Source organism: Hyperolius riggenbachi, chromosome 2 (genome assembly GCF_040937935.1).
Source record: "Hyperolius riggenbachi isolate aHypRig1 chromosome 2, aHypRig1.pri, whole genome shotgun sequence".
Lineage (NCBI taxonomy): Eukaryota > Metazoa > Chordata > Amphibia > Anura > Hyperoliidae > Hyperolius > Hyperolius riggenbachi.
In genome coordinates this window covers 106981952-107126130 of record NC_090647.1, presented here as the reverse complement: position 1 = coordinate 107126130, position 144179 = coordinate 106981952, and the positions used below count along the sequence as shown (strand labels likewise).

Below are 144179 nucleotides of genomic sequence, written 5' to 3'. Positions count from 1 at the left end.
TATAACAGGATCCACATATGCTTTTGCCTTGGGCAATGAAAGCTGAGACAAATCGAACATTCCCTCTACACTGGGAATTTCGGTTTGGCTGGTCATACTGTAACGATTGCGTAATTATTTCCGTAGTCAGCGCACAAGATGTGCGCTGATACTGCGGAAATCCTCCACAAGCGTGTAATTTAACAGAACCCAGCTATGGTGCTATGCACCTGTAGAGGGAAATTCCCACTGGCAGATGGAGGTGTGGAGTGCAGAGGAACACAGCCTCTGCCCTGCCACAGATGCCAGATAGGAATTGCACGAGTCGAAGCAATGCAGGGCAAGATAGTCCTTAAAGAAAGAGAGAACACAGAAACAGAATGTATGTGTGTCCACCAATCTAGTCACCACCCAGCGACGGTGAACACACAACAGCGGAAACGAAGTGGGAACGCAATCACAAGAGTGGTGATTGCCAGTGTATGTGTGTCCACCAATCTAGTCGCCACCCAGCGACGGTGAACACACAACAGCGGAAACTAAGTGGGAACGCAATTGCAAGAGTGGCGATTGCCAATAGTGACACAAGACCAAATCAGACAGAGCACAAGTGTAGCAGGAAAGACATAGCAAATAACAATGATCAGAACATCAAGGAAAATAACAAACGCTAGCTAAACGCGAACACCGCACTCATTCGCAACAGCGAATGCGTTAAAGACACGATCACTGCGCGTTAGGCGCCCAGTGATAAACGTGCCACCCTAACTAACCAATGTACCACAAACACGAAAATAGAGAATGCGAACGCTTGCTAAACTGTTACCACACCGAGCCTACAGCAAGCGTTCGTACCAGACAATAACAAACGCTAGCTAAACGCGAACACCGCACTCATTCGCAACAGCGAACGCGTTAAAGACAAACACGAAAATAGAGAATGCGAACGCTTGCTAAACTGTTACCACACCGAGCCTACAGCAAGCGTTCGTACCAGAAAATAACAAACACTAGCTAAACGCGAACACCGCACTCATTCGCAACAGTGAACGCGTTAAAGACACGATCACCGCGCGTGGTAAACGTGCCACCCTAACTAACCAATGTAACACAAACACAGAAATAGAGAACGCGAACGCTTGCTAAACGGTTACCACACCGAGCCTACAGCAAGCGTTCGTTCCAGACAAGACAGAGAGAGGGAGTAGCCAGCAGAAACCGCAGCTCTGGCCTACACTCCCAGACAGAGTACAGAAGGAACCACCGCCCCTACCGCTAGGGCGGATGCGATCCAGACAGGCAGACAGATGGGGCTACCAGTAGCAACCGCTGCTCTTGTTAGCACCCCTAAGGCAGAATGATTTCTTGTCGACCGCCACTGGCGACAAGACAATCGCAAGAGACAGACAGATATAAGGCAAGACAGATAATACAACCTGACTGTGCTAGAAGGGATGCCTAGTGCAGTCCCAAAGAATTACTCTAAGATAATCTTAGCAAACAATAGCAAAAGGCTGATACTCTAGGTGAGTCAGCAGGAACAAACCATCATGACCAGCCAGGAATTCTGGGAGAGAATGGTATTTATACTGCAAACCATCAAAGGAAGCAGCTAAGCAATTTGCATGACAAGTATATGCAAATTCCTCAGCAGCAGAGCAACTCTGACACTTGCAAAGTGCAGACAGGTCTCTTTTCCAGAGTCATGCAGCACTCAGACCTAAAGAATGGTCAAACAGCTGTCTGCCTGTGCAGACAGCTGAGCAGATCATTACAAAATGACACTTTCTTTTCACTCAGACTTGAGTTAGGTCTCCCATTGGCACTGATAACTAATTGTAAGATATAAAACCTCTCTGATTGCAGGGAATAGATAAATGTCAGGATGGGACATTAAAACACTGTGTCATTAAGCCAATAAAAACATTAAACTTACATTTTTAGCTTTTAAACACAAAATAAGACTGTGGTATTGTAGGAAAGTCCAATTTAGAAGCGGGACTATAGATAAAATTGTTTATTTGATCAGTTTATTTTAAGTAAAGGTTTTATTTAAAGAGGAGATGTCAGCCATACTATCTCAGAAAAAAATACACATATATAAGTAGATAAATACTTGCTCTACTTACATAACATGTATTGCACTATCCACGTTTTGATTTTAGTGATTGTTCTACAGAAAAAAAAGGGAAAATCCTTCTTAGCATTTCCCATTTTAAGTGTGGCTATTTTGAAGCCAATCCTGATGTAATTTCCTCCTTTACTATCCTCTGCCTGATTTGCCCACCCTTCACTATAGAAAGTACATTGTCTTAGCATGAGAAATATTGTCCAATCAGAGAGGAATGGAGGTGTGGGAGGGGAAAATAGGAGTGAAAGACGCTTCAGGCTGCATTAAAGTCTGAGGGGAAATAGAGAAGTAAAAAAGGACAACCCAGCATGCCCTGTAACTTCCTTTTTGTGTACCAAATATTGTGTGTACCAAATAAAAGTCAGGTAAACTGGGGAATGATCATTTATCAACAAGAAAAGTAATAGTGATTTTAACTTTTGGATTACCTGGTTAGCATCCTTATTACTTGTTTACCAGATAAAAGTAAAGAATTGATTTTTTATTTTATGCCCGACAGTTACACTTTAAGGAAAAGGAAAATTAAGCTGGCCAATTGTTCTACCAGTTCAACTGCTCTGAATTCCCTGGCAAAATAAAGCCCCCAAATACCTAATCAATCAAGTACATCAAAAGAAAAAATGATTGGGCATGATGGAAAATAACCAGATGGGGGATTGGGATATTGCATCCAGCAATACAGCACAAGCTATTCGATCAGTTCTCAGTCCTTTTATTCCTAAAAAGTGATAGAAAACAAGTGGATACAGCGGTAGTATAGATCACCACTCCATGATCGATTTACGATAGACTCATGAATGGCTAGCTTAGTATTGGACTATTGGTGAGATGCAGCACCGTCTGCTGTCTGGAAGGAATGTTGCCAAATGTTTCACCATCAGCTGATAACAATTACCCCTAATCATAGACATGTACAAGGAAGAACAAAATGTTAGATCAAACTGCCCCGTGTTTCTGAGCTCTGCTTGTGTCTGGGACTTACAGTGCATGTCTGGGAGGGCTGTCTCTCCATGTCAGAGACATGCATCATATTCCGTTACAGGTTTTATGCAATAGTGTATCTTTTTCTCCTTAACTACCACAGACAACAGAGGTAAGCAGCAGCATTCTAGATGTGATATTTGTTACTGGGTAAGAAAATCAAAAGTTTGCTTTCTTAAAACAGAAAAAAATTGCGATAATTCAGGTTGGAGTGAGCTTGAGAATTATCGCAAATTCTTTCTGTTTTAAGAAAGCAAACTTTTGTTTTTCTTAGTATTTTAGTAAGGGGGCTTTTAGTAAGGGGGCTTTTAGGACCATTGTAGTCCCTCACACACTCCAATGAGTTCTGGATAGTCTGTGCCTCTCAGTGTTACAGGCCCTACTCCATAGAGCCAAATTAATCCATGCCATGCACTGATGAGGATCAAACAATCCGAAACAGTCTGTATGCATGTTGGATTATCATGGCTCTGTACAAATTAACAAGCTGACACATCATTGCATTCCAGCGGTTCTGGAAGTGTGTTTAGCTTCTAAGGGTAACAATGGTTAATTTGCATATATTCAGCAGTGATGCACTGGGAGACATCTCAAGCTCGCTCCAACCTGAATTATCGCAAATTCTTTCTGTTTTAGGAAAGCAAACTTTTGTTTTTCTTAACATCTTAGTAAGGGGGCTTTTAGGACTATTGTAGTCCCTTACACACTCCAATGAGTTCTGGGTCACCATGAGCTTGCTGGTTATTCTGTTACTGGGTAAGGTGATGCACAACCTCCCTGGCTCAGTTCTGGTCAGCCCATGTATATCTGATGCAAAACTATACACTTGTAGATTTTGAAAATCTTTGCTTTTATTCTTAATGTAAGCACCCCAAAGACCCCTTTTCAGTTCACTAACTATCAGATTCTAGTTCATAGAGTGGAGCTTCTTGAATCTGAGAAAACATTGGACCTGTCGGAAATTATTGGTTCGAGCTGTCGATCTGACGTCATATTACATGGTGTGTGTACCAGGCCTAAATTAATTAGTTTCACATAAAATTGGCCTTAAAGAGACCCAGAGGCATGCGGCACGGGCAGATGGGACACAAAGGCATGTTCTCTGCCTCATGACATGCCTCTGTGTCCCCCCAACGCCGCTCTGTGCCCGCAGCATAGCCCCCAAAATTAGCGACAATATTCGTCACTATCTCAGAGGGCAATTGGAGGAGAAGGATTTCCTGCTCAAAATGCCCACTAGGGGTGTTACTGCATGCTTTACAGAGCTGCCATTGGACAGCTCTCTCTCCCTGGCCATGCCCCCTGCCACTCCCCCACCTCCCTGCACACTGCTGTGGGAGAGAGATCTCTTTCCCTCCAGCTTCATGACCCAGAGGTCACAAAAATGAAAGTACGGCTCACAGGAGTGGTGGAGAGCGGCGGTTTTAGTGGCTACCTGATCCGCTCAACCCCACAGATCAGGTAGCATCATTTTTTTTTTTAATTTATGAGCCCACCTTGGGCTTTCTTTAAGCTTTGTACACACGCTAGATGGAACTTGACCGAAAAGGGTGTTCAGGGCCATCTCAACTGAGAATCTACTGTGTTCAAGTGTCCCCCTGATGTCCAGCATGCTGGATGTAAAGCAATCACAATGGCCAAGTGCATTGTTCCCTTCCTTATCACACCCACTGAATGTCTCACTATCAGGGACCATGCCATTGTCCCTCCTCCCCTGAAGTGAGCATCCCTCCACCCTGTGGAATGAATGTGTTATTGCATGAATCCAATCAAACTTTAAAGGTGCAAAGGGAGCAATACGTTTTACTACCTGCTTTGTGTAGAGTTAGGAAACCAATGTGGCAAATAAAGGAAGAAGAGTCAGAGACAAAAAATACAGAAATTCTATCCCTCTGCAAGATTATTACTCCATTTGAGGATTTGCCTCATTTTTTGTCATTAACAAGATAAAATGTGATAGAATGATGAGAGAACTGGTACCCAGCTACCTGACAGAGGTTGTATTTCTCTCCCATCCTCTTCAAAACTGAAGCTAAAGTTTAATCTGGTCTTGTGCACTAGGTAGTACTCGTGTATTTTCTGGCAAGTCTTTCTTTCTTCTAAATGTTTTCTCTTTTCTCCTAGGAGATGATTTTCATCTTCTGTTTACAATAACTTTTAGCACTCTGCCAAAAAAGTACCAAAAAGTAGGTGAAAAGGTATTGCCAAAAATATTATTTTTAAGCCTGGCCTCTGAGCAATCAAGAAAATGCTCAAAATAACTTTAGTACTACCGGTACTCTTTTACCTACTTTATAGTACTCTTTCTTTTGTAATTTGTAAAGTACTGGAAAGTAATTCATAGACAAGATAAAAATGTATCTCCTGGGAGAAAACTCAGGAGAAAAGTTAATTGAATAAGGGCGTTAGGCCTGACACAGAAATGGCCAGTAAATTTGCCAGATTATGGCTCATATGCAATTAACTTTTTCTCCTAAGTTATCTCCTAGGAGACAATTTTTATACTCTCTTCAAAATAACTCTCAAGCATTTTACATTTGAAAAGGTACCAAAAAGCTGGTGAAAAAGTACCATCAAAATATTTCTGAGTATTTTCTTGCTTGCTGGTGGTGTAAAAAGCACGTTATGGGCAAGTTGAGAAAATATCACCTAGGAGAAAACTCAGGAGAAAAAGTGAATTGTATATGGGCCTATGTAAGCAGCAAATCGTGGCAATCGTGATCTTCACACCCATAACAAGTGTAGCCACAAAAACACCTGATCTGAACTATAGTGCCCTGTATTGGAGGAAGGGAAGGTTAGTTGTTGGGGCCCCAAAACAGCTTAGGGCCCCAGTGTGATAACAACGGCTGCTCCCCTCTAGTTACACCACTGGTAGCTGCCACCTGTATACTGTAGAAGATGTAGTCTTCTATAGTTTTCATCTCATGCAGTACATGGTGTACATGAGGCACACATGAAGTCCCAGCTGGCTTCCTGTATGCATAGGTCCACACATCAAGGTCAGTCATCCTGCATACATTTACATCAAGGTCGTATTACAATGTCATCGGAATGCTGAAGTACATTTGTTTCCAGAATGCCCGGACTGCTGATACAACCCGGGGCAACAGATGGAAAGATTTTCATACGCACTGCTTGGCATGCTCTCTAACAAGGGGTCAATTCCCTCCTATAAAAACATTTCCTGATAATCGCACCTCCTTAAAGCCTTAACATTTCTACTTCCATGGCATCAATCCTTGTTATTAGAAACACATGCCCCGGTGCTTCTGTAGGAGCCTACCAGGCATTTTATGGGCCCTATGACAGCAGAGAGGTTAACTACGGCATCACTTCACAGTCCAGGCAAGCCCCTCATTCTGAACGGTTTCCTGTAAGGCTCTCCCAGCCTGTTCCCAGCGCTATTCTTAGGACACAAATTTGTGCATGTGTATGCATTTTAAACTCCAATTACAAATCCCATCTGCAGGCAGAGGCAGACATGAAGAGGCCTGGTGAATTACCAAACACCTCTTAATATTAATCAACCCCTCCCTCCGCCACATCCTTCCCTCCCAGCCTTGCGTCATCCTCTTCTTCTCCCCCTTCTGCCTCTTCTTTCCCTTCCATTGCAGGATGGAGCAGATGGAAAATAGGACAATAGGGCCCATATTCCCAGCAGGAGGCTGGCGTGGAGCTCACACCTAATATATTCCTCCTGAGCCTTCTCTCAACTTTGCATAAAATCAATGCCAGGGCACAAGGCTTAAATATTTTATTAAGACACTGCGGCCTGAATGCAGCAAAGAAAGTACACCAAGTCTATGTCCTGATTCCATGGCAAGAGTGTGTGCTAACCTCTTCTCTGCCGAATGGGCCAGTCTGTAGTCACGAATATTTCCAGCACTTCTTCATAACAGCAAAAGGAGACTTAAGACACAAGTTAGCGCGTTGAGCGGTGGGAGGAAAGATCGCACACAAATTCCAGTTCACTGTTTCTTATTCACTTCTTTCTATACAAAGTCTACTGTTACATTATGGGGAACCAGAGCTACTAATGTTTCATAGTGGGTCACAAGCAACCTAGGGGTTCATTTCCTCTAGGAAACAAGATCGAAATCGCACTCAATGCAAACTCACTTCTTTTCAAATTCTGTTGCGAATGGGCTTTGATCTGCAGGATGTACAGGTTGATTGCGATGCATTTTCCTTTTGCGATTTTTGGTGGAGTAAAAAAAAACAAGTAGGAAAATCGCATAGCAGTGTGATTGCTATGCAGTTCTCCTGCACTCCTATGAATTGCACAGAAAGTGTGGAAGGACGATGATTGCACCATAAATGAATTGCAGTAATGGAAACAGTCGCTGTGCTTTTCCACATGACATTTTGTCCTCTAGTGCGACAGTATTGCAAAGTGTGGCATGACTTCTTAAAAGTGAATGTCTTTGCAGTTTATCACTTCTATGCGTCCAAAAAGCATTGTACAGCAAAGTCCCTGGTTTCCGGCACCAGCGGGGAAATGCCTGATGCCGGATACATTTGCTTGCCGGTTGCTTGAGCAACTGGCCGAAAAAGAACAAACCGCCCTCATCCCCCCTCCCCCCAATACTCACTGAGCCTCCAGCAATGTCTTGTAGTCTCCCTGTTGCTCCTAGCAGGCTCATAGCGGCTTTCCGGCATCCTCCGTGAACCTGACCCGCATCGGGTTACGTGGCACGGTGGGAGCCATGCACGAATGCCTGGATGCCACTAGGAGCCCTTTAGGAGCTACAGGAAGACTACAAAACATCGCTGGAGGCTCAGTGAGTATTTTAATGTCTGCAACGCCCCCCCCCCCCCCAAACAAAGTCTCCATTACCCCCCTCAGGCATGCCGGTTAGTTGAGACTTCCGGTTGCCTGAGTTCCGGCTAATGGGGACTTTGCTGTATATCATTTCAGGGCAATAGGCAGAGTGAGGTGAATCAATCCTGCTTATTTCACATTTGACTGATTTTCAAGCATTTTTTCCACATGTGAAATCACATTAGATCTTACTAGCGCAGCGTAATATGTTGGTGCTTTATAAATACAATAAATAAATGAATAAATAAATAAAATAATACTGCCAAAGCAACTCAAAAGGCTCAGTAACATCTAAATGTGTTTTTCGTATGCAGGGAAAAAACGTAGAACCTGCTGCATCATTACGCACACATGAGCAACTGCGGAAAAATGCACGTTTTACTGCAGACTGACATTTTAAAATATTGTATGCGAGAAAACGTGGGTATTTTTTCCAAGTGTGAGCCTAGTATTCTTCAGCTTCTATGAGCTAAGTATCCATCCAGAAACATTCGTTCATGCATACATGCAAAAAGGGCGTCGGGGAAAAAAGGGCGCGGGGTGTAAACAATAAGCGGTAATTGCGTTTATAAAAATATTGTGTTATATGTCATTTAGAAATAATGTTTTACAAATGAAAAAACATTTAACCACTTGAGGACCCAGCCTTGACCCCCCCTTAAGGACCAGCGCTATTTTTTATGATCTGTGCTGGGTGGGCTCTGCAGCCCCCAGCACAGATCATGTTACATGCAGAGCGATCAGATCGCCCCCCCTTTTTCCCCCCTATGGGGATGATGTGCAGGGGGGGTCTGATCGCTCCTGCTGGCTGGCATGTTGCAGGGGGGGGGCACCCCAAAGCCCCCCTCCCTCTCTTACCTGTCCCCCCTGGTGATCCGGGCTGCACAGGACGCTATCCGTCCTGTGCAGCCAGTGACAGGATGTCCCCTGTCACCTGGCGGCGATCCCCGGCCGCTGATTGGCTATTCACAGGCTATTCACGGAGACCCGTTCCGTGATCTAACAGGAAACGGCCGCTCGCGCGAGCGGCCTTTCCTGATTAATTAGGGAGGCACCTGGCGACGCAGATCTGCGTCGCTGGTCCTCCAGCTACCACTTTGCCGCCGCACCGTATGAGTGTGCGGTCGGCAAGTGGTTAATAATGTGTATGAATTTGCAAATTGTGAAAACCATAATCTTCCCAGTTTTAAAAGTGAAACTTATAATTACGTTTGTTAAAAAAACAATAATATATGTTTAATCGTTATAATTGCATCTTATTGTGAATAACCTTTATTTATCGTTTCTTCATATAATAAAATCTGAAAATATTGTTTATAACGATAAAAAATATAAGTTTGTTCGTAATAACTACTGTAAAACATTGTAAAACTATTGTCAATATTACTAACACTTCACTACAACTAAACCTAACCCTACTCTCACACAGAACCCTCCTTGTACCTATCCCCAGGGGCGTAGCAATAGGGGATGTAGAGGTAGCGACCGCATCGGGGCCCTTGGGCCAGAGGGGCCCCTCTGGCCCTCCCTCAACTACAGTATTAGTTCTGTATTGGCCCTGTGCTCATAATAATCCCTTCTATACTTTGAATAGTAGTAATCATTAACACACTGTTCCCCATCCCCCTCTTGCACCCCTGACACTGTAGTTGCAATTGGCAGTTTTTGGTGCGCCGTATCAATTGTTATGTATAGAGTGCTTGGGGGGGCCCCATAGTAAAACTTGCATCGGGGCCCTCAGCTCCTTAGCTACGCCACTGCCTATCCCTAACCCTTAGACCCCCTGGTGGTACCTAACCCTAAGACACCCTGGTGGTGCCTAACCCTAAGACCCCGCAGATGGCATCCCTGTACACTAGGGTCAATGGCTTGTTTTTCCTAATGCTATGGGGAAACAGGCTGAACCATGTGCGCAGGAATATTACCTATAAAGCTAGGCGGGAGGGTGGCCTAGGTATGGTCAACCCAATTGTTTTTTTCTCCTTAATTTTTATTAAATACAATATTGGTAGCATGTTGATGGAGAACCCGCCTAGCTGGGTAGTGATCTTTCAGACTTGGTGTGAGCCTTTCCTTGGGGAATGGAAGAGCGGTGGCCCAGTGAAAAATCTGAGGACACGTCATGGCTATCTTCCGGCCTATGTCTTGCCTTGCTTGAATAAACTGTGGCAGTGGGGATTGACGGTGGAGGACATCAAATCGGTCGACAGGAAAGTCCTGTCGGCTAGGTTGGTGGACTCCTACTTTCCTGACTCACTGGCCTTGAGGGATTGCCCAGGCACAATTTTTGAGGAGGGCTTGCGTCTGTTGAATTCACCGCGGGTTCCGAACAAATTGTGGGATATCGCCTGGCTTACCTTCCAGGGCAAACTCTACGTTGGAGGGAACATGAAGTGTCGGGAGGTGACGGAACGTGGTTGTCCTTGGCAGGGGTGCGCTGTTGAGGAGACCATGGACCACTTCCTGATGTCATGCCCTTTCAATGTGGAAGTGTACAAACAGGTGGGGAGGGCCCTGAATATCCCGTTTCTGGCGCATCTTAGTTATGCCGAGTGGGCCTATGGAGCTTTCAATCAGTGCCAGGGTTATGATTTGTGCACTTTGTATGTAGTCAGTCTAGTGGTTAGGAGACACTTATGGTTGGCACGGTGTGACTTAGCTATTAGAAAGAAAGACTTGCCCGTCCAGGTGGTGGTGAGCACTATTCTTGGTGAGGTGGGGACCATTCGGTATTTGGAGAGGAAGAAGCTGGGTAGAGGAGCTTGGGTTCTGGCCTGGCAGAACATCAAGCCTCCTTGACTTGGTGGGAGTCTCTCCTGGGTGTGGCTTGACTGTCTCTTCTCTTTCCACCTTAGTTTTTTTTTATTTTTCTCGATTTTTGAAGTATTGGCCGCAGGCACACAGGGAGTATCCCTTTGTGCTTCTTTTTGTGTGTAGGTGAGGTTTTGTCCTGTTTTTGGGTATTATTTTGATTTTGTCCTGTCTTATGTAGTGTCTTCAGTCTTACGTGCTTGGGTACTTTCGGGCGTAAAAGTCACGCAGTATGCATGAGGTGTGATGTCATGTTGGTGTGAATGATGTATTGTAGGTGCCGTCATTGTCTTTTATTGGTGGTGGTATATGTTATATGTGAGAAAAGATAATAATATAGGTGGCGCTTATGGAAAAACCTCACAAAGCAGGGAAATGAGAAGGGGATGTCCTCCCTCCTCCACTGGTCTGCTGCTACCTCACTCTGTTGGGGTACCCCTATCCCCAACTACAAGCACAAAATTTTTCAAACAATATGTGAGGAGCGCTGACACTTTCCACAGCAATAACCGTATCTTTTTGTATTTAATTTTTATTGATCAATTAAAATAATTGAGTATAAAATGAATAAATTGAATTTATGGATTACATATACCACACACAGTCACACACGCTTTCTCACACAACCTGAGAGTTTGCTGATGAGTTTCTCAAAAAAGTACAGGTGCACCCATAAAAAAGTAATAAAAAATCTAAAATCAAAAATGGTTTTAGTAAAAATATATAAGATTATATAAATGTGTATGCATAGGTTTGCAAATTGATCCCACAAGTGTCCACATAGGGATATCCGATCACACTACGCCAGCTTAATCCCAATAACCATGAGGGCGCTTACTGGTAGGTGAATTGTAGTCCTCAGTCCGCTCCTATACGTCTTACCGGTGATGGTTCTGACCCGGGTCTCCCGCTGTAGTAATCCAAGAGGGGGGCTGTCATAGATCTTCCCGTCCGTATCCACCCGCCGTTGCAATAGCCAGGTGAAGGAAACGGGTCCTATCCAGAAGCCACTCGTCACTCCTCGTACTCCGCGGCAGGCACCAGTAGCACTTCCTGGGTCAGGGTTCTGACCAGAGACGTCACTTCCGTGCGTCTCATCGCTGCTTCCCTGCGCTCCAATCTCCACCAGTCATACAATATCCACTGGTCCTACAAGGAGACAGTCGGTTCGGTAGCAGCTAGTTCCAATAGATCTAATGGGGCGCCCCACTAAAACCTCATTAACATGTTTCGACACTAAGTGTCTTCTTGTTTGAAAGTATATGTTATATGTGTTTTGGTTTTCTTTTTTTGTCTGGTTGTCTTGTTGGTATGAATGAAAGTGAGTGTTGTCTCCCCAACATGGTTTGCTGTGCTTTGATATGATGAACAAAGTGTTCTTTTTCTGTTGTTTATGGCCTAATACAAGCATTTTTCTGTATGTATATATGGAATAAGCCTGTTTTCTGATTTGATGTATTGCTGCATACTATTTTCTTTTATGTTGTATGCGATGAAGTTATTTTCAGTTTATGATGGCATACTTTTTTAACCTTATTTATTATTTCTGTATGCTATTTCTTTGAGTTACTTTAATAAAAAATTTAACCCTAAGACCCCCCTGGTGGTGCCTAACCCTAAATCTCGCCTGGTGGTGCCTAACCCTGAGACCCCCCCTGGTGGTGCCTCACCCTAAAACCCCCCTTAGTGATCACTTTATTGTGTGGAGAATAATGTTTTACAAACTGTAAGGTATACAATTTTAAATAATGTTTTAGTTAAATACGATAAATATGTTTAGTATTTTTGTAAACGTTCGTCAAGGGCGCATTTTGTAAACTTAAAGAGGAACTCCAGTGAAAATAATGTAATAAAAAAAGTGCTTCATTTTAACAATAATTATGTATAAATGATTTAGTCAGTATTTGCCCATTGTAAAATATTTTAAATCCCTGATTTATATTCTGACATTTATTACATGGTGACATTTTTAGTGCTGGCAAGTGATGTAGCTGCTGTATGCTGTTTTGGCAGTTGGAAACAGCTGTAAACAGCTATTTCCCACAATGCAGCATGGTTCACAGACAGGAAACTGCCAGAAGTACCTCGGTACTCAGAGCTTCTTGTGGGAGGGGTTTCACCACAATATCAGTCATACAGCGCCCCCTGATGGCCTGTTTGTGAAAAGGAATAGATTTCTCATGTAAAAGGGGTTATCAGCTACTGATTGGGATAAAGTTCAATTCTTGGTCTGAGTTTTTCTTTAAATCATCACAAGCGCTGTTAGAAAACATTAAAAATCTCTGGGCACCGTTTTAAAATGTTAATAATCTCCGGCGCCCTTTTTCCTGTTCAGCGCCCATCAAACGATATTTATTATGGGAGTGAATGGCGGCGTCGTTTTTGTCCACTTGCCTCATGCGCCCAAATTTCCTGCTTTCTTCTTTTGTAGCTATAGCTATAGATTTAAAACACTACTGCCCATGTGCAATTACCTTATTTTTCGGACTTTCAGGGGAAAAAAATATACTAAACCTGGTGTATCCATGGTGCAGGGGCATCTTGTGGATTATGCCCCCTTTGTCTCACTGTGTCCTCCTCTGTCCCCCTTGTTTCCTCCTGTGTCCTACTTGTGTCCTCCTCTATGCCCCTTTGTGTCCCCCTTGTGTTCTCCTTTTTGCCCCTTTGTGCCCCCTGTGTCCTCCCTATGAGATCTCCTAGGAGATAATTTATAATAACTTTTCATACATGAAAAAGTGATAATATGATAACTTTTCAGCATTTTACAACTGGAAAAGTACCCAAAAAATTGCATATGGCCCAAGATGTGAAAATATCACCAAGGAGAAAACTCAGGAGAAAAAGTAAATTGCACATGGGCGAATGGGTGTCCTGTAAAAAAATAAAAACCTGTATCTAGCAGCTCTAGATGTATGTCCAGCTTACAATGGAATAAAGGGGAATTACTTAAAGTGTACCTGAGGGGAATCTAAAGACAAAAAAAGATACTTACCTGAGAAGAGGGAAGCCTAGGAAGAAGGGATTCTCCAGAGTGGATCAAGTAGAGGGATCGCTACAACCACCAATCGATCATTCATAAAGGAGTAGGCACTCATCAACCAAAAGTATGCAAAAAAGGAAAGGAAATCCCGCTGCACTGTACAGTCGAATAAAAGTCCAATTTTTATTGTGACATATATGGACACATGGAAAAGCTAACGCATATCGGAGCAGACATGGCTCCTTAATCCAGAGGCTTCCTACGTCCTCCCGGCCCCCACCATTGCCATTGCAGACCCCCAAAGCATGTCCAACAACAGCTTGTCCGATATGCTATGGGTCCATTCTCCCTTCATGTATGAGCGCAGCCATACTGCCCCTCCACGAGTACAGCTATGCCTGTGCAGTAAACCGGAGCTGCTCGTACACGCATACAGTGAAGCATACAGTACACTAAAAGTATGCTTCACTGCCATTGTAAATGCACTTATTGTCTGGTAAATGCACTACATGCTGTGCGTTACTCCGATGGAACCCACCACACATGATGTGCATGTACCATAGAAATATAATTGCATTGTGTTGCAATTAGATGATATTGTCCATTGCAATGGAACGCAACGGATGCAGTGTGAAAGGACCCTAAAGCTCCACTCACCAATCTTTCCCAAAACATTTCAGAGGCCGGGCTTCTCACATGTGCAAAAGGCTTTAAGTGCAACTTCTCCGCCCATTTATTGTTCAAACTTGGTATGTTGGACGATAATAAGGTGTGTGTACGTGTGACAAACGATTAGACGAGTGGCTGATAACAGGTGGTTTGCCCGATCCAACAAGCGGATCAACTCACACGACTGTTGTGCTAATATCGTGCAGCTGGCCACGTGTGTGCCATGTCGTTTGAATGACTTGTACTTGTTTTGAATGCAGCCATATCGTGCAGTCCGTCATTCCGCTTGTATGCACAGTATGCAAATGAATTGGTCGTTCAGTTAGTTGTTGCGTGGAATATACAAGTCATGCAATCGCTTGGTTGTGCAGTCGGTCATGTCATCGGGTTTGATTGTGTGCTTTTCGTTGGACGTGTGTACGAGCCTTTAGTTTATATTGTGATAAAAAAGCATTTTATACATGCAGATTTGGGGATGTAGATAATTTGTCCGCTTTAAATTGCAGTTTCCGTTATTTGTATACTCCAGTAACAGATTTTTCTTCTATGTGCAGATTGGTTGCTGCACCGTATTCCAGTTCTCACACGTGAGCTAAATTGGGAATGACAACTTTATCTCATCTAGACTCACTTAATTCTGTTGCCGACAAGAGCTTCTCAGAAAAGATGAATCCTTCTATATTGTGTTTACTGTCTTCCTACATGGAAAGTCTACCACAGCGCACACTGTCTGCTCACCCTTCCTCACAGGACATCAGCACTTCCTCTGTTATCAGCTGATATGTCACCGCTCTCCCTCGCTAATGAAATATTTAATATACTTTGTAATTATATTTATGTTTTTTTTTTCTTCTTTACATTTTTGTTTATCCCAATGGTTCTGGATTGCCATGACTCTTTAAGCAAACCTGTGAGATACTTAGGAGAACAAATTAAATACTTACCTTGGTAGGTCACATTCCTATACGAGAATGAGCACAGCCACACTGTGCAGGTGCAGGACGGCTCTTGCCTGTGCAGTACCATGGTCAGAGATGTATTTATAAAGTTTCTGCCCCTAGTCCAAGTATGTTTTAGCTCCCTGTAACATCCCTGGAAGATGCAGCTGCGGGCACGCAGGGTGCTTCCGCAGCTGCCTCCGATTCCGTGGCGGGTGCTTCACCCGTTCCTCTGGCGTGTAGCACACCGAGGACGGGATTTTCAGTTGCTCATAGGGTTGCTGTATCGCGCGGGCGCACGCACAGACAGGAACTTTATGCTGGGAGGAGGCGCGTCAGCTGACCGGCCGGTCGGCTGACGTCAGAGGAGACTCACGGCGCTCCTGATTGGCTGATTAGAGTGGGCGCGGCCGTGGGGTCTTCTTAAGCCTTCGGGAGTCACTCGCAACCTGTCTGCTGTTGCGAATACTTTGTGTGAGCGTTTAGACCTTAGACAGTATCCGGTATGCTTTGATCTGGGAGGAAACCAGGGATTTCACACAAGACTAGGATTATTGTACTATTGTTTATTACTTGATATTCTGTGTATGACTCTGGCTCTTCTCTGACCTTTGCTATTGCTCAGTGGCGTAGCTAAGGAGCTGCAGGCCCCGATGCGAGTTTTACAGTGGGGCCCCAAGCACTCTATATATAACAATTGATACAGCACACCAAAACTTGCCAATGGCAACTACAGTGTCAGAGGTGCAAGAAGGGGATGGGGAACAGTTTGTTAATGATTACCACTATTCAAAGTATCTATAGAAGTGATTATTATGAGCACAGGACCAATAGAGAGCTAATAGTGTAGTTGAGGGAGGGCCCTTCAGGGGCCCCTCTGGCCCAAGGGCCCCGATGCGGTCGCTACCTCTGCAACCCCTATTGCTACGCCCCTGCTATTGCTTATCGATTCTGTACTTCTGCCCATCTGATTCTACTGCTGACTCTGCCTGAATATTACTACTCTCTTGCCTGCCGATTTTGTACTGTCTCTGCCTGCCTGTTACCGATCCTAGTCTGACCACTCTACTCACCAGTGAGCCCTTGTCACTGGTGAGGTGCTTCTGATAGTACCCACCAGCTCCTCTGGTGAGGTCTTGTAAAACTATTCAGTACTGTTGCACCAAGCACTAAACACTCAGTATATCTGTTAGCTATACTTGTATTATTGGTGATTCTGCAGATCATCACATAATCAGGTATAGCGTCTGTATTATTGGTGATACTGCAGATCACACAATAATCAGATGTCTGTGTTGCTACACCAATCGTTACACTCCCATTTTATGTGCAGCAGTGCCCTCCCATTCTATGTGGAGCCCCCTTTTCCATGTGTATCATCCATGTATGGATGATTTGGGGCAGCACGGTGGCGTAGTGGTTAGCTCTCTCGCCTTGCAGCGCTGGGTCCCTGGTTCGAATCCCAGCCAGGGCACTATCTGCAAAGAGTTTGTATGTTCTCTCCGTGTCTGCGTGGGTTTCCTCCGGGCACTCCGGTTTCCTCCCACATTCCAAAAACATACGGATAAGTTAATTGGCTCCCCCTAAATTGGCCCTAGACTACAGTACTTACTCTACATAATAGACATATGGCAATGGTAGGGATTAGATTGTGAGCTCCTTTGAGGGACAGTTAGTGACAAGATATATATATATATACTGTACAGCGCTGTGTAATATGTCGGCGCTATATAAATACTAAATAATAATAATAATAATGTATGCAGCTCCTCTCTTTCATGAACAGCTCCCTTGGGCATCAGCTTCCCTTTTTCATATGTTGCTTCCAATACTTAGCCTCCTCTTTCCTATGTAGCATTCCATCTTTCACCTCCAGGTGCCCCCCTGAGCTGCAACTGCCTAATCCGGGAATGAGCATGGAGCCACCGCCTGTGCTTGGTGAAAAAAGCTGAGCCCGTTTGCTCCATACTAGTAAGCAGGCACAGCAAAGTTCCATTAACAAGCCCTTGTCAATGGGATACGGGCGGTCCCAGCACAGAACGGCAAGAAAGAGTGGGATGGGAGTAGGCTCTGGATTATCCAGATGCTTCCCTCTACTGAGATACACTCAGTCCCTCTTTGGGAACCAAATTCCTCTGTCTCTCTTTCCTCTTCATGTGTCCCTCTTTTAGGACTGATGTACAGATCTACAGTATGTAAACATCTGCATTTTTCTCCTGAAAAATGTTTTAAATTGACTCCCAACTTTATTTTCATCCTTTAAATTAAATAGAAGTATTTGCAGAAATGCACTCACTGTCCAGGTTAAATGGAGACGTGCCTTGGCTGTAGGACCACCACTCCTGAAGCAAGAAGAAAGTCAGCCGGCACCGTCAGATATAATGGTCTTTTAGAAGTTTATTGTAGCTCTGTCATCTAAACAGCATGACGTTTCGGAGTAACAGCTCCTTTTTCAAATGCATGACAGGTTTGACAATACATCTACACACGTAGCTATTTTTATACCCACCAACCCTTCCATTTGGCCAATAGGCTTATCCCAGTCTCACCACCAATCACAGTCTCCGCTGCTATGCGGACCTGATGGGAAACTGGTTACTTCTATGGTGAGCCAATCACCTATGTAGAGAAACATCACGTGTTCGGAGGGAGAAGGAGAGCCGGGATTGGGCGCTTCCGCTCGTCATTGCGGAACACGCCACCCCACCGCCCGTCATGCCCTCGTCTCCGCCTCCAGGTACTCGGACCTGATGGGAGACAGGGCTCGGATGCATCTCCACTGGCGCATTGCCAGTGGGTGTGTGATGTCCCACAGGTCCGCCCACCAGAGGGAAGGCCACTTGCGAGCGGACCAACCGCCGCCACCCATGTCTCCGCGCTACCATGGAAACCCGCTGGCGCCCACCACTGTAAACAGCAGTAGCGTCCAGTCGGGCCATGGAGCGCCAAGCCTAGGGCGACATGCGATCGTCCCCCCGCACCACTCAGCGTCACCTGCGCGGCCAGTCCTCCAGCTCAAACCACACCGCAGGCACACACCGGACGGCCGCAGGCCGAGTTGAAAACGCGTCTGCCATCTATCAGGCGCCCGCACAACGCCGCAGCAGAGCCAGAGAGGCCGACCGCCTACAAAGTGACAGGTGGTCGAGGACACCCCCCCAGTGAGTAGCCTGGGAACATCAAAGGCCCACTGAACAGAATATGTTCAGAGGATGAATTGGCCAGCATCCTGACAGGCGGCTTCAAAAGGCTCTATTCCCAACCACCGATCATCTGCAACAAACAGAGATAAACAGAAACAATTAGTGAAAAAATACAGATCATAAAAAAGGCAATAGATCATACTCTTTATTCATACCTCGTGGCTCCAGATCATTGATGAAAAACTGGCCAGGTTTCTTGTATTAGAACACCCACGCACCCCAATACTATACCTCTGTCCCAAAATACACAAGAGGTTAAAACAGCCCCCTGGAAGACCAATTGTGTCGGGGATAGATTCTGTACTATCACCTTTGGCCAAATATTTAGATTATCACCTGAAACCGTATGTGGTCTCTCAGAAGTCATATGTGAGAGATACCAGTATGTTTATTGAGACCATTTCTAAATTGCAGAATATTGCTTCTGACGCATTGCAGGTGACCTTGGATGTGGAGAGCCTCTACACCTCCATCCCACATGATGGGGGTGTGGAGGCTGTCCGAAACATGTTCAGATTTTACTGCTCAGCAAGTTGGCGTCTTAGTGCAACTTTTACAATTGGTTTTGAGGTCCAATTATTTTGCTTTTGACGAAAAATTTTACTTACAGGTCTGTGGCACAGCTATGGGGTCGAACATGGCCCCTTCCTACGCAAACATCTTCATGAATACATACGAAGAAACTTTTATATACAATAATACCCTTTTTCAAAAATTTGCAACTATATGGTTGCGATATATTGATGATGTTTTCTGCGTGTGGGAGGGGCCACGTTCGACCCTTGATGAATTTATTAACCAAGTTCATGTTCAGTGTGGAGCTATCCGTCTGACATCGCATTGCGATCATAGACAAATTAACTATTTAGATACGATGCTACTACTACAAGATGGTAGACTGAGTACCGATTTATATGTCAAACCGACTGATCGCAATGCGGTGTTGGCATACAATAGCTTTCATCCACTGAACACTATACAGTCCATTCCAAAAAGTCAGTTCCAGAGGGTTGATCGTATAGTCAGTGATGAGGAGACAAAATTAAGGAGATTTGAAGAAATGAACAAGAAGTTCCTGGAGAGACAGTACCCTCCAGCATTAGTGGAAAAGGCACAACAGGAAGTGGTAGAGCGCAGAAGGACTCGGCGGTCGGGGTGTGGGAAATGAGTAGCCGGATACCTTTTGTATCCCAGTATAATGTATATAGTAATAGTATCGGGAAGATAATTAAAAAACACTGGTCTATGCTGGCTCGGTCCTTCTCCTCGATAGCTGAGTTCCAAAACGCTCCACTCCTATCTTATAAGAGACCACCCACACTACGAGATCGCCTCACTCATGCTGAGATGAGGACACTTGTGAGATCACCAGAAAGCACTAGACGAGGCACATACCCTTGCCTCAACTGTGTCCATTGTAACCTGATTACCAAGAGTCCTGTAGTAACACATCCATATACGGGTAAAAAGTATGAAATTAAGGGTTGTCACACTTGTGATTCCCAATATGTTGTATATGTGTTAAAGTGTCCTTGCGGGCTTGCTTATGTGGGGCAGACTACCACAAAATTGAAGGTGCGTCTGTCCTCGCACAAGCATGCAATCCGCAAAAGATTAAAAGAACAGGCTGTGTCTCATCATTTTGACGAGTTTAACCATAATATCAGTCAGCTGAGATGTCAAGTTATTGAGGCTGTACCCGCCCTTAAGAGAGGAGGGGACAGATACAAACAGTTATTGCTGAGGGAAGCATATTGGATCAGGACACTGGACACTATGGAGCCACGAGGTATGAATAAAGAGTATGATCTATTGCCTTTTTTATGATCTGTATTTTCCACTAATTGTTTCTGTTTATCTCTGTTTGTTGCAGATGATCGGTGGTTGGGAATAGAGCCTTTTGAAGCCGCCTGTCAGGATGCTGGCCATTTCATCCTCTGAACATATTCTGTTCAGTGGGCCTTTGATGTTCCCAGGCTACTCACTGGGGGGTGTCCTCGACCACCTGTCACTCTGTAGGTGGTCGGCCTCTCTGGCTCTGCTGCGGCGTTGTGCGGGCGCCTGATGGACGGCAGACGCGTTTTCAACGCGGCCTGCGGCCGTCCGGTGTGTGCCTGCGGTGTGGTTTGAGCTGGAGGACTGGCCGCGCAGGTGACGCTGAGTGGTGCGGGGTGACGATCGCATGCCGCCCTCGGCTCGGCGCTCCATGGCCCGACTGGACGCTACTGCTGTTTACAATGGTGGGCGCCAGCGGGTTTCCATGCTAGCGCGGAGACATGGGTGTCGGCGGTTGGTCCGCTCGCAAGTGGCCTTCCCTCTGGTGGGCGGACCTGTGGGACATCACACACCCACTGGCAATGCGCCAGTGGAGATGCATCCGAGCCCTGTCTCCCATCAGGTCCGAGTACCTGGAGGCAGAGACGAGGGCATGACGGGCGGCAGGGGGGCGTGTTCCGCTATGACGAGCGGAAGCGCCCAATTTCGGCTCTCCTTCTCCCTCCGAACACGTGATGTTTCTCTACATAGGTGATTGGCTCACCATAGAAGTAACCAGTTTCCCATCAGGTCCGCATAGCAGCGGAGACTGTGATTGGTGGTGAGACTGGGATAAGCCTATTGGCCAAATGGAAGGGTTGGTGGGTATAAAAATAGCTACGTGTGTAGATGTATTGTCAAACCTGTCATGCATTTGAAAAAGGAGCTGTTACTCCGAAACGTCATGCTGTTTAGATGACAGAGCTACAATAAACTTCTAAAAGAGCATTATATCTGACTGTGCCGGCTGACTTTCTTCATCTTTTAAATTAATATATACCGTTAAAGTTTTGTTGGGATGTCCCACCATTCACTGCGAGGCTGTATGTTTCTGTCCTATTTCTTGTCCTACTCCAAAGTCACTGCAGGAATCTGTCATAGTTTCCTTTTCTTATTTTTATAATTATCAGTAACACTATGGACTCTTCAGTAAAGGGAGAACGACAACCGCACTCAGCTTTTTGACGACATTTGTATTTGGGTGGGCAGTGGCAGATCCATGAATTGAGGCAGGAAGAGACAGATTTACAGATGGCTTTAGATCCAACTCATCATCATCATAGTTTCAAAGTAACATAGTTAGTTTGGGACATCCGTCCATCAAGTTCAACCAGAAAAAACAAACAAACACAAACACCACCATCCTGAACCCGAACATATCCCATTTGATCCAGTGGAAGGCAAAAAAACTTCCAAGGAATGGGCCAATTAGCCTTAAAGAAAGCCTGTAACAGGAAAAAGTGCCCCTTGGGGGGTACTTACCTCGGGAGGGGGAATCCTCTGGATCCTATCAAGGCTTCCCCCTTCCTCCTCTGTACCATGGTGGTCTTGCTGGGCCCCTCCGAACAGCGGGCATATAAATATTTACCTTCCCGGCTCCAGCGCAGGCGCAGTATTGGCTCTCGGCTCGGGATCAGGCGGAAAAAGCAGATCCCAGTTGGGTTTGCTCTACTGCACAGGCACAAGTCGCCTACACAGTAGAGCGGTCCCGATTGGGATCGGCTATTTCCGCCTATTTAGCCCATCGGGGAGCTGTTACTGCGCCTACGCTGGAGCCGGGGAACGTAAATATTCCAGGCAGGGCCGGCCCGCCCATGAGGCGGGGTGAAACATTTGCCTCAGGCAGCAAACTTCTAGGGGCGGCACCCGCCCGGGAGGGGTAGCGGGCAGGTTGGACCCCCCCTCCCTCGCCTGGGTCCCCCGATCTGCGCTCCCCTCCAGCTGTAATTAGGAAGCAGCCGCTTGCAGATCGTAAGAGGCAACGGGCAGGGAGGACTCACCTTTTCCGCGTTCCAGCGAGCGCTTCACTGACGTCACTTCCTGCATCGCCGCCCACTGTATTGTAAGTGGACGGCGATGCAGGAAGTGACGTCAGTGGAGCGCACGACGGAACGCGGAAAAGGTGAGTCCTCCCCGCCCGTGCCTCTTACGATCTACAAGTGGCTACTTCCTAATTACAGCTGGAGGGGAGCGCAGATCGGGGGTCCCCTACCCCTCCGGCTCGGCGGCCGCCCCCCCCCGCACCCACGGACGGGCGGGGGGGGGGGGGGGGGGCGGCAGCAATTTTTTCCTAAATTTGCCTCAGGCGGCAAAAAGTCTAGGGCCGGCCCTGATTCCAGGTACTACTGCGCCTGCACCACGTCTTGACAAATTGTCGGCTGTGGCTTTGGAGTGGCCCAGCGAGACCACCGTGGGACGGAGGAGGATGGAGGAAGCCTTCGATAGGATCCAGAGGCTTCCTCCTTCTGAGGTAAGTACCCCCAGGGGCACTTTTTGTTGTTGTAACAGAGTCTCTTTAAAGGGTAACTATTGCTTCCCGACTCCAGATGGCAGTGAGATAAATCCCTGGATCAACTCTTCAGGGAATTACCTAGTAATTATAGCCGTGGATGCCCTTCAATGCACGAAAAATCCAAGCCCTTTTAAATGCAGATATAGAGTTTGCCATAACTACTTCCTGAGGTAAGATGTTCCAGATTTTAACCACTCTTACTGTGAAGGACCCCTTTTCTAAATAGTTGAAAATAACTTTTTTTTCCTCCATATGCAGATCATGTCCCCTTGCCCATAATCTATTCAAACCTGATGATTCATTTTAGCTTGGTTGTAGCTTTCATTCACATGTAAAGCCACTTGTGTTTCAAAGTTAGTGTCCCATTAGTCCACTCACTGTCATAAACCTTAAGATTCAGCTCCATGTTACAACCAAGATGACCCTCAGTGCCAGATGTGTGGCTATAGCATGAAAAGACAGCGCATGCAGACAGCAACAGAATGCTTATCAAATGACACACGTTTGAGTCTGTGGTTTGCAAACTCCAAAGGAAAAAGAAATGGGGGAACAATGTGTTTTATTTCATTTAGGCCTGATCTGTGAAGACAGATGGAGGTGATCTGCAATAGATTACATAGCGAGAAGTTGAGACAGGGGAGTGTATATTAAACACTGCGTTGTGAAACTGCTTCGTTGTCTCTCGGCATTTAGAACACCTTCAGAGATTTGCTCCATTTGTCACACATGAGATCAAATGTTCAGTACTGCGTTACTTGCTGAAGCCATTCACACTACATTAATTCAACCATATCCGACTCTAACGCCTATATTCAGCATACCTGACCGCATCACTGCAGAAATCCACCATGCCCGCATACTGTATACAGGAATTTATTTTCTTTACTTGCTTTAGTTCTTTTCTTTTAGCTAAATGTCTGCCTTTTAGTTATTTAAAGAGACTCTGAAGCGAGTCTAAATTCACGTTTTTATTAATGTTAAAGAGAAACTCCGACCAAGAATTGAACTTTATCCCAATCAGTAGCTGATACCCCCTTTTACATGAGAAATCTATTCCTTTTCACAAACAGACCATCAGGGGGCGCTGTATGACTGATATTGTGGTGAAACCCCTCCCACAAGAAACTCTTGAGTACGTACTCCTGGCAGTTTCCTGTCTGTGAACCATGCTGCATTGTGGGAAATAGCTGTTTACAGCTGTTTCCAACTGCCAAAAAAACATGCAGCAGCTACATCACCTGCCAACAGTAAAAATGTCACCATGTGATAAATGTCAGAATGTAAATCAGGGATTTAAAAGATTTTACAATGGACAAACACTGACTAAATCATACAGGGTATAACAATACAAAATAAACAATGCAACAGTTAATACAAGACAATACATTCACATGTTTATCTCATCATGTCACATATGGATTCAGGTACACTTTAAAATAAATATTTTACTGTCGTGGATTGAAACATGTTTCTTGTTTGCTCGAGAGAACAAGCTACAACTTTATCCTAAACAAGCATTTTCGTCTGATGAGCGCAATTGCCCTTTTAAAGACAAGCAAGTGATTGCTCCATTGACCTCATCACTAGCAGACAGCAGTTTGCCGAGTATGCAACATTTGCCCTTGTAGCGGCTTTCTATATAAGGCTGCGGTACCGTCCCCCAAATCGTCTGTTCTCTCTGTCTACTGCAATCATGCTATAGATAAATATTCATCTTGATCTTGGCTCGACTTAGTGAAAGCTGCCAATTAGGCGAACTTTTAGCATGGAAGAATAATGGCAGTTTACTGGATTCTGTTGCAAAGATCACAAAATCTAATTTATCCAAAGAGCTGAAACGCAGTGTCTGAACTGAGTAAAGGGAATGAAAGCATGAAGTGTTGTGTTATGGTTTTTAGATGACATCAGGGCCAGGGCTCTATATGGGAGTTACTAGGTTTGATCAACTGTGTTATTAGCAGAGCCACAGACCACATGTATACTATAGGATTAGACCTTCCCTCTGGAAATGCATTCATTCTCATGTGATCTTAATAAAAGTGGACCAACTCCATGGATTTCAGATTTTCGTTTTCCAGTTTACAAGTTCCGCTTTCCGAGTAGTGTTTTTTTTTGGCATTTTTGCATTCTCTGATTGGCAAAATACTTCAGAAATTTCCGATTGGAAATGCAGAAATTTTAATCCTGCAAAATCCAAATGGGCATCCCTAGACACACACCATACAACTTTTTATATTTATTTTCAATTTAAGAATTACTGTATTTTTTGGACTGTAAGATTTGCTTTCTCTGCCCCAAAAGTGGGGAAAAAGTCACTGCATCTGATAGCCCAAATGCAGGGAGTTCCTGACTTGTGAACGTCAGCTAATACGAACCTCCAACCCGCCGCAATGTCTGGGACTCCCTGTACTGTGCCCATGCAGAGGAGGACACATGGGGACAAATGGAGGGCACAGGGGGACACAAAGGGGCATAGAGGAGGACACAAGGGGGACACAAAGGGGCATAGAGGGGACTCAAAGGGGCATAGAGGTGGACACAAGAGGGACTCAAAGGGGCATAGAGGAGGACACAAGGGGGACACAAAGGGGCATAGAGGAGGACATAAGGGGGACTCAAAGGGGCATAGAGGAGGACATAAGGGGACTCAAAGGGGCATAGAGGTGGACACAAGGGGGACAATTATGAAATTATGAAAAAAATTGATTGAAAACGCTGAGAAAATTGCTTGGGTCCATACCTCAAGATATTGACAATCTACCCTACACCATTCAATTTTCTTAGAAATGTATTAGAAAAATTCACCCCTCCAGATCGACTTCTATCGAAGAAAGAAAATGGGAAATGAAACCATGTTTCTTGAAAAAATAAAAAAAAGCTTTCAATTTTTCTGCACAACCAATTGTTTTTATTGAATTACAGAAAAATTGGATCATTTTATTGAATCATGTGTGGCCACCTTATAAGTGGAGCAGCTGACCAGGTCAGGATCTTGTTGTCATATCTTTGATTAGGTTACAAAATAAATTTGGTCGCTAAGGGCAACATCCTTGGTTTTTTCCTTATCCACCTATTTATGAATGAAACTTTTTAAATTAATGTTCTGGTTGGGTTCTTTTTACAAGTTAGAAAAGAAGAAGATGGCAATTAGCTACTATCCAAGTATAGTGAATTACGGCCACAAGCACTCCCCCATCGCGGTCCCGTTGCCGGGAACGTTATGCATTCTGCACCTGAGCAATTTATGGCTATTTTGTAGGCAAGTCTTTTGTGCCTATAGGCCCTTGATGTGTAATTTGTGCCCTGAAACCAGAAGTGTGCAAATCTCACTGTATGTATGCACTGAATAAGTTACCGTAGTGTATGTGTGCATTAAATAATAAAAGTTTCCATTTGTGCACTGTTTCTGCACATTTTCGCAATTAAAAATCGCATTATAAAGCCTACCAACAATTGTGAATGGGTTAGTTTCCATTTAAAGCACTATGATTTTTCTTATGCGGGGAAAAAAATAGCCTGCTGCATTTTTTCGCATTCCCTACGTGAATCGCATGCAATTCACGTATAATGATTCTCAATGGTGCAGTACAAGAATGCGATTAATTGGCCCATTGTGAAAAAATGCATGCAAAAATGTGCATAAAAATGCACTTTCCCTTGTTTTTTTTCTCTCAGAACGATTTTCCTAATGCGAAAATGCGACCCTGTAGTGTAGCAGTAGACTAAAGGTGGCAACACACGATACAATAAAATTATCCGATTTTACAGCTTTTCGATAAATATGATCGGATCTCCCCAAAAAATTGAAAGCTTTTTTTTATTCGACTGAAAAATCCGATAGGATTTCCAGTTCTTTTTTCGATTTTTATTGATCCAGAATGCTGGAAATAATTCTTTAACTTTTCTAAAGATTGTATGGTGTGTGTTAGATTGTCGATTTATTGATATACACACCCTAGCAATTTTCTCAGAGTTTCCAATCATTTTTATCATAATTGGGGAAAAATTGAACATAGGTGTGTGGTACATTGGTCATATTTTTGAAATGTTACAATCAGAAAAATTGATTGCAATTCTTAAATTGAACAGTTATTTAGAAAAAAAGTATGGTGTGTGGCTACCTTTAAGGTGGCCACTAATGATCAAATTTCTAGAGAAAAGTCATTAAGGCAATCAGATAATTCTGATCGGAAGTGAAATAACGTAATACATCGTTCACTACACCATCAATGACTAAAAAAAAAAATCCAAATTTTGGTTCGAGGAAAATCCAATCAGAATGTTTTTATAATCATTCGTGATAGATTGTGCTCATCAACAGAGATTATTTACAACCAATCTGAACACACCCGATCAGAATTATCTTATCGTTCGAACAATTTTTCACTACAAATTGGACTGTTAGTGGCCACATTAAATGACCAGATCCAACAAAATGTTCATGGACATGTGTGATCCTTTTACAGACGGATCTCTCTATTCGTGGCCACTAATGATCCAATCTTTTTCATCCAATCTTACCATTTCTATGTAATATAAGGGAACTGCCTAAATTATCCATTCAATATATTCACTCAATTTGCCCTTAGGCCGGTTTACATTACCAACCTGTGCTAGCGTTGCGGTGCGATCGGATTATGATCCCCGCAACGCTAAAAAGAAGCCTCATATACACCTGCGTTGGTGGACCGTAATGTAATTTTTGGCTGCAAACCAAACTATAAGTGAGGCTCTCTAGCGCTGTGGAATACGAATTGCAAGGAAGTGTATTGACAAAAATAGGTTTACGCGCATGCGCAACGCGTATGCGAAACGGTTTAGAATATCTACAGCCCCATTGACTTACATGAACAGCAGTAGGTATTGGCAGCAATTCCAGACAAAGGCTGCACCTGAATTAACTACCTGCATAGATGTACAGAGCTCGAAATACAGCAAATTACACAACTTGCATTCAAAACAGGTACAGCAAAGGAGGACGTTAGCTTCAGCAAAACTATATGTGCACAAATTATTTCATACTAGACTCTTCCACAACGTTGACGTGCCCTCATGGAAGAGACCTAACCACTAGTCTAACAGTTAAAAAATAATTCTTACCTGGTGCTTCTAGCCATAAATGGTATACACATTTTTTTAAAAAAAAACAGCAAATGATTGGCAGCGCTCCTAGGCTGCAACTGAAATGAAACCAACAAAGGTGTGCAGAGCCCCCTAGGGACGTGCATCGACTTACATGACTTCCGGTCATTGCGTTTGCGTCAGTTGCGATACTTCCGGCGCATCGTATCTTGTATGACATATCCCATAGACTTTCATTGCTTTAGTGTTACCCTGCGTTAAAATTGGGTAATGCAACAAAATGAAAACACGCTAGTGTGAAAGGGGCCTTATACTAAATAGATTTGGTAAAATTGCATGAAAAATGGGATCATTAGTGGCCACTTCATGGCTCATTCAAACAGCCAACCCTCTTTCTCTTAATGGAGGTTTTGTTCCATCCATACTGTCCATCCACTCAGCGTCATACGAAAGCTGCAGGAAAATCCAGTTAGTCTGACGTAAACCAACCCCACATACAATGCCATTGCTTTCTTTGGAAGCCAGTCCTAGAATTATAGCCAGGTCTTGCTGTAATTCCTCTTTGTTTAAAAAGAGCCCACATGCACACAGTATTTCATGGGAATCATTGAGTTATACTAATAATGCTGAACTACAAGTCCCATCATTTACAGTCAGACAACCGCCTGATTATAATGAAATCCATAAGGCCCTAGTTAGCCGGGCATGTTTGCAGTTCTGTAACAAATGAGGCATTTTTCTAACCCTGCCTTGCATGTTGTCAAACAGGAATATTATACTAATCTGTCTATGGGGGCAAAGATCTTATAATTGCCAGATGTTTGAGTTCTTAGCACATCCTAGCAGACCCTTCAGCTATAATGTACCATTATCCTTGAACTGAATCCCATTCATTGCAGCGCTTGCCAGAAAAACTGCTCAATTCCAGTGTTTCTATTGCTCTATTAAGTTTGCCTTGGCTGTCATTCTCCTGTACTTGGTACTATTTTTCTAAAGGGGGAAAAAAAGAGATGGCTAAAACACAAGTTGTTCCTGGATGAAAGAATATATTGTCAATGTAAAAGATGCAGTGACTTTACCTAAATGAAAATGACCTCAAATCATTTTGTGTGCGATTTTAAGATGTATGTGGAAATAATTTCCGTCACTATATTACCCAATTTGCAGTGTCTCGGGGAGGAATTTCACTGGGAGTATAATCAGCCTATGCTCTGAAAAGACGCGAGTACGGTACAGTTTTGACATACAGCTTACTGTAGGTAGTTGCTATTGTTTACATTATTTAGTAAGTGTCGTTAGTTGAGCTAAAGAAGAACTTTGGTGTAAGTTGAAGGGAGGAGCCATGACAGACAGGGTGCAACTACTACTCATGGTTACAGCTGTTTCTGGGCATAGGCCATCCAGGCAAGTGTGCAGAGTGCCACCTAGTGGTGAGGGAGCGTGCTGCACTACCACTAAGTAATTTTTCCATGAATTTTCTTTATTTTTACACAGTGGCTTACAGTTGGCTGTCTTGATTATGTGCCCAAAATGGCATAAACTGTCCTCAGTTTGGTGCATTACTTATTCCTGTCATTTCTAAATGATAAATGTACAGCTGGGACACACTTTGGGTGCACTGGGAAGCTACAATGGACACGTTGATTTGCAAATACTGGAACACATTTTGCGGCCACTGGAACTTTTGAACGCATACGCTTTGAAAAGTTGGGTCACAATTTGGGGGATAACAAAAAGATGTGATAAATGTAGGGACACTACAAACCTAGGACATACTTTGGGAGACACAGCGAATCTGGGACACATTCAGGGGCACTGGAAAGCTGGGACACATACAGGGGCACTGGAAAGCTGGGACACATACAGGGGCAATGGCACACTGGAACACATACAGGGGCACTGGAAAGCTGGGATGCATACTGGAGGTACTGAAAAGCTGGGACACACAAGGGCACTGGAAACTGGGATGCATAGTGGGGGTACTGAAAAGCTGGGACACATACAGGGGTACTGGAAAGCTGGGACACATACAGGGGTACTGGAAAACTGAGACACATACAGCTGCATTGGAAAGCTGGGGCAAATACAGGGGCAGTGGCACGCTGGGACACATACAGGGGCACTGGAAAGCTGGGACACATACAGAGGCACTGGAAAGCTGGGACACATACAGGGGCACTGGAAACTGGGATGCATACTGGAGGTACTGAAAAGCTGGGACACACAGGGGCACTGGAAAGCTGGGACACAGTGGGGGTACTGGAAAGCTGGGACACAGTGGGGGTACTGGAAAGCTGGGACACAGTGGGGGTACTGGAAAGCTGGAACACATACAGCTGCATTGGAAAGCTGGGACACATACAGGGGTACTGGAAAGCTGGGACACATACAGCTGCATTGGAAAGCTGGGACACATACAGCTGCATTGGAAAGCTGGGACACATACAGCTGCATTGGAAAGCTGGGACACACAGGGGCAATGGCACACTGGGACACAAACATGGGCACTGGAAACTGGGATGCATACTGGAGGTACTGGAAAGCTGGGACACACAGGGGCACTGAAAACTGGGATGAATACAGGGACACTGGGGCACTGGAGAGCTGGGACAAATACAGGGGCACTGGACAACTGTAGTGGAAAGTTCCAGGGAATGACTAGCACTACACATCGAAGGGTTAATGGCGACACTGATTACTAAACAGAAATCACTTAATGCTGATATGAAGATTTTGTTTTCCCTTAGCAGGCATTAAATCACACAGCACAAAAACAATATTAGGTCTTAACAGGATGCTTAACATTTTATTGAACATTCTTCCATTTAATTACAAAGCCATGATGGTCATGGGTTATATATATTCATTAGTAATTCCTATTCATTTTTAATTGCAAAGGTTCAGAATGCCTCCGGAGCACTCAGCGCTGCAGGAATAAATATTTCTCAGGCTCCGGAGCTCTCGGCTTTGACACTTTACAGCCTCAGAAAGTTGTTACTCTGCAGATAGCATGAGCGCCTCGCACACAGCGGTTTGTCATTTAATCTCCCGTTGAGGGAGATTGGAGCTGGATGACATTTTGATCTTACAGAGAAAGCTGGCATTTTAAAATGCTGAAGCCCTGATTTCTACTTTTCTTCTGCTGCATTGCTCTTCTAAAGCAAACCCAAGTTTCTTATGCCTACTGTGTATTCTGCCCGCAAGACAAATAAAATCAGTGGATTCTTGTACTGCTTTTAACCACTTCAGCCAAAAGCCATTTTCACCTGTCAGTGCTCCTCCCATTCATTTAGCCATAACTTTATTACTGCTTCTCACACCTGAATGATCTATATCTTGTTTTTTCACCACAAATTAGACTTTTTGTGGGTGATACTTATTTTCAGTAATTACTATATTTTCTATGCATTTTATAGGCAAAAACAAACAAAAATGAAAAAAATACACTATTTCTCCAATTCCATCCCCTATAGTTTAAAAAAAAAAAAAAAAAAAAGCAATGCTAGTATAAATAAGACTCATCCATTTTATTTGCCCCTTAGTCCCGGCTATCACAACATTTAAATTATGTTCCTAGTACAATGTATGGCGACAATATATTATTTGGAAGTAAAGGTATATTTTTCTGTTTTTAGGGTTTTTTTGTGTCCGGTCAATTGCAAACCCTTATGTACTGAAATAATAGTAATAAATCCTCATGGCATACATATTAAAAAAAAAATTTAGTCCCTAAGGCAACTATTTATGGGGAAAAAAATTTTAACTGTTTTTTTTTTCTTTTCTTTCTCTCTTTTTTTTTTTTTTACATGTGCCTGTTTGGTAACTGGGTGGGGGCTTTGGAAGGGATTATTTGTAATTTTTTTATTAAAAATGTGTGGTGTCTGTAATTTAATTTATTGCCACAAGATGGCCTAGTGTGTTTCTAGCAAACACAATCCTGGTTTACCAGAAACATTTTTTTCACTTTTCGTTACTTCTGATTGGGTCATGTCCATTAATTCCAGGCACTGTGATTGGTTTAGGGAACCCTTGTTCCCCTTCCCCAATCGCAGACACAGACATGCCACTGGGAACGAGTGGCAGTCACGCGCGCACCCGCCTCTGTAACACTGGATGTGTATTTACGTCCAGTTAGACTTGAGCAGTGTCTATCTAGAAGACTATAGTCATCCGGATAGACTGAAGTGGTTAAAATTGTAACTGTGCATAAAATGAAATGTTGAAATGAGTAAAGTAAAAGTGACCCAGGGCTCTTTTTAGAGGCGGGCGAGACAAGTCGATGCCCAGGGTAAAGTGGTGGAGGGAGAAGAAGTGTTGGTCTATGCAGAGAGCTCAGCAGAACAAAAGGTCAAGTGACTCACATCCCTGAATATTAAGTAATGGGAGGGAGGCACACAATCCATCCTCTTCCTATTAAGTATCATGGTTTCCATAACTACAGCAGAATCAGCCATCATGTGACCCGCGGTAACCTGCAGTTTGCGCAATAGCTGACACCGCTGCAGTCATTGGCTGTAGAAGGATTTACATAAGCTCATTTTTTTTCTGATTGGATTCTGATTTTGCACATTTTTAGCCTGGAAAACACTCCATTTACCATATAGTTTTTTTTTTCTTTAGATCTTTTAAATTCAATCAATTTACTTGATTGATCATATAGGTTAAAAATTCAAAACAATCCGCCATTAGGTGGTCACATATAATTGTTACAAAACATTTAATTTCCCCCTTTTTCTTAATAAAACTGTTTGATGGAATAGAAATATTTTATGTAATTTTTTTTTCAATCAGAAAATCAATTAATTTTTCAATAAGTATTTATTTGCATTGGTGGAAAATTCTGATTGATATATAGAAAATTTTAAGAGCATGGTGGATCGGTTTGATTGGTGTATGGCTACCTTTACACTATTCAATTTTAAAAAAAATAAATACATAAATATTATATATATATATATATATATATATATATATATATATATATATATATATATATATATAGTGGGATGCGAAAGTTTGGGCAACCTTGTTATTCGTCATGATTTTTCTGTATAAATTGTTGGTTGTTACGATAATAAATGTCAGTTAAATATATTAGATAGAAAAACAAAAAACAAAAAATACAAAAAATAAAAAAAACAAAAAATAAAAAACAAAAAAAACAAAAAACAAAAAAAACAAAAAATTGCTTTCCTAAAACAGAAAGAATTTGCGATAATTCAGGTTGGAGTGAGCTCGAGATGTCTCCCAGAGCACCACTGCTGAATATATGCAAATTAACCATTGTGCCCTTAGAAGCTAAACACACCTCCAGAACCGCTGGAATGCAATGATGCAATATATTATATAGGAGACACGCACAGTGATATTTGAGAAGTGAAATGAAGCTTATTGGATTTACAGAAAGTGTGCAATAATTGTTTAACCACTTTGTCCTCCTTGACGTATTTATACGTCAAAGAGGACATGCGTGCTCCCGCGGCTGATCGTGCGCGTGCACGAGCGTTCCCGCCGCGGATTTGGTAGCCCAGAAATCAGTGAATCGGGCTATGGTGCCCGATCACTGATTCCTCTCCCCTGCAGAAAAAGCGACAGCTTCTCTCGAAGCTTCGCATTTTCTGAATGCTATGTCCCTCTGAGCTTAAAGTGACGCAATGTAAACAAAGCCATCTTGTGGCCAAAAAGTAAAACTACAACTGAAAGTAAAATTTTTTTTAAATAGACATATATTTCCCCAAATCAAACACCATTTACATCCCACCCTCTCAAAAATGCGCGGGTTTTTCCCTCAAAGCGGTGCTAACCTACTTAGTGCAATGCTTATCACGCCCAAAAGTCTTTAGGCGTGCTAACTAGGTTAGCACCGCTTTGTGAATCAAGCCCAGTGACTCCATCTGCAGAAAGATGATATTGTAGGTCTTTGGTGCTGATCTTTGGGTTCACTGACTATTCTCACCATTTGTCGCTTCTGTCTATCCGAGATTTTTCTTGGTCTGCCACTTCAAGCCTTAACCTTCTTCGCGGGTATGGACGAGCTCAGCTCGTCCATGACTGCTAGATGGCGCCGCTCAGGCCCTGCTGGGCCGATTTAAAAATTTTTTTTTAAAAAACCACGCAGCTAGCAATTTGCTAGCTGCATGTGGGGGACGATCGCCGCCGATGCGCCGCTACCCGTCGCGTAAGGGCCCCCCCTCCCGAGACCCCTGCGCAGCCTGGCCAATTAGTGCCAGGCAGAACTGCGGGGTGGATCAGGACTCCCGATGACGTCACGACGTCGATGACGTCGATTACGTCATCACAATCGTTACCATGACGATGGGGAAGCCCTCCAAGAAATCCCGTTCAGAACGGGATTTCTGGATGGGCTAATGCACCAGAAGCGATCAGAAAGGTGAGTAAGACGCCGCCGGGAGGGGGGAATCATGTAGCTAGCGCTAGGCTAGCTACATGGTTTAGAAAAAAAAAAATACTGCTGCGCCGCCACTCTGGCGATCTTAATAGAACGCCAGGGTGGTTAACTTGAACTGAGCCTGTGGTCTTCCATTTCCTCAATATGTTCCTAACTTTGGAAACAGACAGGTGAAATCTCTAAGACAGCTTTCTGTATCCTTCCCCTTAAACCATGATGGTGAACAATCTTTATCTTCAGGTCATTTGAGAGTTGTTTTGAGACTCCCATGTGCGTACGAGAGAGAACGGCGCCGGAGACTCGGGCGCAGGACACAGCCAGTATATGGCTGATCCTGCTGCCGCACAAGTCCGGGCCGTGTTAATTACTATTCCCCCTCCAAGCCGAGATGGATAGTGGGGGAATGAAATAATTCGGCTTCCAGCAGTTGCTGGAAGCCGAATTATTGTTTTAAAAGCAACTTCAGCTCCATCTTCTGACGGCGCTGAAGTTACTCCCTGTGCCTGCGATAGCCGTAGTTCCTATTACGGCCTATGGTGGTGCCGGCTGCGCCCAAGTCTCCTGCGCTGCTGCGCCCAAGTGTCCAGCGCTGGATTTACCGTGTTCGTCCCATGTTGCTACTCTTCAGAGAAAATTAAAAGAGCAGGGAAACTTACAATTGACTCACTCTTTCTCATAATTGGATTCACCTGACTATGTAGGTCAGGGGTCACTGAGCTTACCAAGCCAATTTGAGTTCCAATAATTAGTTCCAAAGTTATGGAATCAATAAAATGACAAAAGTGCCCAAATTTATGCACCTGCCCAATTTTATTTAAGCAATTATTGCACACTTTCTGTAAATCCAATAAACTTCATTTTGCTTCTCAAATATCACTGTGTGTGTCTCCTATATGATATATTTAACTGACATTTTTTTTATCGTAATAACCAACGATTTATACAAGAAAATCATGACGATTAACAAGGTTGCCTAAACTTTCGCATCCCACTGTATATATTTCCTACACTTTCCCATTCAAGTTCACCAATCTCTGATCTCTTTTATATATCTGGTGAAAAGATTTTCAAAAGTCGAGGAAAACCTTTAAGCAAACCCCTCCCCTTACTTTTTTTTTCATAACGAGCACCTAAATACTGATCTCTATGGGCTGTGATTATTTATGTGTATGCAGCTCATTACTGGAAAAAGCATACGCAAATGAGCACAGCTCACAGAGAATGAAAGGCAGTACAAACGTGCGCAGTTTGCCACACATAGGTCTCTTTTCATAAAGGGCTGTGCGATAAAAAAAAATCGGGTAATGAAAGTACCACATTCTGTATTTTAAACCTTTTTTTTTTTTTTTTTTGTGCTAATTCATAAAGATTTTCGCAGGTGTGCTAGAAGTTATGTCATTTACAGACAAAAATGGCCTACAATTCACAAAAACTTGCTCAGTAAAAGCAGAAGAGTGTGGCGTTGTCTCTGTTTCGTTAGATGCTGTTCCATAGTAAAAGGCACCCCTGACATCCCATTAGATGTACATGTTTGTTTTACTCTCTCTGCTCCCTTTGAATCTGTCTATTAGTCTTTCTTAACATTTTATTTTATTCCCACAGTTTAGGTGAACTTCCAATGAACATTAAAGATGCCATGCTTAGGAGATCTCTCCACTTGCTCCTCCGCATCTTCAAACAGGAACCTAAAGGGTTAAGGGCTCGTTTCCACTATAGCGAATCCGCATGCGGGCACTGCATGCGGATTCGCATACTTAATGTTAGTGGATGGGGCTGTTTCCACGTGTGCGGCGGCGGCGTTTTTCGTTGCGGGGAAAATCTGCACGACAGGGTCGTGCAGATTCGCGTGCGGCAGGAATGCGGGCGAATCGCCGCTAATGTATTCTATAGGGAAATCGCATGCGGCTTTGTCATGCGGATTTCCCCGCGATTTCGCATGCGATTTCGCATGAAAGCCAATGGAATTTAACACAGGCAGTGACATGGTTAAATTCGCATGGCTCCTTGCCATGCGAAATCGCGGGTAAATCTGCATGCGGAAACGCAGCCGCATGCGATTTCTGCAGCGGTGGAATCCAGGCGATTCCGCACCGCTACAGTGGAAACGAGCCCTAAATGTCTGAAGGGCTACAAGAGAAATTTATTTTGTGCTGGCTCTCTCCTCCGCTGCCTGGGGGGTAGAAAAGCTGGACCTTCCCTAGAAGGTTTCGGAGGGTATCAGCATAGAGGAGACAGAGGCTGTTCCTATTGGCTCTCTGCTCCTGTCAGTCATGGGTTATCGCTCTCTGCTTTAGTAAGTCATGGACTACTGCACAGTTTCCGCCACATCAGAGCTGGAGGTAATCACTGCACTTGTTTCTGGGCTTTACCGCATGTTCTAATCTTTATGAATTGACATTTACTGACATGTGTTGAGGTATTTACTGAATAAGTCGGCTGAAATGTCAGCTTGCTATGCAGTAATAGCTTTATGAATTGACATTTTGCAACATTTGTTTTCTGTATTACTGCATGCGGTAATGCTTTATGAATCGAGGCCATAGTGTGCAATGTGCAAAGTATGTAGTTTGTGTAATGCAACCTTAAACACACTAATTTTATGTAGAAAAAAATGACAGGAAATGTGTTCTTGCTTTATCCTATATAATAAAACCCCTGTGTCCCTACGTCATCCTCCTGTCCCTGTATCCCTGCCTCCAGACTTGACAGTTTGCTGTCTGAGAACCTCATTGCATTGTGGGAAATAACAGCTTTTTCCAACTGCCAAGCAAGCAACATCTCCCTCTGTGCATATACTTCAGACAGCATGGGGGACGGGTGAGCTGGACGTGTTCGGTATGCGCGTTTCCCGGGGTTTAGAAGCCGTAGCCTAGCGCCAGTTTTTTTTAATGAGCGGGCCTTTTTACTAGTACTATTATATTTGCTTTAAAGGATACATCCAGGCAAGAAAAAAAAATCCACTTACCTGGGGCATCCTCCGGCCCCTGGCAGCCGTCCTGTGCCCTCGCCGCAGCTCCGGTGCTCCCGGTCTCCTCCGCTGCAGATGCCGCCCTCGCCAGCTCAGCTTTCCGTGTTGGCTTCTTGTGCGCTCCACTGCGCGCATCACGTGGTAGCGCTGACATCATTGGAACTGTACTGCGCAGGCGCAGTAGTTCTGCACCTGCGCCTGCGCAGTACAGATGACGTCAGCACGACCACGTGACCCGCACAGTGGAGCGCACAAGAAGCCGACCCGGAAAGCTGACCTGGCGAGGTCAGCAGGCAGGCGAGAGCACAGGACGGCTGCCAGGGGCTGGAGGAAGCCCCAGGTAAGTGGATTTTTGTTTTATTCTTGCCTGGACGTATCCTTTAAGTGGAACTGTCTCCTGCACATAACTTTCCCCAGCATAGATAAGTAATATATCTTCTGCAAGCAATCTTGAACAAGTAATCACAGTAATTTATGTAAATTAAAACTGTTCTTGATTTACATTAAAAATATGAGTTCCCTTAATGCAAAACCATACAGGGGCGACATACCGTATATACTCACATATAAGCCGACCTGCGTATAAGCAGACCCCCCAACTTTTACCTAAATAACCAGGGAAAAGTGATTGACCCCCATATAAGCCGGGGGTAGGAAATGCTGGATTGGTGCAGGCTGCGTGATCCCCCCAGTGTGTCCCAGTATAGCTAGTATGGTGCCCAGTATGGGTAGGTAGTGCCCCAGTATAGCTAGTAAAGTGCGCAGTATAGCTAGTATAGTGCCCAGTATAGCTAGTATAGTGCCCAGTCTGGGTAGGTAGTGCCCCAGTATAGCGTGCCCAGTATAGCTAGTATAGTGCCCCAGTATTGGTAGGTAGTGCCCCAGTAGAGCTAGTAAAGTGCACAGTATAGCTAGTATAGTGCCCAGTATAGATAGTAAAGTGCCCAGTATAGCCAGTAAAGTGCCCAGTATAGCCAGTAAAGTGCCCAGTATAGCTAGTATAGTGACCCAGTATTGGTAGGTAGTGCCCCAGTAGAGCTAGTAAAGTGCACAGTATAGCTAGTATAGTGCCCAGTATAGCTATTAAAGTGCCCAGTATAGCCAGTAAAGTGCCCAGTATAGCCAGTATAGTGCCCAGTATAGCCAGTATAGTGCCCAGTATAGCTAGTATAGTGCCCAGTATAGCAAGTATAGTGCCCAGTTTAGCCAGTAAAGTGCCCAGTATAGCCAGCCCAGTATAGCCAGTATAGTGCCCAGTGTAGTGCCCAGATTTGCGACCCCCCGCGCGGCCGCCACTGCTGCTGCTATTACCTGTTCACCCGGCGGGCGCTTCCTCTAATCCGGGTGCCCATCTCGCTCTGCTCTCCATCATGCGTATCAGTGTATCACAGCAACGCTCCCGGCGCTGCTGCTGTGACGAGGCAGGAGAGAGCTGTTCCCCTTGTAACGGCGATACACATCGCCGTTACCAGGGGAACAGCTCTCTCCTGCCTCGTCACAGCAGCAGCGCCGGGCACGGCGGCGGCCGCGGAGGGAGCGGGTGGGCGGGGGGGCCGCAGAGGGAGCGGGCGGGGGGGGGGGGGGGGCGCGGACCACCACCCCACCATCACCCACCACCCAAGACTCACATACAAGCCGACCCCCCAACTTTTGGCCCCCTTTTTGGGGGTCAAAAATTGGGCTTGTATGCGAGTATATACAGTAATTACTGGAAATATAACATTCCACTCTTGCATGGATGCTTGCAGTAAATAAATACATGCAATTATTATAATATTTCCTTAGTGCAGTATACCTAGGTCAGTTTTATTTTATTTTTACTAGAAACGGTTTTCCTATCTTTTCATAGGTATTATATAGGCAAGACAGATTTTGTGCTCCGAGCCACAACTTCTCCTCCTGTAGGATGGAGTAGGGCAGCTTGTGCCATATACCCTGCCACAAAGCAATGTAGGATGAAGAGCATGATGATGTACATGGCCCTTATCAGAAGGTGTTATGGGAGGGAGTATGGTAGCTTGTGCCAAGCCCCCTGCAACACAGCCAAGGCCACTGTCACCAGCTGCTCTCCTCCAGTAGTGAGATGACCCCTCCCCAATTCCCTCCAGTATAGGTAGCCAGATGACCCATCCCCCCTTCCCTCTAGTATAGTAAGCCTGCTGACTACCCCCCCTCCCAGTATAGGTAGCCAGATGACCCCTCCCCCCCAGTATAGGTAGCCAGATGACCCCTCCCCCCTTTTCCTCCAGTATAGGTAGCCAAATGACTCCCTTAATCACTCCTTTTCCCACCCCCCTTTCAGTATAGGTAGCCAGCTCACCTTCACACCGCAGCAGCCATCAGTGTCACTCATTTCTCCGCTCGTCTTCAGCTTCCTCTTCCTTTCCATTCCCAATGCTGCCCAAGTTAATAGCCACCGGCCACAATGTGCACAGAGAGCAAGGTGGCTGCTGCCCAGGCAGCTAGCAGCAGAGTACAGCGGTCAGGCGCTCGCCTGATCTCCCTGCATTGCAGCATTTGCAAGCTTGCAAATGCTGCACAAGTCTAGTTTGCTGTTTGTTGCCATTGCTCCTGTGGGCCTAAATCCAGCCCTGAACACTGCACTAATATAGAAAATACCCCAATATCCAAACTCGTAAAGCTCACTGTCTGGGGGAAACTCTGGACTCTGAGCTCTCATTTCAACCACATATTAACACGTAAACAACCTCCTGCTACTTCCATCTCAAAACAATTTCCAGAATGCATCCCTACTTTACACAAGAGGCTACTGAAATGCTTGTAAATACTCTAGTTATGTCTCGTGTTGATTACTGTAATACTCTGTGGCCTACCAAAAAACAGAATGGCACCTATCCGATCCCTACTGAACTCTGTTGCCTGTCTCATCTACTTCTCCTCCTGCTCATCTGATGCCATTACTCTCTGCTAATCCCTCCATTGGCTACCAATCACCCAAAGAAAGGATCCAGTTCCAACATCTAATACTATCATACAAAGCTCTATATACATTGCCCCTCCATACATATCCTTATTAATCTCCAGTTATAATCCATACCCAGGGCTGGATTTAAGGCAAGGCCATGGCTTAGGACACCACAGGATCAAGGGCAGGTGGGCAGCAGGTTTTACTAGCGGGAAGGGAAGGATCACCTGGCTACCTACACTGGAGGGAGGGGGTAATTAGGCTGTCTACACAGAAGTGGGGAGGGTCACCTGGTTATGTATACTAGAGAGAAGGGGGGAGGGGTCATAAGGATATCTATACTAGAGGGAAGAAAGTGGTCATCAGACTATCTAAACTGGAGGGGAGAGGGGGTAAGGGTCATCTGGCTACCTACTGTATACTGGAGGGAGGAGGAAGGGTCATCTGGATACCTATACTTGAGGAGGGAGGGTCATCTGGCTAAGGAGGTAAGTCCAGATTTGATTTATGTATCACTGTTCAGGGTTCCCATCAGATCAGTTGTGTCATGCAGTGTGCACCTGCATCTTCTGGTAATGTGCGTGTCGCAGCACACAGTACCTCATCACTAGTCACTTACAATGCTGGCATAAGGTGCACCTTGTCTGGCAGCACACAGCTCGGTTTGTGTTATGTATTATAAAGTGTAACCTAATTCTCTAAACACAGGATTTCAAAACCAAGTTTGCGCTAGCATTGTGCCTCCTTATTACATATTAGCGTATCGATGTAGACTGGCGGAGGTGGAGTACCTGTCTAATAGAAATAGCATAGTGTTTCTTCCTCATTCCCTGACTGAGGGAATATCATGCGAGTGTGTTGGTAATAATGTTTTGCAATACACACATCTTAACTGGAGGAATTGTGCTTTTCTTAACAAAAGTGAAGTTTCCCATTGAATAAAGATATTGTTATACCTTCACTCATCTGTCATCTCTTGTATTCTCCTGTGGAAGTTCCAGAAAAAACAAATACGGTGTCAAGTCTTGGCATGACTATAGGAGTGAGGGTTTGTGTATGTATTCCTTCCGTTGTCACGCGATGGCCAGTATGACTACAATCTGACAATGACATTTAGGCGCGGAACAATCATAGCAGAAACGCTAGCGTTACGGAAAACTAGGAAATGCTGCAGAGCTTCAAAATCTCAGCACCGCTGTGTGCAGCAATCCCAGTGCTTAGAAGTGGTGTACAGTAAACTGTACAGCGCTTCCGATGAGCAATTTGTGGAAGGTTTTTTTGTTGTTGAATAAACTTTACTATGCTTACCAGGTGTCTGGATGTCTGACTTCCGTCTGTAGCTCCGCCCCCCAGCGCCTGTGAACTCTTCTGCTAGGAGGCAGGGCTTCTGGAGCTCTGCTCTTGTCAGCTCTGCTCAGGGCCAGTTCTAGACTTTTTGCTGCCTGAGGCTAACTTGTGAGGATGTGCACCCCTTCCCTCCCCTCCCCGATTTGGAATGATCGCACAGCACCTGACAATTTACTCTGCTTCATTTAATGTTCTCAGTCAGCAAGGAAGCACATGCAACAACTAGAGACATAACATGCTGCAGCTCAACACAATAATACACTGGCTGACTGCAAGTCTGTGACAAGCAAACATGCTGTGCCTCAGCAGCCAGTCAGCTGTCCTCCATTCCTCCTGAGTCAGGACAGCAGTGCCACCTCCTCCCTCCTGCTGTGCAAGTCAAATGAAACACTGCTGCTCTCCTGCTTCCCCCCTCCTCACTCGCTTTCAGACTTCTCCTCCTCTTTTGGTGCGAAAGAGCCCTAATTTAGGCTTCTTTCACACGCAGTGGACAATATAATCACATGCAATCATATTTCAGTGGGGACTTTTACATTGGTACTTTTTCAGTGCAGTGCATCGATTTCCGATGGAATAATACACAGCATGCACTACGTTACTGGGCAACTATGGACTGTATGCTGCCCCTTACGGGTCTTTACATCTCTTTTGCATTGCAATTCTATTTTCAGGATGTACAACGCAGTGTATATAGTGTTAAAGTAGCCTAACTCCTGAAGTAGAAAACAGGTAATTGATATAAATTACAAACTGTATTTCTATCTAATGCTGACATTTCTCACAGTATATGCAACTTTCTTTGCCCAAAAAAATGATAATTAATTTTGACTTGCATGGTATCAATTTTTACTCTTTTAACTTCATAATTATTTTTTTATTTTGAGCGCTTGGACTCTATAGAAGGCAGGGGCGTAGCAATAGGGGGTGCAGAGGTAGCGACCGCAACGGGGCCCTTGGGCCAGAGGGGCCCACCCTCAACTACAGTATTAGCTCTCTATTGGTCCTGTGCTCATAATAATCACTTCTATAGAGACTTTGAATAGTGGTAATCATTAACAAACTGTTCCCCATCCCCTTCTTGCACCTCTGACACTGTAGTTGCCATTGGCAGATTTTGGTGCACCGCCGTATCAATTGTTATGTATAGAGTGCTTAGGGGCCCCATTGTAAAACTTGCATCGAGGCCCACAGCTCTTTAGCTACGCCACTGGTAGTAGGTAAGACTGTGATGCAAAATAGAGCATTTTTATGCTGTAGGCCCCTTTCACAGTAGAGTATTTTCATTGCGTTGCATTACCCTTTTTTACTGCAGGCCCCTTTTACACTCAATCAGTTGCTCTCAGTTATAACTGAAAGAAAAAGTGATGCCCATGTTTTCCTATGGCACAGTTCCCACTACACGCGTTTTAACTGAAATCTTTTTCACAGTTCACTGCTATGGAAAAAACGTGTACCAGCGCATACTAACGCACACTAGTGCATACTAACTGATGCAGTGAAAGAGGGCTAATGCTGCAGCAATGAATGTCTATGGAACATTCATACCAGATACGCACCAGAAGCATTGCATCTGACGCAAACCCATCAGTGCATCTGCAGCGACATGTGTAGACCGGAAGTCATGTAAGTCAATGCGCTGCAGATATTTTTAACTGATTCGCGTTCCGGTTGCGGTGCGCATGTGCAGAGCTGTTTTTTTCAATACACTTCCTTGCAATTTGTGTTTCAGCCACAGGAAGTGAGTGGTGTATGCTGCCCCCGTAAGGTCCATAGTTGACCACTTATAGTTTGGCTTGCTACCAAAAATAACATTACCGCGCAATGCCACTTGAATATACAAAGCCTTTTTTAGTGGTGCGGTGCGATCAATTGATCGCACCGCATCCAAAACGCTAATTGCTGGTGTGAAACCAGCCTAAAGGATACACAAGTTGACATGTGACATAATGAGATAGACATGTGTATGTACAGTGCCAAGCACACAAATAACTATGCTGCGTTCCTTTTTTTCTTTCTCTGCCTGGAAGAGTTAAATATGGACTATAGGTTACACACACTGATAGGGAATTACAGCCATAAAACACTTTCCTGGCAGTGCATGGCTTCTGAAAGCAGGAAAGAAAGAAAAAAAGGGTCAATAATGAATAGATGTTAGCTCTGGTATACTTCAATGAATGTGTCCTTGATTAGAGACAATGAAACAGTAGATTTACTGTAGATTACTGTAGATTTAAATCTCACTAAAGGTGGCCATACATGGTACGATTTTTCATTTTTTTCGATTAGATAATTTAGTTCGATTATTCCGTTAGATCAAATATAAAGATTTTTCCAGCATGTCTGGTCTGATTTTTCTCGAAAAAACGGGATAATTGTTCGAATTTCTTGATTGGAAAAAAAAATATTTTCAACTTTCATTCGATTCGATCATTTAGATCGAATAAACGGGGTAATCGAACGTTTTTATTGTACCATGTATGGCCACCATAATATTATCAATGCGAAAGTTTGGATGTTTGAATGTTTGTTACTCAATCACGCAACAATGGCTGAAAAGATTTGAATGAAATTTGGCACACACATAGTACAATATCTGGAATAATATATAGGATACTTTTTTATCGCCATAACCAAAAAGTGGGTGGAGACAAATACAAATTTCTCTGGGAAAATGTAAACTGCAGCCATTCTTAGGGCCAAATTCCACTGGAGCGCTTGCGATTACCGAATTGCAGGAAATGCTAAATTTTTTGTTTTAGCGATTAGCGTTAGCGTTTCTGCAATGTAAAGTATATAAACGCTGGCCTAATCACTCATCAAAACCTGCACAGAGCGATTTTGCTAGCATTTTGCAGTTACTGCACACTGTAACAAAATTAAAATGAATTGAAAGGACCAATAAGAATTTAAAACGCTAATTGCTACACAACCGCTGTCAAATTGATTACACTTTTTAAAATCGCTACTGAAAACGCTCATGAAATTGCTTACAAACTGCTCATACAAAACACTAGCGATTGTGATTAGCGATAGCGTTTTGTAGTGGGTTCCAGGCCTCACACTGTTAATGGTAGGGTTCTCAAACTTTGCACAGGTAATCACTGGGTGACTGGGATTAATATTCAGAAAACTGGGTGGAGCCTACAAAGGCCAATCAAAATTCACCTATTGATTTTCAAGGAGAATATTTAATTGCTGCATTCCTTGCACTGTTAATGGCACAGGCCTCAAATCTGGTACAATTGGGTGACTGGGGTTCAAATTCAGAAAAGGGGGTGGAGCCACAGTCAATCAGATTTGTTTCATTTTAATGCAAAAGACCACAAAGCTCACAAACTAGGTTATTGGGTAAGGCCCGATGCACACCAAAAACCGCTAGCAGATCCGCAAAATGCTTGCAGATTTTGAAATGCTTTTTCTTCTTTTTCTGTAGCGTTTCACCTAGCATTTTGTGGTTTTGGGAAGCGTTTTTGGTGTAGTAGATTTCATATATTGTTACAGTAAAGCTGTTACTGAACAGCTACTGTAACAAAAACGCCTGCAAAACCGCTCTGAACTGGCGTTTTTCAGAGCGGTTTGCGTTTTTTCTATACTTAACATTGAGGCAGAAACGCCTCCGCAATCCAAAAAATGCCTCACCCCGGGAGTATACGTTTCAGCAAAAACGCCTACCGCTCTGGTCTTAACCACCCCATTGAGATACATTGACCAAGCGTATCTGCAGCCGCAAGCGGCTGCAAAAACGCCCCAAAAAAGCTCGGGGTGCACCAGCCCTAATTGTGTGTAATGCTGGGAATACACCATACAATTTTCTGTTATGCTGGGCATACACAAGTCGACCCGGCAGCTCGATTAGCCGCCCGATCGACTCCCACCGCGTCCCCGCACGTCCCCGCCGCTGTCCGGATCGATTCCCGCTCGTCCCCACGGGCGCTTCCTTATCTTCCACTCGATTCCCCGCTATTGTCCACCCGCGGGGATCGAGCGGGGAATCGATCCGGCGGGTCATCGGACCTGTCGGAAATTATCAATCAAGCCATCAGCCAGGGCCGGCGCTACCATTAAGGCAAAGGAGGCAGCTGCCCCAGGGCCCCAGAGCTTGTAGGGGCCCCCAGTGGCTACAAGAGGAAAAACATTTTTTCAAAATCGGCCTTATAGTTTTTGAGAAAATCGATTTTAAAGTTTCAAAGGAAAAAAAAAACACATTTAAAAACCTGCCGACTTTAATGGTTAATAGCAAATCCACCTTAAATGCTAGAGACCCTAAATTTGCAGGGTATGTTAAGGAGATCATTAAGAATAAGAGGAAAAAACAATTTTTCAAAAAGACCTTATAGTTTTTGAGAAAATCGATTTTAAAGTTTCGAAGGAAAAAAGTATACTTTTAAATGCGGTAAATGTCACTTTTAGTAGCAAACCTAACGGTAGTGTAATTTTACATGCATCAAACGAAAGCGCAATAAATTTCCTGACGGGGTTTCCAGGGGGTCCATACGCAGCCGCAGCGCTTTGTCCAGGGATCGCTATACAGCCGCAATCTGGCTGTTTGAAAATCCCTGGCATTTTTTCCTATTTTCCCAATTTTTTTTTTTATGTTTAGAGTGTTGGAATTAAAAAAAAAAAATTATGTGGGGTCCCCCCTCCTGAAACTTTTTAACCCCTTGTCCCCCATGCAGGCTGGGATAGCCAGAATGTGGAGCTCCGACCGATTGGGACTTCACACCCTGACTATACCAGCTGCAAAAAGGTCCCCTAATGCCGATTTTTTTTCCGGGGTATATGTTGGGGGGGGGGGGGGGGGGCAGGTTTATTTTGCCCTGGGGCCCCATTGTTGCTTAAACCGGCCCTGCCATCAGCGGCTTGATTGATAAGGGCGCATCGACCCGTGTATGCCCAGCATAACAGAAGAATCTAACAGAAAATTGTATGGTGTATTCCCAGCATTAGTGTTAGAAAACGTGGGTGGAGCCAACACCAGCCAAATACATACCCAGGCAATGCCAGGCCATCAGCTAGTATCAAGTAAAGCTGTGAGATATCTAAAAGAAAAAAGGGTCATTTTTAGGAGAAGGGGATAGATACAGTTGTTATCTCAATTTATTTTACCTCTTTTTTCCTTTAATTATTAGAGACCTCGGTTCACAATTGCTTTATGTTCCATAAATAGACAACATTGTACTTGTAGGCTGCACAGAGGAAATTGTAAGCTACAAATTGCTTTTATTATCTGCTCATCCAGACTTCCATCTGCCTGGTTATTGGCCAGCCGCCGGTCACGTGTGTGTGGCAGCAGCAGCTCGGGTTTCAGCTGTGTGTTCGCTGCTGTGTCGCTGGCCAGCTCCGGGGATGAATTGTCCCGCTTCCATACTGTGTGATGGGGCCACCGAATCACCGCAACGTGCGGGGACGGCTGGGGCTGCGGGCGCTGCGCTGGACAGAGCTGAGCGGTACAAGCTGCTCTCTGTGTCCCGAACAGAGATCTGCACAGCGCTGATCAGCGGCCTCAATTATTCTATCAAAGTGCCAAGTTCAACTTTCACCGTGATATCTCCATCCTGAGGACATCACATGAACTTCAGAGTCTGGACGTCGCTTGTCAGAACTCCGAGCGAACTTTCTCTAGGAAGAGTACGCCAAGTTGTGACAATCCGCAGACAAATCTGGTAAGCCATCGTTTACAATAAACTATTGTGTGTGATGTTTACTGTGAGAAAGTGATGTTCTGCCCGCAGTGGCTTCACAATGTGGAAAAGGATATTGTTTTTAATGCCTACCGTGATATATAAAGCACCAGCATATTCCATCGCTCTGAAATAATACCTATATAATGTACAAAATCAGTAAGGTGACAACCAATCAAAAAGCCCTCAGTTCAAAGGTGCCCATTTACAGTACAATTTTTAACAAACGATCATATTTTCAAATGGATCATTCCTATTGAAATAAAAGATCGTATTTAACCGATCCACATCACTTAAGGTGCCTATTAACGGTGCAATCTCCTGAATGATAGGATAGGGTAGTGGTGCTGATCAATGACAAATGATCGGTCGATTGATTGTGAATTTTGGATCGATTCTATTAGTCTGATCGGATTGATTATCATTTTCTTCTCCATTGATCATTCACAATCGATCACAATGATCAAAAAGATTGTACAGTCAATAGGCACCTCATATTTCAACTTGAGATCATATCTAAAAACCACTTATGATCTTATGATTATATGTAATGTAATTGTAATGTACCAAACCCAATTCCGGGCATGACCTAGTCGTGCTTAGCAAATAAAATTCTTATATATATATATATATATATATATATATATATATATATATATATATATATATTCGATCAATAATAATCGTTCAGGAGTAATTGGGCCCACCCACCAGCTTTTCATGTTTCCATACAATACGATTGGAATAATTTGGCACAATATACGATCGTTCACAAAAATTTGTACTGTTAATTGGCGCCTAAAGTTGTGGAAACTTTGAGAGATGGGTCATTATTAATAAGAGTAATCATAATCGTTATTACTGCTATTTATAGAGTGCCATTATCTTCTTTAGTTAAAGTGAGAAAGAAAAAGTGCTCACTAACGGTACATTTTTTTTGAACAATCGTATTTTTGAACAGATTATTCAGATTATATTGTATGAAAACAGATGCGGTCAGGTGAGCCCAATCGATCCTGAATGTATTCATAAATGCGATGTTAGCTGGTTTAGATAGCATTGGAAGTTGGGTTCTTTGATGCTGTGCATTGATTGAATATGATCTTTTCTGTTGATCTGAATGATTGTATCAAAAATAAGATCGTTTGCTAAAAATCGCACCATTCAGGGGCACCTTAACACATTCATTTTAAGTGATACAAGGGATGATGGCCTGACAGCATCCATGTAATTAAGGCGCCAGGAAATTTGGGCGCAGGGTGAAGCAAAAAAAGTCTCACCCTGCTCCTGCAAAAGTTCCAGCGGCGTTAAATACTATTCCACCTCCAGGCCGCAATGGACTCAGGGGAAACATGCAATTCGCATGCCAGCTATTGCTGGTGGCCGAATTATGCTGATTTTATATTAATTTGGGTTCTGTCTTTTGACGGCTGCCAAATCACCGTCTGAGCACCGCTATAGGCGTAATTCCCATTACGGCCTATGGTGGCGCATGGTGCGTCCAAATTTCTCTGCTCTGGTATTGCTTTGTCTTGGGCCTGACACGGATCAATTTTGTGGTGCAGTTTTATAAACAATTGATTTTATAAGTATTGTAAAAACATTCTTTAAAGCAATCATTTGTTTACTTTAAAGTAACACTGAAGCGAAAAAAAACTCATGATATAATGAATTGGTTGTTTAGTACGGATAATTAATAGAACATTAGTAGCAAAGAAAATAGTGTCATATTTTTATTTTCAGGTATATAGCTTTTTTTTTATAACATTGCATCATTCTCTAATAATTGCAGTTTCCACAATACACGCTATTCTGAATGATTTCACAGGGCAGGCTACTGACCCTTTGAGCTTTTCTCTGCAGAAAAACCGTAAACAAAGAAGAAACAATGAGAGACAGTTGAGATAAGTGCTTCTAAATACAGTGCTGTCCGCAGAAGCTCTTTTGCATTGATAACAACTGAAGTTTCTTAACTCTTCCTGTACTGGAAACAATATGAGACTCATATCTCTGCTCCTAATGTTCTATTTCTTAGCTGTACTACACATACAAATCATTATATCATAAGTTTATTTTCACTTCAGATTCCCTTTAAAGATGATCAATTTAATTCAATTCTAGATAATCGTAATATCCAGGTGCATTGCATAAAATAATATTCTTTGAAAAGTAATCACAACAAATCAGTTGTTCTTTTGCTGCCAGTTGATTACATATAGATGCAAGCACTTTAAAGGGAATCTAAAGTGAAAATAAAATTATGATATAATGACTTGTATGTGGAATACAGCTAAAAAATAGAACATCAGTAGCAAAGATATGAGTCTCATATTGTTTCCAGTACTGGAAGTGTTAAGAAACGTAAGTTGTTAACTATGCAAAGGAGCTTCTCTGAGCTCTCTGACTAATGTAGTCAGAGCAATGCTGTTCTCTGGAGCACTTATACATCAAAGAAACAGTGAAAGACCACTTCAGATAAGATTTTACTAAAGAGAAGTTCAAAGGATCATTAGCTTTGCTCTGTTTCATGGTTATAGTTGCAAATATTAGAGAATGATGCAATGTTAAAAAAAGCTATATAACTGAAAATTAAAATATGAGACTTTTCTTTGCTACTATTGTTCTATGAATTATCCATAATACACATACAAATCATTATATCATAAGTTCAGTTTCAGTGTCACTTTATTGTGGTATTATTGTAATCTTGACGTGTGTGGCTGAATAATACAGACAATACAAGATTAGAAGGCAAAGAACCAGGAGAGAACTACCCTAGATTGTAACAGCCAGTCAGCTATAATCTCTGCCTCCAGACTGGTGAGTGATGAGGTCTGATTGGTTGCTATGAGCTGCTATACTTTGAGCAAAAGGAGCAGCCATTTCAGTAACTGGGCAAGCCCCACTGTATAGTCAGAAAAACAAAAGTTTGCTTTCCTAAAACAGAAAGAATTTGCGATAATTCAGGTTGGAGCGAGCTCGAGATGTCTCCCAGGCACCACTGCTGAATATATGCAAATTAACCATTGTACCCTTAGAAGCTAAACACACCTCCAGAACCGCTGGAATGCAATGATGTGTCAGCTTGTTAATATGTACAGAGCCATAATAATCCAACATGCATACAGACTGTTTCGGATTGATTGATCCTCATCAGTGCATGGCATGGATTAATTTGGCTCTATGGAGTAGGGCTTGTAAATCCAAAAGGCACAGGCTAACCAGCAAGCTCATGGTGACCCAGAACTCATTGGGGTGTGTAAGGGACTACAATGGTCCTAAAAGCCCCCTTACTAAGATGTTAAGAAAAACAAAAGTTTGCTTTCCTAAAACAGAAAGAATTTGCGATAATTCAGGTTGGAGTGAGCTCGAGATGTCTCCCAGGCACCACTGCTGAATATATGCAAATTAACCATTGTACCCTTAGAAGCTAAACACACCTCCAGAACCGCTGGAATGCAATGATGTGTCAGCTTGTTAAATTGTACAGAGCCATAATAATCCAACATGCATACAGACTGTTTCGGATTGTTTGATCCTCATCAGTGCATGGCATGGATTAATTTGGCTCTATGGAGTAGGGCTTGTAAATCCGAGAGGCACAGACTAACCAGCAAGCTCATGGTGACCCAGAACTCATAGTCAGGTGGGGGGTTATACTGATCAATTCTGTACAAGGAGACTTTTAAATAAATTCCAATAAGCAATGCTTTGTTCTTGGTCACCCAATATTGTCCCCATTCCCAGGCTATTCAGGATGTAGGGAGCAGAGCTTATACTTACCTGTCTGCTGGCATGTGTCTTCTCTACACTGCAGACACCGAACGGGTACATTTTCTGCACAAGTTGGATCTGAGCCTTATTTATTTACTGTAGAAAACCATTATACCAGAATGAAATAGCCACTTTAACTATCTGCGGACTGCCTGTACAGTGTGATGCTATCAGTGCCCCTATACCCTGGGGATCAGGGGATTTGTCCAGTGTTTGGGCTGGAGAAGTTTGTTTGCTTGTTGGTAATCCTCCTCAGCAGGGTGTACTCTGCTAATCCTGTGTAATCATTTGTAGAGATGCTTTCTGTAAACCTCTGAGCTGTTAACTAAAGCAGAGGATTACAAGACATCATTAGACATTATTTGACATGCTAATGCTCCTGGCTGGACAGACATGGGTCCCCACAATAGCATGGGGATTATGTCTTCTGACTGCCAATGTGATCTCTGGCCTCAGCTACTAATTGGCACTTGTCAGAAGTCCTCTCAGCAGTGCTCAGACACTTGTCAGCTGTCGCTCTCAATTAGTCAGACTCAGCACACCTCTCTATCTCCCTCTCACACTTTCTTCTTTCTCACACTTTCTCTCCCCCCACCCACATCTTATGCTGGGAATACACGGTTCGTTTCTGCTGTGCGTTTCTGTTCTTAAAGCGGTTTAAAACCTGACATAATATTCAATAAAAACATGTTTTCCTACTTTTTATATGCCATACGGTTATCATATTTGCATTTGTGCATAAGTATTATTATTCATTTAGATATTATAGGTTTCCAAAAGTACAGTTTTTTTGCTTTGTGAGCTGACTTTGCATTTTATTAATAACTGGTTTTATTCAATATGTAGTGAAAGCTGACATGCTTTGACTCTCGGTCTCCAGCTGCTTCTCCACAGTCAGAGAATGTGTCATATTCCTCACTTGATACATTTAAGTAAACCCAAGATAACATAATCTACAACTTCAGATGCGTCCACATTTCACTACACTGAACTTTCAAGCTCTGTGTGTAACCTTTCGAATACTGGTCTAGTAAAAAAAAAATGCTGGTTGCATTTAATATGCTGTAAATAATGTTTTAGAGCAAACATGAAACGCTGGGTTATATTCCGCATTAATCGTTTTTTGTTTTTTTTTGCCGCTCGATTCTGCAGTCAATTCTCTTATCTTCCGTTCGTTTTTCTTATCTTTTTCCATTCACTTCTATCAGAAATCGGGCAGCAAAAGAATCGAAAGGGAGATCGGACATAATAGCGGCCGCTAGTGAAGTATTTAAAGTTACACGTGTTGCTATGTAAGCATGGTGGTGGGAGGGTCATGGTTTGGGGTTGCATGAGTGCTGCAGACACTGGGGAGCTACAGTTCGTTGAGAAAACCATGAATGCCAACATGTACTGTGACATACCGAAACAGAGCATGATCAGAAACTGGGCCACGGGGCAGTATTCCATCATGATAACCACCCTAAACACACATCCAAGACCACCACTTTCTTGATGAAGAAACCAGGGGTAAAGGTGCAGGACTGGCCAAGAATATCTCCAGACCTAATCCCAATTGAGCATCTGTGGGGCATCCTCAAGGTGGAGAAGCGTAAGGTCCACCAATATCCACCAGCTTTGTCATGGAAGGGTTGAAGAGGATTTCAGTGGCAACCTGTGAAGCTCTAATAAACTTCATGCCTAAGAGAGTTAAGACAGTGCTGGAAAATAGTGGTGGGCACACTAATTATTGACACTTTGGGTGCAATTTTAACATTCTTCACTTAGGGGTGTGCTCACTTTTGTTACCAGCCTTTTAAACATTAAAGGAAACTTGAGATAAAGGACACCTCAGGATTTTTACTTACTCAGGGCTTCCTCTAACCTTCTGTAGTTAATATGGTCCCTTAGATTCCATCCGGTCCCCTCTATTGCGTCAAGGCCATGTGCGCACCATCGGATCACACTCCCATCACTAGAAGCATTCTGGCCAGGATTAGCTCCAGTTTTTCTGAATTGTCCATGCGTGGAACGCTCCCGGGCCATGGCAGCACGATGAGGAAGCGCGCACAGACCGCATAAGAGCAGTGGCCCATGACTGGACCAATTTGGGAATTTATCGGGCCAGAGGAGAGGAGAACGGAGGGGAAGGGGCATAGTCGGAGGGACCTTACGGGCTACAGGGGTCTGGAGGAAGCGCAGATAAGTATAATTCTTGAGGTGTTTTTCATCTCAGGTTCACAAGTTGGGAAGTGATTTTAGTTTCAAATAATTTTATTAGACACAAAGTTAGTTCATAATAAACATACATACAGTACGTTTAACTATCCCAATGGGACAATTTAGTGCTATAGCTTATAAATGCAAAAAACAAAAATGCAATATATAGTTCAACAATGGTCACATAGCATCTCAGGAGAAATCAAAGATCAGTGGATCAGAGCAGGAATGGATAACGGCATAAATCACAGCCTAAGTCCCGTAATAATGGAGAGCTGTGACGTTACTGTATACAGAGAGGACGGGGCACGGGAGCGTACTATAGTAGGTCAGTACAAGAAAGCCAAGGTTGCCACGTTTTGGTAAACACTTCCATCGTATCATTAGCATTTGCCAATAAGCTTCCTGATATACGTATACTGGTAATAATAGTGTCCATGAGATCTAGGTATAGTGAGGGTTGAAGCCATTGCCTAGCAATGGGCAACCAGGCAGCCTTAGAGACATGCTAAGCTAGCCTATATTGAGGGTATTTCCAGCCCCAGGCCTGGCACCTAACAAAAGCATCAGGGGGTCGGGACAGGTTGACTCCCTCAGTTCGGTATTAATGAATGAGGTAACCTTGGCTCAGTAACGTTTAACAACAGGGCAGGATCACTACATGTAGGTGAATGTACCAATCTGACCACAACCCCGAAAGCAAAGGTTTGACTTAGCAGGGTATATAGCATGAAACTTAACTTGGGTAAGGTATGTCCAATGGATAATTTTATAATTCTTCTCAATATGTGAGAAGTAGCTCAATTAGATTGCGAGCTCCTGTGAGGGACAGTTAGTGAAAAGACTATATATATTCTCTGAAGCTCTTCGGAAGATGTCGACACTATATAAATACTAAATAATAAATAGTAATAATAAAGTAGCTGCTCCCCTTTGCTAATGTAAAATAGCATTTTGACCAGAATTCGGTGGAGAGCGTAAGGCCTAAATCTTACTCCCATGCCAACATAGGTTGAAGTTTAGAGGCCTCAAGCTGAGTAAAGATAGGATATCAGTCCACCTTCAAGGGGTCTCAGCTCTCACCACATTTCAGTATATGTTAGTGGGACAGAGGGGTAGGACTTCAGGGGAAGTGATTTTAAGGCAAAGCAGAGTAACTTGCATTTGATTTTTTTTGCCCTTAGCAACCAGTGTAGGTAACAAACAGAAACATGTAAAAGAGGATACCTCACCACTGTTTAATTGTTCTGTTGAGTCTTCATGCTGCTTTTCTATGTTTGATTTAGAGCTACCAGCATTGGTGTAGCATTAGGGGATGCAGAGGTTACAACCACACCAGGGGCCATTGGACCAGAAGGATCCACTAGGGGCATTCCCTAAACTACAGTATTACCTCTTCAATATTGGTATTGATCTCCTATATATGCTTTAAATAGTGATAATCATTAACAAATTGTTCCCCCCTCTGTCCACACTGGATGCGGTCGCACTCTTAGCAAAGGATTCCAAGTTGTTTGTAAGGGTGGGAGAACATCTAACCAAAATAGAACACCCCTCCCAGAGGAGGGTGGGCAACACAAGGGGAAAGAAGCGCCCAGATGGTGATAAAACTGTTGAAGGCCTCTTGCACACTGCAAGCAATTCAGATTCAGATTCCGCTTTTTAATCTGTTTTTACTTCCGATTCAGATTCAGATTTGCAGTTTGCTCCTTGCACACTGCAAATCTGAATCTGAATCGGAGGTAAAAACTGATTAAAAAGCGGAATCTGAATCGGAATCGCTTGCAGTGTGCAAGAAGCCAAAAACAGCTTAAAAAAAGAAAAGGTTGACGAGGTTTTCCTCAAGACAACAAATTTGTATATAAGATTCACAAATTTTATTAAGCACTAAGCAACGCATTTTGTGGGTCTTTTCCCACTTCCTCAGGCCAAATACAGTGCCAAAGAAAATCTCAGCCTGTGTAAGGGACGCCTCTGGCTACCAGATCTCGATAGTTATGCCCCTGCCGGAAGAGCAGTGAATACTTCCTCCAGTGTACATGAACAATACGATTGCCAAATATAAAAAACAAATCCAGAGCCCGTGATAATGCAGTATGTTTACAAATATAAATGTATGAGTATAACAAAGGAAAGGTACTCACAAATTTGGGTTACCACTAAGGCAACCACTGGATCAGCCGGTGCGGAGATTAACCCTGACCCCACTTGGGTTATAAGTCACTCTTTGTAAACAGGAAGGAAGACGGGGTAATACCCCACCACCAAGGTTGGACTCAAGATTGCAAGTTGAAATTTTAACAAAGGCATCAGTGTAGAATAAAATGTTTAAAAGAATTTTAAAAACAGAGGTAGTGGTGGACTTACTTCCCCAGAAGACTAAACAGTCAATTTATCTGCAACATTCACTTTATTTGTAACTTTAAGTATTGCAATGAGTTTTACGAGTCGAAGCACGCTTCCTCAGGTTATAACAGGAGTGACTAGGAGGATCAAAACATACCAGCTCAGCCAATGTCTATTACAGATCATATACATCAATAAAAATCAATATAACGATTTATATTGATTTGAATGTATATTGATTTTTATTGATGTAGATTATCTGTAATGGACATTGGCTGAGCTGGTATGTTTTGATCCTCCAAGTCACTCTTGTTGTAGTCTGAGGAAGTGGGCTTCGACCCGCAAAACTCGTTGCAATACTTAAAGTAACGAATTAAGTGAATCTTGCTGATATGTTTTGTCTTCTGGAGGAGGTAAGTCCACCACCACAGCCCTTTTTAAACGTCTTTTAAACATTTTACTCTACACTGGCACCTCTGTTAAAATTTCAACATGAACAATACGATAGCAGCATTAATATATTTTTTCAGAATCTCAGACAATAAAAATGTAAAGAACTCATATGCTTTCTTGGTGCAATAACTCCCAGACAATGAATAATAGATAAATACATATTTCAGATAAGCTAAACTATGAAACAGGAGATGCTGAGGATTCCAAATGTCAGGGGGGCTGTGAGAGTGCAGGATTAACCCCCTGCCAATCTGTAAGTGGAAAGAATTAAGTGATTTTGCTAATTAGTTCTTGAGATTAGAAAGTGAATGGGGAGGGAGGGTATAACACAAAGATTAGTTATACCAATGCCCCCAGGCTGTCTGTAATCAATAAAACATAAGTACATTATATTAGAGGTGATTTACTACTACGTGTCCCTTCCTACACTGGAGTGGGATCTCAGTAGTATGTCCCACTGTTTATGTCGTATCTATGGCTATACATATCATAAAATTATTACACTGGGTTGTTCAGGGCTTTGAAAAAAAAATGTTCATCTGTTGTATTGTAGTAAGCATGACAGTAGCAGCTGAATTAAAATGATATATGTATTTAATAATATATAGCAAAATTCCGACACTTTCAGTCGTGTGCTGTGACGGCGTTTGTTATGACTTACATTTGCGGTAAAAGTGTGTGTCTGTTACTGACCCATTGCTTTCATAGACTGGGGGGCTCAATTACTAGAAAACCTGAACTCATTTTATGCTGGGAATACATGAGATTTTTTTTAGTTGATGTACTGTCCAATCGATTTTCTTATCAATTTCCATTCACTTCTATGAGAAATCGATCAGAAAAACAATAGAAAATAAGATCGGACATGATGGAAATGATCTATCGAACCATCTATCTGCTGAAAAAGCTTATGGTGTATTCCCAGCATCACAAAGAGCACTGATAGGATGTGCCCATTGTGACCAATCAGAAATCATTAGTCTCTTCCTGACTGCTGGCTATGGATTACTTTACCTTGTTAACATGGATTACTGAATACCACTTTTCTGTACTCTCTAGTTAAATGGAGTTTTTAAAGCTATAAGTAGGCTTTTATCTATATAATAATCTAGTTTCAGGTTTAAAGGACAACTGCAGTGAGAAAAATATGGAGGCTGCCATATTTATTTCCTTATTAACAATACCAGTTGCCTGGCAGCCCTACTGATTAATTTGGCTGCAGCAGTATCTGAATCACACCAGAAACAAGCATGCTGCTAATCTTGTCAGATCAGACAATAAAGTCAGAAACACCTGAATGCTGCATTCTTGTTTAGGGTCTATGGCTAAAAGTATTAGAGGCAGTGCGCGTCATGGGGAGTTTACTGCACAGGCGCAGTACAAGAAAACTTCGTACTGCGCCTGCACAGTAAGCTCCCGATGATGCACGCATGAGCGACAGCTGCAGGGGGCCGATAGAATCCTCAGGTACGTGTCCGTTTTTGTTTTATTAAACATGCCACAGAACCCCTTTAAAGTGGGATTGTAGTAACAAAACTAAAATTTCAGTAACTATTCTTAGGCCTTTTCACAGAGTGACGGTGCGTTTTATGCGACGTTAAGGTCGCATAACGTGCCCCTAATGCAACGCATTGAAAGACTATAACTTGGATGTTATAGTACATTCTTTAGCCCTGCGTTTGGTGCGCTGTTTTCGTCGCACAGTGATGGAATGAAAACGGCGCATGCGTTACATTAAAAAAAACATTACTGAGCATGTGCAACACACACAACGCAGCAGATTTATTGCTAAACGCACAGCATACAGCACTTTCTAAATATTGCTACAAGTTACACACAACGCAACGTGTGCACTGTGAATGTTGCACAGACTTAATATTGCTGTGCGTTAGTCCATGTTAAAACATTTTCTTACGTGCGACTTTAACGTCGCACTGTGAAAGAGGCCTTAGTTACATAAAAGTACATTTCAATTTGACAGCAATCCCACACGTTATCTGTGTGTAGAAATGTCTACTTTCACTGCAGAGAACAGTACAAGATAGCTTACCTCTGGCTAATGGCAAATAAAATCATTGCCGGCTGAAGCTCTCTGGCATGTGCCTTCACTGCCCCTCTCCACCTCTGCTGAAGTGACTGTTCAGCAGAAGGAGGTGGGGTAGAGAGAAGAAAGCAGAATCAAAACAGAGGCTGAGGGGCAGAGAGTATCTTCTGCCTCTGCCCATGAGACAGAGATAAGCTATCTTGTTTTGCTCTCTGCAGTAAAAAAGACATTTTCACCCACAGAGAATGTGTGGGATTGCTTTCATATATTCCTTTCTGGCATTTTAGTTTTTTAGTTAGTTAGTATCCTTCTCAGGGTGGCCGATAGTTAAAACTATGCCACACTTGTAGCTGCCCAAGCCAAATGCGGCAAAGTTTTAATGCACAGGACGTAATAGCACGTCCCTGCCACCACAGATCTCCGCTGATTAGACAGTCACAGTGATAAGGAAGTGATTTTTTTTTTTAAATGCTGTGATCCTCAAGCGGCCAGAGCATGTAGGTCCTAAATGGGATATAATACCACTTTAAACAACGTATACACTTCCCTGATCTGTTGTCCAGAATCATCTTTACAGTTTCTGGTGGTGGTTTTGGAATGATTACTGAGCACATTGACTGGTTGGCACCCGGAGAGAAGCACTGTGTACTGCTTTATGGAGAGAGGGGGTGAAACCCCGCTCAGGCTCCAGTGTAAATAGTCAGATCTGCTCTATTTCCGCCACTAGTGCACCTGTGTGCAGCGGTGACAAATTCCGACAAGCAGACTTTTGGGAGTCCCAGCATTAGATCGCCTCTGCTGAGCATTACAGGATGATATAGAGGATTCCTCCTCCCAAGCTAAGTACCCCCCAGGGGTACTGTTTTCCCTTCAGATTCACTTTAAGGATATTTGGTGCCCTAGTAAAGTAGCTTCCAGGTTATTGGCCAGTTCCCACCCCATCTTTTTACCATAGGACAGTTGAGTTTGCCATCGTATCACAGCAGTAGGACAGGGCCGGTCCTGGACTTTCTGCTGCCTGAGGCAAAGATCGTGAAGGCGCCCCCCCCCTCCTCACCACCCACGGGCACCCTTATCCTCCTCCCCACCCACGGCCATCCTCGCCCTCCTCACCACCCATGGGCACCCTTACCCTCCTCCCCACCCACGGCCATCCTCACCACCCACGGGCACCCTTACCCTCCTCCCCACTCACGGGCACCCTTACTCTCCTCTCCACCCACGGGCACCCTTACCCTCCTCCCCACTCATGGTCATTCATCCTCACCCTCCTCACCACCCACGGGCACCCTTATCCTCCTTTCCCACCCACGGCCATCCTCACCACCCACGGGCACCCTTACCCTCCTCCCCACCCCCGGCCATCCTCACCACCCACAGGCACCCTTACCCTCCTCACCACCCATGGTCATTCATCCTCACTCTCCTCCCCACCCACGGGCACCCTCACCCTCCTCCTCACCCACGGGCACCCTTACACTCCTCCCCACCCACGGTCATTCATCCTCACCCTCCTCCCCACCCACGGGACCCTTATCCTCCTCCCCACCCACGGTCATTCATCCTCACCCTCCTCCCCACCCACAGGCACCCTCACCCTCCTCCCCACCCACGGGCACCCTTACCCTCCTCCCCAGCCATGGTCATTCATCCTCACCCTCCTCACCACCCACAGGCACCCTTACCCTCCTCCCCACCCACGGTCATTCATCCTCACCCTCCTCCCCACCCACGGGCACCCTCACCCTCCTCCCCAGCCACGGGCAACCTCATCCTCCTCCCCAGCCACGGGCACCCTCATCCTCCTCCCCAGCCACGGTCATCCTCATCCTCCTCCCCAGCCACGGCCATCCTCATCCTCCTCACCACCCACGGGCACCCTCATCCTCCTCACCACCCACGGGCACCCTCATCCTCCTCACCACCCATGGGCACCCTCATCCTCCTCACCACCCACGGGCACCCTTACCCTCCTCCCCACCCACGGGCACTATCATCCTCCTCCCCACCCACGGCCATCCTCACCCTCCTCCCCACCCACAGGCACCCTTACCCTCCTCCCCACCCCTTCTAAATAAATATACCACCTCCTCCACCAGTCAGTCTGACTACATTACATAACATTAAAATACAAAAAAGGAATCCGACCCGACCCGACCCCACCGTGAAGAGCAGCCAGAGCCTGGGGCAGCCGCAGCAAAGTGACTCACCGGGGATGGTGGGGTCCGGCAACGACGATGGCGGAGGGCAGGCCAGGCGTCGGGCACGAGCCAGCATCCATCTTGTGCCGGCGGGCAGAGGGCAGCGAGCTTGCTCCTCCATCTCTCGCTGGGCGGGCAAGGCCGGGGGACAACGGCGGGCTCATCATTGTCACGGGCGGAAGCACTCAGTGACCGTGACTATCATGGCGGGCAGCGGGCGGAGGCAGCGTGACTCCTCCAGTTACTTCCGTCCCGAATTCTGCAGGCGGAGCAGAGGCAGCGCAGCGGTGCAGCCAGGACAGCCTCACAGAGGCCTAGTAGGCGGCAGAGCTCGCCTCGGACTCGGAAGTCCTGCATGGTGGGTGGGCGTCACGCAAGTGGCAGGGCTGGCGCCGCGTCACTGTGCACACAGGCAGGCAGGCCAGGGTCACTCACCGATTCGGTGTGCTGCGTGCTGCCACTACCAGGCAAGGAGTCTTCACTGCAGTACTTGAGGCGCCCAGGCGGGCGGCGGCGGTAACCGGTAGGTAGCACAGTGACACTCCAGTGACCAGTCCAGTCTCTCCAGAGGGTGGCAAGAACCAGGAGCAGACACTTCCTCTTAATGCCTGGTGCCGCCCCTCCACTTCCTGCCGCCTGAGGAACCCGCCTCACCCCGCCTCATGGGCGGGCCGGCCCTGAGTAGGACACTGGATAGTGACTGTAGCAGCATTGGACATCCCATTTACTTGAAATGAGGAAAGCATGAAAGCCTACTAATTCTGCCACACACTAAGCATTACATCACATTTTTCTTGCAGGGCATTTGTTTTGGAAACTGATAGCATCTTCTTGCACATTTCCCTTTTCCAGTCCTCCAGCTTGCCCATCCTCCGGTACTTGGCATGAGAAGAAGCTTCAAAAAATCCCAAGCCACCAGCCACAATTGCTTCATACATCTCTTGATCCAAAAGGATTTATTCTGCTCCTTCCCCACAAATAATCCTACTAGGAAAATATTTCCCTGCTTATATGTCCCAGAAGACCAGTTTGGGTATGGAAATTTAGCCTGCAATTATATTTATCTATATGCTACTTAATTTGAGGACGGCGTTAAATAACACATGCGAGTGGCCTGCTGTGTGCTATGAAAACACTGCCGCCATAAACAGGCCTTCTTACACTTTTCACTAAGTAGTAAATCAGAATATTTTCATCGGACTTTTTACTTTCAAATCCACAGTTGTTTTATTAGATTAACACTTCCACTGTCAGAGGCACTAGCACGTGTTACAATGTGGACGGCCTAGGTACACAGCGGAGCTGCCAAAACTTCACATGAAGGATTAGAACTATACTAGCTTATTCAATGAACGCAAAGGGCAATTCAGCTAATAGGAAGTTCATACTGCAACTACTGTAAATACTGTAAACTGCAGGCCACTGTATTCTGTACATTATCACAATGTTGTAGAACTTTTACAAAGCGCTAATATTTTTATTGAGCTTATAGAATGAAAATAAAGTGACCATGTAGTGGATCCACTATTATATCCTGAAACAGAAGTGTTTAATAACAGCACAGATTTTTCAGGCTTACCCAGCCACGTGAAAAAATCCTGCAGTTAAAATTGCTCAGTAAAGGTGACCATACGCTAATAGATGGTCACCAGACTCAACCATCAGATCCTTCAACAATCTGATCTGATCTGAGAGGGATCGACTCCTTCGCCTAAGACACAGATTTTCAATAGATCTCAGCATGAAATCTATTGAATATCTGTGGGGCTGCGCACTGTCTGCCAGACCCGGCCCCCGATCTATATCCTTCCCCCCCAGGCTGTGCTGAGTGCAGGCAGCAGAGTTTTCACTCACCTATTCGCCAGTTCATGCCTTCTCATCTACCGCCGGGCGGTCGTTCCACCCTGTGTCTCCCCTGTGTCACATGATAAACACTAGAGGCACCGTGACATGTACCTCATATTACAACTCGAGGCCTTTTAGTGTTCGGCCTCTAGCGTTCGTCACCCTACACAGGCACCCCAGGAATGAAGACACATCGAGGAGCGCCCGGCAGGGATGGAAAGAAAACACACACTGGCGGATCGGTGTATGACTGTAAGCTCTGATTGTCAGTTGTCACATAATTGAATTGCGCATTCCAATCAAGAGATATCTTCCATGTGGCGTGATTAACTAATTTGATCAATTTCAGCTGAAAATGGGAAATCGTTTGCAGCATCGAATACTAGCAGGTTGGATCAGAGTGATTGAATCTGCCAGATATCGATAGGAAACATTGCTAAGTTTATGACCACCTTGCTAAGCCCCAAGTGATCAATGGTCACCTCTCCCTGATGACTCATGCTGTCAGCTCTCTGAAGACAGTATGAGTCATCAGAAGGGAGGGAATGAGGCGTGATCAATTGGAAGTCAGCAAGCAGGCTTTAAAGTGTAACTGTTGGGCATAAAATCAAAAATCAATTCTTTATTTTTATCTAGTAAACAAGTAATAAGGATGCTAAGCAGGCAGTCCCAAAAAAAATTACTATTACTTTTCTTGTTGATAAATGATCATTCCCCAGTTTACCTGAGTCTTATTTGGTACACACAAAATTTGGTACACAAAAAGGAAGTTGCAGGGCATGCTGGGTTGTCCTTTTTTGCTTCTCTATTTCCCCTCAGACTTAACTAATACAGCCTGATTGGCTGAAGCATCTTTCCCTCTGTTCCTCTCTGATTGGTCAATATTTCTCATGCTGAGACAATGCACTTTCTATTGTGAAGGGCGGTAGTGCATACACAATCAGGCAGAGGAGAGTAAGGGAGTAAATTATATCAGTATCGGCTTCAAAATAGCCACAGTTAAAATGGGAAATACTAAGAAGGATTTTCTCTTTTTTTACTGTAGAAAAATCACTAAAATCAAAACGTGGACAGTGCAATGCTCTCTCAGAGCCGCGCCTCCTGCCGCTCCCCCGCCTCCCTGCAAGTTGGTGAGAGACACACAGTCTCTCCTTGCAACATCGTGACCCAGAGGTCACAAAAGTGAAAGTGGGCCTATGCAGCCCGCAGGAGCAGCGGGGAGCAGCAGTTCTTGAGGATACTTGATCCGCTCAGCCCCCTGGATCAAGTAGCCTACTTTTTTTTATTTTATGAGCCCACCTCTGGCTCTCTTTAAGTGAACATGGCCTCAATTCACTAAGTTTATCTCCTGTCTTTAATAACGTTTCTAGAGTGATCACCATGGTGACGAGGCATGTAGTGTGCAGGAAACATTTTACCTCAGGCAAACCTAAAGTTAACTCTTCTGTCTTTACGTTAACTCTTCAATCCTTAAAAGAACTCCAGAATTCTAAAGTTAAAGACAGGCTGTTAATTAACTGCGTGTGAAAATAACTACAGAGGAGGTAACTTAAGGAATAAAGAGATAAGATAACTCTCTCACTGTGTGGAGGTAAGTTTTTTTCTCTTGCCTTATTATCTCCAGCATAATATTAGTGAATTGAGGCCCATGTACCTTTGAATCAATGAACAGAAAAAAATGGTTGTTTGAAAGGTTGGCTGCGGATATGTTCCAGGACTGAAGCATTGGAATGATTTACCAAAAGGATCACTTCAAACATTCAGGTGCAATGGATTTAAAACAAAAGTAAAAATTTGATGAATCTAATTTTGGTGTTTTATTTATTTATTGATAATTTACAGGATATAGGATCAAACCGTTGATCAATAAACTTAAACAGAACCTAACAGAAAATGTATTTATTAATTGTGTGACACTTAGGAAGTCTTGGGGGGATTTAGTCGAAGTGATGAAATCTTTATGTGTGTGGTGGTATTTTAGCTGCTTTCTCAAGTTAATCACAACATGTGGAAGGATGATGAAGCTTGTATGTGGTTATAAGCTGTGATCTGAAATTGGGCCATCCAGCTGTTTGTGGTCTCCACTGTCATCTTGGACTAACCCTGCTTGGGGAATTGAAGGTCTTCCAGGCTTGAATTTCTTGGCAGATCAATGTTGCATTGTGTTACAAGGGAAGGTCCAGTGTAATTTCTCTCCATAGGAAGCAGCATGCATGCTCATCTAGCCCACCCTAGTTGCATTGCCCTACACTGATCCAGCACATTGTTGTTATGCTTTCCAGTTCAACAGATATCTGAAAGCAGCAGGATCAGCCATACTATGTCAGGAAGAAAAAACACATATATACGTAGATAACTACTCGTTCTACTTACATAACACATGTATTGTACTGTCCACATTTTGACTTCAGGAAATTTTATATAGTAAATAAAGAGAATTCTGTTCCTGGCATTTGACATCTTGATTCCCTCTGACTAAAGCCAACCCTGATGTCATTTCCTCCCTTACTACTTTTTTTTCTCCTAGAATCTGCTCTGTCATAACTAGCTTGCTTTGTAAACATGTGGACACAACCATGGATCAGGTTTCAGCAGCTTCACACTGAACTGCCCCCAGCCAATCAGTGAGGAGCAGGAATATGGGGGGGGGGGGGGGTGATGACAAGCTGCCTTCTGTTGGCAATGGCAAAATAGATCCAGGATGACTGAGATAATATTTATTACAGCAGAAACTTTTCTGATGAGATTGGAGTGCTTGCAATGCAGGGTGAAGCTCCAGGCTGCATAATGAACACAGAGCAGTATAATGAAGTATAATGTATAATGAATTGTAGGTGAAGTATTGATAAGGAATAGAACATTAATAGCAAAGAACAACAGAGTAACCAAGCAGCTCAGGTAGACCCAAAACCACAAGGAAAGTATAGGGGACTAAAAGAGACTGAAAAGTCCTCCTACTAAAAAGCAATGCTTAGTGTGCTTTTCCTTCTTAAAAAAGAAGGTATTTGCAATAATTCAAATTTTAAGTGAACATCTGTGGTTACCCACAATGCACCGCTACTGAATATGCAAATTATCTCTTTATGCCCATGAAGCCAGGCTTACATCCAGAACCGCTGGTGTATAGCAAGCCTATAGCTTTAACAATTACAGAGCCACATCAATCCAACATGCAGACAGCCTGTTTTGGACTTTTGGTCCTCCTCAGTGCATGGCAGGGATTGATATGGCTGTATGGGATAGAGCTTGGACCAGTGCAGGCATGGGCAAACTCGGCCCTCCAGCTGTTATGGAACTACAAGTCCCACAATGCATTTGCCTTTATTAGTCATGACTGTGGCTGTCAAACTCCTGCAATGCATTGTGGGACTTGTAGTTCCGTAACAGCTGGAAGGCCAAGTTTGCCCATGCCTGGACCAGTACAACAGAATAACCAAGCAGCTCGGGGTGACCCAAAACCACTAGAAAAGTATGGGGGACTAAAAGATACCGAAAAGCCCTCCTACTAAAAAGAAACGCTGAGTGTGGTTTGCCTTCTTAAAACAGAAGGTGTTTGCGATAATTGTGGGTAAACATGAATTATCGCAAATACCTGAACTCAGTGTTATCTGTTACTTGATCTCTGTAGAGTTTTCACCAATGCAAGCTCCATGCAAATCCAGCCAGCAGTATGGCACACAGAGCTTCACCTGGGTGCATAGCCAGCTCTGCTCGCGGAGGGCTAAGGGGCCCCTATCTTCTGTGTGAGATGCAGAGCAAGGCAGTGTAAACTGAAACATCACACAACGTCATACATTACCTGTCAGTGGAGCTAGGGACACACCCTCTTCACTCCCCTTTTCAGCTGCGCCATACAGTGTAACTCCTTGCGGCTTCCATCCTTGCATGTCATGTGACAAGCATCACATGTCATGTGACATGCATCACAAGGTTTTTTTCAGGGGGCCTGGCCAGCTTAGTTTTGCTCAGGTGGTTTGTATGTAGGTAAAGCATATTATGCCCTGTCCTGACGATGCTGCAGCCAAGTGATTGGTTGAACTGGGCCAATTCAGCCAATCGCATACCCAGGAAATTCAGCAGCAGGACTCACATGTACAACAGGAGACATTGCCAGGTAAATAAGAGGCAGTCAGCCCCTTATGGCCTAGGCTGTGTGTTATCCTGCTAGATCTTTTGTTAATATTTAGCTCAGCCTGTTAAATAATTTAAGGTGTATGCTATACGGAAGCGGTAGAAATGTCAGCTGAAGGCGCCTTGCCAAAGCATCACACTTTCCTTAGTATCTTCCCCTCAGAGAGGCAGTGATTTAATCAGCTCCACTTTCCGTGAGGTTTAATATAACAGCTTGCACTATAGATTATCATTGATAGTGGAAGGTGTCACTGTAAACCCTAAAGTCACCATGCTGCGTTGCCTATAATTTATGATGCCATTGTGATGCGTTCCTGCTCTGTGTTGTGCACAGAAGGGACCCATTACCAGCAGTATGAAATCCAAATGGCTTTAAACCAAAGAGAGAGCAGTTATCAAGCTGTGATGCTGTAACTATTACCATGAGCTGATCATGTATTACATTTGTACGCAGACATGATGCACTTTAGAGGCTTCTTCCTCGCTGTTATGTCAGAATACAATCGTGCTTGGAAAATGCATGTATAATTACATGTGCAAAGAAACACTCTGTCATTTTAATGAGGCAACTAACCCACCTATTTCAAGGATAATATAGGTGCTAAACCGAAGATAAATCTGCACAATAAGGTAGTTAGTGCACAGAAATCACTGGTAATTAAAATACAGAGCATTCCAATGATATCTGAAGGCATTAACAAAAACGCTCCTGCGTGTGTGTGTGGGCTATTTACGGTTAGTGGAAATGGGCAATTTGCTTAGCAAATATGTAATCATATTAAACGATAGATAGATAGATAGATAGATAGATAGATAGATAGATAGAAGACGTTCTTAGGCCTCTTGCACACTGCAAGTGATTCCGATTCCGCTTTTTAATCAGTTTTTACATCCGATTCAGATTCCGATTTGCAGTGTGCAGGGAGCAAACTGCAAATCGGAATCTGAATCGGATGTAAAAACTGATTAAAAAGCGGAATCTGAATCGGAATCACTTGCAGTGTGCAAGAGGCCTAAGGTGGCCATACACTGGTCGATGTGATCAGATAGATAGATCCATCTCTGATCATTGAGGCTAGGTTTCCACTTGCGCGTTTTGTGTCAGATTTCTCTCTCAGAAAATTTGCATTGATTTTGCAACTAATGGTGGTGAATGGGGCTGTTTCCATTCTATGCGAATTTTCGTTAGCGTTCATACGCGTGAAAAAATCTGAGGTCCTGAATCATTTTTTCGGACATCGCGTACGATTCGCGTACAATGCTTTGTATAGGCAATGCGAATTTTCACGTTACTTGCCCGAAAATTCGCATTAGATTCATGATTACGGGAAGTTGTCAGCATTCATGACTAAGCTGTTACTAGGCAGATTATGCATATTTAACTACTACGAATTTTCACGTACGAAAATTCGCATAAAACGCGTACAAATTTACATGCAAATTTTTCCCAATCAGAAAAATCTTATACGATTTTTTGCGGGCGAAAATGTCACGCTACAGTGGAAACGTAGCCTCACTGAGAGGGGACTATGTGATTGAATCCCTTCGTGATTATCTATGTTGCCCAAGGCAACCAATCAAACACTTTCTTTCATCACAGTAATCAATCAGATTTTTCTGATTGTTTTCCTTTCTTTCAAGGCTTAGAGATAATTGCCTATTTGGGAGTGATGCATCATGGGAAACCACAGTTGCTCTCTTAAAGGGAACCCAAAGCTCGGGTTCAAAAAGAGATATTTGCCTAAAGAGAGGGATGCCTCATGATCATATTGAGTCTTCCCTCCACACTCCGATGTACCCACTTACTCAGCGCAGCCTCCCCTTATATCGGGGCCACCCTCCTCTCCTGTTATGAGCGCGGCCATGCAGCACAGAGCCACTCGTACGTGAGTGGCTTTAGGTTACTGCACATGCGCGGCCGTGCTGATGGAGAGGAGGTGCGAGGACTTGATATGATTGGCAGTTTTCTCCCTGGAAATGTTTTCCAGCCGTGTGGCATGAAAAAGTAGCCGGATGGGGGAGAATGCAGGTTCAGCGCTTCTCTGCGCAAACCCTGCATACAGCATTAGAGGCGGAGGAGGAGGCGAGCCGATGATAACCGGGTGGTCACAAAAAAAAGCCTGGGGAGAACACTGATTGGCGACAATGCCTTGTCGACAATCTTCCAGGGGGCAGTGCTCAGCGAGGAGGGACATTAGAGCACTGAGTGAAGCCTCAATCTGATCCTCAGGCTTCCCTCTCTTTAGATTAGCATCTCATTTTGTACCCGAGCTGGAGTTTGAGTACACCTAAAGCTTAATTGTCACAAATGCCTTCCCGTTTAAAGAGGACCTGAACTCATGCACAAGAGAGAAGGAAAACAGAGAAATCCACCCTGTGTGTATTTATAGAGAACAGTCTAATTCTCCCTTATCTGCAAGTAATTAGCCAGTGTAATTTGATCTCTCAGCTGTCTGCCAAGTTGTGAGCAAGTATATAAACATTGTAGATTAACCCTTTCTGTGCTCCTACAAAACAGGAAGTAACTACACTGCAGCATCTGTCTAGGAGCTCTATAGGCTGTAACAATGAAATGTTTTTCTTTAAATGTTATTATGCAGTTGCTTATTGTTTAGAGCAGAGAGGAAGTTCTGAGTTCAGGTCCGCTTTAAGAAGGCAAAACTATATTTAGCATCACTATTTAGTGAGATGACAATTTTTTCTCTTTTACCCCCTTGAACTTTCCGAGTGGTCCTGGGTCACCATGAGCCTCCTGGGTATTCCATGTTTTATTTCATGATTTAATTTACACTAGGAAAGTATCTACTGGGATCTGATTGGTCATCTGAAATAAAGACATTTTCGACCTAGACTTTTTTTATTTGTTAAATCAGCCCCATTGTGAACAGTCCAACAGCAAACCTCCCTCCTCCTCCTCCAGCACACAGTTTGTATGCTCTGCTCCTCCACTTGCTGGCGGCTCAGATGATGCCATTATTCAGAAAGAGCAATGATGGCACAGCTCACAATCAATGCTAGAACAGTCCACAATCAATGGGATTATCAAATGAGAGACATTGCTTACAAGTTTTGCAGTTGAGAACAGCTCGTTATACTGATGTGCCATGCAGCCTATGGAACAGCTTCTGGAAAACAAACAACAAAGGACTAGACTAGTAATATTTTCTAATGCCTGCAGGTAGAAACATGGCTGGAGAATTATGTCCCTACCACAGTCACGTAATTATCCTCACAAACTAAATAATGCACCGTTATTGAGCATTAAAGCCCAGCTCAAAAAGGAAGGGGTAATATTTTAGACTGGTTTTACTCTCGTGCGGTGCAATTCTCTTGTGGCAGTAGAGCCCACCGCAGGAGATGCATAGGCCCGACCTACTGGACAGGAAGTACGTCACTGGGATTCCCATCATTCAACACATGCATGCCGGCCTGCACTGCACTCCATCATACATCACACTTACTGCGTCACAAAATTTTCCTCATTTCTTATGAGTGTTAGCTCTATAAGACCTATTTGTAAAAGGTGAAGCTGCCTGTTTGCCGTTATTTTTTTTTTAATGGTCTCCACATTTATAGAAAAGTGGCAGTTTTTAAAGGGATACTGTAGGGGGGTCGGGGGAAAATGTGCTGAACTTACCCGGGGCTTCTAATGGTCCCCCGCAGACATCCTGTGTTGGCGCAGCCACTCACCGATGCTCCGGCCCCGCCTCCAGTTCACTTCTGGAACTTCTGACTTTAAAGTCAGAAAACCACTGCGCCTGCACGCCCATGTCCTCGCTCCTGCTGATGTCACCAGGAGTGTACTGCGCAGACACAGACCATACTGGGCCTGCGCTGTGCGCTCTTGATGACATCAGCGGGATCGAGGACACGGCAACGCAGGCGGAGTGGTTTTCTGACTTTAAAGTCAGAAATTCCAGGAGTGAACCGGAGGCGGGGCCGGAGCATCAGTGAGTGGCTGCGCCAACACAGAATGTCTGCGGGGGACCGTTAGAAGCCCCATGTAAGTTCAACTCATTTTACCCCGACCCCCCTACAGTATTCCTTTAAGCTGATCACCACTTCTGTAAGTGTGAAGGAAAAAAAGTGTAATTATTTTATATAAATAATTACTGTTAATTCTCATTAGCTGCTGGCTTTTATAGGTACTTTGGAACCATATTTATGAAATGGTGACCAGCCTAATACAAATGGCCTATGGCGTATCCCACTTTTTAAAGGGATGCATGGTGTATGCCACTTTATAAATGGTGTATGCCATTTTATAAATAACACATGATGTATGCCACTTTATAAGGGGTCCATGGTGTATGCCACTTTATAAATAGCCCATGGTGTATGCCTTTTTATAAATAGCTCATGGTGTATGCCGCTTTATAAATGGCCCATGGTGTATGCCGCTTTATAAATAGCCCATGGTGTATGCCACTTTATAAATAGCTCATGGTGTATGCCACTTTATAAATAGCTCATGGTGTATGCCGCTTTATAAATGGCCCATGGTGTATGCCACTTTATAAATAGCCCATGGTGTATGCCACTTTATAAATAGCCCATGGTGTATGCCACTTTATAAATAGCCCATGGTGTATGCCACTTTATAAATAGCCCATGGTGTATGCCACTTTATAAAGGCCCATGGTGTATGCCACTTTATAAATAGCTCATAGACTATGCCACTTTATAAATGGCCCATGGTGTATGCCACTTTATAAATGGCCCATGGTGTATGCCACTTTATAAATGGCCCATGGTGTATGCTGCTTTATAAATGGCTCATGGTGTGTGCCACTTTATAAATGGCCCATGGTGTATGCCGCTTTATTAATGGCCCACTGTGTATGCCACTTTATAAATGGCCCATGGTGTATGCTGCTTTATAAATGGCTCATGGTGTATGCCACTTTATAAATGGCCCATGGTGTATGCCGCTTCATAAATGGCCCATGGTGTATGCCACTTTATAAATAGCCTATGGTGTATGCCACTTTATAAATGGCCCATGGTGTATGCCGCTTTATAAATAGCCTATGGTGTATGCCACTTTATAAATGGCCCATGGTGTATGCCGCTTTATAAATAGCCTATGGTGTATGCCACTTTATAAATGGCCCATGGTGTATGTCGCTTTATAAATGGCTCATGGTGTATGCCACTTTATAAATAGCCTATGGTGTATGCCACTTTATAAATGGCCCATGGTGTATGCCGCTTTATTAATGGCCCACTGTGTATGCCACTTTATAAATGGCCCATAGTGTATGCCGCTTTATAAATGGCTCATGGTGTATGCCGCTTTATAAATGGCCCATAGTGTATGCCGCTTTATAAATGGCTCATGGTGTATGCCGCTTTATAAATGGCTCATGGTGTATGCCGCTTTATAAATGGCTCATGGTGTATGCCGCTTTATAAATAGCCCATGGTGTATGCCGCTTTATAAATGGCCCATGGTGTATGCCACTTTATAAATGGCCCATGGTGTATGCCGCTTTATAAATGGCCCATGGTGTATGCTGCTTTATAAATGGCTCATGGTGTATGCCACTTTATAAATGGCCCATGGTGTATGCCACTTTATAAATAGCCTATGGTGTATGCCACTTTATAAAGGGACTATGGTGTAATCCACTTTATAAATGGCCCATGGTGTATGCCACTTTATAAATAGCTCATGGTGTAGGCCACTTTATATATAGCTCATAGACTATGCCACTTTATAAATGGCCCATGGTGTATGCCACTTTATAAAGGCCCATGGTGTATGCCACTTTATAAATAGCTCATAGACTATGCCACTTTATAAATGGCCCATGGTGTATGCCACTTTATAAACAGCCCATGGTGTATGCCACTTTATAAATAGCTCATAGACTATGCCACTTTATAAATGGCCCATGGTGTGTGCCACTTTATAAATGGCTCATGGTGTATGCCACTTTATAAATGGCTCATGGTGTATGCCACTTTATAAATAGCTCATATGCCACTTTATAAGGAACCCATAGAGTATATTTGAATGCGTAATAAATAGTACAGTGAACTGATTTAGAATTGTGTATGACATCAAAGGGGATCTGGGAACGCACGCACGCACGCACGCACGCACACACATGTTTGTTGTCATAGCTTTGCTTTAGCTGGAAACTTGCATGTGTTCTGTCCCTGATTATCTCCTGAGAGTGGTGATGAGATAAGGGAAAAGGTCTGGGCAGCTCTCAGACTGCTATACAGTCAAACCAAGCAGCATCTGACGTTTTATAAGGGGTCCATGGTGTATGCCACTTTATAAATGGCCCATAGACTATGCCACTTTATAAGGGGACTATTGAGTAATCCACTTTACAAATGACCCATGGTGTTTGCCACTTCATAAATGGCCCATCCTACTACGAATTACTAAATCTGAGAGAGCCTAAGCGCTTTGAGTCCTATTGGAGAAAAGCACTATAGAAATGTTATTGTATTATTATTATTGTATAGACTATGCCACTTTATAAGGGGTCCATAGTGTATGCCACTTTATAAATAGCCCATGGTGTATGCCGCTTTATAAGGGGTCCATAGTGTATGCCACTTTATAAATAGCCCATGGTGTATGCCGCTTTATAAGGGGTCCATAGTGTATGCCACTTTATAAATGGTCCATGGCGTATGCCGCTTTATAAGGGGTTCATGGTGTATGCCGCTTTATAAGGGGTCCATAGTGTATGCCACTTTATTAAATGGTCCATGGCGTATGCCGCTTTATAAGGGGTTCATGGTGTATGCCGCTTTATAAGGGGTCCATAGTGTATGCCACTTTATTAAATGGTCCATGGCGTATGCCGCTTTATAAGGGGTTCATGGTGTATGCCGCTTTATAAGGGGTCCATAGTGTATGCCACTTTATTAAATGGTCCATGGCGTATGCCGCTTTATAAGGGGTTCATGGTGTATGCCGCTTTATAAGGGGTCCATAGTGTATGCCACTTTATAAATAGCCCATGGTGTATACCACTTCATAAATTGCCCATAGACTATGCCACTTTATAAATGGCCCATGGTGTATGCCGCTTTATAAATAGCTCATAGACTATGCCACTTTATAAGGAACCACTTTATAAATAGCCCGTGGTGTACTATTTAAGTGGCCCATGGTGTATGCCATTTTATTTAACATTTTCATACAAAACCTTTTTTTTAATGCGTAATAAATAGTACAGTGAACTCATTTAGAATTGTGTATGACATCAAAGGGGATCTGGGAACACACACACACGCACGCACACACACACACACATTTGTTGTCATAGCTTTGCTTTAACTGGAAACTTGCATGTGTTCTGTCCCTGATTATCTCCTGAGAGTGATGATGAGATAAGGGGAAAAGGTCTGGGCAGACTGCTATACAGTCAAACCAAGCAGCATCTGACATTCCCACATGGAGGCAGTTCTGCCAACCTAGAAAGTCAGGTAATAAAAAATAAACAATGGTTTATGTGTAATGCAGAAAAGTCTGTGCATGGCAAATTATGATTTATTTCACACCACATGCATCAAAAATACACAAGCCTGGTCTAGGACATCAATTGTAACACAATTTACATTTCACAAGTTGTGTTTATGCATAAAACTGTACAGTCATCAGAATGTTATTACCCAATATATAATATTATATGTAAAGAAAGGGTAAGTAGAAGCAAAAAAATACGAGCTGATTAATGGTTTGTTTGCATGCAGGTCACTATAGCGTCCCTCTGGAGAACACAAACGTATTAGCGCTGTAACAACACAACAGATCAGCACACAACACTGGTGATTATTAGTCTTTGTGGTGAGTATTACTGACACTCAACCAGGTAACTCGACTCTGCCTATCAAATATTAATGTCAAATCTGTTACAGTGATGAATAACTGAGTACATTGATACTGTAGCCTACAAGAGACTCTGCCTACAGCTCTGTTAAAGGCCTGCATGCAACCTTCACATACTTACATAGCCGTGTCCCTGCTCCATCCTCTTCACTTTGCAGCATGCGCCTGCTTTCCTCCATGACATATAGGGCCTTATGGAGGAACACTGGTGCGTGGTAACGGAGGAGGAAGCGGAGCTGCGGTGGCATAAGTAAGTTCATGCCTCATGGGCAGCACGGTGGCGTAGTGGTTAGCGCTCTCGCCTTGCAGCGCTGGGTTCCCGGTTAAAATCCCAGCTAGGGCAACATCTGCAAGGAGTTTGTATGTTCTCCCCGTTTCTGTGTGGGTTTCCTCCGGGCACTCTGGTTTCCTCCCACATCCCAAAAACATACTGATAGGTTAATTGGCTTCACCTTAAAATTGGCCCTAGACAACAATATATACACTACACGATACATACATAGACATATGACTAAGGTAGGGATTAGATTGTGAGTTCCTCTGAGGGACAGTTAAGGGACAAGACAATGGCCTCAATTTACTAAGCTTATCTCCTGTCTTTAATAACGTTTCTATAGTTATCACCATGGTGATAAAGCATGTAGTATTCAGGAAACATTTTACCTCAGGCTAACCTAAAGTTAACTCTTCTGTCTTTAAGTTAAGGTGAGATCTCTAAAGTTAACTTTTCAATCCTTAAAATAACTCCAGAACTGCATATGAAAATAACTACAGAGGAGGTAACTTAAGGACTGAAGAGATAAGATAACTCTCTCACTGTGAAAATGTATCTCTACACCTTAATCGATGTGTGGAGGTAAGTTTTCTCTTGCCTTATTATCTCCAGCAGGATCTTAGTGAATTGAGGCCAATGGCCTCAATTCACTAAGATCATGCTGGAGATAATAAGGCAAGAGAAAACTTACCTCACACAGTGAGAGAGTTATCTTATCTTTTCATTCCTTACGTTACCTCCTCTGTAGTTAATTTACCTCCTCTGTAGTTAATTTACCCCCCCTGTAGTTAAGTTACCTCTTCTGTAGTTAAGTTACCTCTTCTGTAGTTATCTTCACACACAGTTAATGAACAGCCTGTCTTTAACTCTGGAGTTATTTTAAGGATTAAAGAGTTAACTTAAAGACAGAAGAGTTAACTTTACTCTTAACTCTTCTAGAGTTGTTACCATGGTGATAAGTCATGTAGTATTCAGGAAACATTTTACCTCAGGCAAACCTAAAGTTAACTCTTTAACTGTCTTTAAGTTAACTCTCCAATCCTTAAAGGGAAGGTTCAAGCAAAATTAAAAAATGAGTTTCACTTACCTGGGGCTTCTACCAGCCCCATGCAGCCATCCTGTGCCCTCGTAGTCACTCACTGCTGCTCCAGTCCCCCGCTGGCAGCTTTCTGACCTCGGAGGTCGGCGGGACGCATTGCGTACATTTTTACGCATTCCCGCTAGTGCAGGAACATTAACACATACATTTTTACGCATTACTGGTTTAATGCGTAAAAATGTACGCATTAAACCAGTAATGCGTAAAAATGTATGTGTTAATGTTCCTGCACTAGCGGGAATGCGTAAAAATGTACGCAATGCGTCCCGCCGACCTCCGAGGTCAGAAAGCTGCCAGCGGGGGACTGGAGCAGCAGTGAGTGACTATGAGGGCACAGGATGGCTGCATGGGGCTGGTAGAAGACCCAGGTAAGTGAAACTCATTTTTTTATTTTGCTTGGACATTCCCTTTAAAATAACTCCAGAGTTAAAGACAAGGGCCTCAATTCACTAAGATCATGCTGGAGATAATAAGGCAAGAGAAAACTTATCTCCACACAGTAAGAGAGTTATCTTATCTCTTCATTCATTACGTTACCTCTTTTGTAGTTAATTTACCTCCTCTGTAGTTAATTTACCTCCTCTGTAGTTAAGTTACCTCCTCTGTAGTTAAGTTACCTCTTCTGTAGTTATCTTCACACACAGTTAATGAACAGCCTGTCTTTAACTCTGGAGTTATTTTAAGGATTAAAGAGTTAACTTAAAGACAGAAGAGTTAACTTTAGGTTTGCCTGACTCTAGAAAAGTTATTAAAGACAGGAGATAAGCTTAGTGAATTGAGGCCAAGGGCCTCAATTCACTAAGCTTATCTCCTGTCTTTAATAACGTTTCTAGAGTTGTTACCATGGTGATAAGGCATGTCGTATTCAGGAAATATTTTACCTTAAGGCAAAACTAAAGTTAACTCTTCTGTCTTTAAGTTAACTCTCCAATCCTTAAAATAACTCCACAGCTAAAGACAGGCTGTTAATTACCGGTAACTGCGTGTGAAAATAACTACAGAGGAGGTAAATTAACTACAGAGGAGGTAAATTAACTACAGAGGAGGAAACTTAAGGAATGAAGAGATAAGATAACTCTCTTACTGTGTGGAGGTAAGTTTTCTCTTGCTTTATTATCTCCATCATGATCTTAGTGAATTGAGGCCAAGCTGTTAATTAGCTGCATGTGAAAATAACTACAGAGGAGGTAAATTAACTACAGAGGAGGTAACTTAACTACAGAGGGGGTAAATTAACTACAGAGGAGGTAACTTAAGGAATGAAGAGATAAGATAACTCTCTCACTGTGTGGAGGTAAGTTTTCTCTTGCCTTATTATCTCCAGCATGATCTTAGTGAATTGAGGCCAAAGATAGAAGAGTTAACTTTAGGTTTGCCTGAGGTAAAATGTTGCCTGAATACTACATGCCTTATCACCATGGTAACAACTCTAGGAAGACAGGAGATAAGCTTAGTGAATTGAGGCCATTATATTCTGTATAGCGCTGCGTAATATGTTTGCGCTATATAAATACTTAACCATCTTAGGTGTATGGACGAGCTCAGCTCGTCCAACACCGCCGATGGCTGCCGCTCAGGCCCTGCTGGGCCGATTTTGATGAAATAAAGAGGAGCACACGCAGCCAGCACTTTGCCAGCCGCGTGTGCTACCTGATCGCCGCCGCTCTGCGGCGATCCGCCGCGTGCAGCGGCGAAAGAGGGTCCCCCCAGCCGCCCGAGCCCTACGCAGCCGGAACAAATAGTTCCGACCAGCGCTAAGGGCTGGATCGGAGGCGGCTGACGCCAGGACGTCGGCTGACGTCCATGACGTCACTCCGCTCGTCGCCATGGCGACGAGGAAAGCCAAACAAGGAAGGCTGCTCATTGCAGCCTTCCTTGTTACTTTTGATTGCCGGAGGCAATCAGAAGAATGCGTCGGGAGCGCCCTCTAGTGGGCTTTCATGCAGCCAACTTTCAGTTGGCTGCATGAAATCGTTTTTTTTTTATAAAAAAAAAACCCTCCCGCAGCCGCCCTGGCGATCTTAATAGAACGCCAGGGTGGTTAAATAAATAAAAGGGGAGAGAGAGTGATGGGCCCCCTTAGCCCCTCCCCATTGATACGCCCATGCTCATCAGTAAATTCTTGTTTGCTGATGGCACAGGGATATTCTAGGATGATAGGTTTCATCATAATGAACACACTAAGAAAAGTTGCCCACTGAACATGTATGAAAGTCACAACATAAAGTTGTATGAAAGTCACAACATATTGTTATTTATTAGGTCGTGCAATTCAGCACTGTTTATCACTTTATTACACTGTAACACTTTATTGACTTGCTGCATTTGAGATTTCCAATTACGTTTGGATTAAGAAGGTGGTTTTAATATTATTTTTTAACTTATTTTGTGTTTGGATATGTCCACAATAAATATATTTTATAGCTTTACAATTTAGCTGTGATGAGTTGTGGACTTTCATACAATAGTCTGTTCAGTGGGCAACTTTTCTTAGTGTGTTCATTATATTTTCAGCCCATTCAGACACATTATCATGTGTAGATTCCAGGGCATAAGATGATGCATGGGATCATAGCTCTATCTATAGTAGTGTTGCTCTTATAAGGTTTCATCGTAAGACATCATTTTTACAAATGGATTGGTTAACTCAGAGTCCAGACCTCAATCCTAAAGAGAATCTTTGGGATGTGCTGGAGAAGAATTTGCGTAGCACTCTAAGGGCTTGATTCACAAAACGGTGCTAACTGTTAGCACGACTTTTCGTGCCTTTTTGTGTGAAAACCGGGTTTCGTGCGACAAACCGGTTATTGTGCGCAGAAATTCGCGTTCGCGCGTTAACGCAAATTTTTCACGCGTTCTCGCGATAATAATGAATTTATCGCATGAACGCGTGAAAAATTTGCGTTAACACGCAAACGCGAATTTTTGCTCGCGATAACCGGTATCACGCGGAATTTCACACTTTTCACAGCGTGCTAACAGTTAGCACCGGTTTGTGAATCAATCCCTAACTCTCTCATCTCGTTTTATAAATATGAATGCAACTCTGGATGGAAATAAGTGTTATGACATTGCAGAAGTTCATTGAAATGTTACCACGGTGAATGTATGCTGTAATCAAAGCTTAAGGAGGTCCAACAAAATATTAGAGCATGTGACATTTTTTGGGGGGGGGCAAGCAGTGTATTAGGTAAGATGGTCAGTGAGATGCATATAGCTCCGTTTTGCATGCAAATTTCATGCAAATTGGATGTAGCTTGGCATTGGGCCTACCAAATTAACTTGATTTTGATCGTCCCAGCTGAACCAGCAGCATTTTGAGAGCATTTGAGCTCAATACGGTGTATAGGAGCGCTACAAAATCGATTTGAAAAGCGATTTTGCAGCAATTTGGGGGTTAAGCGATTGAAAATTTAAATAAAATTAATTATACTTAGCAGGTGTCTGGATATCTGTCTGTAGCCCCGCCCCCTAGCAGAAGAGATCACAGGCGCTTCTTTGATTGGTCCTAGAGAAGTACCTATGACCTATTCCTTTAGGGGGCAGGGCTATGAACAGAAGCTAAATACACGTGATAAGTATAATAAAGTTTATTGGTAAAAAATGCAAATCGGAAGCACTGTACAGTTTACTGTACCCCGCGTCTAATCACACTATGAATCACTGCACACAGCGCTGCAATGCAAGAAAAAGCGTCCATCTTAGGCAATCAATAATATGAATCAAAATCGCCAACACCATAGTATAAAGAAAAATCAGTATCAAAGTTTATTCAGGACTTGTCCCTTTAAAAGTTAAAATCAATTAAAACACCGTAACACACAGACTGACAAGTAGAAACTACAAATAGGTGCTGATACAGGTTTACACTGTAAGTGTGGGTACAATGCCATTACATATGTCGTATATCTCATGTAATACACCTTCCATAATTATGCATCAATTCGCTGCGCATATGAATGGTAAATTTGGCCTCAATTCACGGAGCTTTATCAAACACTTTATCAAACGTTTGATAATTTACCTCATGGGTAAAATCTAATTTTGAATTCACTAAGGTGTTATATATTTATCGAATGTTTTACCGATAAAACGTTCAATAAATATATAACACCTTAGTGAATTCAAAATTAGATTTTACCCATGAGGTAAATTATCAAACGTTTGATAAAGTGTTTGATAAAGCTCCGTGAATTGAGGCCTAAGTCTCACCCAGACCTGCAAAGCCGGTGGTCTACTGTCCGCCTGCCCCTGGGTGTAAACCTGTATTAGCACCTATTTGTAGTTTCTACTTGTCAGTCTGTGTGTTACGGTGTTTTAATTGATTTTAACTTTTAAAGGGACAAGTCCTGAATAAACTTTGATACTGATTTTTCATTATACTATGGTGTGATTCATATTATTGATTGCCTAGATGGACGCTTTTTCTTGCATTATGGGTTCCTACAGGTCCATGGCTTTAGCACTAATTGCTTCGGGCAGTGTTGTCTTTATTTTTTGTGTTGTGCACACAGCTTAGCGGGTTCCAGCCCTTATGGCTGGTTCAAACTGCAAGAGATTTTTTTAGCAATTGTGATTTATAAAGTTTTTCCTTGTGCAATGCTACGAGTGATTTTTATTAAATCACATAACTCAGGTGAGAACACACACATAGCATTACATTAGCAAGAGCTTTTCAAATCACAACGCTTAGGAGAAACAGTAGAATATTATACCGTGTTAGCCATCAGAAATAGCAAGAAGTTTTGAATCAGGATGATACCATTTATTGGCTTACTTAGAGATAAATAAGAGTAAGCTTTGAGCCTTCGTTATGCTGGGAATACACGGCTCGATTTTGAGCCATTAAGATGGCTCGATAGATAATGTCCGATCTCCTGCCCGATTGTTTCGCCGCTCGTTTCTAGATTGAAGTGAATGGAAAAAGATAAGAAAAATTAGCGGAAGATAAGAGAATTGACTGCGGAATCGAGCGGCGAAACGATTGAGCGGGAGAATCGAGCCGCAAAATCGAGCTGCGTGTGCGCAGCATTAGACTGAATCCTATATGCTCACAAGACAGCTTGTCTTGCAACATTAAAGGGGATACATGTTGCATCCAGAGCCGGGACAAGGTCCTCCAGCAACCAAGACTGAGACACCAAAGTGCGCCCCTCCATCCCTCCCACCCCAGCCGTCACACACTGATTGCTATTAGACCAAGTGGTGCCCCAGGGCCCCCAACACCTTAATCTCTAGTTATCTGGTTTGCAGTCACTGCAATGTATCCCCTTTTCTTATTTCTCTCTGCTTCAAACACAATAGGGGAATGTTAGCTGAGTGAGTTTTGCGCCCCTCCTACACTGCGCCCTGAGGCTGGAGCCTCTCTCGCTTCTGCCTTGGCCCGGGCCAGGTTGCATCAGTTTAGGTGAAACTTGAAAATTTAGAATATCATGCAAAAGTCCATTTATTTCAGTAATTCAACTTTTAGGCTGCTTTCACAGCAAGACGTTACAGGCGCACGTTAGTGCAGCCTGTAACGCATCCCAACTCACAGCAATGATTAATCAATGGGCTGTTCACAGTGCCCACGTTGCGTTACATTGTAACGCAGCACGTAAGTTGAAAGTGCTGCATGCTGTGCGTTATGCGTTAGACTGTGCGCACATGCTCAGTAGCGTTGGAGGAGGAGTTCTTCCCTCCTCCTCCTCGGCCAGGCACATGGCTAATTAATATTCACTGCACGGTGTGACGTGCGTGTTTACTTCCTGGAGCGGCCGCTCTGTGCGGCGATTTGCTGGCGGGACCACGTGATGCCGCATGCATCCAAGAGTACGCATCACGGCATCACAGACGCCAGAGTGAGCTGCACAACGTGGCTCGCTCCGAAGTCCACATCCAAGAGCACCAGGCGTTGCGTTAGGGGCACGTTATGCGACCATAACGTCCCCTAAAACGCAACGTCTTGGTGTGAAAGTAGCCTAAAGGTGAAACTGATATATGAAACAGGGACCCTTTGCAGGTGTTTTGGATTTATTAGCTGATTAGAGTCTGACACTTTTAGCCTAGAATATTGAACCTTTTCACAATATTCTAATCGATTGAGATTTGGGTTTTCTCATAAGCTGTAAGCCATAATCCTCAACATTATAACAAATAATAGCTTGAAATATCTTTCTTTGCCTGTAATAAGTCTATTTCAAATATTAGTTTCACCTTTTAAGTTGAATTACTGAAATAAATGGACTTTTGCACAATATTTTAATTTTTCAAGTTTCACCTGTATTTGCATCTAATTGGCCATCCCTAGTTGCCAAGTCTATCCAGTAATGGTTCTGGGATCTCCATGTTTCCCATGCAGGTGTTACAACATTTAACCATGTTTCAGAATAGACTTCCAGCGTGGATAATTCCCGTCCATATTTCACATTGGTAAAGCAATACATTTGACATGCATGCTGGTTATTCATTGTTTTACTAATGCTTTCTCTGTTATGCATCTTTGTAAATAAAGTATCAATTTGTCAAAGAGATGGAGTTATTTCTCATTCAAAGTACTTCTGGGTGGACACCTGATCATCAATCATCCTATGTCCATGCAGTCAGGTGTGCCTCCCGATTCACTTGATTACGGCATAAATCTAGTCTAATATCAATATACATAAATATATAATAAATACCGTAAACAAATATATAGAGAGAGCCAATTCAAGGTCAGAACAGCTTGATTACAGTCCTATGGCTTTTGTTCGATGTGCGCTGAAGGCACAGAGCTGTCGGTGAGCCATGCTGGACACCGTCCATGCTGCAGTATGGTGTGAGTCACAGGAGGCGGTACTGCAGTGACACTCCCTTCATGGAGGTTTCCACTGGGAAGAAGAAACAGGGTATTTGGGACCTTTCTGGTTTCTGAGTCCCTTGTAGCAACATGAGGTTGCTTGGAATGTAATATCGTTGATGTGAAAAATATGCAGTGACACCACTTCTTGGATTACAAAAAGTGCAGGTACACCAGGACCCTGCATGGTGCTTCATCTACTATTGTTACTGACCATTACTAGTGGCCTCCACATGTCATTGCCTTATTTGCAGCAGCTTCATTTTCTATAGAAATAGCATCACAAGTAAATAATTCTAGTGACATTCAGATAGTAATGCTACAGGTAAGCAAGACAAGACAAATAACATTTATATCTCACTTTTCTTCTGGCGGACTCAAACGCCAGAGCTGCAGCCACTAGGGCATGCTCAGTAGGCAGTAGCATTGTTAGGGAGTCTTGTCCAAGGTCTTCTACTAAATTGATGAAGGCTTACTGAACAATGTCGATATTCGAGCCCAGGTCTCCTGTGTCAGCGGTAGAGCCCCCAACCAGTGCACTATCCAGTAGTTATTAGTCGATTCTAGTGCTGGACATGTAGAGTTCCAAGTAGCAGTAGGTAATAAGAAATAGGTAACAGTCAGTGCTAGTTGGCAGTAGATGCCAGATATCTGTGGCTGCTAAATAGCCATGGGTGCTAGGTAACAATGGGTGCGATGTAGCAGTCGATGCCAAGCAGCAGTCGGTGCTGGGCAGCAGTAGGTGCCAAGATGCAGTGGTGCTAAGCAGCAGTGGATGCTATGATAAGGTGGGTGCAAAGTTGCAGAGTGGGTGCTGAGTTGCAGTAGGTGCCAGGCTGAAGTTTGTACTAAGTAGAACTGTCTCAGAGAAAATGAACAAATGAGAAGGGGTAGAAAGAAAACCAAGAGCTTTATAGTGTATTATATTGAATTTGATAAGGGATATCTGAGTGAAGAAGTTATACTCACAAAAGTGTGCCACACCAGTGGCCACACAATAGGCAAGTGAGGAGAACAAACCAGACCCTGTAACGATTGGTGTCAGCACACAGAGAGAATCTGATCATTGATGATCTGCAGAATCATCAATAATACAGATGTATACTTGATTATGGATGATCTGCAAAATCACCAACAATACAAGCATGACTAACCTCTGGACACCCAATGAAGTGTAAGTGTTTGGTGTAACTGTAGGCTATCTCCCGTGAGGCGGGAGACGCAGATACTTTGACCAGAGACCACCTGAGGAGCAGGTGGCCCTCGGCTATGCAGGGACTATCTCCTAATAGAGGGGAGAGAGATAATCTGGCAGCCAGTGATTCCCTGGTAAACTGGTAATCAGACTGTACTGCAGCCAGGGGACTCCTATGAGATAGAGGCCACTGGTTGCACTGCAGGAAGGACTTTCTGAGAAGCAGGAGGTCCCTGCAGCTAACTGACACTTGGTAAAATAGTGTCACGGATAGTACAGACAGGCTGAACACTCAAGGAATGAGTGACAGCCAGAAAGGTCGGGGAACTGGTAGACAGATATAAAGCACAATCCTAGTCTGGGGTGTGAGGTCCTTGGTCTCGACACCCTGGAACTAGTCTAAGGAATAACACAGTGTCCTATACTTGGGTGTGAGGTCCTTGGTCTCAACACCCTGGAACTGCTCTAAAGTATAATACAGCAATGACACAGTAATCCTAAGCTTGGGTGTGAGGTCCATGGTCTCAACACCCTGGAACTGGTCTAAAGTATAACACAGCTATGACACAGTAATCCTAAACTTGGGTGTGAGGTCAGTGGTCTCAACACCCTGGAACTGGTCTAAAGTATAACACAGCAATGACAGAGTAATCCTAAGCTTGGGTGTGAGGTCTGTGGTCTCAACACCCTGGAACTGGTCTAAAGTATAACACAGCAATGACACAGTAATCCTAAGCTTGAGTGTGAGGTCTGTGGTCTCAACACCCTGGAACTGGTCTAAAGTGTAACACAGCAATGACACAGTAATCCTAAGCTTGGGTGTGAGGACCGTGGTCTCAACACCCTGGAACTGGTCTAAAGTATAACACAGTAGAAACAAGAGCGTAATCTGGCTAAGTGTGAATTCCCAGGTCCACCGGGTTCTAACACACTGTGGGATCTGACTGAGGTCTGAGTGCTCACACGTAAGTATTCGCAATGGCAGACCACCAGCAACTGACAAGCAAGATCTATATATACTTGCAGTGCTGTGCAGCTCCGCCCGAGCCACTCAGCCAATCCAGAGTCCAGCTGGGATCAGCTGATCGGCCTGCTCAGCTGATTCCCCTTCTGCCGGTATAAATGTCCTGTCGCCTGGCGCGCGCACGCGTAGCTCTCCATCTGTGTGCACTAGAAGGCTCAGACAAACCAGACGCATGCTGCTGTGCGGAAACCGCCGGTCTGAACGCGGAGACAGCCGCCCCGCCAGACCGCGCGGTGGCATCTCCGCTATTCATTACAGACCCCACTTGGATTTAAAAGTTGTTCTCTGGAGGGATCGGCCAAAAATGACTCTCCACTTAGGGCTGTTCAGATGCACTAAAGTGAAGAAAAATATCTTAAAACAGTTTGAAAATATGAAGACCCATCATTGCAAAACGATGAAACTCTACTGGCCCAAACATACAACTCTCATGAAAAAACTGCTAAGCCTTTCTCAGGATAAGGCCTGCTTCATCAGGCAAGCAATGGAAGAGCCTGGTGCCTCAGCCAAAGTGCCAAGCTCTTCTATAAGTTTAATTGAGATTTCACTGTCTTGCTTTCCGGATAGTGCCAAAACACGTTGCAGTTTTTGAGGGAGTAGGTCCAGCATTGCCTCCTCTTTTAAAATGTATTTACGTAGATATTTTGCTTCACTTTGGCACCTCTAAACAATTGTATAGTACTAAGTAGAACTGGGTGCTGAACTGAAGTGGGTGCTAAGTAGCAGTGAGTGCATTGGGTACCAAGATGCAGCAGGTGCTACAGAGCACTGGAAGACAGGTTTTGGTGGGTGCTAAGTTGTGGTGGATGCTAAGTAGCAGTGGGTGCTGAGTTGCAGTGGCTGTTAAGTTGAGGTGCTTGCTAAGTTGCAGTAGATACCAAGATAAAATGGGTGCCAAGTAGAATTGGAAGCTAAGCAGCATTGGGTACCAAGTGTCTGTGGCTGCCCAGTTGAAGTTGTTTCTAACTAGATTTGTTCTATGTTATAATTGATACCAAGTTGGAGTGGGTGCTAAGTAGAATTGAGTGTCAAGTTCAGTGGGTAACATGCTGTAATGGATTGGGTACTAAGCAGTAATGGGTGCTAAATAAGAATGGGTACCAAGATGCAGTGCTGTTGGTGTTAAGTAGAATTGGATGCCAGGTTGCTCTGGCCGCTAGGCAGCATAGGGTGCCTAGCTGCAGTACATGTTAAGAAGCATAGGGTGCCTAGCTGCAATGCATGCTTAGCATCACTAGGTGCCAGGTTGCCGTGGATGCAAGGCAGCTAAAGGTGCCAAGTTGCAGTGGGTGCTAAGTATAGTTGGGGCTACGTCCATTGGATGCTAAGTATACTTTTGGGCCAATCACCATCCTGTACTTACATTGGCAGACTGAGAAGTGGAAAAACTGAGGAAATCCAGTTGCTGGCCAAGCAGCAGTAATCATGTGTTGCTGCTCACAGTAAAGTCTTACTATAGGTTTCTATTGGGAGTGGTAACACAGGGTTTCCACTGCTTGGCCAGCAGGTGAATTTCCTCATCTTTTCCACCTCCCAGTTTAACACTGTGTACTTTTGTCTCCCTGATTGTTCTAGCTAGTCAGGAGTTCCTGGTGGAAGTGGCAGAGGAGAGCGGTGGAGGTCAGGATGAATCAAATAAAGTGGATCCGAGATAAACTTTTACTCAATGCATAATTGTGTTCCTTTCATATAGTTTATAGGGCATTGCTCAAGCCAACTACTTAATTTGTTTTGTTTTAATACTCTAATTCCATATAAACTAAACAAGCCTCGCCCACAGCTTCTTGAGAGAGCCTTGGCACTCTCAGCCTTAGTAGTAAGGGCTTATGGGAGCTCAGTCTGGGCAGGAGGAGGAGGAGGAGGTTACTAGCCAGATATTTCAGAGGTAGAGGGGAGTAGGGAATACAGATCAGCTTACCCGTGTGTAATGTGACAAACAGAACATGGCTGCCCTCATTGTATCACAGGAATAAATAATCATAAACAGTTGAAGCTGTTTGCAGCTAGATTTGCTGTGTAAACTTATCTAAAATTTAGATAAGCTATATAGACAAGTTACTTGTTATAGTTAGTTTTTCATCTCAGATCCGCTTTAAATTAAATACCACAACCTATATCTAATTTAATTGATCCTCCTCAGGATATAAGTAATGTGAGATAGCTATCGTTACATATCCATGTTTATTAGGACAACAGGACCTGGGCAGTGCCTGCCATGTTTTTAATTGGTTTAAACTTTTAGTTGGTTGGTCTAATAAAGGTTGTTATATTGGAAATTATTGTATATAGTTCATTTATTTCAATACTTCACAGGAAAAAAAAACAACCCTTTTTCTTGTTTTTGAGTATTCTATTGCTTTTTGGGTCGGTGTCCCTGGTTTTCCCTATCACATTCCCTAACATGGTGTAGTCTATAGAAAACCATTATGTTAGTGCTTTGTTTGCTTATTTTGTAGTTTTTGTATATGCAGTGGTATGATTAACAGTCCTTAGAATCCTGACTGTCCCAGCAGTTGCATGTTCCTCAGTCAGAATGCTTTTTCCCCCTCCCTGGTATACCCAATTATTGAAGTTAGTCTCCAATCATCCTTCCCTCTGCCTTATGCCACTATTCCTTCTTTTCCTGTCCGTTTGTGCTTTGTAAGTATTATGGCCAATGTACCTGGTTACATCCTAAAGTTAATAGTTTTGTTCCCACTGCAAGTTCACTTCAAACCAAACCTGTGTTGGGAAACAAGCTATCGTGTCAGTTCAAGTCTTCAGATTAGTACTGTTAATGCTGTGCACTCAGTCACCAGCATTGTCCTTCCTCCACAATCTTAAAGGGGCATTATGGCGAAAAATTGTAAAATTTAAAATATGTGCAAGCATAAACAAATAACAAGTACATTTTTTCCAGAGTAAAATGAGCCATAAATTACTTTTTTTTCCTATGTTGCTGTCACTTACAGTAGGTAGTAGAAATCTAACAGAAGCGACAGGTTTTGGACTAGTCCATCTCTTCATAGGGGATTCTCAGGGATTTATTTTTTTGAAAAGCACTTAGTGAATGGCATTGGCTCTGTCCAACTGCCATAAAACTGTGTAGTGAGCAGGGAAGCTGGCCAGCATCATTGTTTAAATCCTTTTTAGGGCATATCTTTATAAAGAATAAAAGCCTTGCTGAGAATCCCCTATGGAGAGATGGACTAGTCCAAAACCTGTCACTTCTGTCAGATTTCTTCTACCTGCTGTAAGTGAGAGCAACATAAGAGAAAAGTAATTTATGGCTCATTTTACTCTGGAAAAAAACGTACTTCTTATTTGTCTGTGTTTGCACATATTTTAAATTTTAAAATTTTTCGCCGTAGTGCCCCTTTAACTCAGTCTGTCAGGTTTGGAGGAGTGTCCATGTTGCTGCTAGTCACTCAGTTAGTGCATGAATGGAAAATAACCATCAAGAGCTCCTGCTTTGTGCAGCTGGTTACTGATGTAGAAAGAGGAAATACCCGGATGTCTGGGTAAATAATTGCAGTTTGTGCTTACAGTAGGTGCTAAAAAAATTGATCACTGGCTGAAGGGTTAGTTCACAGTGCTCAGTTGTGCTGCAGAATAATTCTGCATGTCAACTCACTGTCCATACAATTCTATGGACCTGTTCACAGTACTGCGCTGTAACTGATCACGTATGTATTTTAACTCGCTACATGCAGGCTTTGTATTAATGTCTATGACTAGTCTCCATTGCAGTTCCCACACATTATAACGTGTGTGTTCTGCAACTGACCACTGTGAATCCAGCCTGTATTAAAATGGTAAGAAAGTCTTATAGGGCCCATTTCCACTGAGTGCGAATTTGCATTTCGAAAATTTCCATTCGTACTGAAACCAATGCAGTTTCAAAAAAATTGGATTTTTTGCTACAGATTTTTTCAGCACGCATCAGTCTAACGTATAATGATTGGCGATTAGACCAGACATGAGCAAAAATGTGCTTAAAATTAGCATAAAAAAATAAAGTGAAAATTCTAATATGGGAAAAAACAAATGCGAAATCTAATATTCTTGTGGAAACGGGCCTTAATAACAATAATTTGCAAAAAAAAACCAGCCTCAGCCTCCCCCTTTAGCAGGTGTCTATAAAAACATAAATAACCCTCTAAAATACTTTTTCTCCTTTTTGACTGGGGCAGTCAAGTGACTGTACAAGATAAAGGGGTGCTGCAGTCAGCCCCATAGTGCCTTATGAGAGGGGGCGGGCCCTGGACTGTGAGCGCATTAGACCTTACTTTACAGTCCAGGAGATGAGGAATAAATAGCCACTGGATATGTGACTGCTCTTTTTAGTTACTCTTATGCCTGATACACACCATGCAATTTCCGTCAGATGGACAGGTTGAAATGATTATTTCCGACAGGTCCGATCTGATTTATGATCGTTATTGTGATAGAAGTGATCAGAAAATCGATCAGTAAAACAATCAAAAAATCGGAAGTCAGAAATAATCGATTTGACCCATCTGACAGGAAATTGCATGATGTGTTCCAGGAATTACACAATGTTCTGATTATATGGGGGAAAAGTAGGGGTCCTAACACTGCCTAGACCTAATTCATGGAGTTTAGCTTTCATTTCAGGCCCGTGCAATGAGCTCATAATGCTCTAAAGGACATCATGACATTTTACGAGGCCATAAAGTGATGTTACGATTCTGCAAGTACGTGGAGCAAAATGTATATATAGAACCACGGTGCATTAAATAAATATACCAAAAGACGGGAAATGTGGCAATAATTGGCTCAGTTTATAACATTGCTTATAGTCAGACAGCTGTCTCACCTTGATTGCAGTATAAAGGCGCTGACCCGACCTTTCAAAACATATGATTGTTATTTTGTAGAAAAAACATAATTAAGGCGTAAAAGTGAAACCAGGGAAAGCAGAGCTGCCGTAATCTGCGATATTACATTTTCATGATGATTGAATGTGTTTCATGAACGTGCTGTGTAGGTTGTGATCCATTTTAATGAACCAGCGTAACTGAAAAACACTCCGCTCTACAAGCTTTCAAAGCCCCACATACTTCTTCATCACAGATGGCTTGGAATTAAACAACCCTTGGAGAATTTGCTTGTTTTCTACAGTTTTTTAACATTTTGCTAAACAAAACCAGTGTAGAATTTGTAATTGTTGTAGTCACTGATCAGCCAAAACGTTAAAACCACCTGCCTACTACTAGGTAGGCCATCAAAAAAAGCTCCAACCCAACAAAACATGGGATCCACAAGACCACAAATGGTGTCTTGTGATTTCTGGCACCAAAACGTTCGCAGCAGGTTCTTGTAATACCAAGGTGAAAAAAGCAGGGCTGTGGAGTCGGTACAAAAATCTTCCGACTCCGACTCCTCAGTTTATGAAACCACGACTCCGACTCCGGATACCCAAAATGGCTCCGACTCCGACACCTTAGTCTAATACTTAACAGGGCTGTGGATTTTGTACAAAAACTATCCGACTCCCGAATCCGACTCCTCAGTTTATGAAATCAACGACTCCGACTCCGGGTGCCCAAAATTGCCCCGACTCCAACTCTCCAACTCCACAGCCCTGGAAAAAAGGTGGGGAATCAGAGCCCATAAATAGGTGAGGGCATTGCTGCAGACACATACCGCAGTATCCATTGTCTCATGAGAGGCTCGTTTGCATGCAGTTCATTACAGGCCTGACTAGAGGAAGTAGGTGACCTTTGAACTGGATCTACTTGACCGCACATGCACAGTAGCTCAGTGCCACAGCTACTGCTATGTCTGCACTTTGCTACCACACTGAGCTACTGCACATGTGTGGCCAACTAGATCCATCTCAAAGGTCGCCTACTTCCTCTCATCGGGGTCTGTACAGCAGCAATTTAATTGCATGCAAACAGAGCTTCTCAGGAGACAATGGACACCGCGGTAGTTTCTGCAAACATGCTCTCACTCATTTATGCGTTTTGATTCCCTGTTTTTCGCCTCGGTGAACCTAACATTCTGTAAGATGTGAGGTGGGATCTCCATGGATCAAGACTGGATCAAGGTTTTTTCTTTTGTTGCCAAAGAAAACATGATTTATTATACCAGCTTCTTACAATACCCCATGGCCCAGATCTGATACTCACATGCCCAATGCAGGCATTTTTGGTAGAAGATAGTGGTTAGCATCAGCAGTCTGATTGGTCTGGAGCTACTTAGCCCAATACTCAGTATACTTAACATAGCGTTGCATTTTCTACAAGTATTTCAGCAAACATAACACACCTGCCTTACCTTATATGTTGAGGAATAGACATGTCAACATGCTGTTTCAGCTAGCTGAGCTAATTGAGCACCTGAACAGAAAGTGGTAACCTGGTGTGTCTATAAATAAACTGGCCAAAATGCAGTGTTGGCTGTGCTGTTCAGCAGATAGCGTAGAGCTGTCATATTGTGAATCACATGCCTTGTCTGGAAAATCATGGTTGGCAGCAGACTTGAAGTACACCTGTAGCAAAATTAAATTTTAAATCAATGCAGAATATGATAAAGCAATTTCATATGGAAGTCTTCCTCTTGCTCGTTGTCTTCAGCTTACTTCCCATTCCCCTTTCTTTGCCTTTTTAATATTCAACTAGCGTGTCAGTGGAATCCTTCCCCAAGAAGTACCCATGGCTGTGCACAAGCGTTTTTGAACTTGGCATGCGGGAGTTCTGAACCACGCATTTCCAATAAAAGGAAATTTAAACTCGTAAGAGTTAGGAGGCTCCCCAAAAAATACACATGTGTGACATGGAAAAAAGACTAGTTGCAAATTCGATAGTCTTGCATATCAGGAAGGTAAGTAGAGAATGTCCTACCTTCAAGAAGTGGATATCGGATAAAGTAGTATTCAAAAAAATGTATTCTTAGCTTTATTGTGCTCTTTTTGCACAATGCATGTCATGGTCAAAACAGTTTCCTCAGGTCAATTCTCATGCCTCAGGGGTTAACGAGATCTGCTCTGGGTGCCCAGAGCAACACTTTATCCAAAAAGTGCATAATAAAGCTAAGAATAAAACTTTTTGAATGGGTGCCTCCTACCTCAGAGGGACACACTCACAGGAATATCCCAAGGACATGTATTTTTGGAGCTGCGACCTCTTGAGGATGATGCTTCCCCACACTTTTCTGAGAGGTTGCCTCCTTTAGCAACCCAGCCTTGTGAGTATATCTACATTGTTTACTAACGTCATCACTGTGACCTAACGACACTACACCAGATTGGTGTCCCTGTGTGTTTTTTTTTCCTCAAAAGCACGAACCAATAAAAGTTATTATGTATTAGTGCTTTGCAGACGGTCAGTAGTAAGTGCTGTGGCCCACCAGGCTTTAGATTGAATGTTTTAGCTTACTTCAGTTGTGCTTTAAATATAGATATAAGATGATTTTTAATAACTTTAAACACAAATGGGTGTCGCAGCACTGACATATTTTATAAATTAGAAAAAAAACCGTTTAGGTTTCCTTTATCTCCTACTAGCTGATTGCCCGGCGTTGCCCGGGTATGTATTTGGCTGGTGTCGGCTCCACCCACTTTTTCTAACCCTAACACACAATTACTCACTGACCAAGTTTGTGAGCTTTGCGGTCTTTGGTATCAATAATTTGCATTGAAATGAAAAAATCAGATTGGCTGTTTGTGGCTCCACACCCTTTTCTGAAGTTGAGCCCCAGTCACCCAATAACCAACTGTACCAGTTTTGAGGCCTGTGCCATTAACAGTTCAAGAATGGTAGCAATTAAATATTCCCCTTGAAAAGCAATAGGTGGAGCCTAATTTTGTAGGCTCCACCCACTTTTCTGAATATTAATCCCAGTCACCCAGTGACCAACTGTGCAAAGTTTAAAAACCCTGCCATTAACAATGTAAGAATGGCTGCAGTTTACATTTTCCCAGTGAAATTTGTATTTGTCTCCACCCACTGATGACCTGGCGTTGACTGGTGTGGGCTCCGCCCACTTTCTAACCCTAACGCACAAACACTCAATGACTAAGTTTGTGAGATTTGGGGTCCTTGGCATCAATCATTTGTATATTCCCATAGAAATTAAACAAATCCGATAGAACGTTTGTGGCTCCGCCTCTCTCCAGCATTTGAACCCCAGTCACCCAATGACCAACTGTAGCAGGTTTGAGGCATCTGCTATTAACAGTGTAAAAATGGCAGCAATTTAAATATTTCACTTGAAAATCAACAGGTGAATTTTGATTGGCTATTATAGGCTCCACCCACTTCCCTGAATATTAATCTCAGTCACTCAGTGACCATCTGGGCAAAGTTTGTGAACCCTGCCATAAACAGTGTAAGAAGGGCTGCAGTTTACACTTTCCCAGTGAAATTTGTTTTTGGCTCCGCCCACTTTTTGTAACCTGGACACAAAGTCACTACTCAATTACCAATTCTGTGAGCTCTGGGGTCTTTGGCATCAATAATTTGTATTTTCCCATGAAATGAAACAAATCTGATTCACCATTTGTGGCTCTGTCCCATTTTCTGAATTTGAACCCCAGTGACCCAATGACCAACTGTACCAGGTTTGAGGCTTGTGCCATAAGTGCAAGAATGGCAGCAATTTTAATATTCTCCTTGAAAAGTGACATGTGATTTTTGATTGCCATTTTTAGGCTCCTCCCACCTTTCTGAATATTAATCCCAGTCACCCAGTAACCAGCTATGCTAAGTTTAAGAACCCTGCCATTAACAGTGAAGAAGGGCTGCAGTTTACAATTTCCCAGAAAAATCTGTTTTTAACTCCACCCACTTTTTGTAACCTTGACACACAGTCACTACTCAATGACCAAGTTTGTGAGCTTTTGGGTTCCTGGCATCAAAATTGTGCCAGCAAAGAAATCTGGCTGTTTTTGGCTCCGCACCTTTACTGAATTTAAACATTTTTGCATTTTACCATTGAAATTAAACAAATCTAATTGGCTGTTTTTGGCCTGATCCCTTCAGAATTTAACCACTTCAGGATTCGGCGTACGCTTAACTACGCCCCTGAATCCTGAAGTGGATTGCATGGAAACGGCCGCTCGTATGAGCGGCCGTTCCATGTCCGTTCACGGAGGGTGTCTCCGTGAACACCCTGCGAGCCTCCGATCGTGGCTCGCAGGGTAAATGTAAACACACGGGGAAGATCTTCCCCGGTGTTTACATGTATACGGCGCTGCTGCGCAGCAGCGCCGTGGCGGAGATCGGCGATCCCCGGCCTCTGATTGGCCGGGGACCGCCGGCACCTGATAGGCTGAAGCCTATCCTATCCGGCGCAGGACGGAATTCCGTCCTGCGCCGCTCACAGGGGGAGGTAGAGGGAGGGAAGGGGAAGGCGGCCAGGAAGCGCTGCGGAGGGGGCTTTGAAGTGAGCCCCCACCGCAAGCGCAAGCAGCCGGCGGCGATCAGACCCCCCCAGCAGGACATCCCCCTAGTGGGGAAAAAAGGGGGGAAGTCTGATCGGCCTGGCTGCTAGCTGATCGGTGCTGCGGGCTGGAGAGCCCACGCAGCACCGATCAGCAAAACCACCCGGTATCCGGAAGTGGTTAAACCCCAGTCTCCCAGTGACTGACTGTAGCAGATTTTAGGCCTCTGCCATTAAGAGTGCATGAATGGCAGCAATGTAAATATTCCCCTTGAAAATCAAAAGGTGAATTTTGATTGGCTGCTGTAGGCTCCACCCACTTTTCTGAATATTAGTCCCAGTCACCCAGTGGCCAACTGTGTCATGTTTGAGAACCCTGCCAATAACAGAATGGCTGAAATCAATCTAACAAATCTGATTGGCTGTTTGTGGCTCCACCCCTTTAGTGAATTTGGACCCTAGTCACTCAATGACTGACTGTATCAGGTTTGAGGCCTCTGCCACTAACAGTGTGAGAATGGTAGCAATGGGAATATTCCCCTTGAAAATCAATAGGTACATTTTGATTGGCTGTTGTAGGCTCCACCCACATCTCTGAATATTCATCCCAGTCACCCAGTGGCCAATTGTGTAAAGTTTGGGAACCCTGCCATGTTAAAAATGTAGTTGTTGGCACCGCCCACTTTTTCTAACCTTGACATACAGTCACTCAGTTATGAAGTTTATCGGCTTTGGGGTCCTTGGTATCAATACTTTGTATATTCCCATTGAAAAATAAACAAATCTGGCTGTTTGTGGCTCCGCCCCCTTTCCGAATTTGGACCCCAGTTACCCAGCGACCAACTGTACCAGGTTTGAGGAATCTGCTTTTCACAGTATAAGAGAATGGTAGCAGATGAAATATTCCCTTTGAAAATCAAAAGGTGAATTTTTATTGGCTGTTGTAGGCTCCACCCACCTTCCAAAATCTTAATCTCAGTCACCCAGTGACCAACTGTGCAAAGTTTGAGAACCCTGCCATTAACGGTGTAAAAATGGCTGCAGTTTATATTTTCCCAATAAAAGTTTTTTTGGCTCCGCCCACTTTTTGTAACCTTGACACACAGTCACTCAATGACCAAGTTTGTGAGCTTTCAGGTTCCTGGCATAAAAAATATGTGAATGGAAGCAGTTTATTCACCAAGGAAATCTGATTGGCTGTATGTGGCCCCGCCCCTTTAGTGAATTTGGACCCCAGTCACCCAATGACTGACTGTAGCAGGTTTGAAGCCTCTGCCATTAAAAGTGTAAGAATAGCAGCAGTTTAAATATTCCCCTTGAAAATCAATAGGTGAATTTTGATTGGCTGTTGTAGGCTCCACCCATTTTCTTGGATCGTAATCGTATTCACCCAGTGACCAAGTGTGGCAAGTTTGAGAACCCTGCGATTAACAGTCTAAGAATGGCTGCAGTTTACATTTTCCCATTTAAATGAATGGCTGAAATTTGATTGGCAGTTTTATGCTCTGCCCACTTTTCCTGGATTTGTAACCTCGGTCACCAAGTGACCAACTGTGCCATGTGTGGGGACTCTGGCTTGATTACTGTGAGAATGGCAGCCTTTTACATTTTTTCCATTGACTTGAATGGGTGAAATCTGATTTGCTGTTTGTAGCTCCGCCCAGGTGTGCAGGGGGGGCGCGAGACCCCCAGAACATATCATCCCAGGTAGTAAGGGATCTGTGTACGAAGTTTCGTTCAAATCGGTCAAGCCGTTTTCGCGTGATCGCGGCACATACATACACACACACACACACACACACACAAATCCGATTTTATATATATAGATGACAGAAATGTAACAGTATTCTCCATGTGACCAGTGTTAAGTAATTCCATAATCCTTGCTGTTTAGTTTCTTTCAGTATAATCGGCCTTTATTTACACAATGAGTATTACACAGTGCTGCGCAATAAATAATAAAGGACGTAAATGAAAACCACAAGACAAACACTCATGACACCTGCTCTAATGAGTTTACAGTCTAATAGATGGAGGAATGTGGGATACAGTACAGAAGAGGGATGGTAGCAGATATGCCTGATACACAAATTGATAATTTCAGGCATGTCCGGTCTGCTCCCAATTGAGAGTGGATCAATTCTGTGCAATACTGATCTAAAAATTGATCCTGTTCTCGATCAGGAGCAGTTTGGACTTGCTAGAAATTATCAATTTGGACCTTCGACCTGACATTGCATTGTGTGTACCAGCCTTTAGGGATTTATTTGGAGCTAGGTGTTGAAGGTGGAATGTCTGGTCATGGAAATACTGTGACTGGATGTTGGAAGCCAGTGATAAGAACCACTTCATGGCAGCTTTACACAAGTTTAAAGGAGATGTAATCTGTCTGCCCAGGTTAGTTTTAAACTATGATCTGCAGCCTCTACAAAATGGAGGTGATTTAGGTGGCTTTCAGACTAACCAATCAAATCCATTAGCTGCCTTTTCAGACCCACCCAACTGGCAGACTCTCAGGATGGTGACAAAACAAGGCAAATAACATTTATATTGCACTTGTCTCCAGGTGGACTCAAAACACCAGAGCTGCAACCACTAAGGAATACTCAGAAGCAGTGTTAGGGAGTCTTGCTTAAGGCTAGTTTCACACCAGGACGTTGCGTTTTAGGGGACGTTATGGTCGCATAACGTGCCCCTAACGCAACGCCTGGTGCTCTCTAAGGTGGACGTCAGAGTGAGCCACGTTGTGCAGCTCACTCTGGCGTCCGTGATGCCGTGATGCGCACTCTTGGACGCATGCGGCATCACGTGGTCCCGCCCGGCCAATCGCCGCACAGAGCGGCCGCTCCAGGAAGTAAACACTGCACGTCACTGAGTGCAGTGAATATTAATTAGCCATGTGCTTGGCCGCTCTTCGCTCCTTCCCAACATTACTGCGCATGTCCAAGCAGTCTAACGCGGCTCTGCCGCTTACCTAGTACTGCATGCAGTACGCTGTGTAATGGCGCAGCGTTACTGTGTAACGCAACGTGGGCACTGTGAACGGCCCATTGATTTTTCATTGCTGTGCGGTGGGGTGCGTTACAGGCTGCACTAACGTGCGCCTGTAACGTCCCACTGTGAAATTAGCCTAAAGGAATCATCAGGCAAAAAAAATGAGTTTCACTTACCTGGTGCTTCTACCAGCCTCATGCAGCCATCCTGTGCCCTCGTAGTCATTCACCGCTGCTCCAGCCCCCCGCCACCAGCTAGTTTCATTTTTGCCGACTTCAGGGTCGGCAGGCCGCATTGCATAAATTTTTACGCATTCCCGCTGGTGCAGGAACGTTAACACATACATTTTTACGCGTTAGTTGTGCAATGTTGCACCACTAACACGTAAATGTATGTGTTAATGTTCCTGCACCAGCGGGAATGCGTAAAAATGTACGCAATGTGAGTGACTACGAAAGCACAGGATGGCTGTATGGGGCTGGTAGAATCCCCAGGTAAGTGAAACTCATTTTTTTTTTCCCTGACGATTCCTTTAAGGTCTCCTACTGAATAGATGCTGGCTTACTCAACAGGAAGAGCCAAGATTTACAACCCTGGTCTCCTGTGTCAGAGGCAGAGCCCTTAACCAGTACATTATACAGCCACTGCCTGGGTGAATAGTGCTGGGTAGTGTCAAAATAGTTAAGGTGGGTGGAAATAAGTGTAACCCAACGCAGATAGGGGTAATATGCAGGACATAACAGTGGAACTAATCAGGAAGAAAAACGTTGGAACTATTTAACAGGGCATGAAGGAGGCAATAATGTTGGTGCTAGTTGGGGCCGGGGGAAGCATAATGGGGACGCAATGGTGGTGCAATTTTCAGGGACGTAATTGTTTAAAGAGAATCTGTAACATAAAACATTCCCCTGGGGGGTGCTCACCTTGGTAGGGGGAAGCCTCCGGATCCTATTGAGGCTTCTCCTGTCCTCCTCCGTCCCACGGCGGCAGTGATCCAGCCCCCCAAAAGGCGGGAATGTAAATATTTACCTTCCCAGCTCCAGCGCAGGCGCAGTATCGGCACTCGGCTCGGAAATAGACGGAAATACCCAATCACAGTCGGGTTCGCTCAAGTCTCCTGAGCCTGCGCATTAGAACGGACCCGACTGAGATCAGCTATTTCCACCTACTTCCCAACGGAGAGCCACAACAGCGCCCCCGCTGGAACATGGAAAAGTAAATATTGCACACCCTGACAAATTGGCAGCTGTGCATTCCGTGGGCTGCAGCGAGACCTCCATGGGATGGAGAAGGACAAGGAAGCCTTTATAGGATCCAGAGGCTTCCCCCTACCGAGGTGAGTACTCCCCAGGGGAACTTTTTTTTAATTACAGAGTCTCTTTAAAGGACACCTGAAGTGAGAGGGATATGGAGGCTGCCATATCTTTTTCCTTTTAAACAATACCAGCTGCCTGGCACCCTGTTGATCGTTCATGCATCAGTAGTGTCTGAACCACCCACCTGCAACAAGCATGCAGCTAATACAGTCAGACTTCAGTCAGAACCATTTAATCTGCATGCTTGTTCGGGGTCTATGGCTAAAAGTATTAGAGGCAGAGGATCAGCAGGACAGCCAGGCAATGTGCATTATTTAAAAGCAAATAAATATGGTAGCCTCCATATACCTCTCACATCAGATGTACTTTAAAGACATTTTAAAAATCAATCCCCTGTAAATGTCTTGTTTTGAGTTTCCTAATTACTGTTTAAAAAGCACTAGGGCCACATTTTCCTCCTCTTGGTTTACACTGGAGTCAAGCAGATGTCTTAGTTTCTCATTTTCAGTTTATACTGATGGCGTACGAGGTACTGTATCTTTATTAGATCAGTGTTGGCTAGAAGTGGTGCATTGCCATTATTTCATGTCACTAGAAAGCTGTGGACTGCTCCACTTCTGCCTTTCCACCATAGAAGTAATGTACGCCTGAACTCCCCTCAGACAGATGTGTGGAGAATCCAGCTGCTGCTGCTGCAGAGAGAAGTGTTCCCAGGTGGTTCCTCAGAGATGTTCAGACAGGAAGCTGTGGTGCGCTCCTCCTGCCACGGGGCTTCTGTTTGTCAGCACAGCATGGATCTGCCAGTTATTGTTGCCGAACCTTACGCATTATTGACCTCAGGCTTTCAAAACATTACAGTTTACCACTAATGTCTATCACATTTTAAAGACCAATTTTATACTAGTAAAACCTGGCTTGGGGGACAAAAACGTGCAAGTGGCCCCTGCGAGATATGAAGGTTTATATGTAAGAAATATGGTGTGCAAAAAATCTATGTGCCCCCAGCAAGGGTTGTGGTTTTCCAGTGCCCTCCGTATTATGTCATAGCATTTTAACGCTCCCAGTGTGCCCCAAGCTTTCTAGCATCACCATAGTGACTGGTGCATCCTTCCATTGCCAACCATAGTGTGGCGCATCTCTAAAGCACCCCAAAGCAACTTCCTGTTGCACTGCTTTACTGAATATGTCTTGGCTACCTCCGCAGTATGCAGAGAACTTTCTAGGCTAAATTGCACCCACAGCGAGGGTGTAAAAATTGTGCCCCCCCCCCCACTTACATGGACCCACGATCCCTTACTCTTTAGGGATAATCACACAGCCACAGGTCACAAGTACTTACTAGTGACCAGCTCCTCATCCAGGAGGAAGCAGAGACCAGGAAAACACACAGGTGAAGAGAGCCTGGAAAGCCGACTCCTCCACGGGCACTGCGCACTGACAGCCTGCAGTACCGCTACAGGACATCAGGTGTCATCACACGGTGGTGATGACGTGACGTGATGATGACTTGACGACGGATGTAGGTAGCCCAGGAGGAGTCAAGGAAGGTGATGGCGCTGGTAATCTTCTTTCTTCTTCCATTTGGCTGCACCGCGCGTCACCAGCTCCCTAACGGTTATGTCCTTGTGCTGCCGCCCCCCTTCTTCTACTTGTCGGTGTGCACCCAGGGCGCTCGCTCTGCCCGCACTGCCCAAGAAACAGCCTTGGCAGTATGTTCCAAATTTTGTAAGGAGCCTTGTAATGTGCCTCCAACTTTGTAACATTCTACTACTGACAGAGCCTGGAATCACACTTACAGCTGACAGATTGTGGGGTATTTTTTTTTTTTACTTTATTTATAAAGTGTTAACATTTTACACAGCGCTGTATAATAGATAGGGAAAACCAAGGCAGGCAAAAAGGGCATTGGATACTGTATCTGGGCACCGGCATAGGCTGTAATGTGCATTATGACTAAATCGGCGCTCAGAGGGTAATTTGGACACCGGCAAAAGATGGATCCCAAATTACGACAAAAACAGTGCAATTTGTCCGCCAGCAATAGCTGGCAGCTGAATTGCTTCTTTCCCCTGAGTCCATGGCGGCTGGGAGGGGGAATAGTAATTAACACCGCTGGGACTTTTGCAGGAGCAGAGTGAGCTTTTTTTCTGCTTCATTTTCGCTCAAAAGTCAAATTTTGCGTTATTTTCGCGAAAATTAGTGCTAAAAAATATTGCCATTTTCGCTCATCACTGGTTAGCACGTTCCTTGCAGTGCTAAAGTCCTAAATTCAAACTTCAGGCAGGACACAATCTGTATGGAGTTGGTATGTTCTTCCTGTGTTTGTGTGAGTTGCGCCCCCTTCCCCCCACCCATGTGGACTTGCGAACCCTCACTCTTTAGGGACAGTCACACAGCCACAGGTCACAAGTACATCTGCCTACTTACTAGTGACCAGCTGCTTATCCAGGAGGAAGCAGGCACCAGGAAAACACACAGGCGAAGAGAGCCTAGAAAGCCGACTCCTCCATGGGCGCTGCGCACTGACAGTCTGCAGTACCACTACAGGACATTAGGTGTCATCATGCGGTGGTGGCGTGATGATGACTTGCCATCTGATGCAGGCAGCCCAGGAGGAGTCAAGGAAGGTGATGGTTATCTTCTTTCTTCTTCCATTTGGCTGCACCGCGTGCCACCAGCTCCCTAGCGGTTCTGTTCTTCTGCCTGCGTCCCCCCTTTTGCTACTTGCCAGTCTGCGCCCAGGACTGTCGCCCTGCCTGCACTGCCCAAGAAACCGTCCTGGCCTGATACAATGTGGTTCTGTAACCCCAATTTGCAGAATGTTGAAGTAGTACATACTATGGGCTCGATTCACAAAGCGGTGATAACTCAGTTATCACGCCTAAAAGACTTTAGGCGTGATAACCTTTGCACCAGCAAAGTTATCACCGCTTTGTGCTCTAACTCGCGCAAAGTTTCCGCGCGCGCGCAAAGTCCCATAGGGCTTAATGGGAGCTTCGCGCGAAGCGGGGGACGCTGCGCGCGTGCGCGGTTGCGCGCGGAAAATTCGCGCGAGTTTCTTCTTATCACGCCTAAACTGAGTTTAGGCGTGATAAAGGGGTTTTCACCACCGTGCTAACTGTTAGCACCGCTTTGTGAATCAAGCCCAATGCATCTGTCCAGTGGATTGGCCTGGTTTGTACTGAGATTGGCAGAGTCGGGGGTGGATGGATCCCCCTTTAGTGGTTGACTTGTGGAATAAGAAAGTTTTGTACATTTGATGGCACTTTGCAGCATTTTGTATTGTTTGTAGTGCAGGCTTTCCCCACACTATGAAACCACACTGGGAAGTTAATTGGCTTCCCCACCTCCAAGCAATTGCCCATAGACTGTGATGGGGACATTAGAGGGTAAGCCCCACTGAGAGACAGTTAATGACATGACCTGTTCAATGTTCCCCTGTAAAATGCTGAGAAGGAAAAAGTGTTGGTGCTATAAAAATGTGTAATAATAATAAAAACTATTATCAACTGCATGCTGTTCCCTGTACATCCTGTTAGTAAAATGTTTATCCTTATACTTCTTTATAATTAAAGTGGATCACCAGGATCTCACAGCGTAACCTATTCCTTTCTCCACTCACTCACCCTTGAAATACTAATAACAATATTGTTTAAAAATAATCCTTGTAGATAGCTGTATTCCGGCAATGGGAGAGTTCTCACCCTTCTCCTCTGGTGTCCCCGCCCTCCAGCCAATGGGAGGGGGTGTCACCCGGACTGCTACCTTTTTTATTTCTAGGTTAGGCCCTGTTTACACTTAATCAGTTCTCTCTCAGTTATAACTAAAAGGCCAACTGATTTTTAAAGTAAGTCCCATGTTTTCCTAGGGGCACCTTTCACACTTAACTCGTTTTAACTGAAATCTTTTTTCACAATGCACTGCTATGGAGAAGAAAAAAAAAACGTGTACCAACTGATTAAGTGTAAACGGGGCCTTAGCATGGGTTTCACTTGTTCTTTAAATTTACAGTATTGTTGTAGATGATGGAGTTTGATTACCAATGAATATATCATAGCTTATTTTTCAGATTATACCATATGTGACTAGTATAATATGTGATGTTAATGGGATTAGCCCATGTAAAAATGTAATAACGGTGGAGCAGGCATGTGTATGAGGCTCTCCTAATGCCCACCGCTCCCCCCGTTCCCCTCCATTACTGTGTAATGATCTCCTCAGACTCGCGTCCTTGATACTGTGCCCAGGGGCATGCGCACAACGTCACAACTACGAGGATCATTACACAGTAACGGAGGGAGACTGAGGAGAACGGAGGGAGCAGTGGACATGAGGAGAACTTCCTACACATGCCTGTTCCTCCTATTTTTAAATTATTACATGGGCTAAGGTATCCTTTAAGGAAATATCTTGAGATTAACGCATGCTAAAGTCTAGGGAAACGTGTCTTTACAGGAAACTCATTTGATTGGCCCAGTTCCAAACTGCATACAATGTGCATCTCATTGACCAGACTATCTGTATTCTTGTCACATTGCATCTTTTTGGTTCAACCACATTCAAGGGGGCAAAGTCTATGCAAGCCAATTGGGCTGCAGTGGAGCAACAACCACAATGCCCTCCCATTTAGGAGGTGACCGTCAACCGCCAATCATGGTCTTTGTTTATGGGAGGGGGCGGGGTTTATGACAATTAATCTTCAACCTTTTATGAATGGGCTAAAGATTCCAATTCTGATGTGTAGTAAAGCAGCATTGCAGCATTTCTCCTTTACAGCAGTTCTGAACTCAGAACTCTCTATTCTAAAAGATAAGGAATAGCATAATAACCTTTAAAGAAAAACATTTCTTGTTACAGCTGATACAAATCCTGCAATAAATCTTCAGTGTGTCTACTTCCTGCTTTCATGGAAGCAGACATAGGGTTAACAGCCTGTGTTTACAAATTAGCTGCTCTGCTGAGGCTGCCGAGATTCCTGAGTTGTCACAGATAAGAGATCAAATTACTGTTGTGATTAGTCACAGATGAGGGAGAATTTCTCTGTTTTTCTTCTGTCCTGTGCAAGAGTTCAGGTTTACTTTAATAGGCCATTTAAGGGGAACTTCGGCCTAAACAAACATACTGTCATTAAGTTATTTTAATTAAAATAGATAGGTAATATAATCTCTTACCCACCCTGTTTCAAAAGAACAGGCAAATGTTTGTGATTTCAAGGGGGCAGCCATCTTTTTCATGGGGCAGCCATATTTTTGGTTGAAAGGAGGTGACAGGGAGCACGAGACACAGTTCCAACTGTCCTGTGTCCTGATCACCCTTTCCAGCTGCACGTGCTCAGCTTCAAATCTCAAATTCAAAATTAAAAAAACAAACAAACACCAAAACAGCAGAAGGAGAACAACAATATCAGAAACCCCATCATGCTTTGCACAGCATCAGGGGAAAAATGCCCGGGCAGTTTTCTTCTGTACAGCTAAAAATGAGGCTTGGGTAAGAAAAAACTAAGTTCTGATGCTTTGAAACTGTTAAAGAAACCCCAAGCCTTTCCAGTGCTGCAGAGTAGATTTTTATTCTGGAGGTTCACTTTAAGCACAGGTGGCTTTCTCATTTTGAAAAAAAAGTAGTTTTTGTAGTTTTTAGAAGTGAGAGACCTCGGCACATAATGAGTGCAGCAGCCAACGCATGGCTTGCGGCCAGAGCTACAGGTTAATGCTTGATAGCTGTTTCGGTTGGGTTGACCTGTCAGTTTGACAGGGAGAGAAAGCTACACCCATTACAAGTGCCTTGAAATGACTGAGAACACAGGACTGTTATGGACTTTATGCTAGGTACACACCATACAATTTTTTGTTAGATTTTCTGTTAGATTTACCTGCCAACATGTTGGAAAAAATCTATCTGGCAGGAAAATCTAACAGAAAATTGTATGGTGTGCACCTATCATTACAGATGGCTGTTTTCAGATCATTTACAGTGAAACTTCACATTGCTGATAAAAAAACAAAAACAATCTATTTTTTTCAGTTCTGGTCACTGCAGGGATTACAGGCAGCCCTTATTGCAAATCTCTTTTATTAAAGCGAGTAAAACGCACTTGTAAAACATTGTTAATCAGCATGGCCCCAACAAAGAATGTGTCATCCTGGCTTCCTACCAATGGATTAGTCCATGTCTGAAAAATGAGTGGGGGTGATTCGTGAGATGCTAATTATTGAGTTGGTGCAAATTTTATGCAGCTGCTCATGCAGTAAAGCTGGAATAGGTTATTTCTAGGCAGTCTGTACTTCACAAATAGAGCAGTGATTCCTAACTAGCAAAGAAGTGAAACTTCAACTGCTGTTTTGGAAATTCATATCTGGATGCAGTTTGTAATGAAAAGATACTCTTAAATAACATGGAATTACAAAGCCTTTTGTAGCACCTGGCCTGCACCCCCTCAAATGGTCTGTCCTTTAAAGCGAATTAAGTTTGCCCTTTTTACCTTATAATTCGCTTCAGTGCTCTCAACACAAGTAAACGTCCGTGTCCCCGACCCTAAACGAGGGCTGCAGAGCCCCCAAATCCCTCTGCAAACATCCACGACCAACTTGGTCGTGGATTTTGCTGCGCTGAGAGGCAGAGCTATGAGCCGTAGCTCTGCCTCTCCCCGCCCCTGTCTATGAAGGAAGACTGAGAGGGGCGGGGAGAGGCAACGATCTGCCGCGATTGACTTCAGGAGAAGCAGAGCTGAAGCTGAAAGCTCTGCATCTTTGCGGAAATGCCGACTGGATTGGCCCCCAGGGATTTGGGGGCTCTGCAGCCCTCGTTTAGCGGCGGGGACGCGGAAGTTTACTTGTGTTGAGAGCACTGAAGCGAATAATAAGGTAAAAAGGACAAAATTTATTCGCATCAGTTATTATTCCTGATCTTCTGTGGCTCTGAACAGGGTAACAAACAAACATGTGTACATAAACAGCGATTGGTGCATAATACAGAAATGGTAGAGTAGTGTTGTGATAAAGAAAAATGGACAACATACAAGACACAAAAGGAAGAAAACCCTGCACTTGTGAGCTATTAAAAGGAATACATAAGAAACAAGAGGCAGGGTAAGAGTAGTAACTTAAACAAGCCGGACCCCATAACAAAATTTGTCAGTTTCTCCCACCCCACCTGTGTGCACCTGTGCGGGCTAATAAAAAAAACAAACCATAAGGTGCTTTGTGTGCGCTGCCCCCCAACCTCCTCCCCTCCCATGTTTGTAGCTCTCAAACGCTTTTAATTACCCTACCAGATTTTGCAGAGCAGCCACAGCAGAGCTTCACACTCTACCTCGCTCCGACAGCAGAACAGGTCCTCATCACTCCTCTTCAGTGTAGTCACACCGTGTGGCCTGTCACCTTGCGGCTCCCGACACTGCATGTCACGTGACATCGGGAACTGCGAGGGCTACACAGAGGAGTGAGGAAGACCTGTCACACCGCTGGACTGAGGTAAAGTAAGAAGCTCCACTGTGGCTGCTCTGCACTGCACCCTAGAACCAGTCGCAGGGGCCCACTCCTGGGTGCTGCGCAGAGCAGCTATTCCTACCCCTCTGGGTGATGCGATACATAAGGTTTTAAACTAGGTTGTTGTATCATATTATATACAGGAGCACAGCTTGACCAGATTGCGATGTTGGGCTGTGCAGCCAATGCAGCACTTGGGGGGGGGGGGGGGGGTATTGCCTTGCATTATTTGGCTGTGTACAGGGACGAATTTCTGGGAAGGCCACCGAGGCCCAGGCCTTGGGCAGCAGCTGGGCAAGGGGCGGCTGGACATGGAAGAGGGATTGCTGCATATGGAAGAGGTTGCAAAAGGGAGCTGCTACACAAGAGATCTATATAACTGAAGGGGCTGCTGTACATGAATGTTATACATGGACGAGGGGGCTGCACAGGGTGCTGTACAAGTTGGCCTAGGGGCAGAAACAGTATAAATCCAGTCTTGGCTATGTATCATTTGCGTAAAATGTGGCTCATGGAATAAGCTCAGGTTGGGCATTTTACAAGAGGCGTATTTTAAAAGGTCACTTAATTACAGGTAGTTGTTGCAAATAACGCTTTAGCATATCCAGGCCTGAAGCTCGTTTCCAGTGTGTCATTATGCGTCTCTTGTTTGCATCTGTCCTCTATGTGCTTGTTCAGTTCACTGTCCTCATTTATCTCCCCTCCCCCACCCATGCTTCCTTCTCCATATTCCCCTGCCTAGGCTAGGAGTGACTGTTCTGGGCTTGCTGCTAAACACAGCTCCCGCCTCAGGTAATCTTCCTCAGGTAAGGAGTTTTATTGCAGGTAATCATCCAGGCCACTTGTTTGTTTTCCTTTATTACAGCCTGCTTCGTTTGAGGCATTGAATAGTTAATGAAGTTAATGTGAAACCAAAGCCTGAGATGTTCTGCTGACATCTAGTGGTCTGGAAAATGAATGCGGCAGGATTTGCACATTGCAGTCTGTACATTAGCTGAAGCTCAGCCTGTTTCACTGCTCTGACTGGGAGAAGCAGTGACAGGGAAATAAAGGATTCAAAGCAAATCTTAGGCCTTGTTCACATTGCGTTCCGTCCGCATGTCCATCCACGTTTGGCGATTTTTGACGCGATTTTTCTTTCTGATTCCCGTCGACTACCTGCGTGCTGTTTTTTTTTTTTTTGTGAACCTGCTTTTCTAAGTGGTTTTGCCTAGCGATTTTGTTTTTTCACTTCCTGATGTCAGTCAGGAAGTGAACTCTTTGATCCGGAAAAGAATAAATACAATGTATTTATTCTTAAAAAAGCGAACGCAATTGATGCACAGAGCAATTTTGTGGGTGTTTGCGTTTTTCCTATACCTTCCATTGAGGCAAAATCGCCAAAAAAATGGCCCATGCACTGCTTTTCTGAGCGGAACGCGGACAGAAAGCTCCAATCTAAACTACACCATAGAGAAGCATGGTGTAGCCGCTTTCAGGACGTTTTAGAAAAACGTCCGCACTTAACTACCTTCAGACCGATCCACGCCCATGGGCGTGGCCGCCACGGCAGCCCCAGGACCGCCTAACGCCGATTGGCGTCAAGTCCTGGGGCTGCAGGTGCGCACGCATCTCCTGCTGGGGGGCGGAGCTCCGCCCTTCAGTTTCAGAGAGGCCGCTCGGGAGACTGTTAGAATGCGTGATCGCCATCTATTTACATGTACAGCGCTGCAGTCAGCAGCAGCGCTGTACTGGGGACAGCCGTGTGACAATCCGATCGCCAGAATTGGCCGGCTGGGGGGTGGGAGGGTTTTTTTTAAAAAAAGGGAGAAATAGTAAAAAATAATAAAAAATAACATAATTATTGATAAAAAAGATAAACACTTTGGGCGATCAGACACCACCAACAGAGAGTTGGCCTTAAAGCTGCAGTGGCCAATTACAGAAAAAACAGCCTGGTCTTTTGGGGGGTTTAGCACTCAAGGTCCTCAAGTGATTAAATTTGGCCAAAAACGCTTCTAGTGTGAACGAGCCCTTAAGGTGGCCACACAATCAAATCAATAAAGTTTCCTCTTTTTTAGTAATAAAAATAATCAATTGTAAAAGAAATCCAGAAAAAAACTTTTGGTTTTTCAGGTTTTTTTTTTAATTTTATAAAAATATGATTGGATGTGTTGGAAAAATCTGATATATTAACCACTTTACCCCCGCGCGTACGTATTTCTCCGCCCCTTTTTCCATCCTTTAAAAACCAGGGACGGAGAAACACGTACTTTCCGCGTTCCCGACGCTGCCCGCGCTCCCGCTCGTAAACACGCCGCCCGCCGCTAGTAAACACGCCGCCGCCCCCGCTCGCCCAGAGATCAATGAACGGGAAAATCCATTCCCGTTCGTTGATCTAAGCCCCGCAATGATCAGCTGCTCTCCTATGGGCAGCGCGATCATTGTGAGAAAAAACTCACGTGTCCAGCCTCCTTATTCTTCCTCCAAGCTTCCGGAAGGAAGCTTGGAGGTCGCATTAAAACAAAAAGTTACTGTGGCCATCTTGTGGCCAAATAGTAAACTACACCCTACACATTTTTCACATACAAATAAATGACTTTTACACATAAAATTAACTCATTACCTCCCACACTCCCCATTTTTTTTTTTTTTTTGTAATTAAAAAAAAATTAAAAAATTTACAATTAAAAAAATACATAAATATTTACCTTAGGGACTGAACTTTTTAAATATTTATGTCAAGAGGGTATAACACTGTTACTTTATAAACTATGGGCTTGTAATTAGGGATGGACGCAAAACTGAAAAAAATGCACCTTTATTTCCAAATAAAATATTGGCGCCAAACATTGTGATAGGGACATAATTTAAATGGTTTTATAACCTGGACAAAAGGGCAAATACGTTTCATGGGTTTTAATTACATACAGTAGCATGCATTATTTAAAAACTATAATGGCCGAAAACTGAAAAATAATTATTTTTTTCCCCACATTTTTCCTATTTTCCCATTAAAACACATTTAGAAAAAAATAATTCTTGGCATAATGTCCCACCTAAAGAAAGCCTAATTGGTGGCGAAAAAAACAAGATATAGTTCATTTCATTGCGATAAGTAATAATAAAGTTATAGACGAATGAATGGAAGGAGCGCTGAAAGGTGAAAATTGCTCTGGTGCTCAGGGGGTAAAACCCCTCAGTGGTGAAGTGGTTAAACTGAAAGTTGTTTTTAATCATTTGTTTGCAATTTTTGGAAAATTGATCACAAGTGTATGTTATATTGATTCGATTTTTCTGATTACTCTGTCGAGTGGAAAAAAAATCAGATTTCTCTGTGTGAAAAAAAAAAAAAAAACCTAAACTGAATCTTGTATGGTCACCTTAACACTTTCTGCACAAAAATAAAGCAAAATCTGCATTGCATATAGTATGCTTGCCACAGACTATGCTTGTGCTTATCATGTAAATATCTAAATATCAGCAGTCATTGCCCAGGGATTTGAAGAAATGTACATCTAAAATTCAACTTGCCAGTTCTTTGTCATGTTTCTCTATACCCCGAGTGCCACAGTCAACAACTCATTATCAATACATAGGGAGTAAACCAAATAATAATCATCTTTTAGGGCTTGTTCACACTATGAGCAATTTTGGGTTTTTTTAAGCGCTGGCAATTTGAAAAATTGCTTTTAGGCTCCCTGAACACTGCAAATCCGTTTTGCGATTCCGTTTCCGTTTCCAATTCCGATTTTCCCTGCATACATTCAACAGAAAAACGGATCAAAAAATGCAGCATGCAGTAAAGATTACAAATCGGAATCAGATGTAAAAACCGATTAAAAAGTGGAATCGGAATCGCATGCAGTATGCAGGGAGCCTAAAAGCGCTTATGCAATGTTGCTCTATGTGAGTGTTCTCACATGAGCGGTGAGCTTTCTTTCTGATCGCAAACGCGGCTCCTGCACCATTTCCTGAGCGTTTGCGCTGCAATTTATTTATTTATTGTATTTATAAAGCGCCAACATATTACGCAGCGCTGAACATTAATTTAGGTTACAGACCATATTTAGGGTTGACATACAGCAATATGACAATACAGGAATACAAGAAAGACCAGATCACACACCATAGTATCAGTACCAGGTAATGCTTAGTCAGTCACTGGATGGAGCATGGAGATTAGGCAAGTTAGGTTCACTCAGATGCCTAGCATGGGTTCACAGTAATGGAGGTGCAAGATCAGGTAGTACACAAAAGGAGGAGGACCCTGCCCAAAGGCTTACAATCTAGACCAATGCAAGATATAGGAAAATCGCTAAGCACCTGAAAAAGTACCTGGAAAAGCGATTTGGAAAGCACATTTCCTCACAATGTATATTAGAATACAGTCAGTTTCGGGTAACAGAGTCCACTTCCTGAATTGTCTTCAGGAAGAAAAGCGCAAATCGCCTTACAAATCTCTTACAAAAGCGCTTGTTAAAAACTACGATCACTGAGAAAGCGCAGGGAAAAGCGCTCAGCTTTAAGATGCTTGCTTTTTTTGGCAGTTGGAGACAGTTGTAAACAGCTGTTATTTCCCACAATGCAACAAGGCTCCCACAGTGTGATGTCAGAACCATGGTTGAAGGAGGAAGTGCACGTAGTGAGGCTTGCAACGCGACCAATAGGACGCTTGCAAGCTGTTTGAAGCGCAGGCAGGATGGTGGCATTATGGGTAGATAACCCTTTATCATCCAGCCGCATGCCTGCGGCAATTAAGCCTCATTTGTATTACGAGTAAGCACTGGTGATTACTCGTGAGCCCAGCACTAATGAGCACCTATTGCGGCACCACAGCATGAGTTGGGCGCAGAGTGGTGCCACTACTAGTAAAATATTGGTAATCTAAATTTTCGATATTTTACTATGCAGTACCTGGTGCCCATTCTCTCTTAACTCTCCTCTATCAGTGCCTAACCCTATTCCCCCCTCTACACACACACACACACCCACGTGCCTAATGCTTAACCCTAACACCCCCCCCCCTGTCTCTGGGGAAGTGCCTAAAATGACCCCCTCTACCTAATTCCTAACCCCCCAGTGACTAAAAGGCAGATAGTTGTAGCTGATTGTCAACAATTGACTACAACCATTAAAGAGACACTGAAGCGAAAAAATATATGATATAATGAATTGGTTGTGTACTATGAATAATTACTAGAAGATTAGCAGCAAAGAAAATATTCTCATATTTGTACTTTCAAGTATATAGTGTTTTTTCTAACATTGCATCATTCTCTAATATGTGCAGATTACACAACACTCAGCATTCAAAATGATTCTTTCAGAGCAGTCTGTGAACTAATGAACTCTCCTCTGCCAGAGGAAAAGTAAATAGTTAACTAACAGTTGAGATAATAAAAGTCAGAAAACAGCCCTCTCCACGACTTTTGAAAGTCGTAGAGATAATGGCTTTTTTGTATAGAGATAACAACTGGAGTTTCTTAACTCTCCCTGTACTGTAAACAATTAGACTGATGTATCTGATCTTAATGTTTTATTTCTTAGCTGTACTACACATATAAATCATAATATCATAGTTTTTTTTTCGCTTCAGTGTCTCTTTAATTGCTATATAGTAGCTGATTGATTACTAGTTGCATCAGGTGCCCAAATCACCACTTGGATGACTGATTACCGATTATTAACACGTTTATATAATTGAAGGCGTATATATTACACGCCTCCCAATCATGGCACCCTGTTCACCTGATCTGGCGCAGCACTGTGTGATAGGTTGCCATTTTATTAATAAAGGGTAACCAAAATAATAAACATTTTCTGTAATCAGACTAACCTGCTGCAGTTCCACACTGCCCTTGCTCATGCGAAGCAGGAATACTTTACCAAGCTCATCGGAGCACAAGCTTCCAACCCCCGGTGTCTTTTTGCCACTTTCAACTCCCTGCTTAAACCCACCCCCCCACCCTCCGTTTCCTCCCTCTCTGCCACAGATTTAGCCACCCACTTCACCAACAAAATTGTCTCCATCCGCCAGGAAATATCCAATCTCCAATCTTCACCTCCCACCCCCTCCCAACCAGCTCCTCCTCCACCCTATCCTCCCCTCACATCCTTCACTCCTACTACCACCGAGGAAGTCAACCACCTACTGCAGACTTCCCATACCACTACTTCCCCCCTTGACCCCATCCCTTCTGATTTACTCCAGCCTCACTTCACGGAATTGGCCCCAGTCCTTACTACCCTGTTCAACCTCTCCCTATCCACAGGCACCTTCCCCTCAGACTTCAAGCAGGCCACTGTACTACCCCTGCTCAAGAAACCCTCCCTCGACCCCTCGCTACCCTCCAACAACCGTCCTATCTCCCTCCTCCCCTTTGCCGCAAAACTCCTTGAGCGTCTGGTTCACAAACGCCTAACCCAGTACCTCAATGCCAACTCACTGCTAGAGCCACTCCAATCTGGATTTCGGCCTGCCCACTTAACCGAAACTGCTCTCACCAAAGTGGTCAATGACCTTGCCTTAGCTAAAGCTGAAGGTAAATACTCCATTCTCCTCCTCCTTGACCTGTCAGCAACTTTTGACACAGTAGATCATCCCCTACTCCTCCAGTCCCTCCAGTCCTTAGGCATTCACCATCTCGCCCTGTCCTGGCTTTCATCCTACCTCTCCAACCGCTTCTTTCACAACCGCCTTCAATGAGTCCTCGTCCACCCCCAACCACCTCTCGGTGGGAGTCCCCCAAGGTTCGGTCCTTGGCCCCCTACTGTTCACCCTATACACATCCTCCATTGGCAAGGTTATCTCCTCCATGGGTTTTAACTATCATCTGTATGCAGATGACACCTAGGTCTACCTCCACACCCCTGACATATCCACCACTACCATGGACAAGGTCTCCTCCTGCCTATCAGCCATCTCCTCCTGGATGTCCGCTAGGTTCCTGAAACTAAATCTAGACAAAACGGAATTTATGATCTTCCCACCACGGCCATGCACGAACCTCCCAGATGTGCATGTCACTGTTAACCACACTACCATTCGCCCTACCTCTCAAGCCCGCTGTCTGGGTGTCACCCTGGACTCCGCACTCTCCTTTACTTCCCACATCCAAAACCTCACAAAGTCCTGCAACTTCCACCTTCGTAACATCTGTAAGATTCGCCCTTTCCTGACCTCTGCCACCACCAAACTCCTCATCCATGCCCTCATAATTTCCCGCCTTAACTACTGCAATGCCCTGCTGTCTGGTCTCCCTATGACCCGAACAGCCCCACTGCAGTCCATCATGAATGCGGCAGCCAGAATTATCCACTGCTCCCATCGCTCCACCACGGCAGATCCCCTCCTAGAATCCCTCCACTGGCTTCCTATCCAGTCCAGAATCAGATTCAAGATACTGTGTCTGACCTACAAATCTGTCCACAAAACCTGTCCAACCTACATTTCCGATCTTACTCAGAGGTACACACCTAGCCGCTCGCTCCGCTCTTCCAATGAACTTCGCCTAACCGCCCCCCGCATCACCCAGTCCCATGCACGCCTCCAGGACTTCTCAAGAGCTGCTCCAACACTATGGAACTCCCTACCTCCACCCATTAGGGCAGCCCCCTCCTTCAACATCTTCAAGAAAGCCCTCAAAACTCACCTTTTCACTCTGGCCTACTACCCCTCACAAGTTCTCTAAACCCGCAGCTGAACTCTGGTCCCCTACCTTTCGTGTTCTTACCTCTCCCTCTAGATTGTAAGCCTTTGGGCAGGGTCCTTCTCCTTTTGTGTCCTACCTGATCATGCACCTCCATTACTGTGCACCCATGCTATGCATCTGAGTGAACCTAACTTGCCTAATCTCCATGCTCCATCCAGTGACTGACTAAGCATTGCCTTATGCTCATACTATGGTGTGTGATCTGGTCTTTCTTGTATTCCTGTATTGTCATATTGCTGTATGTCACCCCTAAATATTGTCTGTAACCTAAATTAATGTTCAGCGCTGCGTAAATAATAAATAATAATAATGATAATCAAACAGCACTCACATATTACACAGGAAGAAACGCACAGGAAAAAGCATACACACTCCATGGAGGTGGTGTCTGTCTCAGGTTAGATTCAAACTTGGGGTATCAATACTTCAAGGCAAGTGGCCATATTATTATTATTTAGTATTTATATAGTGCCTACATCTTCTGCAGAACTGTACAGAATATACAGTATAGTCTTGTCACGATGAAGCTGTCCCTCAGAGGGGCTCACAATCTAATTCCCACTATACTCATATGTCTATGGATCATGTAGTGTATGTATTGTAGTCTAGGGCCAATTTAGGGGGAAGCCAATTAACGCACTTGTATGTTTGTTGGGATGTAGCAGAAAACTGGAGTGCCCGGAGGAAACCTACGCAGACACAGGGTACAAACTCCATGCAGATAGTGCCCTGGCTGGGATATTAACCGTGACCCAGTTCTGCAAGGGGAAAGTGCTAACCACACCGTCAGGAAGTAGAGATAAAAGTCATTACTCTTCCTAAATATTTTAAATGCATTTTAGGGTTGCAGTGCTGCTCACTGGTATAGTTAGAATAGTGTGTGTGTGTGTGTGGGGGGGGGGGGGGGGGGCAACAAATATACTCACTGGTTCTCATCCGTCTTCTGGATAGATCAGTTTCCGGGGAACCCTAAGGCTGGATTCACACACATTGCATAACACACACCTTCTAATGTGTGTGAACTGCCATGTAGACTGGACATAGATACATAGATGTTAATACAAGGCCTGCATGGGAGTTAGAAAGACGCTATCTGTTACAACGCAGTACTGTGAACAAGCTCATAGCATTGTATGGGAAGTGAGGTGACTTGCAGAATTATGCAGTGATACATAAATTGTGTTATTAAGGACACCCTTAGGGCTTGTTCACACTGCGAGCGGTTTTGTTTATTTAAAGCACACACACACACACACCCATGCAAAGCCCTATGAGGTCTGGGCACCGACTTCTAGCTATACCAGCTTCCATGGGTGACAAGGGGTTATTATTATTATTACTGATTTATTAAGCGCCAACATATTCCGTGGCGCTGTACAAAGTAAGAAAAAAACATGGGGTGCAAAATAATACAGACAATGGTATACACCAATGCACAAAATAAAGAATTGGTAATTACAGTGACAAAAGCAATATGAATACATTTGTAATAAATTCCAAGACAAAAGGTTGGGAGAGCCCTGCCCTTGTGAGCTTACAATCTAAAGGTTAAAGAGACTTGGGAGGGGGGGACCCTATGCTGTTTTCATGAAATATATAAAATGTGTATATGAAACTCGGTATATAGTGTACTGCAGCAAAATGTAATTTTACTGAGTTTAAAAAAACATTTTTTTCTTTTAATTTTTTAAATGAAATGAAGGTATTTTTGAAAAAATTTTGACTTGCTCCCAAAGAATGAAATTTTGCATTTTTACGGAATTAATGGAACTGAATTACGGTTGCACACACAACCGTGATTACCAAATTGTCAGAAATTTTGCATCGTGATTGCAATTTTTTATGCGAATTACAATTATGCAAATTTTGAACTGGACACTAATATTGACATCAGGCAGTTGCAGGAAAAAATAATGATTTTAGTTTTGGACCATGTATTAAGGGGCTGTAATCTCTTTTTCATTTTTATTGCTGTCTTGTACCACCATCTGGGCCACCAGGGAAATAGTGCTGATAGACAGCAAGAATTAAAAAAAAAATGTTCAGTGATAAGACGTAACATTCCCCAAGACTACTGGTATACACTCACCTAAAGGATTATTAGGAACACCTGTTCAATTTCTCATGAATGCAATGACATTCAAATCCCTGCACAATCTGGGCCCTGGATACATGAAGGACTTGCTGAAGCTGCACCACACCTCTCACAACCTCAGATCAGCAAGTTCTATAAACTTGGTCACTCCCAGAGTGCACCTCAAAAAATCTGGAGACAGAGCCTTCTGTCATGCTGCCCCTACTCTTTGGAACTCCCTACCACACACAGTAAAGACAGCACCATCCCTGGAGCTATTCAAATCCAGACTGAAAAGCCACCTGTTTAGCCTGGCATTTCCAGATGTATAAAATTCTTCCTCTGTACCATGATGGTCGGAGCCATGCTTATGCGCTTTGAGTCCCACGGGAGAAAAGCGCTTTACAAATGTTATTTGTTGTTGTTGTTGTTGTTATCTAATCAACCAATCACATGGCAGTTGCTTCAATGCATTTAGGGGTGTGGTCCTGGTCAAAACAATCTCCTGAACTCCAATGAATGTCAGAATAGGAAAGAAAGGTGATTTAAGCACTTTTGAGCGTGGCATGGTTGTTGGTGCTAGATGGGCCGGTCTGAGTAATTCACAATCTGCTCAGTTACTGGGATTTTCACGCACAACCATTTCTAGAGTTTACAAAGAATGGTGTGAAAAGGGAAAAACATCCAGTATGCTGCAGTCCTGTGTGCGAAAATGCCTTGTTGATGCTAGAGGTCAGAGGAGAAAGGGCCGGCTGATTCAAGCTGATAGAAGAGCAACGTTGACTGAAATAACCACTCATTACAACCGAGGTATGCAGCAAAGCATTTGTGAAGCCACAACACGCACAACCTTGAGGCAGATTGGCTACAACAGCAGAAGACCCCACCGGGTACCTTTCATCTCCACTATAAATAGGAAAAAGAGGCTACAATTTGCACGAGGTCACCAAAATTGGACAGTTGAAGACTGGAAAAATGTTGCTTGGTCTGAATTTGGCGTAAACAGAATGAAAACATGGATCCATCATGCCTTGTTGTTGTTGGTGGTGTAATAGTGTGGGGGATGTCTTCTTGCCACACTTTAGACCCCTTAGTGCCAATTGGGCATCGTTTAAATGCCACGGGCTACCTGAGCATTGTTTCTGACCATGTCCATCCATTCATGACCACCATGTACCCATCCTCTGATGGCTACTTCCAGCAGGATAATGCACCATGTCACAAAGCTCGAATCATTTCAAATTGGTTTCTTGAACATGACAATGAGTTCACTGTACTAAAATGGCCCCCGCAGTCACCAGATCTCAACCCAATAGAGCATCTTTGGGATGTGATGGAATGGGAGCTTCATGCCCTGGATGTGCATCCCACAAATCTCCATCAACTGCAAGATGCTATCCTATCAATATGGGCCAACATTTCTAAAGAATGCTTTCAGCACCTTGTTGAATCAATGCCACATAGAATTAAGGCAGTTCTGAAGGTGAAAGGGGGTCAAACACCGTATTAGTATGGTGTTCCTAATAATCTTTTAGGTGAGAGTATATTTATAATAATGCGACTATGGACAAGAAGGGTGAAACTGAATACCCACCAAAAGATGGATTGGGGGGAACCTACAGTGACGCAACCCGATGGACAAGCGTTCCCTGGTCCATCTTCTGCTGCAGGAACACATGACGGCACACGAAGGGCAGGAATGTTCTTTAGCAGAAAGCAATAGGACAAGCACCATCAAAAAATGAGCAGGCTCATAAATAGTATATCTACAACCCTTGTTGAGGAACCATACAACAAACAGCAATGTGAAAAGAAAGAAAGCTGGCCCTTTAAGAACCGCACCACAACAATCATAATCCTATCAAAAAATAGCCTTTATTGATACATCATAGAAAATATTAAAAACACAATTAAAATCAAACAGTTGGCGAACAAGGGAAGGAATGATTGTTCAAACGATCGCAGTAGTTTGCGCAGAAATAGTCGTTGATCTTAAAGATCGTTATCAACATGTGTCACAAGCGAATCCCATGGAAATGTTCCCACGGCACAAAATCGTGGAAACAATCGTCTGTCATGGGAAAAACGGCCATAAAATTTTTTCTCATGGATACAAACCTTAAAGCAAAACTTTAACAAAGGATTGAACTTCATTCCAATCAGTAGCTGCTTCCCCTTTCCCATAAGAAATCTTTACCTTTTCTCGAATAGATCATCAGGGAGGCCTGTATGGATGATACTGTGGTGAAACCCCTCCCACAGTGTGATGTCATGACAGTTTGCTGTCTGTGAACCTTGTTGCATTGTGGGAAAGAACGACTTTTTCCAACTGCCAAGCAAGCAATATTTCCCTCTGTGTCCAGGACTCTCAGTAACGAACGTTCTGTACAGATCACCTGGCAGAACTAAAGATGACACCAGCGGTGATACATTTTCAGAAATGTAAATCAGGGAGAGGAAAGATTTTACAATGGGTAAACACTGACTAAATAATCTATAAATGTATATTGTAAAAAAGAAGCAATTTTATTCATTAAAATATGTTCACTACACTTCCTCTTTAAGGCTTCTTTCCCACCAAGACATTGCGTTAGATGACACGTTAAGGTCGCATAACGTGCCCCTAACGGCGCAACGCCTGGTGGTGTTGGAGCAGGACGTTACCAAGAGCCGCGTTAAAAGCAGCTCTTGGTGCGCCTGCTCTGTCGGATGCGCTGCGGAGACTACGTGAACGGAGCTCTCTGCATCACGTGGTCCCGTAAGCCAATCAGTGGCCGCTCATGAAAGTAAACACTGCAAGTGCAGTGAATATAAAGTAGCCATGTGCCTGGCTACGTAGCGGCCTCTCCCCGCCTCCTCTCCGCCCACAAACTAAAAACACCCATACTGAGCATGTGCAAACCGTCTAACGCGGCTTAAGCCGCTAGAACGCACAGTATGATTCACTTGAAACGAACGTGCAGCGTTACTGTGTAACGCAACGTGGGCACTGTGAACAGCCCATTAATTTTTCATTTGCTGTGCGGTGGGGTGCGTTACAGGCTGCACTAACGTGCGCCTGTAATGTCCCACTGTGAAAGCAGCCTAAGTCTATCCAATGGGGACAGAGACTGTTGTAAAACTCGCTAAATATTTCTAATCCCTTTCCATACCACATGGGAACTGAGCTTTAAAAACAAATTATTGAGCTAGAAACTAACAGGAATGGGGAAGGCAGCCCTAAAGCCAAAACACAGAATATTAACTGGAAACAAACAGCACAGACTGACAAGGTGCACAGATCACATTTTATGCTCCAATTTCCAATCTGTCAAATTTAGCCAATTAATTTTAATTGTGTTTAAAAAGTTGCATAAATATATCTCGCTTAAGTTTGTTCCCTGCAGAGGTTTGTTCACTTCTTTTCACTTAGGAAATCAACAAAGCATGTAATTTGTTGAGCGGTATCCACACTGCTGCTTACAACTGTATGCGGAACATCAGAAGAAGAGGCCCTGTAGTGACATATAGTAGAATTCAGTAAATTATTCAGGATACCCACTTAAAGGGGAGCTTCAGCCTAAACAAACATACTGTCATTATGTTATGTTAATTAGAATAGATAGGTAATTTAATATTTACCCACCGGGTTTTAAAAGAACAGGCAAATGTTTGTGATTCATGGGGGCTGCCATCTTTGTCATGGGGCAGCCATCTTTTTGGTTGAAAGGAGGTGACAAGGAGCAGGAGACACAGTTCCAACTGTCCTGTGTCCTGATAACCCCTCCCAGCTGCATGCGCTAGGCTTCAAATGTCAAATTCAAAATGTAAAAAAAAACCAAATTGCACCAAAACAGCAGAACGAGAACAACAACATCAGAAATCCCATCATGCTTTGCACAGCATCAGGGGAAAAAATGCCCCTGCAGTTTTCTTCTGTGCAGCTAAAAATGAGGCTTGTATAAGAGAAACAAAGTTCTGATGCTGTGAAACTGTTAAAGAAACACAAAGCCTTTTCAGTGCTGCTGAGTCGATTTTTAGTCTGGAGGTTCACTTTAAGGGGTGATTCACACTACAATAGCTTTTTTAAATGCTAGAAATTTTAAAAGCTCTTCCTAATGCAATGCTATGGGGGATTTTTACAAAATCACATCCCTCCAGTGAGAACACACACATAGGATAACATTAGGAAGAGCTTTTAAAATCACAAGCGCTTAGAAAAGCTCTTGTAGTGTGAACTTGCCCTTGCAGTCATTTTCTTGATTTCAGTATCAGAAACTCCTCCTATCTATTGATTACTGTATATTGGTGTGTAGTCCTGCCCTCACAGCGATGCTTAGCCTAGTAAAAGGAAAAACCAAGAGGCACCCCCAAAAGAGGTTTAGATGGCAGGATGCAATCCAATAATAATATAATAATAAAATTGGCAATTCTTAGCTTACCTTGAAAAATTCACTGATCACAAGATCTGTAAATAGTACCTTGAAATATAAAACAGAAGGCTCAGTACTCAAGATACTACAAATAAGTCATGGTCTGCATCTTAAAAATAATTTCAGTGTTTATATAAATTATAAATAAATAAACAGAGATAGTTATTGATGTATATATACATTCACGTGTGAAAGTATGGGGGGGGGGGGGGGGATGAGGAGGGGAGAGAGTGGGGGAGATAAAGGGAGGGGAAAAGGCGAGGGCAAGAGTATGAAGGTGTAAGGAGGAGGAGAAGGGGAGGGGAGGAAAAGTGAGTAGCACAGTTTAAATAGCACCATAGTATATGTAGCAGATCAGGATACCAAAATGTAAAAGTGTAAGCATGCCTGACCAACACAATATGAAATATAATTTAAAAATGTATATACATAAAAATATCTTAAATGCATTGTTAGAAAAAATATATAACCATATTGCATGTATGGCTTAAGCCAAGGCTGTGCAGAATTCTCTTCCCAGAGTATTCTGGCTAAATGATCTAAAAATTATTATTGTAAAAAAAAATCCTATTGTTTTCACTACTGTTCCTCTTTACAAACAGCGTTGGGGCAAGATAAAGCTCCTCTATCCTTCCAGGACAGCTTCTGAGGTTTACAGACACACGTTAGCTGTACTCCAGCAGAAGGAATGTTTTACCTTTCAAAACGTCTGATTTGCATAACCAAATGCAGACTGTAGTTTTGTTTTTGACTCTAATCTAGTGCTGTTCCTGTCAGCTGGGAGAATACAGATCTGTTCAGTAGCTCAAGTCTGGCATTAGACACCCCACCCCCCTCAATGGTTGGTGTAGGTGAGAAGAACGTGATGATGTCCCCACATGAGTCCTTTCCTGGAAGTACGTATTGCAGCAACACCGCAGGAGTTGGGCGCCAGTTGGTGCTCATAGTAGTAAAATATTGGTAATTTAGATTACCAATATTTTACTATTCTCACTTGAACCCTACACTGTAGGTGCTTAAAGCAGACCCAAACCAAACTTTTTTTTAGTTCAAAATTTTTAGTTGCACCACTCTGACACATACAAAGATAAATAAACACTCCTTCAAGCCTATGAACATTTCACTGCATGCGTTTCACCCTTCTCTTTTCATAACTAGGGTTATACTGGGGGCAGCCATTAGTAATTCCTCCATTGCCGGACACCACCTACTGCACCAGTTTGCCGGATTCTGTCCCGGCAATATGAAAGGAAGGGAGGGGTTTCTCCAATAAATGTAAAATATTTTTTATTTGTCATCATGCAGCTGAAAAAAAGCTGCTATTTATTATTATAAGTTAGAAAATAGATTTTATTTCTGAAATCTTGTATTTTTAGTTTGGGTCCACTTTAAGCCTAACCCCATCATGTCTAACTGTTGATGAAATGGATAAATCTGTAACAAACGCATGGTGCTCCATAGCAGATAATTCTAATCATCAGGAGTTCAGTTCCACAGTTCAGCTCAAAAGGAGACGTGTAGATGATGTCATACAGAGACATAAGTGGTATGACTATCACAATTGTAAAATGGAGCTGTACTGCTTGGGATGAAAACATTTGGGACAATGGCACCTCCTGCCCCACATAAGCACTGCTAGCCCTCTAAATTGATAGCATTTCCATGTGCAACTAGTGGGGCAGGACAAGATATGGCTATACTCTTGAATGTACCTACCCCACAGAGGACCCCCAAAAAATGAACGGACTGCTTACGTGAGAAATCCTGGCATTACACCACACAATCACTAGTCAACAACAAGCAAGTCATCTATCAGAGCATATTGGGAGGTAAGCTGGTTGCAGAGCCGGTTCATCCACTAGGCAAACTTAGGCAGTTACATAGGGCCTAGAGAAAGTCTAGGGGCCTAGTGGATGCTAGCCCCCACCAAATCTTAATAAAAAGCCAGGTGACCATCAGTGGTGCGCAAAAACTGGTATGTTGTCCAGGGCCCCAGTCATCACAATCCTTTTCTGGCTAGTTGGGATTTCTGATGTCAGGGCCTTCATGTTGCTCATAATGTTGTAAACCTTTGGCCAACTATGCTGCAGCATAGTGTCAGAGTATTTTAACTAGGAGGTGGCATTTTCTGTTTGGATGCACTCTGGTAAGACATGGATCAAATGCTGTGTGTTAAAGTCTAAAGGGGCCCATACACAGGTCGATTTCAGCCATCCATCGATTCGATCGAATTAATCGAGTGACCGCAAATCTATGCACGATCGATCACCTGATCGATTTGTGTCTGATTTCGATCTGATCTGATGGTCGAATCTGCTGCAAATCTATCAGTGTATGGCCACCTTAAAGGTGCGTACACACGCACTACGGCAATGAACAACGGGTATGTCAGACCCCCCCACTAGGCGGGCGTTCCAGCGACAGTAGTGCGTGTGCATGCGGTGAGCGGATCGTTCAGAAACAGCCAGACTGTACACACGCACTACTGTCTCTGGAACGCCCGCCCAGCGGGAGGGTCTGACGGACCCGTTGTTCATTGCCGTAGTGCGTGTGTACACACCTGAAGACTAATTGAAGTCACAGAGTCATGGCATTGATAGCCATTGTTCCTAACGGCTTGACCACACTATTATATGGCAATGCTTCCTATGCAGTGTGGGACGTTCCTGTGCATCACACACTATGGGTAGTGATGGGCGAACAGTGTTCGCCACTGTTCGGGTTCTGCAGAACATCACCCTGTTCGGGTGATGTTCGAGTTCGGCCGAACACCTGACGGTGCTCGGCCAAACCGTTCGGCCACATGGCCGAACTAAGAGCGCATGGCCGAACGTTCCCCGAACGTTCGGCTAGCGCTGTGATTGGCCGAACGGGTCACGTGGTTCGGGCCCGAACGCGCTCTGATTGGCCGAACGGTCACGTGGTTCGGGTAAATAAATACCCGAACCACGTCATATCTCCGCCATTTCTCTGTGGGTTTAGCTTTGGGTAGGCAGGCAGGGTAGTTCGCTCTCCAGCCACGCTAGCCAGGGTCCCCCCCAGTCATTGTGTGTCGCTGCTGGGAACAGTAGTACACCGCTCGCTCAGCCACACTATATAGCATTCTGTTTACTGCCACTCTGTGTACCTCGCTCAGCCACACTATATAGCATTCTGTTTACTGTTCTGTGTCTGCTGGGAATAGTAGTACACCGCTCGCTCAGCCACACTATATAGCATTCTGTTCACTGTTCTGTGTCTGCTGGGAATAGTGGTACACCGCTCGCTCAGCCACACTATATAGCATTCTGTTTACTGTTCTGTGTCTGCTGGGAATAGTGGTACACCGCTCGTTCAGCCACACTATATAGCATTCTGTTTACTGTTCTGTGTCTGCTGGGAATAGTGGTACACCGCTCGCTCACCCACACTATATAGCATTGTGTTTACTGTTCTGTGTCTGCTGGGAATAGTAGTACACCGCTCGCTCAGCCACACTATATAGCATTGTGTGTACTGCCACTCTGTGTACACGGCTCAGCCTGACTATATAGCATTGTGTGTACTGCCACTGTGCACCTCGCTCAGCCACGCTATATATAGCATTGTGTTTACTGCCACTCTGTGTACACCGCTCAGCCAGACTACATAGCATTGTGTGTACTGCCACTCTGTGTACACCGCTCAGCCAGACTCTATAGCATTGTGTGTACTGCCACTCTGTGTACACCGCTCAGCCAGACTATATAGCATTGTGTGTACTGCCACTCTGTGTACACCGCTCAGCCAGACTATATACCATTGTTTACTGACACTCTGTGTACACCGCTCAGCCAGACTATATACCATTGTTTACTGACACTCTGTGTACACCGCTCAGCCAGACTATATACCATTGTTTACTGACACTCTGTGTACACCGCTCAGCCAGACTATATACCATTGTTTACTGACACTCGGTGTACACCGCTCAGCCAGACTATATACCATTGTTTACTGACACTCTGTGTACACCGCTCAGCCAGACTATATACCATTGTTTACTGACACTCTGTGTACACCGCTCAGCCAGACTATATACCATTGTTTACTGACACTCTGTGTACACCGCTCAGCCAGACTATATACCATTGTTTACTGCCACTCTGTGTACATGGCTCAGCCAGACTATATAGCATTGTGTGTACTGCCACTCTGTGTACACCGCTCAGCCAGACTATATAGCATTGTTCACTGCCACTCTGTGTACACGGCTCAGCCAGACTATATAGCATTGCGTACTCTGCCAGTCAGTGTGTATATTGCTGGGATCAGTAATACTCCACTCACCGTCAACCACTATATGAGCTCACCATGAGTTCCTCAGAGACCTCCGCTGTGAGCAGCACTCCCAACAACAGCAACAGCCAACGCCCCACGCAAGCTATAACATCCACCCCAGCAGCCAGTGGTCAGCAGCAGCCCTCCCCGGAGGAGAACGTTGTGTCCATCGGTCCGGCGCCAGAGCGATTAATGAGGGCTGCCATTGAGGGGATGATGGGGCCTGATGTGGAGGAGGAGGTCGGGCTCAGGCCAGCATCCCAAGTTAATGTTGAGGACGATGAGGGGTCTGTGACTGTGTCTGGGGATGTTGGGGTGGCAGAGGTGGTGGGTGGGTCAGACTCAGGAGAAGAGTTGTATGATGAGGATGATGATCGGGACCATCTGTATGTGCCTCAGAGTCCGACCCCGGAAAACATGTTGTATCGTGTGTTTAGGTACTAAAATCTGCGTTCCCAGTAGTGTTGGGCGAACAGTGTTCGCCACTGTTCGGGTGCTGCAGAACATCACCCCGTTCGGGGTGACTATATAGCAGACTATATAGCATTGTGTTTACTGCCACTCTGTGTACACGGCTCAGCCACACTATATAGCATTGTGTTTACTGCCACTCTTTGTCTGCTGGGAACAGTAGTACACCGCTCACCCGCCACTGTATAGCATTGTGCTCTGTGTCGCTGCTGGCAATAGTGGTACACCGCTCACCCACCACTGTATAGCATTTCTGTACTGCCACTGTACTGCTGCCAGTCAGCGTGTACTGTAAGGATAAGTGAAATGAGGAAGAAATCCGGTGAAAGAGGGAGGGGCAAGGGAAGAGGTGTTTCCCCTGACGGTTGTGCTGGGGAGCTGTACTCCACGGCGGCGGCCCCCCACAATGACATATGACGAGTTTGAGGAGATGGAAGAGGAGGGTATGGACAATGTGGACATAGACCCAGATTTTGTTTGTGAACGAGAACATCGCCGTCGTAGCAGCAGCACAGATGAGTCTGTTGAAGAACCCACTGCTGCACGAGTTCGCCTTGTGCCACAAGGTAGGCGGCGCGCAATTTCAGGCACCACAAGCGTGGAAGTTCAAGTGAGAGGCAAAAGAGGCGCAAACAGAAATCGCCAGCAAGGCAGGTGCTCCAAATTCTGGGCTTTCTTTGAAGACTGCACTGAGGATGTTACCATGGCGATTTGCAAGGTGTGCAAGACCCGCCTGAGCAGGGGGAAAAGTATTAACAACCTCTCCACCACCAGCATGAGCCGCCACATGCTATCCAAACATCCCACTCTGTGGGCAAACGCGGCAGGACAGGGTACCACCAGCAACACTGCCTCCCTTGGGTTCACCAGACTCACCACCAGACCCGCCTCAGCAGCAGCAGTAGCCCAGCCATTGCGTGGTTCAAAACATTCCAAAAAATCAGATGACGCTGACACTGTCACTTTCCGGAGTAGTGCTCTTGAGGTCTCCCAGTGTTCATCAAACACAACAACCAACAGCCCTTCGTTGTGCAGCCCTACGGTTCAGTTGTCTGTCTCGGAGATGTTTGAGCGCAAGAGGAAATTGCCAGCAAATGACCCCCGGGCCGTGGCAGTAAGAGCCAGCATAGCCAAGCTTCTGGCCTGCGAAATGCTGCCATATCGAGTGGTGGAGACAAACAGCTTCAAGGGCATGATGTCAGTGGCCATCCCACGTTACGTGGTTCCCAGCCGCTACCACTTTGCGCGCTCTGCAGTGCCTGAGTTGCATGAGCACGTGGTCAGCAAAATAACCCGAAGCTTGAAGAATGCCGTTGCCTGCAAGGTTCACGTATCCGCCTCTCCACAGAAAATGCAGACCGTCTGACTCAAATTAAAATGAATCAATCCTGGATTGGAAATGACTACGCAACACTCCAGGACCCCAACCAAGTAACATGACCAATGAACATCTGGGATGGTTTAGCGTTTCCGGTCCCTGTTTATTGAACCTCTCATCTGTATTACATTTATGACTGCATGGCGGCAAAAAGCATTGCTGCTATATCCGCACGCTTTTTGTCCTCATGCAAGGCCTGGGTTGTTGTGTCTCAAAAAGCATGGCCTTCTCCTCCTGCGCCTGCTCCTGTTCCATCACGTGTGCTGCTGCTGCTGGGTTAGCGTTTCCGGTCCCTGTTTATGGAACCTCTCATCTGTATTACATTTATGACTGCATGGCGGCAAAAAGCATTGCTATATCCGCACGCTTTTTGTCCTCATGCAAGGCCTGGGTTGCGTCTCAAAAAGCGTGGCCTTCTCCTCCTGCGCCTCCTCCTGTTCCATCACGTGTGCTCTGTGCTGCTGCTGCTGCTGGGTTAGCGTTACCGGTCCCTGTTTATTGAACCTCTCATCTGTATTACATTTATGACTGCATGGCGGCAAAAAGCATTGCTATATCCGCACGCTTTTTGTCCTCATGCAAGGCCTGGGTTGCGTCTCAAAAAGCGTGGCCTTCTCCTCCTGCGCCTCCTCCTGTTCCATCACGTGTGCTCTGTGCTGCTGCTGCTGCTGGGTTAGCGTTACCGGTCCCTGTTTATTGAACCTCTCATCTGTATTACATTTATGACTGCATGGCGGCAAAAAGCATTGCTATATCCGCACGCTTCTTGTCCTCATGCAAGGCCTGGGTTGTTGTGTCTCAAAGCGTAGCCTTCTCCTCCTGCGCCTCCTCCTGTTCCATCATGTGTGCTCTGTGCTGCTGCTGCTGCTGCTGGGTTAGCGTTACCGGTCCCTGTTTATTGAACCTCTTATCTTTATTACATTTATGACTGCATGGCGGTAAAAAGCATGCTATCTGCACGCTTCTTGTCCTCATGCAAGGCCTGGGTTGTTGTGTCTCAAAGCGTGGCCTTCTCCTCCTGCGCCTCCTCCTGTTCCGTCACGTGTGCTCTGTGCTGCTGCTGCTGCTGGGTTAGCGTTACCGGTCCCTGTTTATTGAGCCTCTTCTCTTTATTACATTTATGACTGCATGGCGGCAAAAAGCATTGCTGCTATATCCGCACGCTTCTTGTCCTCATGCAAGGCCTGGGTTGTTGTGTCTCAAAAAGCGTGGCCTTCTCCTCCTGTGCCTCCTCCTGTTCCATCACGTGTGCTGCTGCTGCTGCTGGGTTAGCGTTACCGGTCCCTGTTTATTGAACCTCTTATCTTTATTACATTTATGACTGCATGGCGGTAAAAAGCATGCTATCCGCACGCTTCTTGTCCTCATGCAAGGCCTGGGTTGTTGTGTCTCAAAAAGCGTGGCCTTCTCCTCCTGCGCCTCCTCCTGTTCCATCACGTGTGCTGCTGCTGCTGCTGGGTTAGCGTTACCGGTCCCTGTTTATGGAACCTCTTCTCTTTATTACATTTATGACTGCCTGGCGGTAAAAACCATGTTACCTGTGCAAAGAAACATGACATTTTCAGCATTTAAAAGACAATTTTTCCTTTGAAACTTTACAATCAATTTTCTCAAAAACTATAAGCTCTTTTTGCTAAATTTTTTTCCCTCTTGTACCCACTCCCAAGGTGCACATACCCTGTAAATTTGGGGTATGTAGCATGTAAGGAGGCTTTACAAAGCACAAAAGTTCGGGTCCCCATTGACTTCCATTATGTTCGGAGTTCGGGTCGAACACCCGAACATCGCGGCCATGTTCGGCCTGTTCGGCCCGAACTCGAACATCTAGATGTTCGCCCAACACTAACTATGGGCCATATGCAATTCGAGGAGATAAGAAACTTAAAACATGCAAGCTTCTTATCTCACATCGCTCAGGATTTACCGGCAAATTCAATTTTCAGTTTCACCTGAGCGATGTCCTTGCGTAAAGGAGCATAATACTAGGTATTCGCTGAGGGATGCTCCTGTGTGGCCAGCGATGTGGAGCGAGGCATTAGTGCCGGGGAGCTGTCCTTCAGCACCACAGCACTGCAGCCTCAGTACCCAGGAGATGCGCGCGCATCGTCGCAAGAGCCAGCGTTTGCTCTTACCCGCCGCCCGTCGCCTCCTGCCGCTCGTCGCTACCGCAGGACCTGTTAGGACCTTCTGAAAAAAACATACCTCCATCGTTCCAGTCTCGCCGCATGTCCCACGCCGCTCCTCCGCTCATTCTTCCTTCATCTCTGTTTATTCTCGGAACCGGCAAAGCATCTTTGAGTCTCCCGCCGGGGCTCCCCATTCATCCACCAGGAGGCCCAATGAGAATCATCCTGATTCTAATTGGACCAATGAGAATCAGGATGAGTCTCATTGGGCCACCTAGTGGACGAATGGGGAGCCCCGGCGGGAGACTCAAAGATGCTTTGCCGGCTCCAACAATGCACAGAGATGGAGGAAGAATGAGCGGAGGAGCGGCGTGGGACATGCGGTGAGACGGGAACGATGGAGGTATATTTTTTGTTACATTTGAAATAGGTAAGGAGTCAAAACTGACTCCTTTACCTATTTAAATCCCTGGCATCTGGGGTGTCCTTAGTAAAGGAGGCTCCCAGATGCCAAAAACAGCTTGCCAACACCGGCGATAGGACTTTTTCGCCTGCTCAGAGCAGGTGAAAAGTTAACATCAATGTTTGGCGGGAATCATCGCTTCCCGGTAGGTGAAAAATGCAATTGCATAAAGGGCAAGGAACTCACTGGGCGATTATATCGCCCAAGCGAATTCTTTTCTGCCCCGGGGGTGTTAAATGCAATTGCATTAGGCAACCTTACTGACGCCTAATTTAAGAACTCGCCAGCACTTATCGCTGGCAAGTTTGGTAATTTCATAGGGCATTATGGCCCTTATCCAATACACTTTTCCGCCCGTCACATGCCTGCCGCTCGCGCGCACACACGCCCGCCCCTTCTGGCCCCGTCCTCCTCCGGCTCTCAGCAGAGTCTCTTCAAAAAATCTAAGTAATCCCCCACGCAGGGAGGCAAAAATAATTTCTGAGCAATAAGAACATACAACTAAAATTATCTGAGTAAGCTTCATATATTATCATGTATATTTTTTCAACTTGAGGGCGGGGAAAGGGAAAGGTAAGGTTGGGTATGGGGAGGTATGGCTCAAGGGTGTTACTACAGTAGTGGTTGACTGGAGTAATGGTTAAGGGCTCTGCCTCTGACACAGGAGACCAGGGTTTGAGTCTCGGCTCTGCCTGCTCAGTAAGCCAACACCTATTCAGTAGGAGACCTTTGGCAAGTCTCCCTAACACTGCTACTGCCTATAGAGCGCGTCCTAGTGGCTGCAGCTCTGGCGCTTTGAGTCCGCCAGGAGAAAAGCGCGATATAAGTGTTCTGTGTTTGTTTGTTTGTTACTACATCATGTCAGTTGAGCCAAAGGGAAAGGGGTCAAATGGGGAGGGGGTCAATGAGGTCAAACAAACTAAATTACAAAGAAGTACAATTATAAAGCAAAACAGAAATTTAGGTACGATGTCTTCAGGACGTAGAGCAAAGCCCATAAGACCATATCAGAAACTTCAAGTGTTTTGCCAGGAAAATTGGTCTTAGAAGGAATGTAGTATGTAGGGAAGGCCCATGTTGTCCTGCCAGGTTATCCATGGGCTCCAAGTCTTAAAAAAAGTTGGGTATTGTATCTTTGATCTTAGCTCAAATATGTTCAGAGAGCACAGTCTTATTAAGAAGTTCAAATACTGTGTCTGTGGATAAGTGGGGAGACTTCCAATTGGCTGCTAAATATTTTTATTTTTTTTTTTTTGCTAGAGCCATTACATGCTGAATGAGCCTATGTTTAATCTAATCCAGATTGCTCATTTTTCTCTTTTATTTACAGCCAGCACTAATAGTGGATAGAGCAGAGGTGCCCATGCTTTTTCAGCTTGTGAGCTACTTAGAAAATTATGAATTGAAAATGATCTAACAGGTAGAATCTACCTACAGATGCAAGCCACAACTGCAGCACATGCACAGAGGCAGCATGCGTGATTACCACGAGCCACCAGTAAACTAGACACAGAGTCCTCCTCAGTAAATTAAATAGAACAATGCTTGACCAAATAGAGTATCAATACCATGCTCATTGTCCAGCAAAATTGTAATCGGGACCTTGCAACCACATGTGTATAACTTCAGGACACCATATTGCACTAAGCCATACATGTCGAAGCCCGCGGGCCACATCTGGCCCCCAGAGTCATTAAATTTGGCCCTCAAGCGGTTTCCCCACTTTGCATTATGTTTTGCCCACTCTAGTCCATCAGGGAAGCTATATTGGAGATGAAGCTCTAGAACAGGGAAGAGGACCACTAGACACCAGGGAACTGTATGAAGGTGGGTCATTAGACTCTTGGGAACTTAAAAAGAAGGAAGATGGCCAATAGACATTGAGATTGGCCAACTACTTGGTCCCAGTGTACAATTTCGGCTTATCCAAGTCAAAGAGACAGAGTATGACATGTACGTCACTCAGGCAGGTGGTGTGGGATCTACCTAGAAGTCCTTTAGGATATACTGGCTGATCACAAGCTACCTAATGGGCAACCCTGGGATAGAGTATTTGGGAAACAGATATATTTTTATGGTTAAATATGGGTTCAGTCGGTCCCTGCCCAGAACTTTTGGGGTAAGGGTGGAAGGGAGGGGAGAAAGAATCAGGGCACTTTCGTAATACATCCAACCTATAAATGTCTATAGCAGGCCTCACTGAACAAGTCTTCATGGATTCAATCATATTGGTGTGCTTTGGGAGGGTGTAAGATTCATGCACTCAGATATGGGTGAGGTTGGATGGATTATGGCGAGCCAAGCATCGTCAAGAATAGAACACTGCATAACATTATATCTGAACTGTATTCTTCATGTATCAACAGAATTATTACTGGCAGAAGAAAAACAATGCACAGAGTGCACAAGGTAGCATTTCCATATTCCGGGACTGATAAGCTATCAATTCACTTCCTCCTCCAGCAGACAGCCTTATATTCCTAGGCACAAAGATCTATAATGCCTTGCGCTTACTCACTCTATTCAGTGCATTAACCTCCTTACTTCACTTTCACTGCTCCAGGCTCGTCTCCCAAAGCCTGAGGAGGTTACGAGTAACCGGTTACATTGTATTGCTGAATTTTAACACACTTCTGTTTCAGATCATAAATGATCCCTGTTGAAAGAAGGTGCACTAAAACGGCTCAGCTCACAAAGTCTGCACTTGACTTGCATAATAATTGTAATATATTACTCTGTGTATTCCGAACGTGAACTGGAAGAGCCATTTCCTCTGTCAGTCTTGCTCTGTCTCCTCACTGACAAGTAGGACTGCCGGACAGGTTTGTGTTGTATTTCAGGCTGGAGGACTCAGAGCCAACACCAGACTGGTCTACAAAGTATCCACCAATAAATCAAGTGCCGAGGGCCCACCACAGGAGGAAATATAGCATGCCTTGTGCTGGATAGACACGGTATACCATAAATACTATCCTCTAAACAATCATATCTAGTTTTTCATTATGTTATGAAGTACAAAGACAATAAAATATATACATTAGGATTTTTTTATTATATTTCAGCATATATCAGACATTATACAGAGTCAGCTTGGGGTCTCCGTTCACCAGAGGATTCCACAGTAGATTTATCCAAAACCGATCCACCTCATTAAATTAACATGCACAGTAAGAGTTAGATTTGGACAGGGAAATCCCAACCTATACATCAAAGTCTGACATGAGCTGGCACAGGAAGAAGTCAGCTACAAGCTGCTTTTATGGTGTGTGTTTTTAGGGCAGGTACACACTGAAAATCGCAAACACAATGCAATGTTAAAATCACATATGGTGCATTTTTTAAAATTTTTGGGATGCATTTGCATTTTTCTTGTGATTGGTGATTGGTTAAATGTCCTTCAACAGGAAGTTGCAAGGTCTCCTGGGATTTAAAAAAAAATCAATCGCATCACATTTATGTATGCAATTATTATTATTATAGTGCTGCAGTGACTGCGAGGTTCAAAAAATTGCATCGCACCACTGTGTACAGTTCACCACAATTTTCATTCTTTTTAAAAAGGCTTTGCAATTGAAAAAACACATGCGATTATAAAAATGCAGGGCAATGCAGCCAGTGTGCACAGGCCCTTATGTATAGAGAGGCCCCCTCAATGCGGCTATCAGCATTTAGTGGCACTTTATTTGGCCTGAGGAAGTGGGCGAGTTCCCACGAAACGTGTTGCCTGTGCTTTGTACTAATAAACAATTCATTTTATATGAATTTGTCATCATTGAGGTAAGCCACCTCATTCCTTTCATTTTATTTGTTATTACAGTATTTTATTCCCTTTGGGCGCCTCTTTCCCTTATTTATGTGTACAGAGATCGGTTAAAGCAGGACTTCGTATTACATTAAAAAAAGAAAAATCCCATAAAGAGAAGAGATTATATTCAACTAGTGATGCTCATGTGCTTTGAGAGGCCTGTGAGAATCATGTGATTAGGTGATAGAGTTCTAATTGTTGTCATGATCATTTGCTAAAATTGTGCAAATCTTTCAGCTGATCAAACTAATCTCTGGGAGTTCTTGCACACACAAACATCACTACTCATTTAATATGGCAGATTCATTGCTGCAATCAAATTTCAGCCGAAATCAATCAAAATTATTGACCGCTCCAGACAGAAAGATCTCACTCAAAAGGGCGGTGGGTCAGGTGCACATCGGTAGTGACAAGCCTCAACTCTGTACAGCTAATACTCGTGCAGCAAGGTGGAACGTTTCTAGACAGTCCATTCTCAAAATAGTACAGGTTCCAGGCTAGCAGAGAAGTGTAACTTCAGCTGCAAGCAGTTTTTAAAATTAATAACTGGCTGCAAACTGAAATGGAATTTAATGATAAAAAGTCTTTGGAGCTCCGGTATGTGTTTGTAGCAATGGGCCATAAAAGTGAAACACATGAGAATTTTGTGAATAATTGTGTGCATATGCAAATGCTTATTTATTACCAAATGGTTCATGACACTTTCTGAGCTGTCTGTTCAGCAACCTGCCTACTGTGTAAGCAGTGTTATACCTGAAAAGCTTAGATTTAGAAATGAACTGTTAATAGTCTGAAAAAGTGTCTTAGAATTTACAGATTGTTATTTACAGAAAGCAAGGTGGCAGCCCCCGTGGCACAAAGACAACACATTATGTAGATCTGGCCAGCATGGGTAGAGGCCATTGTACATTTAGCATTGCTTTCGACAGATTGCTTTTTGGTGTCTTTTAGCCCTTTATACCTTCCAGGTACTTCTGTGTCACCGTGATTCTGTCTTGGTATTGCTTAGCCAGTTGGGGAATGGCTGCCTAACCCCCTTAAGGACCAGGCAATGGGGTGCGTTTGGAGGGGTCAGGCAGCCGGATCCCCACTTTGGTAGCTGGGTGTGGTGTCCCTCCTGTATCCAGATGTCCCACCTGTAGCCAGCAGCATTTACTCACCTCCCAGTCTCCAGCGATGAGCTGCTGTGAACCCCTCCGCTTTGACCGGCACCCCCGCTCGTACTGACGCTAAGTTCTGAATCGCGGCTTGATGACGTCCTCAAGCCAGGATACGGCACTTACGTCAGAGCAAGTGTGGATGCCGGCCAGAGCGGAGGGGAGCAGCGATCGCCAGGGGAATGGCAGGAAGGTAAGTGGATCCTCTTCTTTCCCCCCCTACCGCCGCATCAGTAACGGGGATCACTACGATCCGCCGGCAATCGTAGTGATCACGTCACGAGGAGTCCTACATGATGGCTCCTGGTCAGTGAGGGGAGATGTCAGCTGTCATATGACAGCTTAATCTTCCCTCTCGGGTGCGCATGATCACGTCAGGAGCTGAAACGGCCGGTGGCGTAAATCCTAGCCGCATCAGCCCAGAGCAGCCACAAGTGCGGTGTAGGATTTACTTGCATCGGTCCGCAAAAGGTTAATACTGGTCCAAGCCCTATCCCATAGAGCCATATCAATCCATACCATGCACTGATGAGGACCAACCGTCCGAAACAGGCTGTATGTATCTTGGATTGGTGTGGCTCTATAAAAATGGATTAGCTACAGGCTCACTGTACATCAGTGGTTCTTTCTGAAAGGGGCATATTCAGGAGTGATGCATTGTGGGAAACCACAACTGCTCGCTTAGGGCCCGTTCACACCTGAGCAGGAATCGCGCGATTCCCGCTCACGGCAAACCGCTAGCGGTTCTGCAAGAACCGCTACACAATGTAGCGAGTGGCAGTGTTCTCACTGCCGTGGTTGCGGTTAGCGATAACCGCAACCGCGCTGCATGCAGCTGTTTGCCAGCGACAAGCGTTCCGTGATTAGCGATCGTGATTAGCACGCTAATCGCGATCGCTCCAAAACCGCCGCAGTGTTCAGTGATTTTTCCACGCTAATTGCGGGAAAATCACTCCAGTGCGATTTTAGGGGTGAGCAGGCCCTTAAAGTTGAATTTTCGCACATACCTTCTGTTTCAAGAAGGCAACATTACTTTTAGTAATATATATTAGGTAAAGAAGATTATTTAGATATAGAGCATGGCAGAAATTAAATCAAGTGAAGAAAACTTCAGGTAAATGTTAAAGGATATCCGTTACCAACTATACACAGAATTAAAAGTTTCCCTTTTAAATTATAATTGAACATACTAATAAATAATAGGCTTTAAAAAATGCTGCTTTTACAACAAATGTAATTTTAGTAATTATTCCTTGTCATCCTTTGACAGATATTCTTTGCTGGAATCCCATGTGGAATGTGAAATCCATCTCTTGTGCCCGGTTATGTCATTACTGTGCAGGGATATTTTAATTCACGATACTTAAGCTGGAGGCACCCAGTGCAATAAAACAATTAAAACAGTTTAAAGAGAAACTAACCAAGGATTGAACTTCTTCCTAATCAGTAGCCGATACCCCCTTTCCCATGAGAAATATTTACCTTTTTTCAACTACATAAGCAGGAGGGTCTGTATAGCTGATATTGTGGTGAAACTCCTCCCACAGTGTGATTTCAGGACCTAGCTCCTGACAGTATCCTGCCTGTGAGCCTTGTTGCATTGTGGGAAATAACAGCTGTTTCCAACTGCCAAGCAACCAGTATCAACCTCTTTACGTATGTATATGTATGAAAAAAACAACAACCTGTTAGTCCACTGGCAGACTAAAATGTTAGTTTTAGTAATGTTAGTTTTTAATGCTGTAATGTTAGTAGGTGTGGTTATAAATAATAGCAGTTGGTGCTGTCTAGTTTTTTTCTTGTCTGCCAGCAGTAAAGCTGATGACCTGCAGGCGGATTGTGGCTCAAACAACATGAACAAATGACATGGCAAATATCAATCATATCTGATCTTTCTTCTGTTTTTTAACTTCTCTCTTTGCAATGTATTGATTTATTATTTTCCCCCTTTTTTGCTAAAGTTTCTCTTTAAGATGGAGGCACCTAATGTAATAAAACAATTGAAAACAGTTTTAAAAGGGAGTGGTGATTGTTGGACTACCTCTCCAATGTAATGGTGCCAGCTTTTATTTGTATATCATTTATTCAGCACAATAAAATAAAATGTTTTATTGGGTTGAATAAATTATATTATATGGAAATTATATGGAAGAAAAGCTGGTATGTGTACATCAGAGAGGTAGCCCAACACTTACCACTCCCTTTATATCTGTTTTTAATAGTTTTATGGCATCGGGCACCTCCAACCCAGTATAATGAATTAAAGTATCCTCCCTTCACAGACATGACACAAACGGGCACAAGCAGGAAGGGAAGATGTGGTGTGTGGTGTGTGTGTGTGGTGTGTGTGGTGTGTGTGGTGTGTGGTGTGTGTGTGGTGTGTGTGTGGTGTGGTGTGTGTGTGGTGTGTGTGTGGTGTGTGTGTGGTGTGTGTGTGTGTGGTGTGTGGTGTGTGTGTGTGTGTGTGTGTGTGTGTGTGTGTGTGTGTGTGTGTGTGTGTGTGTGGTGAGTGTGTGTGTATGTGGTGTGTGTGTGTGGTGTGTGTGTGGTGTGTGTGTTGTGTGTGTGGTGTGTGTGTGTGTGTGTGTGTGTGGTGTGTGGTGTGTGTGTGGTGTGTGTGTGGTGTGGTGTGGTGTGTGTGGTGTGTGGTGTGTGTGTGGTGTGTGTGTGGTGTGGTGTGTGTGTGGTGTGTGTGTGGTGTGTGTGTGTGTGGTGTGTGGTGTGTGTGTGTGTGTGTGTGTGTGTGTGTGTGTGTGTGTGTGTGTGTGTGTGGTGAGTGTGTGTGTATGTGGTGTGTGTGTGTGGTGTGTGTGTGGTGTGTGTGTTGTGTGTGTGTGTGTGTGGTGTGTGTGTGTGTGTGTGTGTGTGTGTGTGTGTGGTGTGTGTGTGTGTGTGTGTGTGGTGTGTGTGTGTGTGTGTGGTGTGTGTGTGGTGTGTGTGTGTGTGTGGTGTGTGTGTGTGTGTGTGTGTGTGTGGGGTGTGTGTGTGTGTGGGGGGGGTGTTTTGTGTGTGTGTGTGTGTGTGTGTGTGTGTGTGTGTGTGTGTGTGTGTGTGTGTGTGTGTGTGTGTGTGCGTAGCAAATTTTTACATTTTCTGCAGGAAAAAAAATGGATTACATGTATGCTTTTTTCACATTGCACATGTGAATCGCATTCAATGCAAATATGCCAATATATATATAAATATAAATAAAGTCAATGAAAATGCAAATGTTTGCCTTCCAAATGCGAAAAATTTGCATGCTAATGTAAAGTTATTTACATACAATGTCATGCAAATTAACTTCATTGGTATGCGTGGAAAAATCAGAATGCGAAAACTCACAATAAAAACGTAAAAAAAAATAAAAAAATTGGATGCAAACAAATTCCGAAACACAAAATCACAAATATGAAAAAAATGCGAAAAACTCAAAATCGCAGGATATGTGTAAAGACACTGTAAAACTCCTAACCGTTTATGCACCCTGTTTGTTTGGCCTATTCCGAAAGTCCCCACTTCAGAATGAATTACTCCCTGCACCATAAATGCCCTCCAGATCCACTGATTCATTGCTTCCTATGTGACCCTTTTTTGAATCTCAACTGCTTAAACAGCACCTACTTCAGTTTGTAGACAGATTAAATGCAGCACTGCAGCAACCAGAGGGAGATGAAAGGACAGGGGGTTGTCAGCAGGAGTCAGAGACGCAGGCCTCTCTACCAAAGCCCTCATGAAAGCCTTCAGAGGATGCAAAGTGAAAAATATTACCTCATTTCCCCATTTCATACAACGTAAGGTACTCTTAAGGGTCACTTTCCCAGCAGTACATGGCCATCATTGATGTTATTTTTAGTAATAGCTCTCCTCTAACCCCAGTCAAAGAATGTCTGGCTTTGGTAGCAGTGCAGAGGAGAGTACAATGTCGACTCTTACTGTGCAATGTGCGTTGCATCATCTGCATAGCAGAACTGTTTCTATTACACACACACATGCTGTGACCACAAGGGCAGAGAAGAGTGAGCTTGTTTCAGCATCTCACCCAGCCAGGACATGAATCTGTGAGTTCCCACAATATTGCGGCCCTGTTGTAAAAATCCATACACAGAGCCTACTCTTTCCCTCACCCCTGACCTCCTGACCCCTGGCTGGCCTCAGGACAGGTCTGACCTGGTCACAGGCTGACCCTGAGCCAATAAGACGCCCCTCATTAACATAAAACATGGGATGGGTGGCAGGTTGACAGATTATAACTTGGACATTATTATAGGGGCTGCGAAGTAACATGGGATAAATGGCGAGTCCAAGGATGTTAATATCCCTCAGGGCCTGTGCTTTGCTCGCTGCTGAAACCAGTACTGACCTATAATACAATAAGATGTATAGATGATGGGATATGATCAAGTATCTCCAGCAGGGGAACAAAGGCAGCTGATAAAAGCGGAGAAGATCTCTGCACCTGCACTTCCTACCTCAGAGACTTTACCTTCTATTCAGCTAATGAAATAAAATATGCAATGTTCAATAGCATAGCACACATTTGATACGTCATTTTATTAGCAGGTGTACATATTTGGTAATGTTTTCGTTGTATATTTTATATTCTTGTGCTGTGTAACGGTGGAGAAGGGGGTTAGGGTTATTTTTCGTTTTATCACATGGAATTGCAGTAACTGTTTTCCCATTTGTTTTGCAGTGATCACCGGCTATCAATATTGTCTTCACGGCCATCGCATCCCGATACATAAGCCTCGGAAGACATCAGATTGGCATTGTAGCTTTGTGGTAAATGTATCCCATGGGGAATATGAACAAAAAATGTATAACTGCAACACCTTTTAATATACAAGGTGCACTAAGCGCTATCACTTCATGAACAATCTTTTACAAGGCCATTATGAGACCTGTGGCAGTATGACAGGGTGATGATTAGCATAGATGTCGTTTTTTTGGAGACACAACCACTTTCCTGGATTCCTTGCCCTGATGTACATATCTCTGTAAATGTATATATTTCTCTAATAAAGATGGGTTTACATTACAATAAATGTTATTTCCTTTAAATTGATGTATAGCTTTTTTTTTTCATATGTTACCATGAAGGTAGAGCAGTGAAAATAGAAAAATCAGTGTGGTTTGAATAATGAAAATATATTTTGCTCTGAAATTTTATCAGGCAGGTGCAACCAATCATGAGTAACAGGAAGAGCGGAAGGGGTGTGTATTAAAGGACAACTATTATTATTATTATTATTATTATTTAGTATTTATATAGCGCTGACATATTACGCAGCGCTGTACAGTGTATATATATATATATATATCTTGTCACTAACTGTCCCTCAAAGGAGCTCACAATTTAATCCCTACCATTGCCATATGTCTATATTATGTAGTGTAAGTACTATAGTCTAGGGCCAATTTTTTAGAGGGAGCCAATTAACTTATCCGTATGTTTTTTGGAATGTGGGAGGAAACCGGAGTGCCCGGAGGAAACCCACGCAGACACGGAGAGAACATACAAACTCTTTGCAGATAGTGCCCTGGCTGGGATGCAAAAAATTTAAAAATATAAAAAAAACATTCATATAAAATGTTGTTTTCTCTGAGAGTAAAATATACATATAAATTATTTCTTTGTTGCTGTCACTTACAGTAGCTATTGAAATCTGACAGATTTTGGACTAGTCCACCTTCTCATGGGGGATTTGCTGATATTTACAGTGTTAACAAAAGCATTTACTGCATGGCAGCTGCTTAGTCCAACAGCCAACATTATGTGCAAACAAGTAGGGAAGCTGGCATCTTTGTTTAGATCCTTTTCACTGAGTCCTTTTGTAAAGGATAACGGACATGTTGAGAATCCCCCGTCAAGAGATAGACTAGTCCAAAATATGTTAGATCTGTCAGATTTTAAATACCTACTGTAAGTGACACCAAACTAGGACAAAGGTAAATTATAGGTCATTTTACCCTGGTAGAAATGTAAACTTTCTATGTATGTATTTCAAACTTTACAATTTTCCACGACAATGGTCCTTTAAAGGTATCTTTCTTATCTCCAAAGTTTTGAGATGTGTTATTAAAAATAGATAAATCAAAACTGCGACGATATAATATATGACAATGTTCTAGATGAAATCAGGATCAGTACTAGGTGGGGGCTCAAAGTGAGGTGCTAATATTGTTCTCAGCAATGATGTAGTTAGAGCGCCAAGACCAATGCATATTTTACACTGGTACCCCCAGCATTGTATGTATGATAATCACGTGGTACAGACCACTGAACCCAGCATTACAAGGACAGCCACTGTGGGAGAGAGGTGTGTTAGCAGAAGGAAATGAATGCTTTGTTAATGATTATCACTATTCACATCCGATAGAGAGGTGATAATAGCGCCAATTCAGAGCTGTGATTGGAGGAATGCATGTGGACCCCTCGAGTCCAGGAGCCCTGATGTGGTTGCAACCTCCACATCCCCCTTGCTTTGTCACTGGTCCCCAGGTAAGCCCCAATTTTGTCAGCTCACAAGCAGGTTGGAGAGTATGCAGTCAAAAGTCAGCAACAAATCAAAGGTCAAGAAACGAGGTCAGAGATGAAGTCAGGTGGCAGACAGGCATAGTCAGTAAAAAAGCAAACACAGACCATCAGGAACAAGCCAAACTCAAAACACATACACGGAACTCCTCATAAATCAGTGTAAGCAAAGCTTTATAAAGCTCTTTGCTGAAGGTATTTTCAAACTGGTTGTACAATCCTGGCTGTATAACTATGTGCAGTGTTACCATGACTATGCGGGATAAGGAGGAACAGATTGTATATAGATTGGAGATAACAAAATGAGACCTCTTTCTAAAAAGATGTTGTAAGAGTAAAAGTGGACAAACGTGATTCAAGCAAAATGTTAGATTTTTCCATAAAAACAATCGATCCTATTGGGAAAAAATGTAATTGTTTTTCCATAAAATGTTCCTAATTTTAAATGTTTTGATGTGTCAACCGTGGTAGAAATTTCTAATCAAAGTTTAGAAAACATTGAATTATGTACAGTGGATTTGTTTGATTTTTTTTTTTTAACAATACAATCATCAATCAAGAAAATTGCCTGAATTTAAAAGATCTAAAGAAAAAATGTATGGTGTATGGCCACAAGATTACATTGTGTATGTCCCGCTTTTTACTGCCCGGATTATCCTTTTCAAAAACTATAAAACTTCTGCTACAATATTTGTAGCTATCTGACATGGGATGCACTTGAACTGACATGTGACATTAATATACAGTATGTATATACACAGTGCCATTCCCACAACTAACTATAATATACATATAACTCTCACTGATAGCTAATCACAGCCTTAAAACACTTTCCTGACAGAGTACAGCTTCTGAGTGCAGGAAATAGATAAAAAAAAAGAGGACAATAGTTCAGTAAAACTCTGTGTCATTCAGCAGAGACAATAAAAATACATGAAACATATTTATTTTAGCTTTTAAACAAAAAAAACCTTTGAGATTCTAAAAGAAAGTTTTTAGGAGAAGGAGGATCAATACTAATGTTTATCTCATCAGATTATTGTAGTTCAGGTTTACTTCCTAAAGAAGTCTCTAATTGTATGTTTTGTACATGTTTTTATGGTACACTTTTCAGAGGAAATTAAGTGTTTTACTTTAAATCTGGGCATTTGCATTCACACGACACTGGCCCTAAATCTCCTCCCATCAATATCATTATCAATAGTGAGGTGGATTTGTCTTCTATGCACCATAAGTAGGCAAAGCATTACTTCCCTAGGTAGAATGGCAGTACCAGTCATAAATGATTGCTAGTTAATCAGAATGAATAACAGGGTCTTTTAGATACAGGTTATGAACCCTTATTTAGAGGCTTGCAAGTGCTCCAGGCCAATTTATTTTAGCACTTTTTTATTTGTTATATTTCCTTCCTACTAATTAGAATGGCTGTAATGTGTATTCACTAGGGGGCAGTGTGAGACAATAACAGAGGGCTTCTGCTTTCAATTTCTATATCCACTGCTAGCAGAGAGACATCAAAGCATTTCAAGAATTTACAGCACACCGAGTTCAGGTCAGAAACAGTGCACTTATCTCAAATGAGATCATTTCTTTCAAGCTACTAATGGGTTAAAGTCCTTTTGAGTAACAGATCAGTTATAGCTTGACTTGCATGTATTTCCAAATTGCACCAAGTAACTAGACAGGCAAGTCTTGAGCAGAACATCTGCCGGATAAACAGCTCTCCACTCAATAGAAAATGGATGTGGGCACATACAAATCACAGGTGATAAATTTAAAGGCAGCTATGTAACATTTGTTTAGCAGTTTGCAGCTTGGATTTGCATGGTGTCAATTCTGTTTACTGTTGACTAAGCAAAGATTAGCAAATTTCCATTCACACATGGCATTTTTTTCTCTGGTGCACACTTGATTTACCTAGGAAGGTTACACTGCTATTTGCAGAATACACTTCCTCCACCTTCTCTTTCTGTATTTTAATGTGAATACTTTTGTTGCAGAAAAGGTGTTGCAAAATCCTTAAAATGAGATGAAACTCAGCATTTGCTCTTTGTTCTAAAAAATTATTTACAGCATAAAATCTACTACCACAAAAAAAAAAATGTAACAGAACATCATTCAGATAGTTAAACACAGCACTTTGTTCTTCAGCGGAAAGCTTCTTGCTTCAGTGTAAAGCTTCTGGCCACATCCAAAGAGGTGATAACATTATCTTTTGTTTACTAAAACTAAATGTATCTGACAAATAATTTGTAAACATTAGCAAACTGCAGAAACTGAGGTGTACTGTGCTGAGAAGCAGAAAGACTTGAGAAGTGATGACTAGATGGATTTTACTATATAAACACAGCAGCTTGAATAAAATGCAATGGCAGCTTTCAGAGCAGATAAACTGTAGTTTGGGAACTTGTAATTTGTAAAAAGACAATATTACTTATTACAGTATTTAAAGCAAATATAATAACTGTATGGGTAATAAAAAAAAGTAGGAAAACACATTTTTATTGAATGTTATGTCGGAGTTTTATCCCACTTTAGAGAGGCACCATAGTGACATATAGTAGAATATAGTTTATTCATTATACCCACTGTTACATTAATTATCCTGGTTCTAGCGTCACAAACACTTCCTACATCTATATATTTCTGTATATTGGTCTATAGCCCCGCCCTCCCAGTTATGTCACAGCCTAGGCTGTTTAGCTATATGAAATTCTCCTCCCAGAGCATTCTGGGAGACCAAGATTTTTTTTCTACTGGCCTCGGAACACTGAGTACACAAACATTCTGCAGAGCTGCATATGACAGGGCTAAAGATGTCACCACCCACAATAAATGTAAATCAGGGGGAGGAAAGACCAATGAAACATCTTACAATGGACAAACACTAATTCAAAAATTTGTAAACAAAAAACAAAACAAAACAATTGTATTATTTATTATGTTATTTTCAGTTCAGTTCCTCTTTAATATTTAACGTTTATTGCTCAGAAAAGGGGCATTGCAATTTATATTAAATTGTTGGTGCAATCCGATAATCACAGCCAATCACACGCACGCTGAAAATCGAATCGGATTGGATGCCGTGGAAAAGCTGCCCAGGGTTAACAGGAAATCGGTGCGTATAAAATGAATCTGTTATTTTCACAATCTTTGTGTATGTATCAGTAGCTATTACTCTGCAGTATATTCAGTGTAAAATATTGTATATCTAGCCTATCTAAATAAGCCGTTTGTTCGCTAATGGGAAACTGCTGGGACAATGTCAGGAAACATATGTCTTGTGAAGCAATAATTAATATATTTTTATTACACTGATTTGTATACAGAATTACCCATAAAACATCCCTGTCAGTTTTAACAGTTTTCCTTTGTCATTTATTGCCCGGGGCACAAGGATGTAAAGTTGTTTGTCCAACTTCTCAGCGAGCTGGAATATTCAAGGCTGATCTATTACATCCAGGTCATCCTCTACTGTACATCCACTAGTGCTGATTAACCATGAATCAGTCAGGCTAGATGGGGGCATAGCATGCTGTGCTTGTAGTGCAGGAGGACAGGACATTTATTGCTGGTGTGTCAGTCATTTTATTGGCTAGAACGGTGCGGTGTAACCAAATACGCTTTAAAGCAGAACTTTGGCCAACAACTCAAAGGCTTGCACTGACAGTTGAAGGATGCTACAGTTTTAAAAATTCCACATGTAGATCATATGACCCCTGTGTGCAGCTACTGGAATGGAATGATTTTAGCTGTGTTTGTGGACACAGAGGTCATTCAGTACTTGGAGTGGGCAGTGCAGAGAACTCAGTGTAGTGATACTGCACAGCTCTGGCATGGCTCTACCCCACCAGTAAGTGCAGGGGTAAGGGGTATGTGATCAAATGTTAGCAGGCTTTCAAAAAATGGATTTAATTTATGAAAGGCTTCTCCCAAAAACACCTCTCTGTGTACGTGTGTGCATATTGGATTATTGTGGCTCTGTACTACAAGATGACACATCATTGCATTCCAGAGGTTCTGGAGATGTGGTTAGCTTACAGGGACAACAAAGGATGATTTGCATATTCAGCAGTAATGCA

The 144179-nt window shown here is 43.7% G+C and overlaps 1 long non-coding RNA gene across 1 annotated transcript; it reads left to right on the top strand.

Moving 5' to 3' along the window:
• Positions 1–46874: 46874 nt before the first annotated feature.
• On the top strand, positions 46875–138587 carry LOC137544007 (uncharacterized). Its single transcript, XR_011025697.1, has 3 exons — positions 46875–47239; positions 73973–74066; positions 138256–138587. It is a non-coding gene; the product is annotated as an uncharacterized lncRNA (long non-coding RNA).
• The last annotated feature ends 5592 nt before the right edge of the window (positions 138588–144179 follow it).